Below are 144179 nucleotides of genomic sequence, written 5' to 3'. Positions count from 1 at the left end.
CAATACATTTTGTTTAAAAAGAAATTAGTTTCCATTGAGTTTCTGTCACTTGCAATCAAATAATCCTGATGGATACATTGACTAATTTTTTCATCAGATACTAAGCCAGGGACTATCTATTGCTTTGCCCAGAAAAAGAACATTCCTCCTTCCTTGCAACACTCCCTCCCCACCCATCCACAATTATTCTGGGAAAGTTTTTTCTTCTGTTTCAGACTTGTGGTGTATATAGAAGCAGTCATTTTCTAGGCCCCACCTTCCCAATCACCACTGATTGGCCCAGGAATGGCTCCTGATTAAAGTCTGGCCTATCTTCCTTTCTTGAGATTCCACCCCTCCCTGCCCAAAAAACTGGAAGATGAGATAGAATCCATTAAAATAATACATTACTTTCTGGGAGAAGAGGAATACATTCATATTGTTTAATACCCTCTGAAAATCTCTAAAGAAACTCTTGAAAATCAACAAGAAAATTATAGGACTACTAATAGAAAAAAAAAAGCACTTTCTAGAAGAAGGAAATTAAAAGACCAACAAGCATATGAAGAGATAACTTAAACTTATTAGCAATCAGAGAACTACAATTTAGAACAATAACAGCTATCATTTTACACCTACTTGACTGGCAAAACTTAAAGAGCTGGTTATTATCAAGCATTGGCAAGATGTGGGGCTATAGGCACCTTCCCATGTGCTTGCAGCAGGGACTGGAGCAGCCGACTGGAGAGTGAGCTGGCTTTCCTTAGTGAAATTAAAAACATGCCATATTGCCCAGAAACTCCACTCCTGGGTGTGTGTCCAAAGCAGTGGTCACATGGGCCTGTGGAGGACATGTCAGGTATGCCCATCACACATTTGGTTGGGGCAGCAGGGAGTTGAAGGCAACTGGGGGGTCAGTGCTAGTCTTTAGGACTGTCCATATATATTCCAGCTCTTTCTCTTTCCATAGTCACATGGTGGCCGTGAACTTAAAGTTAGGTGGAACCACGTGACATACTTTGGCCATCTAAGGTTTATATAATTACTAGTGGCCCTGTGCGCAAAATCGCATGCAGTAGGCCACCCGCTGATTCTGCAGGAGCTGGTGGGAGCTGCAGCGCACCCGTGGGAGCCAGCCGGAGCTGACGGGGAGCTATGCTGCTTCCATGGGAGGGAGGCAGGAGGGAGTTGCGCTGCTTCCGCAGGAGGCAGGAGCAAGCTGCTGCCGCCCACAGGAGCCAGGGCGGGAGGGACCAAGAGGTGCTCCATACATCTCCTGGTGACTGGTTGCACATGCAGTCCCACCCACCTGTACACGCCTTGCCGTGCACACAGCTCCATCCACCCATGGGCACCTGCTGCACATGCAGACTCCTGCTGATTGGTCGTTACATGTGAGGGCATGATGACCATTTGCATATTAGCCTTTTATTATATAGCATAAACTGGGCACTATTTGTGGTTTTTTATTTTAAAATATATATTTTATTGATTTCAGAGAGGAAGGGAGAGGAAGAGAAAGTTAGAAACATCAATGATGAGAGAGAATCATTGATTGGCTACCTCCTGCATGCCCCCTACTGGGGTTAAGCTCACAACCTGGGCATGTGCCCTTGACCAGAATTGAACCTGGAACCCTTCAGTCCACAGGCCGATGCTCTATCCACTGAGCCAAGCTGGCTAGGGCTGAGCAATATTTGTTACTGCAGTGTAATCCACTCTTTCTGACTGACCCTGTGGCCACATGTAGATGTTGGAAGCAATGAACTAGGCATGTACACAGCCTCATGAATAAATCTTAAAAAACATTGCTGGGTTGGAAGGAAAACTGATAGCATAATACCATTATGTCAATTAAAAATCATGTGCCCTATACTTTTTTTACATTTTCCAAGTTCACATACACAAAAAGGATACACATGAAGCATATGCTGCCAGTGGTGGACTAGAGAACACACTTAATTCAACTCTCTTCTCCTAAGGTCCAGCAAGGGGGGAAAGATTCATGCCTTGAATCTCTTTCCTGGAGACATCAAATAATACCTGTTCACTGTGCATCCTTTTAAGGGGTTAAGCATATGTAAACAAATGTGTATACCCCCACCACACACACACACACAGCCTTTCACACAAACAGAAGCACACCAAAGAATACACCATTTGTTTGTTGCTTGCTTCTCAAGCCATTTTCGATGGTGAAGTTGAGAGATTCAAGGCATGGGACGTTATCTTCCCCATTTTCTTAAGATATTTTACATTGAGTTTCAGTTACACATAACCAAATGAATCCTGACCAATGCATTCAAATGCCACTTCAGTGGTTTATTACATTTCCATATACTTGGAGCTGTTTCTGAAATTCCTGTTTTGTTTAATGTTCTATTTATAAAACGTTTCAACCTTAATTTTCAGAATTTCATTTCCTGTTCTTTTATATGATGGTTTATTCTTTCAGGTGAACTATAACCTAATTTTGCCACATTAAAAAAATCAGGGTGGCCCGGGCAGGATGGCTCAGTGGTTTAGTATTGAACTATGAACCAGGAGGTCATGGTCCGATTCCTGGTCAGGGCACATGCCTGAGTTGTGGGCTTAATTCCCAGTGTGGGACATGCAGGAGGTAGCCAATCAATGATTCTCTCTCATCATTACTGTTTCTATTTCTCTCTCTCCTTTCCCTTCCTCTCTGAAATCAATTTTAAAAATGTGTTTTTGTTTTAAATCAGGGTGGTCTGAGGTTGCATTAAACTTAGAGGTTAGAGCCCTGACTAGTTTGATTCAGTGGTTAGAGCATCAGCCTGTGGACCAAAGGGTTGATTCCAGCCCATCCCTCGGTTGTGTATTCAATCTCCAGCCCCATTAGCACTCGTGTGGGAGGCAACCAATCGATATTTCTCTCTCATGTCTATATTTCCCTCTCTCTCCTCTTTTTCTCTCTCCCCATCCCACCTCTCTTCCATTCTCTCTAAAAATCAATGGAAAAAATATCTTCACTCCTTGGGTTAGGATTTTAAAAAAATAAAAAATTTAGAGGTTAGAGAGAATTGACAACTTTAACATGGAGGTCTCCTAACCAGGAACAAACTCCATACTGTTTTCTATAATGGCTGACTTTTCATTTATTCAAATTATCTTTTATCTATTTCAGTGTTCAATCTAATGAATCTCTGTGCTTTTCTTGTCAGGTTTATTCTTTTATTTTAATTTAAACATTATTGTTGTAAGTATTACATATGTCCCTCTTTTCCCCCCATTGATCCCTTCTAGCCCCCCCCCCCCACCTAACCTCCACCCCAGGCCTTCACCACAATATTGTCTGTGTCCATGGGTTATGCATTATATACTTTGGATATTAACTCAAAGGTCTTTGGTGGATCTCTTCCCATTGACCCACCCTCCCCAGCCTTCTCTCTGAGATTCCACAGTCTGTTTCATGCTTCTATGTCTCTGGATCTATTTTGTTCATCAGTTTATTTTGTTACTTAGATTCCACATATGAGTGAGATCATGTGATACTTGTCTTTCTCTGACTGGCTTATTTCACTCAGCATGATACTCTCAGGTCCCTCCATGGTGTCTCAAAGGGTAAGTGATCCTTCTTTTTTACTGCTGCATAGTATTCCATGGTACAGATATACCACAGCTTTTTTTATACACTCATCTACTGATGGGCACTTGGGCTGTTTCCAGATCTTGGCTATTGTAAATTGTGCTGCTATGAGCATAGGGGTGCATACATTTTTTCTGATTGGTGTTTTGGGTTTCTTAGGATATATTCCTAGAAGTGGGATCATGGGGTCAAATGGCAGTTCCATATTTAATTTTTGGAGGAAACTCCATACTGTTTTCCATAATGACTGAAGCAGTCTGCATTCCCACCAGCAGTGTGCTAGGGTTGCCTTTTCTTCACATCCTCCTCAGCATTTGTCATTTATTGATTTGTTCATGGTAGCCATTCTGACAGGTGTGAGATGATACCTCATTGTCATTTTAATTTACACCTCTATGATGATCAGTGACTTTGAGCATTTTTTCATATGTCTCTTGGCTTTTTGTATGTCCATTTTGGAGAAGTATCTATTTAGGTCTTTTGCCCATTTTTAAATTGAACTGTTTGTCTATCTTTTGTTAAGTTTTGTAAGTTCCTTATATATTTTGGATATTAACTCATTATCAGATGTATCATTGCCAAATATGTTCTCCCATGCAGTGTACTCCCTTTTCATTTTGTTGATGCTTTCTTTTGCTGTGCAGAAGCTTTCTATTTGGATGTAGTTCTATTTGTTTATTTTCTCCTTAGTTTCCTTTGCTTAGGAGATGTATCCATAAACATATTGCTACAAGATATGTCTGAGATTTTGCTGCCTATGGTTTCCTCTATGAGTATTTGTTCTAGCTCTGTGAAATATACTATTGATATTTTAATGGGGATTGCATTGAATCTGTGGATTGCCATGGGTAGTATGGACATTTTAAATATGTTGGTTCTACCAATCCATGAACATTTGTTTATGTATTCTTCTATCCCTTTTTTCAATATCCTGTAGTTTTCCAAGTACAGGTCTTTTGCCTCCTTGGTTACGTTTATTCCTAACTATTTTAATTTTTTGTTGCAATACTAAATGGGATTGCTTGTTTAGTTTCTCTTTCTCTGAATTCATTATTGGTGTACAAAAAGAGCCATTAATTTTGGGGTGCTTATTTTATATCCTGCTACATTGCCAAATTCACTTATTAAATCTAGTAGCTTTTTGGTGGAGTCTTTAGGGGTTTTCTATGCACAACATAATGTCATCTGTGAATAATAAGAGCTTTACTTCCTCCTTTACAATTTGGATGCCTTTTATTTCTTCCTGTGTGATCACTGTGGCTAGGACTTCCACTACTATGTTGAATAAGAGTGGTGAAAGTGGACATCTCTGTCTTGTTCCTGTTCTTAGAGGAAATGGTTTTAGTTTTTGCCCATTGAGTTTTATGTTCGCTGTAGGTTTGTCATATGTGGCCTTTATCACATTGAGATATGCTCCCTCTATTTCCACATTGCTGAGAATTTTTATCATAGGATTTTGGACTTTGTCAAATGCATTTTCTGTCCATTGATATGATCATGTGATTTTTCTCTTTCAGTTTGCTAATGTGATGTATCATGTTTATTGATTTGTGAATATTATACCAGTCTTGCATCCCTCAAGTAAATACTACTTGGTCATGGTGTATGATCTTTTAATACATTGCTAGATCCGATTTACTAATATTTTGTTGAGGATTTCAACATCTATGTTCATCAGAGATATTGGCCTCTAATTCTCTTTCTTTGTAGTATCTTTATCTGGTTTTGAAATTGGATAATGCTGGCCTCATAAAAAGACCTTGGAGGTGTTTCTTCCTCTTGGATTTTTAAGAAAAGTTTGAGAAGCATAACTGTTAGTTCTTCCTTGAATGTTTGGTAAAACTCCCCTTGATGCCATCTGGACAAGGGTTTTGTTTTCTGGGAGTTTTTTGATTACTGCTTCTATTTCCTCTGTTATAATTGGCCTATTTAGGTTGTCAGATTCTTCCTGATTCAGTTTGGGAGACTGTATTTTTCTAGGAATTTGTCCATTTTATCCAGATTGTCCAGCTTGTTGGCATATAGTTGTTCATAGTATTTCCTTACAATCCTTTGTATTTCTGTGGTGTCAGTGGTTACTTCTCCACTTTCATTTCTGATTTTATTTATTTGGGTCATCTCTCTTTGTTTTATGATGAGTCTGGCTAACAGTTCATCAATCTTGTTTATCCTTTCAAAGAAGCAGTTCTTGGGTTTCATTTATTTTTTGTATTGGATTTTTAGTCTCTATGTTATTTATTTCTGCTCTAATCTTTATTATTTCATTTCTTCTACTTACCCTGGGATTTCTTATTGCTCTTTCTCTCATTCTTTAATTTGTAAGGTTAAATAGTTTCTTGTTAATTTTTCTTATTATTTGAGGTAGGCTTGTTGGGGTTCTTTTCCAGCATTACAAAGAGTTCAGCAATCTGGAGAAAGGCTGTGCATAGATTAAATAAGAGTCCAAAGACAAAAGATAATTTTGAAAGGCATTGGGGGTCAGAGGAGCTTCAGCTAAAGGAACCAAAGCTCTAAGTTCTTAGTTCTCCCTTCTCTCAGGACCCCTGCTTTTTATTAACACAATTTATCCTAAGGCAAGGTGGAGACACAAACTTCAAAGGGTAGGACTTACAGAAGCATTGTCAGATTGGGGAATAGCCTACAGCTGTTCAGGTGTTTAGCCAACAGGAGGCAATAACATGTAGATTGAGAAGCCCTGGGCTGTCTGGCAGCAAACAATCATCCTATTCAGGTTTGGGGGAAGTGCCTTTTAGCCATTCCAACATGTAATTACATATGTGACTCAGCCCTTGTTGAGCCCCAAGTTTCACCAACCTTTTGATGAAACTCTTGTAATTATGACATGCTGGAATTGGCTTCCAGCATCTCACCCTTTTTGATTTTTTTAAATTTAACAAGAATGTATGTCTTAATATTTTTAAATTCAATGGAAAGGACAGAGTTCTATCAAGTCCCTTTAAATTGCTGTCAGGCATTAAAGGAATTAGCCTGCAGTCAGTTTCTTTCTGGGCCAACAGTTCTTTGAGTCCCAATTTCAATGTCCAACAGTTCCTTATGTGTACATGCCAGCAATGATATGCTAGTTCTGGATGGTGGACAAATGGTGGCAATGCAGGTTCGACCCTCTCTGGTTTGGTCCTGGGTAACCTGCAGTGATACACAGCTGCTGACTGCTAGCATGGCAAGGCATCTTCACTATCTTCATTTCTGGACTATTTCTCCTCTGTTCTTGGGGGCCACTGCTATTTCTGTAGCTGGAGCAGTCCTGTCAATTCCTCTCTGGGATCCATTGTTGCAGGAATCCACACGGGATTGGAGGAATTTTCTGAAAATATACAAACATATTTTCGACCAAAGGTTAATAAAAGAATATTTTCTATAAATTAGACTTGGGATCCTTTTTATTTTTGCCCAAACGATTTTCCTTTGGCTTATTTTGACACTGTGTATGTTTTCATGGGTGTTTTGTTATCAGCATTACAAATGAAAATTAATTTTCTTAAAGTAAAAATTTAAAGCAATTAAGGCTTGATATAATTTTCTTACAGGATATTTTTTCTTACAGGATAATATTCTACTATCCCCCTCTTTTTTGATTTAAATATTAGTTGGCTTTTGGAAATTTTATAATGCAGTCTTAATAAATTTTAATTTTTTGTACATAAATATGACTGCTCTGGATTCATTGCATGTTAAGCAATTTTACTATGAGATGAACTATCAGTAAAAAAATTAGTTAATACTTCATGAATAGTTTCCTGCCTAGTACAATTAAGTTCTCTTGAATATTCACTTATTTCAATTAGCCAATTTAAATTAATCTGAAATAAGGTTTATTTTTTTTAACTTCACTGTCCTAGGTTATGGACAATAAATGACATTAATTAAATTTCTGCAATCAGTCTTTGAGTAACTTTACATAAAGTTTGTCAGAGAGGCAAAAACACAAATTATTTATTTTCCTTTATGAGGCCAAATATATTAACTTTTAATTACAGTTCTTAAAATATTTGAAGGAAACCTTTCTTTATTTCCTTCCAGAGTAATTCTAGGCCAGCTTTTAAAGAGTTTCATTTAAAAATCTTTGTCTTTCTTTTTTACAACAAGCAATCTATAGGGCTGCTGCTTGAATACTGCGTCATGCATCAGAATAGCTACCATGTTTTCCCGAAAATAAGACAGTGTCTTATATTAATTTTTGCCCCCAAAGACACGCTAGCTCTTATTTTCAGGGGATGTCTTATTTTTCTATGAAGAAGAATACGGTACACATTTATTGTTAAATGAAAATAAAGGAAATTTATTACCTGTATATGGTATGGTAGTACGGTAGTTGTCAACACAAACCAGACAAACTGTGAATCCTACAGTATCAAGAATTTACTCATTTATTCAATGACAATCATGTCATCATCTTCTGGAACATCATCATAACAATCCAATTCCTGAATTTCCTGGTGAATTTCTTGTGACTCCATTTCTTTCAGAATCAGTGGACCAAATTTCTCATGTTTAGCAATAGCACTGTCTTTAAATGAGTACTTCTTGTGAAGGTAGCCTGCTCGCAGTGCATTTGCAATGCAACTGTCAGTGATTTTCTCCCATGAATTCTTCACCCAAGTCACAACTTCTTGCAGTTTAGGTTTCACAGTTTCCACGCTGATTTCTCTCCATTCTATTTTCAATGTAGTCATTAATTTCCATGAGCAAATTGTCTTTGAATGGCTTGTTTATTACAATATCAAGAGTCTGGAGATAGGCCGTCATTCCTGCGGGAATCATTATCTGATCTATTTTTCTTTCATGAAGAAATGTCTTCATGTCTTTAGCACGGTGAGTGCTGGCTGCATCCCAGACTAGCAGACCTCTTTGGCTCCCTCGCATAACAAGCGGCAGCATTAAATCGACCCACTTCCTCATAACTGCTTGTGTGGCCCAGGCTTTTTCAGTTTCAAGAATAAAAACGCCCAAAACACGTTCAATCTTTTCCTTCTTGCCCTTAGAAATGATTAAAGGTGGGATTTTAGTGCCATCCAGACGAATTGCCAAAATACAGGAAACATGTGCACTTTTGTAAGCAGGGGAGGGAATGTACGCCAAGGAGGCACCCCGCTGTTCAATTGTTGTTTGAGATGATTGGCCCATAAACACTGCAGTTTCATCCATAGCAATCATGTTGGAAAGATTGTATTTAGAGAAGTCAGCATCATCAATAAAGGACTTGAATGCAATAAAGGACTTGAGTATCTTCCAACCTAAACAATGTTGTAGATCTTCTTAAAGACAGTTCACTTCGCTGAAGGAAATTATCCAGCCAGTGTTGTGATGCTTTGAAGTCTTCGGGGGCTATGTCAAACTGTGGTGCCATTGCAAGGGCAAACTCTTGAATCTGAGCCCTATTCACAACCAAAGCCTTTGCTCTCCTGTCAACAACCCATTCACAGATCAGGTCTTCCAGCTCGAAAAATAATGGTTGCCGACCTGATCCACACTTGCACTTTTTAGCATTTCCCTTGTCCACTTGTTCAATGAGGTTACCATACTCTGCTCGCCATTTTCGGACCAATCGGATACTCAACATCTTCTCTTTGCAGAAAGCAGTAAGATTTTGGCCCCAAGAGTCTTCCACGATTCCTTTCTTGTACTCCACGGCGTAGCTTTTTCTTTTTGCGCTCATTTCTAGGGTTAAAAAAAAAAGGAATTGGGGTATCAAGGTGGGGGGAGGGGGATCACTCAAAATGACACAGGGGGGATCAAAGGGGGGAATCAAAATGGCACAGGAGAATCAGAGGGGGGATTACCATTTTAGTAACCCCTTTTGATCCTCCTGTGTCATTTTGATTGCCCCCTCTGATCCTCCTGTGTCATTTTAAGTGATCCCCCTCCCCCCACCCCTGTGCCACTGAACACCTTCACCAGACATCCCCCCTACCCCTTTATCAGACATTTAACCCCTGGGGCCTGCCTGGGGACTGTCACTGGGCTTGCTGGGGCCTGGATCTGGGCTGGAGCAGGGTCTGCCACTGACTGAGAACCTTCAGTCATCATGAAGGCGGCCACGAGCATCAGGTAGTGTCACCAGAGACAGACCAGCACTCACCACCTTCGCCGCATCCCGTCCGCTCTAATCCTCCTGTTCTTCTACACGCATCTGCGAAAGTCTCCTCCTCTCTCCCGCCCCGCGCTCACCGCTCACTCCGACCTCCACTCCGCCTCCACACCGCAGTGATGTCAGGACTCCACATAATGTCACTGGTTGCTAGACACCAGTCGGGGCAGCCCTAGCGACCAGTTTACGGTAAATTAATTTTCATTCTGAGACAGAGCCTGGGGGCCTTATTTTTGGGGGATGCCTTATATTTCACTCAGAAGGAAACCTGTAAGTAGGTCTTATTTTCGGAGGATGTTTTATTTTCGGGGATACACGGTATGTATTGGGCTCAGGAATCAGAAGCAAGGGTTCAAAGAGGAAAAAGCGCAAGTTTGCAAACTCCGGAGCTGCACACAAGCCTGCGCAGTCCCCTTTTCCCCCTTGGGTCCAAGCAGCCAGCACACTCCCAAAATTTTTAGGCTGTCCTTCTGTGTCAGATCAAAATGGGTTGCTTTTTAGAGATCCCCTCCGTTAGCAGCTCTGAGGACCCCCTTCCACATTCATGGATCACGCCAGCCCCAACAGCCACGGATTTTTCTAGGTGCAGACTTCCCCGGTCCTCCAGCTCCCACAGTTCACGCACTTCTCTGTCCTGCTGGGACCAGAGACCTCATGTTATCCTAGGCAAAATCTGACCTTTCTGTGGTGGAGTGTAGACCTCCTCTGAATCCGCGTGTTTGCGCCAATTGGGAACCGGACCTCTTGGGTTCACAGCTGTTCAGTGGGTGCCATAGTTGTAGATTTTCAGGCTTCCGATAACATCCACTTTCCCCTTCAAGATGGCGTGGTTTCTGCATCTGAGCCGGTGGCTCCAGGAGGGAACCCAGCAGCAGTGGGGGCTGCCTGGTCAGGGGAGTCCCATCCAGCAGTCCCCCACCTTCTCCTGGAGTATAGCTGTCCCTTAACTCACCAACATACCCTCCCCGTGCAACCCTCAGCTGTTCTTTCTATCTGCTCCGGGACAAGGCTCGGGACACGTCTGTCTATTCCACCGCCATTTTTTTCTCTCTACTTTTAATTATTTAAATCTGAATTATCATTTGCAATCCTCTGTAGAACAGCACTTTACCTCAATATCCCCATCTCAAAAACCACAAGTGTTGGAACAAGATGTGGATACTAATATCTGAATGGGACCCAATGAATTATTAACATGGAGGAGACAATATGCGTGTTTTTCTACCCCCACAGGGCTACTGTAGATTCCAGCTCGCCGGATTAAACCCTACCATGGCATGGCACAGGACCAATCTTCTTCTAGAAATGAAGATCTGAGCACTGAACCCTGGAATAACCTGGGTAATGATGACAAAGCTGATGGCAGAGGCTGAGCAATTATTGGAGCATACTCACACTCCACGCATCCCAGATAACTAGCCATTGCTCTATTTGTTTTTCTTATAGTCTGTAAAATTGGAACTGGACCAGTTGTATGCTTTGCAGACACTGACATTCCAAAGCAGAAAGTTCACTACCTCCGTCTTCTACATTCAGCGAAACAAAAAAAGGGGAAGTTGATGGGGAGCACAAGAGACTTGGTTGGAAAGTTGTAAGGAAGACATTCTGATAAAAGGGAAGTGTGTGGAAGGCCGCCTGCCCTGTTTATTGGAATTCCAACTTAGGGAGGCTTAGGGGAGCGTCAAAAGTGGTACCCCTAATTATTCCTTGACCTTTCCAAACAAGTCTGCATATGCAGACCCCGGTGTGTTTTCTGGAATCCTTATGCTTATAATCACTGGATGTTCTTGCCTAGAGTACAATGTAAACATGTGTCCTCCCAAGATTACTCACCCTACTGATTATATCTAAAGATAAAAATTCCAATAAAGGCCTAATGAGGCAGGCAATAGAGGCTGCTTCTGGCTACTAAAGCCAGGGGCCCCTTAGCCCTCTCTTGCACAGTCAAACTGTGTTTGAGTAATCTGTTCATCCATCGTTCAGGGGCTGCTGGTCAGCCCCAGTTCATACACAAGAATAAACTCAAAATTGTTAAAAGACTTAAGTGTAAGTTGTGAAACCATAAAAATCCTAAAGGAAACCATAGGCAGCAAAATCTCAGACATCTCTTATAGCAATATGTTTATGGATGCATCTCCTAAAGAAACTAAGGAGAAAATAAACAAATGGGACTGTATCAGAATAAAAAGCTTCTGCACAGCAAAAGAAACCATCAACAAAACAAAAGGGAAGTCACTGAATGGGAGAACATATTTTGCAATGATACATCTGATAAAGGGTTAATACCAAAATATATAAGGAACTCATACAACTTAACAAAGACAAATAATCCAAGTAAAAAATGGGCGAAGGACCTAAATAGACACTTTTCCAAAGAGGACATACAGATGGCCAAGAGACATATAAAAAATGCTCAAAGTTACTGATTATCAGAGAGATGCAAATTAAAATCACAATGAGGTATTACCTCACACCTGTCAGAATGGCTACCATCAGCAAATTAACAAATGACAAGTGCAGACGAGGATGTGGAGAAAAAGGAACCCTAGTACACTGCTGGTGGGAATGCATACTTGGCCAGCCATTATGGAAAAAAGTATGGAGTTTCCTCAAAAAATTAAATATGGAACTACCATTTGACCAAGTGATCCCACTTCTAGCAATATATCCTAAGAAACTCGATGCACCAATCAGAAAGAATGTATGCATCCCTATGTTCATAGGAGCACAATTTACAATAGCTAAGATCTGGAAACAGCCCAAGTGCCCATCAGTAGATGAGTGGATAAAAAAGCTGTGGTACATTTAAACCATGAAATACTATGCAGCAGTAAAAAAGAAGCTTACCCTTTGAGATAGCATGGAGGGACCTGTAGAGTATCATGCTAAGTGAAATAAGTCGATCAGAGAAAGACAAGTATCACATGATAGCACGCATATGTGGAATCTAAGTAACAAAATAAACTGATGAACGGAGTGGATCCAGAGATATGGAAGCATGGAACTGTGCATGAAAGTGGCCACATGTTAACCTGACAAGCTCAGGGAAGGCCTGCATGGCAGTCTTACAAACTCAAAGACCTAAAGTAACCACAAAGAATGGTCTGAAATTAAACTTCATCTAAAAGCAGTTATGGTGGGTAGTCATCTCCTAAGCCGGTATCTTCCCTGACCAGGTCCATCTTAACATTAACTGAATTTATTGTCTTTTTGCATCTATAATAACATATCATTAAAATGTCAGGGTAACTTCTAACTTACCTTTTTCTGGACCCTTTAAAGGGCAACCAATTGTGCCATGGTGCCAGGACAGACCATACATTTCTTCATTGTCATTGTTAATTGTGGACTATTAACTGTCCTGCACCCACCTAAGTAAAAGAAGTATGTGTCTATCATTTTACTTTTTATCCAATCCCAGAGGTTTCCCCTCTTTGCTTTCTGCTGCCTCCCTAATCTATCACCAATAGATTTCATGTAACCCACTTACGTCTTCTTCTTTGATTGCAATGTATAAAAATGGATTGGGATAATGCTCCATTCCCCAGAGCATTATCCCAATCCATTGAGATTCTGCTTCCCTTCTGGCAATTGTTGAGAGCTTGGCTCAAATAAACTCACAAAAATGTGTTATAGGTTTGAATGTTTTTATGTTAACATTACTTGGTGTAGTTGGCAGGATGCCAAAAAAGTTCACCCAGCATTCTCCAGCAGACCCAGACCCAGTGCTAGATTCTAGCAAAGGGCCTATTAAGCTGGCTGGTTCCCTGCCCATTGGGTGGATGTAGGAGAGTTGTCTCTTGGATCCAGAACCTTCCCTTGCTTTGGGTAGAGGGTCTGACTTTAATTGAGCTGTGTTTTAAAATCCTCGAGGTGGAACTAAGGTTAAGGGTTGACAGAACCCAGGTAAGGGTTGACAAAACTCAGGCTAAGGCAGGACTGGAGGGGGAAAAAAAGGTTGACTGATTTTGATTGTGGCCTTTCAATTGCAATTGCTTTCTGAGAGTCTGAGCAAAATACCTTTGCTGTATAAATGAGCTGAACTCATTCAGCAGTGAAGATAAAGGGGCACATCCTCTCTCCAGCCTGAATCTCGGGTATTTTAGGTGATTACCAATCTTTTTTTTTTAATTTAATAAATCTTTATTGTTCAGATTATTACAATTGTTCCTCTTTTTTCCCCCCCATAGCTCCCCTTAACCCGGTTCCCACCCCACCCTCTGCCCTTACCTCTCCCGCACTGTCCTCATCCATGGGTGTACAATTTTTGTCCAGTCTCTTCCCACACCCCCCACACCCTTTTCCCCCTGAGAATTGTCAGTCCACTCCCTTTCTATGCCCCTGATTCTATTATATTCACCAGTTTATTCTGTTCCTCAGATTTTTTATTCACTTGATTTTTAGAATCACTTGTTGATAGACATGTATTTATTGTTCATAATTTTTATCTTTACCTTTTTCTTAAAGAAATCTTTTTCCTCTTCTTAAAGAATACCTTTCAGCATTTCATATAATACTGGTTTGGCGGTGATGAACTCCTTTAGCTTTTTCTTATCTGTGAAGCTCTTTATCTGCCCTTCAATTCTGAATGATAGCTTTGCTGGGTAGAGTAATCTTGGTTGTAGGTTCTTGCTATTCATCACTTTGAATATTTCTTGCCACTCCCTTCTGGCCTGCATAGTTTCTGTTCAGAAATGAGCTGACAATCATATGGGTGCTCCCTTGTAAGTAATTAACTGTTTTTCACTTGCTGCTTTTAATATTCTCTCTTTGTCTTTTGCTCTTGGTATTTTAATTATGATGTGTCTTGGTGTGGTCCTCTTTGGATTCCTTTTGTTTGGGGTTCTGTGCACTTCCTGGACTTGTAAGTCTATTTCTTTCACCAGGTTGGGGAAGTTTTCTGTCATTATTTCTTCCAATAGGTTTTCAGTATCTTGCTCTCTCTCTTCTTCTGGCACCCTTATAATTCTGATGTTGGTACGCTTGAAGTTGTCCCAGAGGCTTCTTACACTATCTTCAACTTTTTGGATTCTTTTTTCTTTTTTTTTTTTGCTTTTCCGGTTGAGTGTTTTTTGCTTCTTTGTATTTCAAATCTTTGACTTGATTCTTGCGGTCCTCTAGTCTGCTGTTAGGTCTCTGTATAATATTTTTTATTTCAGTCAGTGTATGTTTAATTTCTAGTTGGTCCTTTTTCATATCCTCGAGGGTCTCACTAAATTTATTGGCCTTTTCTAGGAAATTCTTGAAAAATCTTATAACCATGGTTTTAAACTCTATATCCAGTCATTTGATTTCCTCCATTTCTTTCATTTGTGATTTGTTTCTTTGTCTCCGCATTTTCGCTAATTCCCTGAGTTGGTAGAGTAGCTTTGTGTGGTAGGTGTCCTATAGGGCCCAGTGGCTCAGCCTCCCCCAGTTACCTGAGGTGGACACTCTTGGTGCACCCCTTTGTGGACTGTGTGCACAGCCTTGTTGTATTTATGTATTGATTGTTGTTGGTATCACTGGGAGGAATTGACCTCCAGGCCAATTGGCTGTGAGGATCAGCTGTGTCTATGCTGGGAGAACTTCTGTGCTGGAGACACCCTTATGAGACAAGACTTGCAAAATTGCAAAAGCCTCTGTGCTCAGCTTGGATGGGGCGGAGTCTCAGGGTGGAGCAGACAGTCTTGGCTTCCCATCAGCCCTGCCCTATGAGGCCCCTGGGTTTCAGTGTCCCTCGGTAATCGCTGCAAGCACCTCTGAGAGAAAGCCGCCCTCGAGTATCGCCTGCTGCCAGACAGTCCAGTTTCTCCCCGAATGAGTCTGGGTTCCCAGAAACTCGCCCAGAGCTGGAGTTCAGCGCAGTCGGGAGCTTCTGTCTCCCTCCCGCTTTATAAAGCCAGCCGTGTACTCAACCTCCCATGCACTCAGCAGTCAGTCCTCTCTGCGCACGCGTGCCTCCTGACCTCTGCCTTCCACAGCTCCCCTAAGTCTCAGTGTGCTTTCTCTTTTCCTGACAGTCCAGATACCCCCGAATGAGTCTGGGTTCCCAGAGTCTCGCCCAGGACTAGAGTTCAGCACAGTCAGGAGCTTCCGTCTCCCTCCCGCTTGGGAAAGCCAGCCACGCACTCAGCCGCCCATGCACTCAGCCGCCCGTCCTCTCCGTGCGCATGCGTGTCTCCGTACCTCAGCCTCTTGCAGCTCCTCTGAGTCTCAATGTGCTTTCCTCTTTCCTTCTAGTTGTAGAATTTCCACTCAGCCAGCTTTCCTGTGGTTCTGGATGGTGTCCATTTTGTCCTTTAGTTGTAGATTTGATATTGTTGTGCAAGGCAGCAGTTTAGGTGTTTACCTATGCCGCCATCTTGGTTTCTCCCCCAGTGACTACCAATCTTTGTGGAGGTTTCAGATATGCGGGAGCCTCATAAGTAAATCCCAACTCAACTGTAATTAATTGACTGGCTCCTCTAGGGGGCACCCATAAGGCTTGGTCTGCCAGGGCCCAGCGCCTTCCAGGTATTTTAGACAGCTGGGAGAGAAATTGAGACCATACTTGACCCACTACATAACATGTCTAGAAAATTTGCTCAGACTACAGATATCCAAAAATAAATAAATAAATAAAATTTAACATGGAAAATTGTGCCTCCAAGGCCAGAAACTCCCAGACCCCAGCCCTCATTTAATACTCCTGATAGGAAGCCTTTACTTGTAAGTGCTTTACAGAAATGGGAAGATTTAACTAGAAAAATAAACTTAAAAATGCCCAAAATGCAATTGTCTTTGGGTACCTCCATTAATATTTTGCATGCAGAAATTATAAAAATGCCAGCTTTGAAATTAAATTGAATGACTATATGGGAGGCATATCTTGCTTTGGAAATTAGAAGCTTCTAAGGAGAAGCATAAAGAAAAAAATTCTTCCAAAAAAGATGGAAATGAATAAGAAATGTTAGAGACTGTCTCAGAGCTCTTCTGAAGCTAATAAATGCCTACACCCCATTTTCCCCTCTTTCTTTCTGAGCTTCTGTGTCCGAACTTGCCCTTTCCTCTCCCTTCTTCCTTCCCCTTCTGTCTCCTCTATTACCACTCACTTGAAGGAAAATGAGAAGAGGGATTCTAACAGCTCCCTTTGGAAAAAGCTGGTCTCAGCTAGAAAGGAACCAGCAATTTTCCCGACTTTATCCATGACCTTGATGGATTCACAAAATTTAACTGTTAGAACATGTAATCCTGGCTATTCTGACCTGTTCCAATGAATACACCTCCAGGTTTCTGAGAGCAAGGCCACAGAATCACACAGTAAGGTCTGCTGTGAAACTGTAGAGGAGTCTTTTGCTGTAAGAAGCCAGGTCACCATAAGAAAGATGGTTTAAAAAGAAAACCTGAAGTGTGATTTACAAAAAGAAAACAGAAGCAAACATAGGGCTGCTCCAGAACTATGAGAGGGTATTTTCCCCTTCTCCTTAATAATATTTTTGAAGAAATTGAAATGAAGTTAAAAGGGGAAGTTACTAAGGCCCTTGTAGGTACTGGGCTACTTTATCTGTTCTTAACCCCACTCATCTAAGTTTCCCTCTCCCTTGGAGTAAAGCTTCTGTACAAATGATAGGGGTGTCTAACCAACCAATGATTGTTTTAAAATCAGAACCTGTCCCCTTTTAATTAGGGCATGTTAAGGGGCAACATATTTTACTGGTTAATTCGGTCCCAATCCACCTGATAGAGATTTGTAAAATCAGTGATGCCCACTATAAAGTGGACAATGAAGAGGTTTAGCCAGTTAATGGAACCATTAAGTTTAATGCTACCCTATAGCTAAATTTGTTTTCATATTCTCAGGGAAGTGAATGGAGAATGAAGCCTTCTGAGATCAATATGTCTTTTCCATACACGCAAGCCCTTATTAGTCAGAAATGCCACTCAGCTATATGCTACCTTTAAACTCGATCTCTCTGTAATTGCTACAGAGCCTCAGAGAAAATATACTCAAATAGAAAGAAACATTTCAAAATGGGTGAATTAGTCCTTTTGCCAAGATTTGCCAATCTTTGAGGAATTAAAGTGCTGTCCTGTTTTACTATGCAGTCTTTGCAGGGTCAGAGGTGTAGCTCCAGAATATCAAAGCCCACTGAATCCTTTTACATTCCCCCAAAACCTCCGCTGTTCCGCTCACATGCTCATAGGTAACTGGCTTTCCAAAACCAAAGTCCCAGGACCTTTGAGATGCAAATACCAGGAACTCTGGTCTGGGCCATTTTCAAAACATAATCTCTGGAAGATAGCCACCTAAACAAATCACTTAACTTATTTCAACCATTTCTTTCTAAATTAGTAAATTTCAATTAAGGTTATTGAACTTCTAGGTATTTTGAAATAACATGAAATACCAAAACACTGATTTCCAAATAAGTCTTTAAATTGCCCTGCTTTTGTCTTTATTGCTGAAAGTCTATAAAATGTATTTAAGCTTTTGATAGAATGGTGCTTGCAGGAGTGTTTCTTAAAAGTGAGAATGTGTTCATAAATGTCAATCTAAAGAATGCTGGTCACTTATTTTATTTTGGTTTATTATTGGAAATTGAGGCTTCTAAGAGTTAAAGCTTTAAATTAAATTGGGAGAAATTATAAATAGAAGGCATGAGGTATGGAAATACATTTTTGAGGAAAAAATTCTTTATGTTTTCTCTGCAAAAGTTAGTAGTTCGAATTATGTTAAAGTCTTTATGTGTATTGTCTTTATGTGGTATGTGTTTGTCTGTGTATTACGTGTGGTAAATTTTCAGCCTCTGGATGGCTTTACTAGGATATACTCTTTTATTGGCCTAATTTAAAAACAAAAAGATTAAACACATATAAATTAAGCAGAATTCTGTGGTCTGGATAAAAATTTTAATATTAAAATTGGTTTAAGTTTGATTAATGCCTTTTAGAGTTCTGACCATAAAATATATGTGTTTTTTTCTAGATTTACAAAGAGTTTATGATATAATATTTTGGTTAAGTATATTTGACAATTTTTTCAAAGTTCAAATTTTAAGACTTTAACCAAGAGATGACTTTGAGTCATTCCAATGGGTCCTGGAAAAACTCAAGGATTTATTTTCTCTTCTTAAAAGAAATATTTTTTGAACTAAATTAGGCCTGTTTCATATACTTGAAATTACATGGGAAACTTTGTCAAATAAAAATTAATAATAACTATGTTCTAGTTATATACATATATTTTGTTAAAATGAATGTTATAGAAATTTCAGTCTGCTTCAGAAAAGAACTCACAAAGATTCAGAGCCAAGTTCAAAGAGGAAGCTCTCAGGAGTAGCAAGTGTCCAGTCAGGGACACCAGGCAAGCCAAGAGTGATAATTCCCTGTGGGGGTGTCTGGCAGTGATACTCTGGATATTTGTGTTCCACATACTGAGAGTTTATGAATTATTTTCAGTGCTCAACACACCGCTTGCAATAGCCATGTGCCACATTTTAATTTCTTTATTCATTAAGGTATTACATATGTGTCCTTATTCCTCCCTTACCCTCCCCCCCCCCCCCAATCATTCCCTCACCCCCCTGTTGTCTGTGTCCATTGGTTAGGCTTCCTGTGCCATATTTTAAAATCATACACATTATTTTTCTTTGTATGCTGAAATTATATATTGAATCTAAACATATACAGATTTTATATTCGCTGTCATTTTACAGTAATTATTATTTACCAAGAAATTGTTGTCTTAAATGTTATATCTTATAGAAAAGCAAAGTTTTTTTATCAATTGCATTATAATCAAATCTATAACCATGCCACTTTTAAATTTTGTCATTCATGGACAGCCGTTGCTTTACTCTGATGCATTTGCAGATATGTTATATTTTTAGGAAAATCCATGAAAAGGACTCTGACCTACTCTACTCTATGTCTAAGCAGGTCATATCTTTGAAGTGGATGAAGATTTATAGAACTTCGAAGAATAACTGATTCCAAAAAAGTACTGGAAAATAATCAGGATAAACAAAAACAACTATGGGACTAAATGAATTGAGAATAATTATTTTTATGACTGTTTAAAATATTGTTGATTTTTAAATCTTTTGTTTCCCAAATATAAGGAAAACTAAAAAGCAGATATTCTGCATTATAGGGACTAACAAATTAGTAACCTTCATTTCACAGTACTCCCAGGAGACAAAGATTCAAAGACCACGACAACCAGAGATATTTTTGTCCATTGGGAAAGACATTAATGAAATACTCTCTCCAACAATGTTAAAGGGACCTTACTTATCAGATACCTAGCCATGAATGGACATCTGCTCCTGTCTCTGACACTCGCCTTCATCTCAAGGATGAGAAGCCGCCAACTACAGAGGAGGTAGACAGCCATCCCAAGACATCAACAAGGCCTGTTATGCTCACAAATTGATGCTGCTCAAACCTTGCTCTTATATCATTTAATTATTATTGATTGAATGCATATAAAATGATCTTTATGTTGTTATTATCCCCCTTATGGTTTCTTAGTGGAAACCATATCTGTCTCCCTAGACCCCTTTCCCTATTAGACATGACAAATTTAACTTGAGTACCTGCTAATCTTTCCCACATACTAGACCAGTGGTGGGCAAACTGCAGCTCACGAGCCACATGTGGCTCTTTTGCCCCTTGAGTGTGGCTCTTCCACAAAATACCACGGCCTGGGCGAGTCTATTTTGAAGAAGTGGCATTAGAAGAAGTTTAAGTTTAAAAAATTTGGCTCTCAAAAGAAATTTCAATCATTGTACTGTTGATATTTGGCTCTGTTGACTAATGAGTTTGCCAACCACTGTTAGACAATGATATTCTGATTATCAGCTATGATAATGAAGTTAATGTTTTCTTGGCCACACACTGGTGGTCTTCTATTATCAATATCAGACTTGGTACATTTTTTTCAGGCTATCTAAAATAATAAAAGTGTAATATGCTAATTAGACTGGACAGCTGAACGACCTTCCGGACGTCATTCTGGACGTCATTCTGGATGTCCTTCCAGATGAAGCTGTGGCAGTGCAGGCCAAAGTAGAGGCGATTAGAGGTGATCAGGCAGGCAGGCCAGTGGTTAGGGGCAATCAGGCAGGCAGGAGGAGGTGGTCAGGGGTGATCAGGCAGGCAGAGTGGTTAGGGGCAATCAGGCAGGCAGGCAGGTGAGTGGTTAGGAGCCAGCAGTCCCGGATTGTGAGAGGGATGTCTGACTGCTGGTTTAGGCCCGATCCTGCTGCAGGGATCCCAGATTGAGAGAAGGTGCAGGCTGGGCTGAGGGACCCCGCTCCTGTGTACGAATTTCATGCACGGGGCCTCTAGTATCTATTATAAAGGATCTATCTTGGACAAATCCCTCCATGAACACCTCCCTAATAATTCCCCTAGTAGAATTATATATGGATCTAGTCTAGATGAGTATTTTAGATGAATATTATTTAAGTATAGGAATAGATGAAATTAACTACCCAGAAGAAAACTTCCAACTTCTGGATAATAGTAGATACTTGTTTCCCCTCAGGTCCTTCCTTGTCTAATATTAGACATTTTCTGTTCCTAATCAGTGTCACTGGTTTAATATTGTTATGTTTGTTCCTGGTATGAAAATATTATATTATATGCACACACACACACACACACACACACACAAAACACACACAACAAAACAAAAATTAAGACAAATAGCAAGAAGACTTGGATCATGGTGGCTCAAAAATTAGAAATGATCCAGAATACTTTTTAACAAGTATGTATAGTACCTGACTGCCTCCCATTTACCTGCCTTTTATTTTGAATAATTCAACTTTGAATGCCATCTAAGGTTATGGTCTTGCCCCAATCCCATTGGTCCCCCTGTTCAGCAAGATAAATACTGACATTGAGATATCCTTGGAATTATCCAACCAAAAGGCAGCTCATCAATGCATCCTTTGGATTGATTTATGAACAAAGGAGGATGTGTGGATGAAAGGGGCCACATGCTAACCTGACAAACTCAGGGAAGGCTCAGTCTTGCTAACTCAAAGACCTAAAGTAACCACAAAGGATGGTCTGAAATTAAACTTTAATTAAAAGCAGTTATGGGAGAGAAACCAAGATGGCGGCATAGGTAAGCACCTAAACTGCTGCCCCGCACAACAATTTCAAAACTACAACTAAAAGACAGAACAGACACCATCCAGAACCACAGGAAAGCTGGCTGAGTGGAAATTCTCCAACTAGAAGGAAAGAGGAAAGCTCACTGAGAAGGAGCGGCAAAGAGCTGAGGTACGGAGACACGCGCGCGCAGAGAGGAAGGACGGCGGAGTGCCTGGCTGGCTTTCTCTGGCAGGAGGGGGAAGGAAGCCCCCGACTGCACTGAATCTCAGTTCCGGGCGAAACCCTGTGGACCAGGCTCATACAGAGGGAGTTTGGACTGTCACATAGAGAGAAAGGCACACGGAGACTCGGAGACTCAAGGGAGCCGCGGCGGCAGGGGTCTGGAGGCGCGAGTGTGCACAAAGACTGACTGCGGAGGTTACCACAGGCTATCCCTAGAGGAAGGGAGTCGGAAGCTCCTGACTGCACTGAACCCCAGTTACGACTGCACTGAACCGCAGTTCTGGGCGAGCCCCTGGGGACTCACACTCTTACGGGGGAAATCTGGACTGTCAGGTGGAAACTTGGGAACCGCGGAAGGCAGAGGTCTGGAGACTCGCGTGCAAGGGCAGGGCTGACGGGAAGCCAAGACTGTCTGCTCCGCCCTGAGACTCCACCCCTTCCAAGCTGAGCACAGAGGCTTTTGCAATTTGGCAAGGCTAATCCTTTAAGGCTATCTCCAGCACCGAAAATCTCACAGTGTAGACACAGCTGATCCTCACAGCCAACTGGCCTGCAGGTCGATTCCTCCCAGTGATACCAACAACAATCAAAACATAACTACAACAAGGCTGTACACACAGCCCACAAAGGGGTGCACCAAGAGTGTCCACCTCAGGTTAACTAGGGAGGCTGACCCACTGGGCCATATAGGAAACCTAGCACACAAGCCACCCTACCAACTCAGGGAAGCCGTGAAAAATGCGGAGACGAAGAAACAGATCACAAATGAAAGAAAACAAACGACTGGATATAGAATTCAAAACCACGGTTATAAGGCTTTTCAAGAATATCCTAGAAAAGGCCGATAAATATAACGAGACCCTCGAAGATATGAAAAAGGACCAACTAGAAATTAAACATACACTGACTGAAATAAAAAATATTATACAGGGACCCAACAGCAGACTAGAGGAACGCAAGAATCAAGTCAAAGATTTGAAATACAAAGAAGCAAAAAACACTCAACCGGAAAAGCAAAAAAAAAAAAGAAAAAAGAATCCAAAAAGTTGAAGATAGTGTAAGAAGCCTCTGGGACAACTTCAAGCGTACCAACATCAGAATTATAAGGGTGCCAGAAGAAGAGAGAGAGCAAGATACTGAAAACCTATTGGAAGAAATAATGACAGAAAACTTCCCTAACCTGGTGAAAGAAATAGACTTACAAGTCCAGGAAGTGCACAGAACCCCAAACAAAAGGAATCCAAAGAGGACCACACCAAGACACATCATAATTAAAATACCAAGAGCAAAAGACAAAGAGAGAATATTAAAAGCAGCAAGAGAAAAACAGTTAATTACCTACAAGGGAGCACCCACACGATTGTCAGCTTATTTCTCAACAGAAACTATGCAGGCCAGAAGGGAGTGGCAAGAAATATTCAAAGTGATGAATAGCAAGAACCTACAACCAAGATTACTCTACCCAGCAAAGCTATCATTCAGAATTGAAGGGCAGATAAAGAGCTTCACAGATAAGAAAAAGCTAAAGGAGTTCATCACCACCAAACCAGTATTATATGAAATGCTGAAAGGTATTCTTTAAGAGGAAGAAGAAAAAAGTAAAGATAAAAATTATGAACAACAAATACATATCTATCAACAAGTGAACCTAAAAATCAAGTGAATTAAAAATCTGAGGAACAGAATAAACTGGTGAATATAATAGAATCAGGGGCATAGAAAGGGAGTGGACTGATAATTCTCAGAGGTAAAGGGGTATGGGATTTGCAGGAAGAGACTGGACAAAATTCGTACACCTATGGATGAGGACAGTGTAGGGGGAGGTAAGGGCAAAGGGTAGGGTGAAACCCGGGTGGAGGGGAGCTATGGAGGGGGGGGGGTAGGAGAAACAATTGTAATAATCTGAACAATAAAGATGTATTAAATTTAAATAAATAAATAAATAAATAAATAAATAAATAAATAAATAAATAAAAGCAGTTATGGCCTTGACCAGTTTGGCTCAGTGGATAGAGCGTCGGCCTGTGGACTGAAGGGTCCTGGGTTTGATTCCAGTCAAGGGCATGTACCTTGTTTGCAGGCACATCCCCAGTGCGAGGTGTGCAGGAGGCAGCTGATCGATGTTTCTCTCTCATCAATTTTTCTGACTCTCTGTCCCTCTCCCTTCCTCTCTGTAAAAAAATCAATAAAATATATTTAAAAAAAAAAAAAAAGCAGTTATGGTAGGTAATCACCTCTAGGCCAGTATCTTCCCTGATGAGGTTAATCTTTACCTTAACTGAGCTTATAGCCTTTTTGCATCTACCATAATATATCATTAAAATGTCAGGGTAGCCTATAACTTCCCTTTATTCTGGACCCATCAGGGCACAACCAAATGGGCCTGGGCACCAGGACAGTGACCATAAATTCCTTCATTGTTATTGTTATCATGTTAATTGTTGAGTGTTAACTATCCTGCACCCACCTAAGTAAAAGAAGTGTGTGTCTATCATTTTACTTTTTATCTAATCCCAGAGGTTTCCCCTCTTTGCTTTCTGCTGTCTCCCTAATCTACCATCAATGGATTTCATGTAATCCACTTATATCTTCTCCTTTGATTGTACTATATAAAAATAGGTGAAAAACCGCCATTCCCAGGAGCATTATCCCAATCCATTGATAATCTGCTTCCTGGCAATTTTCAACAGTTTGGCTCAAATAAACTTGGAGGTTTGAATATTTTTATGTTAATGGAACAGAGTGTGGAATCTCAGAAGGAAGACAGGGAAGGTTGGGTGGGTTGTAATTAATCAAGCAAAGACCTTGTATGCATATATGCATAACCCATGGTCACAGACAATAGGGTGCGGAGGCCTGGGGTGGGGAGGGAGATGGGGACGGGCTGGAGAAAGTCAATGGTGGTGGGGAGGAAGGGGCATATGTAATACTTTCTAAAATGAAGAATTATAAAACAAAGAAAAGGAAAAGGAAAATACCAGAGTAAGCAGAAGGAAGGAAATCATAAAGATTCGAGCATAAATAAATGATATAGAAACTAAAAACAAACAAACAAACAAAATCAATGAAACCAAGAGCTGATTTTTTGAAAGGATAAACAAGATTGATGAACTGTTAGCCAGACTCATCAAGAAACAGAGAGAGGACCCAAATAAATAAAATAAAAAATGAAAGCAGAGAACTAACAATTGACAACATAGAAATACAAAAAATTGTAAAGAAATAATGTGAACAACTATATGCCAACAAGCTGGACAATGAGCATGAAATTGACAAATTCCTAGAAAAATACAATTTCCCAAAACTGAATCAGGAAGAATCAGGTATCCTGAATAGGCCAATAACAACTGAGAAAATAGAAGCAGTAATAAAAAAACTCCCAGCAAACAAAAGCCCTTCTCCAGATAGCTTCCCAGGGGAGTTTTACCAAACATTCAAAGAGGAACTAACACTTATACTCCTCAAACTATTCCAAAAATCCAAGAGTAAGGAATACTTCCAAGCTCTTTTTATGAGGCCAGCATTATCCTAATTCCAAAACTAGATAAAGACACCACAAAGAAAGAAAATTACCGGTCAATATGCCTAATGAACATAGATGCTAAAACCCTCAAAAAATATTAGCAAATTGCATCCAACAATATATTAAAGAGATCATACACCATGACCAAGTGGGATTTATTGAAGGGATGCAAAGCTGGTACAATATTTGCAAATCAATAAACGTGATACATCACATAAACAAACTGAAAGACAAAAATCACATGATCATATCAATAGATGCAAAAAAAAAAAAAACTTTTGGCAAAATCCAACACCCATTTTTGATTAAAAAAAAATCAGCAAAGTGAGAATATAGGAAGTATAACTCAACATGATAAAGGCCATGTATGACAAACCTACAGTGAACATCATACCTAATTGGCAAACGCTAAAACCATTTCCCCTAAAAACAGGAACCAGATAGGGTTCCTTGAACCACAGTGGTTCACTTGGAAACACTCTTATTCAACATAGTGCTGGAAGTCCTAGCCATGAAGAAATAAAAGGCATTCAAATTGGAAAGGAGGAAGTAAAACTCTCACTACACCCAGATGACATGGTATTGTACATAAAAAACCCTAAAGACTCCACCAAAAGAACTATTAGATTTAATAAATGAATTTGGCAATGTAGCAGGATACATAATCAATACCCAAATGTCAATGGCTTTTTTATACACCATTATGAATTATCAGAAAGGGAAACTAAACAAGCAATCCCATTTAACATTGCAAAAAAATTTAAAATTAAAATACTTAGAAATAAACTTAACCAAGAAGGCAAAAGACCTGTACTCAGAAAACTATAGGACGTTGAAGAAAGAGATAGAAGAAGATAAAAACAAGTAGAACAATATATTGTGTTCATGGATTGGTAGAATCAATATCATTAAAATATTCATACTACCCAAGGCAATCTACTGATTCAGTGCAATCCCTATTAAAATACCAACAGCATATTTCACAGATATAGAACAACTACTCCAAAAACTTATATGGAACAAAAATAGATGCCAAATAGCTGCAGCAATGATGAGAAAGAATAACAAAGTTGGAGGAATCACAATACTAGATTTCAAGTTATACTACAAAGCCACTGTAATTAAAACAGCCTGGTACTGGCAGAAGAATGGCATATAGATAAATGGAAGAGCACAGAGAACCCAGAAATAGTCCCAAGCCATTAAGTTCAATTAATATTTGACAAAGGAGGCAAGAACCTACAGTGGAATCAAGACAGGCTCTTTAATAAATGGTACTGGGAAAATTGGACAGACACATGCAAAAAAATGAAACTAGACCACCAACTTACACCATACACAAGAATAAACTCAGGATGGATAAAAGGCTTAAATGTAAGTCATGAAAACATAAATTTCCTAGAAGAAACCATGGGCAGCAAAAATCTTAGACATCTCTCGTGGCAATACTTTTACAGATACATCTCCTAGGGCAAAGGAAACTAAGGAGAAAATAAACAAATGGGACTATATAAAAATAAAATGCTTGTGCACAGCAAAAGAAACCATCAACAAATGAAAAGAGGTCCACTGTATGGAAGAATATAATTGGCAATGATACATCTGATAAAGGGTTTATATCCCAAATATATAAGGAACTCATACAACATAAAAAAGGAAGACAAATAATCCAATTTTAAAATGGGCAAAGGACCTAAATAGATATTTCTCCAAAGTGGATATATAGATGGCCAAGAGACATAAGAAAAAATGCTCAAGGTCACTGATCATCAGAGATAAGCAAATAAAATGACAATGAGGTATCATCAACTCACACCTGTCAGAATGGCTACCATCAACAAATAACAAGTGCTGGTGAGCATGTGGAGAAAAGGGAACCCTATTACACTGCTGGTGGGAATGCAGACTGGTGCAGCCATTATAAAAAACATTATGGAGTTTCCTCAAAAAATTAAATGTGGAACTGCCATTTAACCCAGTGATCCAATTTCTCAGAATATATCCTAAGAAACCCAAAGCACAAAAAAGAAAGAATGTATGCACCCCTCTGTTCATAGCAGCACAATTTATAAAAACTAAGATCTGGAAAAAGCCCAAGTGCCCATCAGTAGATGAGTGGATAAAAAAGATGTGGCACATTTATACCATGGAATACTATGCAGCAGTAAAAAAGAAGAATCTCTTACCATTTGAGACAGCATGGAGGGACCTGGAGAGTATCATGCTGAGTGAAATAAGTCAGTCCGAGAAAGACAAGTATCAGATGATCTCACTCATATGTGGAATCTAAGTAACAAAATAAACTGATGAACAAAGTGAATCCAGAGACTTGAAAACATGGAGCAGAGTGCATAATGTCAGAGGGAAGGCAGGGTAGAGTGGGTGGGTGGGAGGTAATCAACCAAGGACCTTGTATGCATATATGCATGGCCCATGGACACAGAAAATGGGGCGGTGAGGGCCTGGAGCAGTGGGAGGCAGAGGCTGGCTGGAGAGGTTCACCAGGGTAAAAAGAGGGACATATGTAATACTTCCAGCAATAAAGAATTATTAAAAATATAATAATATAAAGTATAATGTAATATGATACACATTACATATCATTAAATGCATAATATTATATCTCACTATGTATATGTAACTATAGGATGATGCAAAATATATAAGTACTAGAGGCCCTGTGCACAAAATTTGTGCACGGGTCCGTCAGCCCACCCTGCACCCTCTCCAATCTGGGACCCCTCAAGGGATGTCCGACTGCCCGTTTCAGACCGATCCCAATAGGATCAGGCCGAAACGGGCAGTTGGACATCTCTCTCACAATCCAGGACTGCTGGCTCCCAACTGCTCACCTGCCTGCCTTCCTGATTGCCCCTAACCGCTTCTGCCTGCCAGCCTGATCACCCCCTAACCACTCCCCTCCCAGCCTGATTGATGCCTAACTGCTCCCCTGCCAGCCTGTTTGCCCCTAACTGCTCTCCCCTGCAGCCTGGTCACCCTGTCTTCCCCTGCAAGCCTGGGTCCTCCCCAACTGCCCTTCCCAGCAGGCCCAGTTGCCAACTTCCCTCCTCTGCCGGCCTGGTCACCCTAACTGCCCTCTCCTGCAGGCTTGATCGCCCCCAACTGCCCTCCCTTGCAGGCCTGGTCCCTCCCAACTGCCTTCCCCTGCTGGCCTGATCGCCCACAACTGCTCTCCCTTGCAGGCCTGGTCTCTCCCAACTAGTCTCCCCTTCTGGCCATCTTGTGGTGGCTATCTTGTGTCCACATGAGAGCAGCCATCTTTGACCAAATGCGGCAGCCATCTTGTGTGTTGGAGTGACAATTTGCATATTACTCTTTTATTAGATAGGATAGAGGCCTGGTGAATGGATGGGGACTGGCTGTTTTGCCCTGAAGCGTGTCCTGCATCAAGGTGGGGGGTTCCCTTGGGGCGTGGGGCGGCCTGGGCAAGGGGTTTGTGGTGGTTTGCAGGCTGGCCACACGCCCCGGTGACCCAAGCGGAGGCCCTGGTATCTGGGATTTATTTATATTCTATAATTGAAACTTTGTAGCCTTGAGCGGAGGCCAGGGCTGGCCAGAGTGGGCAGGAAGCTTGGCTTCCTCCATTACCAGGGAAACATAAGCCTCCTGCTTGCTCCCGTGGCCGCAGCCATCTTGGTTGGGTTAATTTGCATACTCGCTCCTGATTGGCTGGTGGGTGTAGTGGAGGTACAGTCAATTTGCATGTTTCTCCTTTACTAGTGTAGATGCAATAATATAATATAACCACAAGCTATATTAATCTATCATAAAACATAATATAGTATTGTATAATAAATTATACATAACTTCGTATGTAATATATCACCTTATACATGCATGACTATAATATATGAAATAGGATGTAAATATAAATGTGGTAATATAAAAATATAAGGCAATATTAATCATCTATAAATTTTGTTATATAATGTTGTATAACATTAATTATATATAATTGAATATATAATATTTCACATATATCTATAATTATACACTATATTGTAAAAGTATGGGGACTAATGTATTATTAAAAATCTATAATATCATGTAATCTGATACAAATCAGATTTAAGCCTCTTCCAATTATTAAGAGCATTAAAGTATCTTGACAGGGTCTGGCCCTCAGTAGCATCAATTTGACTGTCAAGCTGTGCAATACAGGAGTAGGCAGGGACCACAGTGCCCGGCAGCTGGTGGGAGCTTCTGCAGCGCTGCTCTCAAGACTATAGTTCCTAGCATGTGAGTGTAACACACAGAGCAGCCCCTGGCGCACAGGGTGGTTGGTACACACTACACTCAGCGAATTTCTTCGGGGCTTTCCTCTGCCACGTAACCATATCATCCACAAGTCGTGTCGCCATCACCTTCTACATTCTCATGACTTTAATTCCAATATTTAGCAATTGTTTAAACTGTGCTGGAAGAGCAAAAACCTGGCCTTCAGAGCAAAATGCATTTGTCGTGATTGCAGTGGGCACTGTTTTGTTCTTCCTGGGTCAAGAGCAGTAAGAATATTGCTGGCTGTGGGATTCCTACACGGACCTTAGGGAAGTGCCCAGGGCACCCACAGCTCTCAAGGGCTTTCCTGTTCCTGTGGGGCTGGGAGGGGCCATCCCAGTGAGCCACGTGGTATGGGAGTGGTGCTGGTCAGGTCACCATGCTCACCCTCTGCGTCCCGGGCTAACACCCTCTCACCAGGGTCTGGGTTCAGTTCCTCTTCTACTTTGTAGAGAAGTCTGTCAAGGTTCAGACTCAGGAGACAAAGTCTCAATTTCATTTTAAGAAGAACCAAATGAGCAGGAAGCACTAATCTACATTAATCTATCAGAAAATATAACTAATGTAGTGTATTATAATAAACTATATATAATTCAATGTGATAGATCACCTTATAACTGTGTAATTATATATGAAATATGTTATCAATAGCAATGCATCTTACCTAATAGAGAAACATGTAAATTGACCGTACTTCTGCTACACCCACAGATCAGAATGAGTATGCAAATTAACCCAACAAAGATGGCGGTTAATTTGCATACATACCTGGGTCCCGGGAACCTCCTCCGCACCCAGGTCACTCCCAGCCGGCCATCAGAGGGGCCCAGCCTGCGATAGGAGGGGAGGGGGGGGTGGCGCTTCCGAAGCCTAAAGCCTGGGGCTTGGGAAGGGGCCAAGCCTGCGACCAAACGCAGACCATCTGGAAGTCAGCGCTGGGTTGCCCAGCTCCAGCCTGGCGACCCAACACAGTCTGCTCAGGTGGCTGAGACCCAGAAAGTGAGTCAGGGTCTGATTTGCAGCCTCAGTGGAAGCTGTTGATCAGTGTACTTACCTCTCTCTTTCTCTCCCTCTTTCTTTCTGATCTTCACCAGCAGCCAGGCTTTTCTTTCTCTCCCGGCCTCCCTGGGGGCTGCTGTTAAACCCCGCCTCTTTGATCAGGCCCAGAGATAGGCCTGGAGATGCTGACTGGCATAGGAACCAACCAATCAGAACCAAAGGTGGGTGCTGTGGGGAACCAATGGCTTCCTAGGAGGCAGAGCTTCTGACGCTGACTGGCATAGGAACCGACCAATGAGAACCAAAGGTGGGTGCTGTGGGGAACCAATGGCTGCCTAGGAGGCAGAGCTTCTGACGCTGACTGGCATAGGAACCGACCAATGAGAACCAAATCTGGGTGCTATGGGGAGCCAATGGCTGCCTAGGACATGAAGTTTTTGATGCTGGCATAGGAACTGACCAATCAGAACCAAATTGGGCAGCAGAGGAGTGCAGTTGGGGGCAACATCAGGCCTGCAGGAGAGGGCAGTTAGGGGCAATCAGGCAGGCAGGCAGGTGAGCAGTTAGGAGCCTGTGGTCCCGGATTGTGAGAGGGATGTCTGAATGCCGGTTTAGGCCCGATCCCTGGAATCAGGCCTAAAATGGCAGTTGGACATCCCGCAAGGGGTCCCCAATTGGAGAGGGTGCAGGCTGAGTTGAGGGAATCCCCCCTCCATGCACGAATTTCGTGCACTGGGCCTCTAGTAGTGATATAAAAATATACTACAATAATCCATAAAATAAATATATATAATTTATACTTTTATCTATATAAAATGCCCAACACGACAGCATTCTTATGTTACCAACTTGTTGAACCAGCTTTGACAAACCCAAACACACCATACATAAGAATAAACTCAAAATGGATTAAAGCCTGGCCAGAGGGCTCAGTTGGATGAGCGTCGTCCTGTGCACTGAAAGGTTGCTGGTTCGATTCAAGGTCAGGACACATACCTGTGTTGTGTGCACAGTACCCAGTTGGGGAAAATGCAGAGGGCAATTAATCCATGTGTCACTCTCACCTCAGTGTTTCTCTATCTCTGTCTCTCCCCCTTTTTCCACTCCCTTTACAAATCAATGGAAAAATATCTTCAGATGAGAAATAAATAAATAAATAAATAAATAAATAAATAAATAAATAAATAAATAAATAAAATTTCAAAAGGCAAAGGACCTGAATAGACACTTCTACAAAGGGACATACATGGCTATGAGACATATCAACAGATGCTCAACATCACTAATCATCAGGGAAATACACATTAAACCACCCAGAGCCTGGCCGGTGTGGCTCAGTGGTTGAGCATCAACCCATGAACCAGGAGGTCAGAGTTCCATTCCCAGTCAAGGCACAAGCCAGGTTGCCAGTGAGGGGCGTGCAGGAGGCAGCCGATCAATGATTCTCTCTCATCATTGATGTTTCTCTCTCATCCTTTCCCTTCCTCTCTCTGAAATCAATAAAACTGTATTTTTTAAAAACCACAATGAGATATCACCTCACACCTGTCAGAATGGCTATCATCAATAAATTCACAAAAAAAGTGCTGGTGAGGATGTGGAGAAATGGGAACCTTAGTGAACTGTTGGTGGGAATGCAGACTGGCACAGCCACTGTGGAAAGAAGTATGGAGTTACCTGAAAAAATTAAAAATGAGCTCTAGCTACTAGTTTGACTCAGTGAATAGAGCATCGGCCTATAGACTGAAAGGTCCCAGGTTTGATTCCAGTCAAGGGCACATGCCCAGGTTGCAGGCTCAGTCCCCTGTAGGGGGCCTCCATGAGGCAGCCAATCAATGATTCTCTTTCATCATTGATGTTTCTATCTCTCTCTCCCTCTCCCTTCCTCTCTGAAATCAATGAAAATATATTTAAAAAATCAAAAATGAAATTGCCTTATGACCCAGTATTTCCACATCTGGGAATATATCCAAAGAAACCCAAAACACTACTTCAAAAGAATATATGCACCCCTATGTTCATCGCAGCATTATTTACAATAACCAAGATTGGGAAGCAGCCCAAGGGTGCATCAGTAGATGAGTGGATGACAAAGCTGAACATTTACACAATGGAATACTACTCGGCCATAAAAAAAGAAGGAAAGCTTACCCTTTGCAACACCATGGAGCGACCTGGAGAGTATTCTGTATATACGTGAAATAAGCCAGTCAGAGAAAGACAAACACCATATGATTTCACTTATATGTGGAATCTAATGAACAAAATACACTAACAATCAAAATGGAAACAGACTCATAAACACAGAACAGACTGACAGCTGTCAGAGAAGAAGGAAATTGTGGGGCTGGGTGAAAAGATGAGGGGATTAAGAAGGAGACAAGCATCTCAGAGACACAACACATGATGGAGAGTAGGGGGAGGTGGGAGAGGGTAAAGGTGGGTAAAGGATGATGGAAGGAGACTTGACTTGGGGTGGTGAACACACAATACAGTATGCAGATGATTTATTAGAATTTTATACCTGAAGCCTATATTTTATTAACCAATGTCACCCCAATAAACTCAGCTAAAACTTAGAAAATAAAAATAAAGAAATACAAAAGAAAAATGGACACAATTGCTTATTTTGAGGGCATGGAAAGACACTGACTCTCAAAACTCATTTGAATTAAAACTCTCACAATGCAGGTGTGGGTTTCAGAAGATGCTATGAATTATACCTACAGAAGCCCTTGTCTTGATTGGAGATGTGAGTTAATTGTATGTCCAAATTTAAAACTCCTAATGGAAAAAAAAGTAAGTGACTTATAAATTCAACACTTATTTGAGTCAGTTTGTAACAAGTCCTTTCTTTTTTGTACAGAAAGAAATACAAGACTGAGCTTTTCCTTTCAACACAGAAATGGGATTTCTCCAGGGGGAACCTTGAGTGCATGAGCTCACATTGTCCCAGGTACACACTAGGGACTCCTCTGGTTTCTCCACTACTGTTACTACTTATAAAAGTAAAGGCCTTGCCCTAACCAGTTTGGCTCAGTGGCTAGAGCGTCAGCCTGAAGACTGAAAGGTCCCAGGTTTGATTCTGGTCAAGGGCATGTACCTTGGTTGCGGGTACATCTCCAGTAGGAGGTGTGCAGGAAGCAGCTGATTGATGTTTCTCTCTCATCAATGTTTCTAGCTCTCTATCCCTCTCCCTTCCTCTCTGTAAAAAATCAATAAAATATATTTTTTAAAAAATTAAGGCCTTGTCCTGGCCAGTGTGGCTCAGTTGGTTGGGTTTCATCCCATGCACAGAAAGTCACTGGTTCCGTTCCTGGTCAGGGCACTTGCCTGGATTTCAGCCTTGATGCTCAGTGGGAAGTGTGTAGGAGGCAGCCGATCAATGTTTCTCTCTCACACCCCTGTTTCTCTCTCTCTCCCTCTCCTTTCCTCTGTCTCCTTCAATAAAAAAATAGAAGGGAAAAAATTTAAAAAATTAAATTAATAAATGCAAGGACATTAAGACAAATGATAAGGTACTACTGCTACTTTCATTTACTAAAGAAACTATTATGAGAACATTCCCATTTCCATATAATAATGAGGTGTTTATAGTTGTGTATGGAAGCAGTTATGGAATTCTATTTTGGGTAATTTCTCAACCGGTTGTACAGTGAGCTATCATTTTAGGGTTGAAGGCTTCATACTTTGTTATCATGTACTGTTATTTGGGATTAACCTGTGTTACCCGATGCATTTTCAATTTGAGGTTACAAATTAAGGAAAGGCCTCTTCTCCTTTGTGAAATACAGCATTTTCACTTGGACTCTTGTTCCTGGAGACGAATAACAACTATCCTGGCTGTTCCAGTGACTGTAATTCTATTTCTGGGAAAGGCAAAAAACTTGAGTTTTGCATTAAAACTTTCTGTCCCAATAGTCTGATTTCTCTGTCATATGTTGACCATATCTCTCTCTTCTTTCACCGTTTTTATTTAGACTCCCGGCAACGCCCACACTGAAAAGCTTGTTAATTACCAGTCAACGTGCTCCCACTCTCCCCCTCCACCACTCCACAGTATTATTTTGGAATATCACAATATTTTGTTTCAGTGCATACACCTAAAAGATCAGAAGTCCCTAAAAATATAACTAAAATTTCTCAAACATGCATAAAAATGTTAATATTAATCACACATAAAATATTAACACTAATATTTTTAAAGTAGTATCAAATATCCAGTTTACTGTTCAGATTTTCCTGAGGATTTTATAGTTTTCTAAATTGTTGGTTGTTCATATCAGAATCCCAAATAGGCTGTATTTTGAAGGATGCAATCAACAAAATCTAAAATGTTCTAGGGAATAAACAACCTAGTTCTTTCAACAACTAAATTGTAAGGAGATTTTAAAAAATAGAAGGGGGGAAACATACAAATTAGAAAAGATTTAAAAGACATATAAGCCAAATGCAGCATGTGGGCCCCACCCACCCAGGGTCTCCTATGTTTTCATCTGAACACTTTATTGTTTACCTTTCACAGGCTATTCATTTCCCCTATCTTGATTGAGGTATCACTGACAATTATAAAAATGTGTATGTTTACGTTGTACAACTTGATGCTTTGATATATGTACACATTGTGAAGACATCACCACAGTCAGGCTGATTAACACATCACCTCACATAGTTACCATATTTTTTTTCTTTCTGGCAACAACACTTTAAGATCTACTTTCAACCAAAGAACTTATATGCATATATACATAACCAATGGACACAGACAATAGTGTGGTTAAGGCCTGTGGTTGGTCAGGGGCTGGGAGGAAGGGAGTAAAGGGGGAGAAATTGGGGGAACTTGTAATAGTGTCAACAATTTAAAAAAATACCTCTCTTAGCAAAATTCAAGTCTACAATACAGTAACTATAGTCACATCGCTGTACACTAGATCTACAGGACTTATAATTTGCATAACTAAAACTTGACCTCTTGAATGATATCTGTCTTTCCCTCCTCACCCTAGCCCCTGGCAACCACCATTGTAACTCTGCTTCTATGAGATTGACTATTTTAGATTCCACATATAAGAAAGTTCATGCATAATTGCCTTTCTCTATCTGGCTTATTTCATTTAGCACAATGTCATCATCTTCATCCATATTATCATAAACAGCACTATTTTCTTTTTTTTTTAAAAAGACTCAGTTATATTCCATTATAAGTATATGCAGCATTTTAAAAATCCATTTCTTCATAGACAGATTGAGGTTGTTTCCATATCTCAGCTATTGTGAATAATGCTGCAATGAACATGGGAGTGCAGAAATCTCTTCAAGATCCTTATTACATTTCCTTGGGATATATAACCAGAAGTGGGATTGCTGGACCACATGGCACTTTAATTTTTAATTTTTTGAGGAACTGCCATACCCTTTTTTAAAGAGGCTATAGCAACTTACAGTCCCACCAACAGTGTACAAGGGTTTCCTACTCTCTACAGACTTACCAACAGTGATCTCTTGCCTTATTTGTAATAGCCATTCTAACAGGTGTGAGGTGATATCTCATTGTGGTTTTGATTTGCATTTCCCTGATGATTAGTGAAGTTGAGCATCTTTTCATATACCTGTTGACCATTTGTATGTCTTCTTTTTTCTTTTAATCCTCACCCGAGGATATGTTCATTGATTTTGAGAGAGAGAGAGAGAGAGAGAGAGAGAGAGAGAGAGAGAGACATCAATTTGTGAGAGAAACATTGATCAGTTGCCTCTCGTATGCACCCTAATTGGGGATCAAACTGCAACCCTTTTGGTGTATGGGATGATGCTTCAACCAAGTGAGCCACCCAGCCAGGGTCTGTGTGTCTTCTCTTGAGCACATCTATCCAGGTCCTTGCACATTTTATAATTGGGTTATTAGGTATTTTGGCTATTGAGTTGTGTATGTTCCTTACACAGGCATGCATAGTTTTGTTGTGTTTTGCTCAATTTTTGTCGAATTTTGGTAATTCTCACAATAGTTCCAACTTTTCACTATTATTATAGTTGGCACAGTGATCTGTGATCAGTGATCTTTGAGAAATCATTTGTGAAAGGAAGAATCAATTGATGTGGCAAATTCATTGTTGTCTTATTTTAAAAATTGCCAAAGGCACCCCAACCTTCTGCAACCCCTCTCATCAGTCAGCTGGCATCGACATCAAGGCAAGACCTCCACCAACAAAGAAGATTACAACTCGCTGAAGGTTCGGGTGATGGTTAGCATTTTTAGCAATAAAATGCTTGATTAGGGCGGGGGGAGGATGGGAGCGGGCTGGAAGGGGTTAATGGGGGTGGGGAAGGAGGACCTATGTAATACTTAAAACAATAAAGGTTTTTTTAAAAAGAGCAGAAATAAAAAATAAAATGCTTGATTTTAAAATCAAGGTATGTATATTGGTTTTTAAAGCTATAATGCTATTGCCCACTTAATAGACCATGGCTTAGTATAACATAACCTTCATATGCACAGGGAACCAAAAGAATCAGCTTGACTTGCTTTATTGTGATAAGCCCTTTATTGCAGTGTCCTGGAACCAAACCGAGTATCTCTGAGGTCTGCCTGTACTTTTTGGTTAATAACCCTTTATCAGATGTATGATATGCACACATACTCTCCCACCCCATGGTTTGCCTTTTTCTCTGTTGATTGTTTCTGTTGCTATGCAGAAGTTTTCTCATTGGATGCAATCCCGTTTATTGATTTTTGCTATACTCTACTGTTCTTATTACTATTACTTTGTAATACATTTTGAAATCAGAAAGTGTGATGCCTCTAGTTTTGTTCTTCTTATTCAAGATTGTGTTGGCTATTTGGAGTCTTTTGTCATTCCACATTAATTTTAGGATTTTTTCTATAAAGAACACCTTTGGGATTTTGGTAGAGGTTGCATTGAATCTATAGACCATTTTGGGTAGAATTGACAGTTTAACAATATAAGTTATTCCAGTCCATGAACATGGATGTCTTTCCATTTATCTGAGTTATCTTTAGCTTCCTTCATCAATGTTTTATAATTTTCAGTGTACTAGTGTTTCTCCTCTTTGGTTTAGTTTACTTCTGAACATTTTATTCTTTTTGTTGCTATGTGAATGGGATAGTTTTCTTAAATTCCTTTTTAGAAAGTTTGTTATTTGTGTATAGAAATGTGACTGATTTTTTTTATTCTGCAACCTTATTTAATTCATTTATTAGTTCTAACAATTTTATTGTTGTTGTTGAGTCTTTAGAGCTTTTTACACATGTGATAATGTCATTTGCAAACAGAGATAATTTTACTTATTATTTTCCAATTGAATGCCTTATATTTCTTTTTCTTGCCCAATTGCTCTGGCTACAACTTGCAGTACTATGCTAAACAAAAGGGGCAGGAGTGCCCTGGCCAGTTCTGCTCAGTGGTTAGAGTGTCAGCCCATGGACCAAAGGGTTGTGGATTGGATTCCTGGTCGGGGCCATGCACATTTGTTGTAGGTTCCCCAGCCCTAGTCAGGGTGCATGCGGGCGGTGACAATTGATATGTCTCTCTCATGTCAATGTTTCTCTCTCCCCTCCACCCCCCATCCTTCCTCCCTTCCATCTCTCTCTCTTTCTTGCTTTCCACTCTCTCTAGAAATAAATGGGAAAAAATATCCTTGGATGAGGATTTAAACAAAAGTGGCAGGAGAGAGTATCCTTGCCTTGTACCAGACCTTAGAGGAAAAGCTTTTAATTTTACCCCATTGATTATGATGTTAGCTTTGCCTTTTCATATATGACCTTTTTTGTGTTGAGTAAGTTCCTTCTATACCTATTTTGTTCAGAGTGTTGTTGTGGTTTTTTTACTTCAGAGAAGAAGGGAGAGAGATAAAAAACATCAATGGTGAGAGAGAATCATTGATTGGCTGCCTCCTGCATGCCCCACACTGGGGATCTAGCCCAGGAATCAAACCATGACCTCCTGGTTCATAGGTCAATGGTCAATCACTGAGCAATATCAGCCGGGCAAGAGTTTTCTTTTAAATCATGAATGGATGTTAAATTTTGTCAAATGTTTTTCTGCCTCAAGTGAGTTAATCATGTGATTTTTATCCTTCATTTTGTTAATGGGGCATATCACATTGATTGACTTGCATGTGTTGACCATGCTTGCATCTCAGGGGTAAATCCCACTGGGTCATGATGTAAGATCCTTTTCATTGCTATAACATTTGCTTTGTTGGTATTTTATTGAGGAATTTTGCATCTATGTTCATCAGGAATATTGGTCTATAGTTTACTTGTTTGTGGTATCTTTACTTTTTTTTTTTTTTAATCAGGGTGATGCTGGCCTCATGCAATAAACTTGGAAGTGTTGCCTCTTCTATTATTTTGGAAGAGTTTAAGTAGGATTGGCATTAATTTATCTTTATATGCTTCGTGGATTTTACCCATGCAGTCTTCTGGTCCTGGACTTTTCTTTGTTGGGGGTTCTGGTTAATAATCAATCTGCTTATTTATCATTGGTCTGTTCAGGCCTTCTATTTCTTCTTTTTTTTTAAATCCTCAACCAAGAATATGATTTTATTGATTTCAGAGGGAGAAACACTAATGTGTGAGAGAAGCATCGGTTGGCTCCCTTCCATATGTGCTCCGAATGGGAAAAGAATCCACAACACAGGTATGTGCCCTGATTGGGAATCAAACCTGCAACCTCTTGGTGTATGGGACAATGCTCCAATGAACTGAGCCCCCAGCCAGAGCTCTATTTCTTTTTGATTCAGTTTTGGTAGGTTGTATGTTTATAGGAATTTAGCTATTTCTTCTAGGTTATCCAATTTGTTGGCATATAACTATTCATATCATCTCTTATGATCCTTTTTATCCCCAAGTCATCTGTTGTAATGTTTCCTCTTTCATTTCTGATGTTTGAAATTTGAGCATTTCTTTTTGTCTTAGGATAGCTAAGGTTTGTTGATATTGTTTATCTTTTCAAAAAATCAATTCCTACCTATTTCCTATTGTGTTTCTATGTTCTATTTGATTTATTTCTACTTTATCTTTTTTTTTTCTTTTGCTAACTTTAGGCTTGGTTTGTTCTTTTTCTAGGTTTTTGATGTGTAATGTTAGGTTGTTTATTTGAGACCTTCCCTCTTTTTTAATGTAGGTTTTGTCACTATAAGCTTTCCTCTTAATATTGCTTTTGTTGCATCCTGTAAGTTTTGGCATACTATATTTAATTTTTGTTTGTCTCAAGATATGTTTTAGATGTCCTTTTAATTTCCTCTTTGATCAAATAGTTATTCAAGAATGTGTTATTGAGTTTCCACATATTTATGAATGTTCTCATTTTCTTACAGTTATTATTTCTAGTTTCATTCCATGGGAATCATTTGATGGGACAGATACTTGGAATGATTTTGATCTCTTAAATTTGTTAGGACTTGTTTTGTGACCTAACGTGTGATTTCTCCTGAGGATGTTTCATGTGCACGTGAAAAGAATGTGTGTTCTACTGAGTAGAAAGTTCCGTCTATTTGTTAGATCTACTTGGTCGTAGTGTTGTTCAAGTCAGCCATTTATTGATTTTCTTTCTGGATGTTCTATACATTATTGAAAGGCTATTGATTTTTGCATGTTGATCTTATAAACCTGTACTTTACTAAATTCTCATTTTTCAGCCGAAACCGGTTTGGCTCAGTGGATAGAGCGTCGGCCTGCGGACTGAGGGGTCCCGGGTTCGATTCCGGTCAAGGGCATGTACCTTGGTTGCGGGCACATCCCCAGTGGGAGGTGTGCAGGAGGCAGCTGATCGATGTCTCTCTCTCATCGATGTTTCTAGCTCTCTATCCCTCTCCCTTCCTCTCTGTAAAATATCAATAAAATATATTTAAAAAAAAAAAAAAAAAAAATTCTCATTTTTCAGTATTTTTCTGTGACTATTTTGGGGGTGTTATGGTATTTAGTGATATCATTTGCAGTAAAGGATGGTTCTACTTCCTCCTTTCCAATTCACTGACCTCTGATTGCTCTCTTTTGTCTAATTGAATTGGCTTCTATGTTTGATACAGTAAGTAGTATGGGGATATGAGGCACCCCTGTCTTTTTTGTTTCTTATTTCTGACCTTAGTGGGAAAGTTTTTAGAGGTTCATTGTTAAGTAAAATTTTGGTTATTGGAGAAAAAATATTTTATGTACATATGTTATATATGTATATGCATTGTGCTATACAAATTATGTATATATAGATAGATGTATGTTATATATAGTATACATACACTGAGTGGCCAGATTATTATGATCTCTGAATGCATAATAATCTGGCCACTCAGTGTATATCCTATATAATAAAAGGCTAATATGCAAATTGTCCCCTTGACCAGGAGTTCGACCAGCAGGCAGGCTGGCCAACAGCCCATGTCCCCTCCCCCATGACTCTAGCCAGGCTGGCCGGACCCCACCCATGCACGAATTCATGCCCTGGGCCTCTAATACACACACACACACACACACACACACACACACACACACACACTGAGTGGCCAGATTATTATGCATTCAGAAATCATAATAATCTGGCCACTCAGTGTATATGTTACCTAGTCATTAATGACACTTTCATTAATTACACTGTTACTGAATTTCTAAAAATATAAATGGGTGTTAAATTTTGGCAAAATTTAATTTTGCTAATATTGAACCAACCTTGAATTCAAAGGATATATCTCATCTAGGCATAACATATAATTTTTAAATCTAATATTGTATTCTGCTTTCTTGAATTTAACGATTTTCATATTGATATTCATAAGTGAGGTTAGTTTATCATTTTACTCTGAGATGCAATCTTTGACATGGTTTAGAGTCATTGTTATACTTCATAAAAATAATTTTAAAGTTTTCCTTTGGTTCTACTCTGGAGTAATTTAACTAATATTATAATTATTTGATCTTAAAAGATTTGGTAAAATCCCCTGTAAAACTATGTGGGCTTGTTGCCTTTTTCCTTTTCCTCATTAAAAAACTTTAAAATGTAATGTACATACTGAAAACTGCACAAAACATAGATGTGTTATAGTTCAATGAATGTTCTCAAATGGAATATGCTTATTTCATAACCTAAATGCTGATGAAGCAGACACTTGTACCCAGAGCCTCCTTTAGGCTTCTTCCCAGCTTCCCACTCCAAAATGCCTGGAGCCATTTTATCTCGCGGCTCTCCAACTATGCTCTGTATTTTTTTCTGTGGAAATTTGGATTCAATTTTGATAAACAGCATTTATCTGGACAATTATCTATTTCATGTAGGCTTTCAAACTGACTTACACAGAATTATACAAATTTACCTCTTATGATTTGAAAGTTTTTTACCTGTTATCTTCCATAATCCTTATAAACTATAGGCAGTGCACATATCTTTCTGGATATTCTTTTAAGATCTAAGTGATAAATCCCCATGTGTGTGTACGTGTGTGTGTGTGATAGTGCTATTGAATAGGCATTTTTCTTTTTTTATTTTTCTTTTTTTATTATTTATTTAATTAATTAATTGTTTGAAGTATTACAAATAGTAGTACATATGTCTCCTTTTTTTTCCCCCCATTGACCTCCCCCCAGCCTCCTCTTCCCCCCAGTACATGCCTTTACCTGCCCCCCTTCCCCAGTGTCTTTTATCCATTGGTTATGCTTATATGCATGCGTACAAGTCCTTCGGTTGATCTCTTACAGCGCCCCCCCACCCAACCTCCTCTGCCTTCCCGCTGTAGTTTGACAGTCTGTTCAATGCTTCTTTGCCTCTGTATCTATTTTTTCCCCTTTGCTTTCCTTTAAAAAATCTTGCCTCTGCAGACTAGAAATAAACGTATAATAACAAAAAATGTTTGAGTCCCAATTTCAATGTCCAACAGTTCTGAGTCCCCGTTTCAATGTCAAACAGTTCCTTATGTGTACATGTCAGCAATGATATCTGGATGGTGGGCACATGGTGGCAATGCAGGTCCGACCCTCTCTGGTTTGGTCCTAGGCAACCTGCTGCGACACACAGCTGCTGACTGCTAGTGTGGCAAGGCGTCATCAGTGTCTTCCATCTCTGGACTGTTTCTCCTCTTGTCTTCGTGGTTGGAACTGTCAATTCCTCTCTGTTGCAGGAATCCACATGGTCTTGGAGTTGTTTTCTGAAAATATACAAACATATTCTCGACCAAAAGTTAATAAAGGAATCTTTTCTATATAATTGATTTGGGATCCTTTTTATTTTTGCCCAAACAATTTTCCTTTGTCTTATTTAGACACCATGTGTGTTTTTCATGGGTGTCTTGCTGTTAGCATTACAAATGAAAATTTTGTAAAGTAAAAGTTTTCTAGATGTAATTTACTTATAGGATATTTTTCCTTACATGATATTACCCTACTAGAATAGGCATTTTTCTGTCATTCTAGCTAGCTGTGTATCTATCCATATACCAATTTATCTTGCTATCTGGTGGAGAGAAGGAAGAGTATCAACAAAGCATTTACATTCCTGATATAGGAAAGAGTTGACTGAGCTGTCCTTTTCCTCATCTTTCTGCCTTGGGCTAATGACATGATACCATCTTACAGCCTTGAGAGAGAAGCCAAAAGACTTGTGGAGGCATTGGTGCTGCCACTGATGAGCTGCTGAAATCACACCAGGAACCACCTACCTGTGGAATGCTCGGTGAGTGAGATAGAAGCCTCTGTTTTTCTATGCCACTCCAAGTAAAGATTCTGTTATTTGCAGCTGAACACATACCTAATTGATACAGAGAATGAAATAGGTAAAACCAGAAAAGTTTACTCATTTATAGTATATGAATGTTGGAACACAGGAAAATTATGATAGAGACACTAAATTACCCAACCACAGAATAGCAATTACCTGGTAGCAATTACTCACATTAAATGGTGATTGCAATGGCCTTTTAGTGTAACCATTGTTGAAAAAATAATTTGCCTGAATTATTCACAGTGTTTTAGATGTAATTTACCTTTTTCATTTTTGTGCAGTGCAGTGCAAAGTTGGGTACATCTTGTAGAGATGTTAAGGGTACATTCTCATAGAGTTTCAAAATGATTAAGTGAGATAACCCATATCAAGGGCCTGGGACAGACCTAGGCGCATAGTAAAGTGCTCCAAAAACATTAACTATAATGTTTTATTAATTGATATTAATCAGAAATAGTGCTACTTGTCCTTGGATGTCTAGCTCCTTCTTATGCTTGTACTCCCATAAGAAAAGTTACCTCCTCCAAGGGACCCTCCTGGCTATTCTCTCTAAAGTGGAATCCCTCCCTAGATATATCCCATTCCCCATTGTCCCCAACTTTTTTATGAGCTCAGGCACCTTGTCATCATATGTAGTTCTTTTGATTATTTATTTGGTAAATGTATATCTCCCCTAATCCAGTATAAACCCATGAGAGCAGTACTCCTAGTGTCTGGCAGTGATTACAGATCTCTACATTTGTTGAATTATAAGATGACTAAAAATGTCCAAGAAAACACACATTATGGTAACAGAATGTCATTTGACAAAGAAGGGACATTTATTTTTATGTAATTTGGCCCATATTTAAAAAAAACAAAACTGAAAGTGGGTAAAAATTCTGCCCATTTCTAGGCCCTCCTTATATTAGGCCTCATCCAGGGACTTAGTCACTTATTATTATTATTATTATTATTATTATTATTATTTCTCTAAAAGATCAATGAATAGACTTCTGAGGTGGAGGATGCAGTTGATTGACCCATGGGTGTCGGCAGCTCCCAAATTAAAAATGGTGGATTCCCACCTTGGTTGGGGAGAAAAATGGCGGCGGAATAGACAGACGTGTTCCGAGCCTTGTCCCAGAGCAGAAAGAAAGAACAGCTGAGGGTCGCACTAGGAGTGTTTGTTGGCAAGTTGGGGGACAGCTGAACTCCAGAAGAAGGTGGGAGACTGCTAGACGGGGTTCCCCTGACCTGGCAGCTCCCACTGCGGCTGGGTCCCCTCCCGGAGCTGCAGGCTTGGACGCGGAGTCGCCGCCATCTGGAACCGGAAAGTGGAGCTTATCGGAAGCCTGAGAATCCACAACTGCGGCACCCACGGAACAGCTGCGAGCCCCAGAACAACGCTCCCCAATTGGCGCAAACACACGGGTTCAGAGTTGCTCTACACTCCACCACGGAAAGGTCAGATTTCGCCTAGGATAAGGTGAGGTCTCTGGTCCCAGCGCGAGAGAGGAACGGGGGTTTTGCGGGAGCTGGAGGACCAGGGAAGTCTGTGCCTAGAAAAATCGGTGGCTGCTGGGGCTGGCGTGATCTGTGAATGTGGAAGGGGGTCCTCAGAGCTGCTAACAGAAGGGCTCTCTAAAAAGCAACCCATTTTGATCTGAAGTGCAGGGACACCCTAAGAATTTCAGGGGTGTGCTAGACTTACGCGCAGCCACGGAGTGCGCACACTTGGGCTTTTTCCTCTTGAAAGTCTTGCTTCTGATTACTAAGCCCAATTCATAGGTTCACCCAGTTGGGGACACCCTGGGAGACTGCAGGGGAAAGTTGTTTTTCTGGAACCTGGGGATCGGAGCGGGGAGTGACCATCGGAGAGCCAGCTCTGAGGCAGCCCACTCCCACAAGCCGGTAGTGAGTGCCACAGGGAAAGAAGGCTCTAACACTCCCTAGAGAGGCCATAGATAAACCCGGAAGTCAATCCAGAAACACTGCCACCCAGGGGCTGAATCACAAATTGACTCTTGTGTAATCAAAAATAAAGGAATACGAATTAAGACACACCGCCTGCTTAAAATCAGGACTGGCTTACATCACTGAAGAGCAGTGGAACGCAGGGAACTGCAATACTGTCCGGACTGAGAAACAGGCGTGCCAAACAGAACAACAGAGGAAGTGAATGACCTTCACTACTCCACAATTTATTTTTATTTTTTATTTTTTTATTTTCATTTTTTGCATCTTTTACTCAAGAAACTAATTTTTTTCCTCACTTGATTTTACCTTTTTAATTATTACATTTTTATTTTCAATCCGTATTATTACTACTGCTATTTTATCTTTTTTTTTTTTTTTAAGTGTCATTTTATTTTCTCTTCATTTTGTTTTGGGATTAATGTTCTACATTCTATTTTTATCTTTCCTTTAGCATCATTTTACTCTATCTCAAATCTACCTTTATGCCATCACTCTCTTCCTCACTTTTCCCTTTTCAGTGTCCTGTTTATCTTACCCCTTTCCTGTTTTAGATTTTCCCTATTCTTTCTGTTTACCCCCTTTTAAAATTTCACCCTACTTATATATCTAATCTCCAATCCCCTGCTCCAAGTCCATACACACCTCTCTCTTTGCTGTCTTAACTATCCAAAAAATTGTTTTTCTCTCTGCCCTTTTGTTGCTGTTCGCTTGAATGTAGATTATATCGAATTTTTATGCTTTTTTGTGAGATTGTTTTGCTTATTCTTCTTTTGTTTATTTTTTTGTTTGTTTAGTACTTCTGTTTTCCCTTGCCTCACTCAATATTAGTTGGTGTTGTAGTTTGTATTAATCCCCAGGTACTTGTAGCTGGCATTTGCTGGGATAAGTGATTGTTCTATTGGAGTTTTATCCCCAATATATATAGTCTGTTTCCCTTTCTCTCTTAGTCTCTTTCTTGTCTCTCTTACTTTTTTTTCTTCTTTTTTTCCCTTTTCCCAATTTCATTTTGACACCCCTTTTTTTTTCTTCTTCTTTCTTTTTCCTCTTCTTCTTTCTCTACTATCCCTAATTTGCCTTTCTCTGGTGGTCACCTTTATTGGAGGTTATTAATATCGTGAATACATTTCTGTTCAGTGCCTTGTGTGTTGTACCTGGTAGTGCTGTATTTTGTGCCTTTAAATCGATGCAGGAAAGAGAGAGAACTACATAACCAGACACCCAGAGAAGAGAGACCATGGGGAGACAAAGACACAGCCCGCATATGAAAGAAAAGCAGGCATCACCAGAAAAGGAAGTAAACGAAATGGAAGCAAGCAACCTTCCAGAAAAAGAATTCAGAGAAATGGTCATAAGGTGGCTGAAAAGAATGGAAGACAAATTCGACAATATGAGCAAGAACCAAGAGGAAATGAAGAAGAACCAAGAAGAAATGAAAAATGACATCGCTGCTGTAAAGAACTCAATAGAAAGCATCAAGAGTAGACTAGAAGAAGCAGAGGACCGCATCAGTGAGCTAGAAGACAAGATGGGAAAAAATACCCAAGTAGAGCAACTTCTAGAAAAAAAAATTAAAAGGCAGGAGGAGAGCCTAAGGGAACTTTGGGACAACACAAAACAAAACAACATCCGCATAATAGGGGTTCCAGAAGGAAAGGAAGCTGAGCAAGGAATAGAAAACCTATTTGAAGAAATAATGACAGAAAATTTCCCTGATATAGAGAAGAAAAAACCCACACAAATCCAAGAAGCTCACAGAGTCCCAAGCAAAATGAACCCCAAAAGACCGACGCCAAGGCACATTATAATTAAATTGGCAAACACCAATGACAAAGTAAGAATCTTAAAAGCGGCCAGAGAGAGACAGAAAGTTACATACAAAGGAACCCCCATCAGACTAGCAACTGATTTCTCAACAGAAACTCATCAGGCCAGAAGGGAATGGAATGAAATATACAAAGTCATGCAAAGGAAGGGTCTGAATCCAAGAATACTGTACCCAGCAAGGCTGTCAATCAAAATTGAAGGTGAAATCAGGAGCTTCACAGACAAAAAAGAACTAAGGGAATTTATTACCACAAAACCAGCAATGCAAGAAATGCTAAAGGGTCTGCTGTAAAAAAAAAAAAAAGAAATAGGAAGCGAAGAAGGAACACAGGTGTAAAGAATAGGAATGGCGACAAATAAGTACCTATCAATAATAACTTTAAATGTAAACGGATTAAATGCCCCAATCAAAAGACATAGGGTAATGGATTGGATAAGAAAACATGACCCATATATCTGCTGTCTACAAGAAACCCACCTCAGAAAAAAAGACGCACACAGACTGAGGGTGAAGGGATGGAAAAAGGTTTTCCAGGCAAATGGAACTGAAAAAAAAGCTGGGGTAGCAATACTTATATCTGACAAATTAGATCTCAAACTGAAGGACATAACAAGAGATAAGGAAGGCCACTTCATAATACTAAAGGGAGCAATCCAACAAGAAGAAATAACTCTGGTAAACATATATGCACCCAATACAGGAGCACCCAAATACATAAAAAAACTCCTGGAGGATATCAAGGGAGAGATTGACAGCAATACAATCATAGTAGGAGACTTTAATACACCACTATCACCATTGGACAAATCCTCTAAACAAAAAATCAGCAAAGAAACATCAATCCTAAATGACTCACTAGACCAGATGGAATTAATTGACATCTTCAGAACATTTCACCCCAAAGCCACAGAATATACATTCTTCTCAAGTGCACATGGGTCATTTTCAAAGATAGACCATATGTTGGGACATAGGCAAAGTCTCTTCAAATTCAAGAAGATAGAAATCATATCAAGCATCTTCTCAGACCACAGTGGCATAAAACTGGAAATCAACTACAATAAAAACAACCCAAAGAAATCAAACACATGGAGACTAAACAGCATGCTATTAAACCATGACTGGGTTACCAGAGAGATCAAAGAAGAAATAAAAAACATCATGACAACAAATGACAATGAAAACACTACAATCCAAAATCTATGGGACACAGCGAAAGCAGTCTTGAGAGGGAAGTTCATAGCTCTACAAGCCTACTGCAAAAAACAAGAAACAGGGGTAATAAATTACCTAACCCAACAACTCAAAGAGTTAGAAAAAGAGCAACAAGAAAAGCCCAGTGTAAGCAGAAGGAAGGAAATAATAAAGATCAGAGCACAGATAAACGACATAGAGACCAAAGAAACAATACAAAAGATCAACAAAACCAAGAGCTGGTTCTTTGAAAGGATAAACAAGATTGATGAACCTCTAGCCAGGCTCACCAAGAAGCAAAGAGAGAGGACCCAAACAAACAAAATCAGAAATGAAAGGGTGAAATAACAACAGATCCCGCCGAAATACAAAAAATTGTTAAAAAATACTACGAACAACTCTATTCCAACAAACTGGACAACCTGGAGGAAAGGGACATATTCCTAGGAAAATATAACCTTCCAAAACTCAATCAGGAGGAATCTAAACAGCTCAATATGCCAGTAACTATGGAAGAAATTGAAGCAGTCATCAAAGAGCTCCCGGCAAACAAAAGCCCGGGGCCAGACGGCTTCACAGGAGAGTTTTACCAAACATTCAAGGAAGAAATAAAACCTATCCTCCTCAGACTATTCCAAAAAATTCAAGAGGAAGGAACACTTCCAAGCTCCTTCTATGAAGCCAGCATCACCCTAATACCAAAACCAGATAAAGACAACACAATGAAAGAGAATTACAGGCCAATATCCCTCATGAATGTAGATGCCAAAATCCTCAACAAAATTCTAGCAAATCGGATCCAGCAGTACATCAGAAAGATCATACACCATGACCAAGTAGGGTTTATCCCAGGAATGCAAGGATGGTTCAATATCCGAAAATCAATAAATGTGATACATCACATAAACAAATTGAAAGATAAAAATAACATAGTCATATCAATTGATGCAGAAAAAGCATTTGACAAAATCCAACACCCTTTCTTGATAAAAACTCTCAACAAGGTGGGAATAGAAGGATCATACCTCAACATAATAAAAGCTATATATGATAAACCCACAGCTAACATCATACTCAATGGGCAAAAACTAAAACCATTTCCCCTAAGAACAGGAACAAGACAAGGATACCCACTCTCACCACTCCTGTTTGACATAGTACTGGAAGTATTAGCCATTGCAATTAGACAAGAAGAAGAAATAAAAGGCATCCAAATTGGAAAAGAAGAAGTAAAGCTGTCCTTATTTGCAGATGACATGATATTGTACATAAAAAACCCGAAAGACTCTATCAAAAAACTAACAGACTTAATAAATGAATTCGGCAAGGTAGCAGGATACAAAATTAACGCCAAGAAATCTATGGCATTTCTATACACCAACAGTGAACTTACAGAAAGAGAGACTAAAAAAGCAATCCCATTTTCCATCGCACCAAAAAAATTAAGATACTTAGGAATAAACCTAACCAAGGAGGTAAAAGACCTATATGCGCAAAACTACAAGACACTGAAAAAAGAGATAGAGGAAGATGTAAACAGATGGAAGAACATACCATGTTCATGGATTGGTAGAATCAACATCATCAAAATGTCCATACTACCCAAAGCAATCTATAGATTCAATGCACTCCCCATTAAAATACCAACAGCATATTTCACAGACCTAGAAAGAACTCTCCAAAAATTCATCTGGAATAAAAAAAGACCCCGAATAGCCACAGCAATCCTGAGAAAGAAGAATAAAGTAGGAGGGATCTCAATACCAGATTTCAAGCTGTATTACAAAGCCACTGTTCTCAAAACAGCCTGGTACTGGCACAAGAACAGACATATAGATCAATGGAATAGAATAGAGAATCCAGATATCGACCCAAACCAATATGCGCAATTAATATTTGACAAAGGAGGCATGAGCATACAATGGAGTCAAGACAGTCTCTTCAATAAATGGTGTTGGGAAAATTGGACAGATACATGCAAAAAAATGAAACTAGATCACCAACTTACACCATACACAAAAATAAACTCAAAATGGATACAGGACTTAAATATAAGACGGGAAACCATAAAAATACTAGAGGAATCCACAGGCAGCAAAATCTCAGACATATGCCAAAAGAACTTCTTCACTGATACTGCCCCTAGGGCAATGGAAGCCAAAGAGAAAATAAACAAATGGGACTACATCAAAATAAAAAGCTTTTGCACAGCAAAAGAAACCATCAACAAAACAACAAGAAACCCCACTGTATGGGAGACCATATTTGCAAATGGTATCACTGACAAAGGTTTAATTTCCAACATCTACAGGCAGCTTATACAACTTAATAAAAGGAAGATAAATGATCCAATAAAAAAATGGGCAACGGACTTAAATAGAATCTTTTCGAAAGAAGACAGAAGGAAGGCCAAGAGACACATGAAAACATGCTCAAAGTCACTTATTATCCGAGAGATGCAAATCAAAACGACAATGCGATACCATCTCACACCTGTCAGAATGGCTATCATCAACAAATCAACAAACGACAAGTGTTGGCGAGGATGCGGAGAAAAAGGAACCCTCGTGCACTGCTGGTGGGAATGCAGACTGGTGCAGCCACTGTGGAGAACAGTATGGAGTTTCCTCAAAAAACTGAAAATGGAACTCCCATTTGACCCAGTAATCCCACTCCTAGGAATATATCCTAAGAAACCAGAAACACCAATCAGAAAGGATATATGCACCCCTATGTTCATAGCAGCACAATTTACAATAGCTAAGATTTGGAAACAGCCTAGGTGCCCATCAGCAGATGACTGGATCAGAAAACTATGGTACATCGCCACAATGGAATACTATGCTGCCATAAAAAAGAAGGAATTACTACCATTTGTAGACACCTGGATGGAATTAGAGAACATTATGCTAAGTGAAATAAGCCAGTCAATGAAAGAAAAATACCACATGATCTCACTCATTTAGGGATAATGAAAAACATTATAAACTGATGAACCAAAAGATAGTTACAGAGGCAGTAAAGCATCAAACAGAGTGTCTAATTACAGCGGTAAGGTTAGGGAGAGGTGGGGGAAATAAGAGATCAACTGAAGGACTTGTATGCATGCATGTAAGAGTAACCAACGGATGCAAAACATTGGGGGGTGAGGGCAGGTATGGGAGTGGGGTGGGGGGGGGGGCAATGGTAAGATATGTACACATATAATACCTTAATAAAAATTTGAAAAAAAAACAAAAACAAAAATGGTGGGGGAGTTAGTGGATGCTGCACAAACATGCTCCCAGGACCAAATTGAATTACACTAAAATGCAGAAAAACTTTCTGAATAATCAACAGAAGACTCACTGGAGAGAACCCTGATAACCAAAGACTGAAAGGTAAGACTGTATAGAGCCTGGCAGCCAAAATGAGGAAGCAAAGAACCCACAAATGAAAGAACAAGAGAATTCTCCAGAAGAAGAGATAAATGATATGAACATAAGAAATTTATCTGATACAGAGTTAAGAATAATTATGGTAAAGATGCTCAACAGTATGAGAAAAGATATAGTAATTATAAAAACAGAAATAAAGAATAACATAGCACAATAAAGAATACATTGGAAGGAATACACAGCAGATTAGGGGAAGCTGAGGAAAGAATCAGTGAATTAAAAGACAGGGTTGAAAATATCATTCATTCAGGGAACCAAAAAGAAAACACAGTTAAAAAACAAGAGGACAGCTTAAGAGAGCGGTGGAACAATGTGAAACAGAACAATATTTGAATAGCAAGAGTGCCAGAAGAGGCAAAAAGGGAGAAAGGGCAAGGGAACATGTTTGAAGAAATAATGACGGCAAACTTCCCTAACCTGGTAAAGGAAAAAGTCACACAAGTCCAGGAAGCACAGAGAACCCGAAGCAAGAAGAACCCAAACAGGCCCACACCCAGACACATAACAATTAAAATGCCAAAAATTAGAGACAAAGAGAGAATCTTAAAGGCAGCAAGAGAAAAACAAACTGTTACCTACAAAGGAGCTCCCATAAGGCTGACACCTGATTTCTCATCAGAAATTCTACAGGCCAGAAGGGAAGTACTACAGGCATGAAGTACTCAAGGTAATAGAAAGCAAGGATCTGAAACCAATATTACTATATCCAGCAAGGCTATCATTCAAAATAGACTATCAAATAAAAAGCTTCCCGGACAAGAAAAGGCTAAAGGAATATATCATCACCAAATCAGCATTACAAGAAATGCTAAAGGGAATGCTGGTTTGAAAAGAAGAAATAAAGAGAGAAACCTAGGCTTACAGAATTAAAATGGCAATAAATAAGTACCTATCAATAATAACCTTAAATATAAATGGATTAAATGCTCCAATCAAATGGCAGCTGAATGGCTAGGAAAACATGACCCAACTATATGCTGTCTACAGGAGACCCACCTCAGACCAAAAGACTCACAGGATGGGGGTGAAGAGATGGAAAAAAACTTTTCTCTGCAAAAGGAAAATAATAAAAAAGCTGGAGTAGCAATACTCATGTATGACAAAATAGATTCAAAATGAAGGCCATCATAGGAGATAACAAAGGTCACCACATAATACTAAAGGGATCGATCAAACAAGAGGATATAACCCTAGTAAACATATAGGCACCTAAATTAGGACCACCTAAATATATAAAAAAACTTCTAGAGGACTTTAAGGGAGAGAAAGATAACAATACAGTCATATTATGGGGCTTTAACACCCTGCTGACTTCACTGGCTCGATCTTCTAGACAAAAACTTAACAAGGAAACAGTGACTCTAAGGGACACACTGGATCAGATGGATTTAATTGACATTTATAGAACATTTCACCCCAAGGAAGCAGAATATACATTCTTCTCAAGTGCACATGGGTCATTCACAAACATAGACCACATGTTAGGACACAAAACAAGTTCCTATAATTAAAGAAGATTGAAATCATATCAAGCATCTTCTCAGATAACACTGGAATGAAATTAGAAATCAACTACAGTAAAAAAAAAAATATTCAAACGCATGGAGGCTAAATAGCATTTTATTAAACAATGGATGGGTTACCAACAAGATGAAGAAACAAATCAAAAACTTCCTGGAAACAAATGAAAATGAACACACAACAATCCAAAATCTCTGGGACACATAAAAAACATTCCTGAGAGGGAAGTTCTTAGCACTACAGGCATACCTTAAAAACAAGAAAAATCAGCAATAAGCTATTTAACCCCACAACTTAAAAAACTAGAAAGAGAACAACAATAAAAGCCCAGAGTAAGCAGAAGGAAGAAAATAATAAAAATTATAGCAGAAATAATGAAACGACGAGTTGGTCCTTTGACGGGATAAACAAGATTGATGAACCATTAGCCAATCTCTTCAAGAAACAGAAAGGACCCAAATAAATAAAATCAGAAACAAAAGTGGAGGAGTAAACACTGACACCACAAATATACAAAGGATTGTAAGGAAATACTATGAACAACTATATGCCAGCAAGCTGGACAATGTAGATGAAATAGACAAATCCTAGAAAAATACAATCTCCCAAAACGGAAGCAGGAAGAATAAAAAAACCTGAATAGGCCAATAACAACTGATGAAATAGAAGCAGTAATAAAAAAAACTCCCAGCAAACAAAAGTCCAGTCAGGACAGTTTCAGAGGGGTGTTTTATCAAATGTTCAAAGAAGAACTGACACCTACTAGTATACTCCTCAAACTATTTCAAAAGATCCAAGAGGAAGGAACATTTCCAGTCTTTTTATGAGGCCAGCATTATCCCAATTCCAAAACCAGATAAAGACACTACAAAGAAAGAGAATTACAGGCCAATATTCCTGATGAACATAGATGCTAAAATCCTCAACAAAATATTAGCAAATTGGATCCAATAATATATCAAAAAGATCGTACACCATGACCAAGTGGGATTTATTCCAGACATGCAAGGCTGGTACAATATTCACAAATCAATAAACGTGATACATCACATAAACAAACTGAAAAACAAAAATCACATGTTCATATTGATAGATGCAGAAAAAGCATTCGACAAAATCCAACACCTACTTCTGAAAAAAAAACCTCTCAGAAAAGTGGGAATAGAGGGAGCATGTCTCAATATGATAAAGGCTATATATGACAAACCTACAGCCAACATCATACTCAATGAGGAAAAACTAAAACCATTTCATCTAAGACAGGGATGTCCACTTTCACCACTCCTGTTGGACATAGTACTGGAAGTCCTAGCCATAGCGATCAGACAAGAAGAAGAAATAAAAGGCATCGAATTGGAAAAGAAGAAGTAAAACCATCATTATTTGCCGATGACATGATATTGTACATAAAAGACCCCAAAGACTCCATCAAGAAACTACTAGATTAATAAATGAATTCAGCAATGTAGCAGGATACAAAATTAACACCCAGAAATCTATGGCTTCTTTATACACCAATAATGAACTCACAGAAAGAGAAACTAAAAAACAATCCCATTTACCATAGCAACAAAAAAATTAAGATACCTAGGAATAAACTTAACTAAAGAGGTAAAAGACCTATACGCGGAAAACTACAGGACACTGAAAAAAGAGATAGAGGAAGACGTAAACAGATGGAAGAACATACCATGTTCATGGATTGGTAGAACCAACATCATCAAAATGACCATATACCCAAAGCAATCTATAGATTCAATGCACTCCTCATTAAAATACCAATGGAATATTTCACAGACCTAGAACAAACTCTCCAAAAATTCATATGGAATAAAAAAAACCTCGGATATTCACAGCAATCCTGAGAAAGAACAACAAAGTTGAAGAGATCACAATACCAAATATCAAGCTATATTACAAAGCCACTGTTCTCAAAACTGCCTGGTACTGGCACAAGAACAGACACACAGACCAATGGAACCAAACAGGGAACACAGAAGTAGACCCAAGCTATTATGCTCAATTAATATTTGACAAAGGAGGCAAGAGCATACAATGGAGTCAAGACAGTCTCTTCAATAAATGGTGTTGGGAAAACTGGACAAAAAAATGATACCAGACCACCAACTTACACCATACACAAAAATAAACTCAAAATGGCTAAAGGACTTGAATGTAAGATGGGAAACCATAAAAATCTTAGAAGAATCCATAGGCAGCAAAATATCAGACATATGTCATAGCAATATTTTATTGATACATCTCCTAGGAGAGTGGTCGGCAAACCATGGCTCGCGAGCCACATGCGGCTCTTTGGCCCCTTGAGTGTGGCTCTTCCACAAAATACCACATGTGGGCACGCACGTACAGTGCGATTGAAACTTCGTGGCCCATGCGCAGAAGTCGGTTTTTGGCCTGGGCGAGTCTATTTTGAAGAAGTGGCGTTATAAGAAGTTTAAGTTTTAAAAATTTGGCTCTCAAAAGAAATTTCAATCATTGTACTGTTGATATTTGGCTCTGTTGACTAATGAGTTTGCCGACTACTGTCCTAGGACAATGGAAATTAAGGAGATAAAAACAGATGGGACTACATCAAAATAAAAAGCTTCTGTACAGCAAAAGACCATTAACAAAATGAAGAGGGAGCCCACTGTATGGGACAACATATTTGGCAATGATACATTTGATAAAGGGTTAATATCCAGAATATATAAGGAACTTATACAACTTAGCAGAAGGAAAATAAACAATCCAATTAAAAAATGGGTAAAAGACCTAAACAGACACTTCTCGAAAGAGGACATACCAGTACAGATGGCCGAAAGACATATGAAAAAATGCTCCATGTCCCTGTCCCTGATCATCATCATCAAGATGCAAATTAAATGACAAGGAGGTATCATCTCACACCTGTCAGATGGTTACCATCAACAAATCAACAAATGACAAGTGCTGGTGAGGATGTGGAGAAAAGGGAACCCTAGCACACTGCTGGTGGGAATGCAGACTGGTGCAGCCATTATGGAAAATGGTATGGAGTTTCCTCAAAAATTGAAATATGGAACTGCCATTTGACCCAGTGATTCCACTTCTAGGAAAATAACCTAAGAAATCCAAAGCACCAATCAGAAAGGATGTATGCATCCTGATGTTCATAGCAGCACAGTTTACAACAACTAAGATCTGGAAAAAGCCCAAGTGCCCATCAGTAGATGAGTGGGTAAAAAAGCTGTGGTACATTTATACCATGGAATACTATGTAGCAGTAAAAAAGAAAAATCTCTTATCCTTTGAGACAATATGAAGGGATCTGTAGAGTATCGTGCTAAGTGAAATAAATCAGTGAGAGAAAGACAAGTATCCCATGATCACACTCATATGTGAAAAATAAATAACAAAATAAATTGATAAACAGTGTGGATCCAGAGACATGGAAGCATGGAACAGGGTGTGGAATCTCAGAGGAAAGGCAAGGGAGCGTCGGTGGTTGGGAGGTAATCAACCAAGGACCTTGTATGCATATATGCATGACTCATGGACACAGACAATGTGGGAGTGAGGTCCTGGGCGGGGGAGCGGGGGGCGGGGTTGGGTTGGAGGGGGTTAAAGGGGGAAAAAAGGGACATATGTAATACTGTCTACAATGAAGAATTATATATATAGCCATATATATATGGCTAATATGCAAAGTATCCCCTCAGGAGTTCGACTGGGAGACTGGGAGTTGAATCGCTCACTGTGACGTGCACTGACCACCAGGGTGTGGCACAGAATGAAGGAAGGCCCCAGCCGGCAGCCAAAAGGCTCTGATTGACCCTGATCACCAGCCAGGCCTAGGGACCCTAACTGCGCATGAATTTCTGGCACCGGGCCTCTAGTCTATATATATAAAAGCCCAGAGACCAAACGGCAGAATGACCAGAATGACCAGTTGACCAGTCGCTGTGATGCATACTGACCACTAGAGGGCAGATGCTCAATGCAGGAGCTGCCCCCTGGTGGTCAGTGCACTCCCACAGTGGAAGCGTCGCTTGGCTGACTGGGATGAGCGGTGTTCCCACAGCTGGGCCGATCCCCACAGGCCATGCCCCCACCAGTGCAGGAATCCGTGCACCAGGCCTCTAGTAAAAAAAATAATTAAAAAGAAAAGATCAATGAATATTTATTTATAATAATTGGCCTCTGCACCTTAATTAATTGTGGCACAGATTGTTACTTTTATAAAAACATGTTGCTTTGTGAACTCATGGACATGTACAACAGTGTGATGATTACAGGGGTAGAGGGGGATGGGCAGAGGTAGAAGAGGGCATCTATACTAATAAAAGGGTAATATGCTAATTAGACTGGGTCAACCGGCTATCTTCTGTACGTCTGAATTCCTTCCAGATAAAGCCATGGTGGTGGGGGCTGAGGCAGAGGCAGTTAGGGGCAAGATCAGGCTGGCAGGGGATTAGGGGCGAGATCAGGCTGGCAGGTGGTTAGGGGCGATCAGACCGGCAAGGGAGTGCAGTTGGGGGCGAGATCAGACCAGCAGGGGAGGGCAGTTGGGGGTGAACTGGCCTGCAGGGGAGGGGAGTTGGGGGCACAACCAGGCCAGCAGGGGAGGGCAGTTGGGGGTGACCAGGCCTGCAAAGCAGGGCTGTTGGGGGCAACCAGGCTGGCAGGGGAGGGCAGTTGGGCGCAAGATCAGGCCGGCAGGGGAGGGCAGTTGGGGATGAACTGACCTGCAGGGGAGGGCCGTTGGGGGTGACCACGCTGGCAGGGGAGGGCCGTTGGGGGCGACCAGGCTGGCAGGGGAGGGCTGTTGGGGGTGACCACGTCAGCAGAGGAGGGCAGTTGGGGGCAAGATCAGACCAGCAGGGGAGGGCAGTTGGGGACAACCAGGCCGGCAGGGGACGACAGTTGGGGGCGAAATCAGACCAGCAGGGGAAGACAGTTGGGGGTGAACTGGCCTGCAGGGGAGAACCATTGGGGCAACCAGGCCGGCAGGGGAGGGCCGTTGGGGGCAACCAGGCCAGCAGGGGAGGGCCGTTGGGGGCAAGTAGGCCAGCAGGGGAGGGCCATTGGGGGCGATCAGGCCCACAGGGGAGGGTAGTTGGGTGCACAACCAGGCCAGCAGGGGAGGGTCGTTGGGGGCAACCAGGCCGGCAGGGGAGGGCCGTTGGGGGCAACCAGGCCGGCAGGGGCAGGCCGTTGGGGGCAAGCAGGCCTGCAGGGGAGGGCAGTTGGGGGTGACCAGGCCAGCAGGGGAGGGCCGTTGGGGGCGACCAGGCCTGCAGGGGAGGGCAGTTGGGGGTGACCAGGCCTGCAAAGCAGGGCTGTTGGGGGCAACCAGGCCGGCAGGGGAGGGCCGTTGGGGGCAACCAGGCTGGCAGGGGAGGGCTGTTGGGGGTGCCACCAGGCCAGCAGGGGAGGGCAGTTGGGGGCGAGATCAGACTAGCAGGGGAGGGCTGTTGGGGGCAACCAGGCCGGCAGGGGAGGGCCGTTGGGGGCAACCAGGCCAGCAGGGAAGGGCCGTTGGGGGCAAGTAGGCCAGCAGGGGAGGGCCATTGGGGGCGATCAGGCCCACAGGGGAGGGCAGTTGGGTGCACAACCAGGCCAGCAGGGGAGGGTCGTTGGGGGCAACCAGGCCGGCAGGGGAGGGCCGTTGGGGGCAACCAGGCCGGCAGGGGCAGGCCGTTGGGGGCAAGCAGGCCTGCAGGGGAGGGCAGTTGGGGGTGACCAGGCCGGCAGGGGAGGGCCGTTGGGGGCGACCAGGCCTGCAGGGGAGGGCAGTTGGGGGTGACCAGGCCTGCAAAGCAGGGCTGTTGGGGGCAACCAGGCCGGCAGGGGAGGGCCGTTGGGGGCAACCAGGCTGGCAGGGGAGGGCCGTTGGGGGTGCCACCAGGCCAGCAGGGGAGGGCAGTTGGGGGCGAGATCAGACCAGCAGGGGAGGGCTGTTGGGGGCAACCAGGCCGGCAGGGGCAGGCCGTTGGGGGCAAGCAGGCCGGCAGGGGAGGGCCGTTGGGGGTGACCAGGCCGGCAGGGGAGGGCCGTTGGGGGCGACCAGGCCTGCAGGGGAGGGCAGTTGGGGGTGACCAGGCCTGCAAAGCAGGGCTGTTGGGGGCAACCAGGCCGGCAGGGGAAGGCCGTTGGGGGCAACCAGGCCGGCAGGGGAGGGCCATTGGGGGTGCCACCAGGCCAGCAGGGGAGGGCAGTTGGGGGCGAGATCAGACCAGCAGGGGAGGGCAGTTGGGCAAGCACACAATTTTTATGTGGACTGAGTATTTCATAGGAAGCTTTGAGAAGGTTTATGGAAATGGTATGTTTGGTACTTTTTGCGCCCTTCTAGGGGTTCATTTTGCTTGATATTTAATGCTTGATTTGGTTGGTATTAATTTGATTTGGGAAAACAGGAAATGGATTTTTGGCCTGAATTGCAGAATCGACTTGGTTAATGTTCCATTAGGCCAGTTTCAGAAATGTGCAACAGTTGATGGCTGACCCTGGGGGCAGTCTCAGGTGCAATGCTTGATGCTGTGGCTCCCACCCACCTGGGAAATCACGCAATGGGTGACCACATGCTTAAGGGATGATCCTGGGGATGAAGTACTAGGGAACCCAAGTGGACCTTAGGTCCAAGCACCAACCCACCATGGCTTCATGGGGCCCGTGAGTATGGACAACCACCCCCTGCCAACGAAGGTGCAAGTTTTATTTGCATTTCATTTATGACTGAGGTTCCGTGTTTACCCCAATGTTATTTGTATTTTTTAAGTAAATTGCTTGTTCATGTACTTTGCTCATTTTTGTGATGGGTTTGCTTATTAATTCTTAAGAGCTTTTTGCTTATTAGGGAAATTAACCCTTTGTTACAGATTTTTATGTAGTCCCCACCCCCATTCATATTTTATTATATGTGATTTTAATTTTTGTAGGCTCCTTCCTTCCCCTTCTCCCTTCCCCACTTAGAGCTTTTGGATCTTAGGTCATGTTTAGAGTTATAATCTAGAAACCAAGATTTTAATTGTAAAAATAGCCATTTTAAAGTATCTTTTTATATTTAAACATGTAACTGATTCATTTGTATATGGAATGAGGTAGGGATCCAGCTTAAAATTTTCCCCAATGGCTAGCTAGTTGATTTAATACCAAATCTATGTGATAGCTCTTTGGGGAGATTCTGGGTCAACAGACACACTAGAGTGTAAGTTAGTAGAACCTTTGGATAGGGCAGCAAAGATCAAAGTGTAGAATTATTGATGGACCTAATGGTTTTTATGGGGCATGGGTTTGGGAAGGATGGGGTAGATGTTTTGTATTTCCTGCAAACTGTCTTCAGAAACCCAAAGATTAAGAAAGTGGCAAAATTTTATACCCACTTATAACCTTGGGGCTTTGTCACCTCAATGTGGGGCCTCCCAACTTTTCATCACCACCAACACTATGAACAACGGCATTTGCTCGAAACCGCAAATAAGTCAAAGGAGTCCCAAACTGCTATTTTTAAATTTTTATTGATTTTTTAATGCTGCACAAGACAATATTTAATTCATTTATTTCTTTTATTTCTGTTTGCTGCTGTTAATTTTAGTTACTTAAAGAGAGAGGGAACCATTTTGGCCTTTTTTTCTTTTTCTTTATCTGAAGGCCGCCTTAAGCTTTCTAAATTTGGAATATTTAAGCAAGCTGAAAGGGAAAAGGGGGTTTCACAAATCACTCAAGGGGAAAAGGAAAGGTTGCTTTGTTAATCATGCCCTATGGTGGGTGATTAACTGCGTGTACAATTACATTTCATTTTTAATTAATTGTGCTTAAGGCTTTAATTAAATTTGGGGGTTCCCTTCTTAGAGCAGCTCATACTGACGGAGGTGCATGCGCTGGATGATGTCACGGCAGTCGTTGAACACACGGCGGATGTTCTCAGTGTCCACAGCGCAGGTGAAGTGGGGGTAGCAGTAGTGGCGCCCATCTCCACTGGCAGTGCTAATTCTCTGTGGCACAGACAGGGACACTCGGTTAGCACCCCCTCTGCACAAACTTCTCCCCTCTATCAAGGATCCTTGACCAGCTACTAACATTAATTAAAACAAACCCAAGTCAAGGGGCACAAAAGCTAAAATTCACAGGGCAACCCATGAAATGAAATGGAAGTACTGAATAGTTTAATCTCCAAGTGTAGAATTAAGTTACTTTCCATCCTTGAGAGAAGTAAAGACAGTCTACTCACCAGAAACTCATCGCGGATGAAGTACTTGGCCCGGGTCACACGTGGGTCCTCTCCAGGCTCAGGAGTCGCTAGGAAGAATATAAATATTTTGTTAATATACACATGATTGTATATAGAAACTAACATGCCAATTAACTGTAGAAGGTCATACACACCATCCTCAGGAGTAGTGTAGCGAGCAAATTCTGGAAAGTAGTCCTCAATTTTCGATTTTCCAGCGAGGACTTTCTCAGCGAGCAGGTCTTGCTTGTTGAGGAACAGAATCACAGAGATGGTGCGCAGCCATCTAACAAAGAGGGAAGCAGGGTTAAAGCCCAGCAGAAGAGATTTCTCCTCCAGGGGCTTGAGATGCTTTCACAAGAACTTGGACAAGATTCCACTCTAACACTGGGAAAATACAGGGGCTGGACATCAGTCCTAGGCCTCCTGGGCAAGTGGCCAGGAGGGAACCTGAGGGTTGCTCCACCAACCTGTTGTTCCAGATGCTCTTGAAGAGGTTCAGAGCCTCCTGCAGGCGGTTGGTCTGGTTGTCCTCCCGAATGACCATGTTGTAGCTGCTGCTGGCTACCACGAAGATGATGGCAGTCACATCTTCAGCACAAGAAAGCAAGGCAATATGTGTTAGAAGCAAAAGGATCCTTCACAATTACAAAAGCAGAAAGTCCTTAGACAGGAGAGAAGCTTCCCTACCATTGAAGCATTGGATCCATTTGCGGCGTTCGTCACGCTGGCCGCCCACATCAAACATGCTGTAAGAGAAAGGACACCTGGTTACTCTAAAGGGCTACCAAGGGCCTACCACTCTGACTGCCAGTGGGAACATCTAGACACCATTATCTCTGTTTCTTAAAAAGGGAATCCATTCACTTACTGGAAGTTGACTTTGTCCACCTGGAACTTGGTCTCAAAGATTCCAGAAGTCAGGACACGGCAGCGAAGCAGGTCCTAAAACATAACCAAGGTCAATGGGTCTCACCAAAGCCAACCAAAATGTTAAAAATCGCCTATCTAGAGCAAAACTCTTGAAAGCTTCAGAACTTGTGTACCTGATCGCTGGGGACATAGTCGTCCTGCTTGATGACATCAATCTTGTCCAGGAAGCTGGGAGGGAAAGGAAGACACAGGGGAGAGTTGAGCGTCATGTCAATTTGCCCAATATTCCCGCCTCTATACCAAGTCAAGCTAATGGAAATGATCACCCCACAGTTAAATCAATGGGCATTCTGCTTGTGTTGGTTACATTGATGACTTGAAGCTTATACCTTAGAGCGGTTAGAGCAAACGCAATTTAAGATAAATGTATTTGGCTGACCAGTAGATCTGGGAACCAGGCCTGGGCTCCCAGGACCCCTGACCTACAGCTGCAGTCTGAAGTCAGGCCTATCAGATTGTGTGCCTTTGATAATATCTAAGTAAAAACATTTTAAATGTAAAATTGTTTGGCTTTGACTAAATTAGCGGTTAACTTGAAAACTGTATATTTTCACATCTCTCATTTTGGATTTCCTCCACAAGCTAATGAAAGTGAGATGTTTGAGTTACTCAGAAGGGGTATCCCCCTTCCTTCTGCCTTTTAAGAACCTTGATAATGAAAGAACAAAAGAGGTTGACACTCAGGGGCCCTTTTTGCCCTGACCACACTGACCAGGAAACTCACACAGTGTTTCCTTCCGTCTGTTTGGTCCATGAAATAGAACAGCCCAGAGATGAAATTTGTAGTTTTTTAAAAACCTCAGGGCCACCCAGGTCCTGACAAGGCCCGGAGCAGGCACGGGGGCGGGGGTCTCAGGGATTCCCATTAGTGAGCACCTCCTCTCCCCCCAGCTGAACTTGGTGCTTTTGTGTTGCTCGACTGGAAACACCATTAGGAAAAATAACTTTTGAAAGACTGGATTAATTTAATTAATGTTTAGTTAAATCCAGTGTTTTGTGTTTTTTGGCGGGGAGTCGGGTGGGGGATGGTTGGAATTGCTATAAGTGGCTGATCAGAAAACAAAGTCCAAAGGGGGAAATTTCTATTTAAAGAAGTTCTGTAAGTTTTCCCCCTTCCTTTTTACCAGGTTAGAGTTAGTCTGGCTCGAAGGATACACTAACTTGCCCAATCAGTCTTACATTACAGCACCAGTCCAGAAATAGCTCCCCAGCCGCCCTGGCCTCCAGCGTGTTGCCATGGCAACAGAACCACAGTTCTATAAATAGCTCAACAGCACCAAATCTTGCGAGAGAGACAGCTGGAGCAGGGCCAGCCCAAACCCCAGCTCAACAAATAAAAATAGGCAGCTTAAGACATGGGCAAGGCCCCACTACCTCCACTTTAAATGAACACAAAGGCAGTGGAGCAGAAGCTGACTGGTCAGTGCTAGCCAGGGCCTCAGGGTCCTCCTCCAGGGAAGACATTTTATAAGCTACGTCCTCTTTTTTCCAAGTTTCTTAAAACTTTCCATAAACGGGGGATGTTATGTTGTCACTTTCATCTGAAGTTGCAGGAGTCATTTAATGTTGCATTAAAAAAGAAAATCTTTGAGTGGGCGGGGAGAGGTCAATGGGGGAAAAAGGAGACATATGTAAGACTTTCAACAATAAAGAATTAAGAAAAAAAAAGAAAAACATTAAGATGGTGGAAAAACTAAAAAACAACAACAAAGCAGCCTAAACTGCTATTAATGAGGCTGCCCCGCCTCCCGGGCCCACTCTGGGCCTGTACCTGTCCTCTGACTTGGATCCAGGGCACAAGCAGAAACAATTCCAGGATTTCCATTTGTTTTTCGTTACTATAATTAGCACTTCCAGCTTTTAGTTCAAACTTTTTAGAAAATCAGGGGCTTTGTTGAAGAAGGGGTGGGGGTCGCAAGAACTGGCCAAGATGGGACTGTTTTTCTGTCTGTTGTGAAAATATACAAACTTGCTTGTCTATTAAACCCTTTGCAAAGCAATTATCAGCTACCAAGGAGGGGGAGTGGGGGAGGGGGCGGAAGGGGGGTGGCGGCATCTTTTTGTCATGTTTTTAAATTACAGCAATAAAATAAAATATTTTTACATTATCCAAAATACGAGAGCTGTCCTGTCTACTTAATATCTGGAGATCAAGCCAATTAATTACTTTAAGCTAATTAATTATAAATGTCACCTTATTGCTAATAATGATCATTTTGGCTAACAGACATTAATTATTTATATAAAATAATGTCACTGCACTAAAAAGTGCAATTAAGGGCTTTGAAAAGCAAGTGAATGAGCAGCACTCTGGGTGCAGGGGGGACAGCTGGCCGGCCACCACCACAGGGCTCATTTACAAGTGACTTGTTATGGACTGCGACCGCTTCCTCAGTGTGTGCCCATGTGGTGCTGATGTGGCGAGATCACTTACTACTGGGCACAGTCAATCAGCTGGTACTCGTTGGAGCGCTCATAGCAGGCGCGGACGCCCTCATCCTCCCACAGAGCCTTGGCATGCTCGTAGAATTCCTGCAGGGCACAAGAGAGGCCGTCAGAGGCGGAGCCTGCTCCCGGGGCTGCAGCAGAGCTCTGGGGTGCAAGGGGTGACAGACTTTTGCTCATTCATCTTGAGCCATGCCCTAGTGATTCTTAGTGGTTTTTGTTTTTATTTTTTAAATATATTTTTATTGATTTCAGAGAGGAAGGGAGAGAGATAGAAACATCAATGATGAGAGAAAATCATTGATCAGCTGCCTCCTGCACACCCCCTTAAGGGAATCAAGCCCGCAACCCGGGCATGTGCCCTCGGCTGGAATGAACCCGGACCTTTCAGTCTGCAGGCCAACACTCTACTCACTGAGCCAAACTGGCGAGGGCAATTGTTTTTTGTTTTTAAATATTAAGGATCCTTATGTAATTAACTCTTTTCTAAGAATCACTGAGATGTGTTCGGCAAGTCACAGGTGTGGCTCTGCCACAGGTGAGCCTGTGTCACCTGGAGCTCTGTGCACCCCGAGGGGAGGGGCGAAGCACTGCAGGGTGGGGCGAAGCTTACGGGAGGGAAATCAAAGTCTGGCACGTTCATCACACTCAGAATGTAGTCCACGCGGAACTGGTTCTCGGGGTTGGCCAGCTCCACGGGCGGCACCAGGTTGCTCATGGCGGCCACAATGGTCTGAAAGGGATTTAGCAGGCGGTCAGGGGCAGTACTGTCTGATAGGGGGCTAACAGAATGAGAAAGAACTGAGCACATACTTCAATGGCCTCCTTCAGGTTGTTTTTGATGTCCTGCACTTTGGTGGCCTTCTCACTACAGTGGGATTGAAAAGGAAAAAGAAAATCATATGGCATCATGTTGCCTAACAGGGCCATTTTAGTCAACACATTCCACTAAGGATAGTATTCTGTTCTTGAAGGAGTGGGTGAAGGGTCCCGAGTAAAGGTGGTCTCAAATCACCACCTCCCAGCTCTGTCTGGAGGCCATGCCTGATTAGGCTCCATCAGCAAATTGGCATCTAGGTAGTGACCAAGGCCTACTGTACCAGAGGTTGTACCCTGTCCATTACTCCCCTCACATGTGGACCTGTTTGCTCAAAGCCCCCACCACACACTACCACGTCCTCAGTGTTAGCATCTCTGCTTGGGGCGGGGGTCATTGTGTGGCCAGGGAGAAAGTTTCATGGTTCCACTTGGGGCTTCCTCCCCACTGGATCAGTGGCTGAATGAGGTGGCTCATAAATTCCACCTCAGGGCTTTTGCAGCCCTGGTCATTGACTTCATTGATAGTTTACTTATTTAAATAGTCATTGTGTCTGTCACTGTAGCCAGCAGCAATGATTGGTTGCTAGTGCTAGCCTTTGATGTGGATAGGATTGAGACTCTGCGCCAGAAGTCTTTTATGACCTGGGACTTTTGCATTGGAAGGGGGAACAGAGGTTAGGAGCCTTGTTGCTTTAAACTCTTGATTTTAATTTGGACCTACATAATGGCCTTATGTAATTAACTCTTTCCTAAGAATCACTGAGATGTGTTCGGCAGGACACAGGTGTGGCTCTGCCACAGGTGAGCCTGTGTCACCTGGAGCTCTGTGCACCCCAGGGGGAGGGGTGAAGCACTGCAGGGCTGGGCAAAGCTTATGGGAGGGAAAACAAAGTGTGGAATGATCCCATCCTCCGTCACTGGTAAAGGCCACACCCCTGGGCTTCTGGGTACCCTCTCCCAACTCCCCTGCATAGCCTGCACCCCATTAGGTGAATTAAAATGCTATCTTTCCAAAACTGCCCTTCACTAGAGGCTGGGCCAGCTGTTTTTTAGGGGAAAGGGCCCCTAGCTTGGGGCATAAATCATGCCAGGCCCATTGCCCCAACCCTGCCTCTGGGCTTGGGCGGGGGCAGGTTTGGAATCAAAACACACCTGCTGTGTATTAGACCCAGGGACATGACTGAGGAGGAAACTGAGGCAGAGAGGGAAAGTCTGAGTCCCGCAGAAGGGACAGAGCTTATTTCTCCTGCTGTAACTTTTAAAAGAATCTCTTGAAATTTTCTGTCTATGAAGCCTTCACCTGGTTGCTTAGCCCAGAGTCAGGGGACGGAGGTGGTGACCCCTCACGAGGACAGAACTTAAATAGGGGAAACACAAAGGGGTTAATAGCAGCCAATCCGCCTGAGTTAGTGGGGGATGGAGGGGCCTCGGAGCAGGGAGCTGAGGGGGCCATGTGCTCACCAGCCAACAGCCTGCCCCCAAGAACCTGGTCTTTTCTGTCTTTTAATATTCCCCAATCATTTGGATATGAGGGGTGGACCCTCATCTTCCGAATGAGCTCATGTTGTCCCCTTTCCAGAATCAGCCCCCTCCTGTTCAGCTAGCCTTGGAGACCCTGCTCCTTCACAAGAGGGGCTGCGCTGCAGCGGCGTTGGGGGGGGAGGGGTGACTTGGGAGTGGGGCAGGGCTATTTGAGCCAGAGCTGCACTCTGGGGGACTCTAGGAGCTGTGACGCGGGGAGGGGAGGGCCTGGGCCGCTGGCCCCATCCTGCACGGTAGATTGGGAGTACTGAGCCCTCTGTGTGTTGTTTGTGCAACTTGAAGCTCCTTCCTGCAACCAGGATATCCAGACCCGGGACTACGGTATGCAGACGTCAGCATTTTACAGGATGTGTGTTTGGCCCCTTCCCCGCCCCCGCCCCCCCCCCCCCCCCCCCGCTTTATTTAGGGATTCAGGCTCACCTAAGACCCCACAGGACAAATTCACTTCTGTTCATTAAAAACAGGCCCCACTTCCATGGGTTTTAAGGCCCGCACAGGAATTAAAATGAGCTGTGTTGGGGGACACAGTACCCGGATGCCCACAGAGCTCGAGAACACCGTCTCCAGAGCCAGGCTCGCTCACTCAGCTCGATTTTCGGTTTGAGTAGTGGTATGGTAATTGGGAAAGTTCCCGCCTTAAAATACGGATATTTTGAGAACGTGCTCAGTATTCTGCGTATGTGAGTGGATGTGGGAGTATATCAAGTATAAGACCGCTAAAATAGGAACCCGAAACCTAACTCGGGTGTGTAATACTCCAACATAAAAGCGCTGCCATCCAGCAATTACTATGTAGATGGAGCTATTACACTGGGGGCTTGGCAGGCTGAGTCGTCACCCTTACTGTTGCTTAATGAACTGAACTCTCATGGCAAGACTCTGAGAAAAGCTCCTCAGGCGTCTCCGTATCAAACTGTGACAGGCTACAGCCTTGGGGCTGGGAGCACTGTGGGCCACTGTAGCTCCTCCCCCGTGTAGGAAGCAGAGGGCTTGGTTCAAATCCTAAGGGCCCCCCCAACCCCCCGGCCTCAGTGGTGGGGGTTCTTTATCTTTGTGCATTTATGGAGAAAGACAGACAAAAGAGAGACAGAAGACAGACAGGGACTGCTGAGACATGCAGAGAAGTTTTATTTATCACGTATGTTAATATTGTATTTACTGCAGAACAGTCAGAGAGAAGAGAAGGCAAGGATTAGCAGGGCAGGGTTAGGCCAGCATCTAGCACACAGGAGTTGTTCAGTAAGGACTTGTCACTACTTCTCAAATGCCAACTTTTGGTACAGTAAACTGACAGTCACTTGTTACATAGATGCCTATTTTGATGTCACACTACATTTTGAACAATTAAGGAGTGTCTAGTTTGATGTCACACTACATTTTGAACAATTAAGGAGTAAACGTCTATTTTGATGTCACACTACGTTTTGAACAATTAAGTAGTAAATGTCTACTTTGGATGTCACATTACATTTTGAACAATTAAGAATTTCATTTCATTTCATTTTTGTTTTTGTGATTCTTTTTTGTATTTTTCAATTTTTTTGTGTTTTTTATTTTTCTCCCCCCCAGTTATCTTTAGATGTTAGGTGTAGTCCCCCCTCCCCTCTCCCCCCACCCTCACCCCCCGCAACAGAATAGTATTCTTATTCGAAGTTCCTAAAACGGGTAATCCCAGCATGCAAGGGTGATAGGACAGTCGGGGAAGGGGAAGAAGAGAAACCGGGCAAGGGGAAGAAGAGAAACAGGGGAAGGGGAAGAAGAGAAACCGTAGCCATCATCTAGGGGTAAAATATTCTAAAAGAAACAGATGAACAAACATGTGTCAGTCACTTTGTCCTGACCCCCATCTCCTTTGCCCCGCCCCTCCCAGCCACTTCTTTGAGGTGCCCTAACTCAGTCCATGGCCCTGCATGGTCTCATGAGAAAGCTGCCGATGACAGCATGCTGAACGTGCAGGCACAGCTGGAGCAGGTTACCTGTCATGCATGCATGTGTGTGCTGGCATGTGATGGTGGTGGTGATGCAGGAGTGAAGAAAAAAATAATTCGATAATGAATGGGGGAAAAGATGGATGCCATCACTCATTTTCTGTCCTGCCCACTAGCTGACATACAGGCCTCGGATTAAATTGGTAACTTTTTGGCCAGAGGCTTTTCGAGATCAACTCACCCCACATGCCAAGTACTTCTTTTTCCCAAATTGAGGGTGTGGCACCTCGTATTTTAGAGGAAATTTTTCTCAGAGAGATCTGAAATTTTAAAATCAGACCCACTGGGTGATGGAACTATTTAGTAGTTTTTTAAGAAGTAGAAGATTCAAATGAAGAGCTGGGGGGGGGCAGGTAGGAGCGGGGGACTGGACTGGATAGGAACCATAAGGAAAAACAGCAATTCTCAAAATCTTAAACTGATGGTCTAAGGCTGGAAGCTATAGCTTTCCCCCAGCTGGATCTAATCATACTTTAAGGATGGCCAAAAGAAAACCCACAACAGAACTGTTTTGCATTTCACGTGCCATGAGATGAGGTTGTTTATGTGTTGTTTGCAAACGTATATCAAGATGGATGATGGCCCTTGAATGATTTTTGCGTTCTTCCCGGGGCTCTGCCCTTAAGTTTCCCAATATGATCTTCATGTCTGTTTGTTTAAAAGTTTTTCTGTTTTTGAATGTGCCTACCCTTCGCTGTTGCTCCTGGCAGCCTGCGGGTCCTCTTCGCCGCCCCTTTTAAAGAGAGATTGAAAGCTCACCTAATCTGCAAGGCACTGCAATTTCACAAAATCCCCACCCAGCCTCTCTCCATCCTCAGCAAAGGGCCGCCATCCCCTTAATGCTTAGGTCGCCTTCTTGGCTACCTTGGAAGGTCTCCTGGGGCTGCGGGCCGTGGAGGGAGAATTCCACACCTTGGCTGCAGTATTAGCAGAGCCCTCTGGAGACTCTGGTTGGGGACAGAAGGGACTGCTAATTATTTTCTTGTGCTTTCACTAATTGTGCATGCACCAGGGAGCCAGGCGGTTATTTCTCCATCCTCTGGAGAACACAGCAGTACCTGCAAGGTCCTCGTGCTCCCAGACCTCCGTCCTCAGTGTTGTACCTGAGCAGAGGCAGCACACGGGTGACTTCTGCCTGTGACATCTGCTGCAACAGTAAGACCTCCCTTCCTGCAGCCCAGAAACTACCTATATGATGTTATTTATGAATAACTGTTCCCCATAAATTGTCATCACTTAAAACCATATCTGGACTTTGAAAACCAAACCAAACCAAGAACACCTTTCAAAACCTAGTCTTCCTGACTGGTGGGCACCCCACCCTGAAGGTCTGAGGGGCATCCGGGCTAATCGTCTGTGGTTTTGTCATCGATTAGCTGATTAGCTCAGCTGGCATTAATGGTGCTGTTTTTTTTCTGGCACTCAGTGTAAGAAGAGTTAGCTGTGCGTTAGGGAAATCTGACTTTGACCTCTATTTCTGAAAGTCAGATTAGAATTGCCAAGTTACTCTACACAGGTAACCAGCACGCAGCCTGCAATAGTTAAGGCAAGTTGAATAGCTCAGCCCAGCACTAATGAAGCACATTTACTTACGGGAGGGAAAAGACCCCCGCACCCGACATCCCCATTTCCTAGGGCCGTGGTCGGCAAACTGAGGCTCGCGAGCCTCATGCGGCTCTTTGGCCCCTTGAGTGTGGCTCTTCCACAAAATACCACGGCCTAGGCGAGTCTATTTTGAAGAAGTGGCGTTAGAAGTTTAAAAAATTTGGCTCTCAAAAGAAATTTCAATCATTGTACTGTTGATATTTGGCTGTGTTGACTAATGAGTTTGCCGAACACTGTCCTAGGGAATCCCTGGCTAAGAAGGAAACCATTTGTTGCAATACATCAAGGAAAAAGAAAAAAAGAGGCTCCTTGGACAAGATAAAAATAAGGTTTCTAGACTCACACTAAGAATTCCCTGTATGTCACTTTCGCAGGCTAAATTTAACATCCTTGAAGATTACCTATGGCTTCTACTACGAAGCAGGCAAAATGGGAACTCGCTTCCTCTTTTTAAAAAAAGAAAATAGAAAAGAGAAGTTTTGGTTTAAATGCCTGGACTGCATTATAGACTGGCTCACTGAGAGGAAAATCCTTTCTCTAAAAATAATAAATAAATAGGGCAATTAGTAGAGTTATAAAACTTTAATTTTCAGAATGTCCTATCTTCCATCAGACAGAACGAAGGTAAACGTGGCTGCTGCATCTCTTTAAAAATGCTAGCCATGTCATTTCAAACAAAATATTTATCGAGGGTCCGCAGGCGGGTTCATTTCGGTTAACTAGCCTCCTGAAACACTCCCCGTTAGTTGCGGGGTGGTGGTGGGGGGTATTATGCAAGGTTTTTCTTTAAATGACAAATTCATATAACTGGAAGTCTGCCTCCAGTTTGTTTATTGACCGGTGGCCATCTCTGGGGGCAGGGTTTCACTGAAGGGTGTGTAAGGAATTAAGAATTTCACAACTGGCTTCTGTGAGAAGGCGACCAGTGTAAAGAACAGCATGCATGGGCGCACTGCCGAGTCACTGGTAGTCAGCCCACCCCTCTGAATTCAAGGGGGAAGCCTAAAAAGCACCTCAACTAAAATAGCCATTTGTATGATGTCATCCTTTTCTTACCCCCCCAATTGTTTGATCTAAGAAATTCTAGAATTTTCCATAAAGAGCTGCCTTCAGTGCAGTTTAACCTCTGAAAGGTGATAAAATTCATTGTTTCCCTAGTACTGGGGGGCAGGGGGGGGGCAGTAGGGCTTTTACTGGATGTTTATGGGGTTTGCTTGCTTTTGCGTGTGTATTACTGAATTAAACTATGCCACCGTGACTCGGTGATCCCCCTTCGGAAACTAAAGGGAATGCAACGAAGGGGTCAACTTTCACCAGGGTTAAGAGGGGCTGGAACTGCTAACCAGCTAGTAATGGTGAACCAATGCCCTTATACCAGGAAATCAGGCTGGTCAACTTAGCTGGGGTCTGAGGGGAGCAACTCCCTGACTAGACGGAGGCTCGCTCCCCTCCGTCTGCACCCTGCCTGGCAAGAATGACCCCATATTTTTTTCTATCCCTAGCACATGCGTTTTCATCTTTATTCGCACTGCGGTTTCGTCATATTGCCTTAGACCAAGATGCCTAAAAGGACGTTTCAAAGGCTAAAGTGCCCCTTGATCCAGCTAGAAGTACCTAACTCCTAGCCTTTCCATCACTTAAATATCCCCTCTATGTCCCTTCAGACACAACTATTCATTTTTAAAAAGGGAAACAATGATTTGCACATAACATTAATTCCAAGGGTAGGGGGATGAGTAATGATTAACAAGGGTTGCCTCTTCTAACTTTGTTTTGTGAGAGAATATTATTGAAACAATGTTTCCTTAATAGTTAAAACATCCTGCCTTGGTGCATTGCGGTGAAATCTGCTGGGGGTGGGGGGGTGGTGTGTGCTCTGCAGTGGGGGTGTCACCTGACTAAGGGGTGGCCACAGCCCGCGGCAGACCTGTCCCGGGCCAACCAGGCGATCTTTTCCTGGGGAAGGGGAGGTGTTTTCTTCACATGACACTGGTGCTTTACTGCTATTATTATCATTTGTTGCTGCACCAAATATTAAAAGGAGGGAGGGGGGAAATCCCTGAAGAGCTCTCCTCAGGATTTTCTAATATGCAGGCTGAAAAAATTAAGTGAAAATTGGCTGCCCGGTCTCCCAAGCTACCTAAACTTCCTAAAGGTCAGTATCCAGTGTGTTCCTGTCCCTGGTGCGGCTTAGACACTTACTCTCCATTAAACCCATTAACATGCAGAATCCTCATTTGCTTGACAATGGTGCTTTTACCAGACTCTCCCGCACCTAGAAAATGAAAGTAAGTCTCAGGTTATGAAGGAGCATTTTACACACTCTGGGCAGTGAGAGGACTGCTGTTTTCCCATAGAAGCAACACAAAGAGAAACAAACAAACAAAATAAAGACGTGCAATTTTCATTGACATTTCGACACATCAAAAATATAATAAATGTCCAACTTTGTGTCCCTGCAGTATTTCACCATTAGAATAACAAACAAGAATTAAAGGTTTTGTGGGTATGGGCTGTTTTAAAAATTTGTGGGATAGGGGAGCAAAGGGGGAGGGGGAAGTGATGCAATTTTGTCATTTTGGGGAGGGGGTGCGAGAAAATTGAAGTTCAAACTGTGAAACTGAATCCTTGAAACAGAGAATTCAGGTAAATTGCACACGTGAATGTGTAAAGCCACATAATTCATTGTTTGTCAAATGTTTCATGGTAAAATACCCAGGACCCACCACCAGTGCCCAGATACTGCAGTCTGACGCAGCACTTGCCTCCCAAGCACTGTCCCAAAGCAGATGCTCTCTGGGCAGGCTGCCCCCCCCCCCACCCCGCCCCAGGCTACTGAAAATTCAGTCCCTCAAAACGCAGGGTGGCATTTTACCCAACCCCCGCTCCCCCATTCTCTCTGGATTCAGCAACCATGTTATACGGGAGGGGGGAGTAGTAGAAGACCACCAATTTTATCTTCTGGAAAAACACATTTTAATATCAAATATAGTGTTTGAGAACGACATTAACATGCAGCAACTCTAATAAGAGTTAAAAACTTTAATCATAAGGAAAAATATACCTAGAAACCACTGCATTTTCAAAGATGTCAAGCCCTTCCCAACTAAAAGGGTGACATATCTCCATTTAAAATGACCTTACCTTTATACGAATAGTGAAAAACCACATTTCCAAGCTAGAAGGAGGATTGCTATGTTTTTTTATTTTTTTATTTTTTGTAAATACACACTGTTCCACAAATAATTCTTGTGTGAACCATTTTTTTTTTTATCTTTCTCTCACACAAACTGTTTGGGGTTTTTTTTTCTTTACCCCCCCCCCCATTACTTTTCTTAATTGTTTTGTTTTACTTCCCAGAAAAATAAAGCATTCCTCCTCCTCTTGCCTTTTCAAAAGGCTGTAATCAATACCTGGGAAAGTTAAAATGTTTCTAAAGAAACATTGATTCCAAAGCAAACACTCTATCTTAATGAGTCTCACTCTCATACATTAAAATATTAAAGGCATTATTAGGAGATTCCATGAAGAAAAAAACATAAAATTAATCTCCAATATTCTTATTTCAGAGGTGTTAGGATGCGTAATACTGCTTTTATAGGCACAAAACAGATCTGTGCCTCAGTTTCCACATATATGAAGTAAGAGAACTGGGCTGGAAAAGTTTTTTTGTGGTCCTGTAATTCACTATTAAATTAAGATGGATTAAAGAGAGGACTTGGGACATCACTGTTTCCTCTTTGGGGTGGGGGGAGGTTATTTGGTGAGAAATCTCCTTAAAAATGCAAAATGTCTTGCACTGGCTAGGGCTGCAGACACCTGTGCCAGCGGCTATCAATCAACTGGGATAAAATGTAGCCACACAGACTAGGACATCTGGGGAAGGTGAGCCCAGTGATGCAAGGTGTGGCCAAAAGTAACAGTCTCAAAGCAAGTGGAGACTGTGATTACTGCCAAAGGTGTTAGAAATGTAAGGCACCGTTAGCATCACACTTGTTTCAAATTAGTATTCAGGTAAGGATAGCATCCAAGGAAAAGGTTCTAGACTTTTCCAGGCTTACACTTTGAAATCAAATGTATGCATATTATTCTTCACATAGTATAATTCTGCCTTTAGGAGTTTTAAATAAGACCTCAACATATGTATCACTTAATTACTGAAATTGCAAGTGCAGAAACACCAAAAACACTTATTTACACTTAATAATTTTCTGCTTTATATAAACCTGGACTCAGGAGAACGAAGACATAACCCACCCAAACAAGCAAAGCAAACACCACAAAGAAAAGCAGCCTTTACACTTTATTCTTTATAACTAAGCTGTTTTGTTGAAATGTTATCATGAACTAGGTCTTAACCTACCAAATTCACCAATTCAGATAACCAAATTACTGAGGAAGTGGAAAACTTCCATACTAATTAATGCTTGTGTAATTCTTCTGGTCATTTCACCACTTTTTTTAAATGCTTTTTTTGTTTTATTTTAACTTCTTTCCCCCATCCCCAGAGCAGCACCTTTAAGAAAAAGGAGGAAAGGTCATCTCAAATTACACCCTCCTTTTTGGCCAAAGTAAAAACCGCAATCAAGAGAGAAAACCCAGAACCAAACAACCAAATGTCACTTGACAAACAACTAATTAACATCTTTTCATCTCCTCCACCTGGAAAAAAAAAGTCTCCTTAAAGCGCAATCCACCTCCCTACCCCCTTGAAAAGGACATAAAACGCCATTTCCAGACCCAGAAGCCATTTCCAGACAAATGTCATTTTCCAGTTCTGATTTGTGAATGCCCCCCCCCTCCCCTTTCCACAAAGTACTCTCAATGTGGAGGACTAACAGGAAAATGTGTGTGTTATTTTATTGGGGGGAGGCGATGCTGCTGGAGGGGGGGGGGTAGGGGTGAGGGCAGCTGCTACAATTAATTCTCTTCTTTGCTTTTCAAAAAGCCTGCATGTCTGGAAGGAGGAAAAAAGGTCATACTGTAAAAATGACGTGTCATTTGGCTTCACTGGGCACTTAGCGTACCAACTCCATTTTTTTTTTTTTTTTTTAATTATCCTTCCCTTCTTTCCACGGCCTGGCCGGGCCCAGGACACGTCTGCTCCGCGCAGTGTCCGGACTGAAACGCACCAAGTCGCGCCCAGCGCCGCCGCTCTCCCTCCTCCCCACCCCCACTCCGGCGCCACGACTCGCCCGCGCCCCCTCCCCCTCCCGCACCACCTTTACACTCGGAACCCTTCCGTGGGGCTGATGTCACCCGCCCCCCCTCCTCGGCCACTTCCCCCGCCAAAGCCTCCCTTTGGGGAGGCCCTTTAGGCCACTGCGGCGTCCCCCCCGCCTCTTCTGGCCCCTCTTTCTTTCTCCCCTTCCCTCTCCGAACAAATCACACACCCCACGGAGGCGGGTCCCTCTCCTTCAGCCCGCCACCCCATTTCCTGTCCCCGAAACCCTCTTTTTGTCGCAGTCTCCTGAGCCCGGTGGGGCTCCCCCTCCCCCTTCCCAACAAGCACCCAAGTCCCCGGCGTCGTGTAGGCCTCGCGGAAAGAAAAAAGAGCGAGGGGGGAGGGCAAAAGAAAAGCAAAGAGCGAGAGAGCCGGCCAGGGGAGGGGGACCCGCGCCCGCCTCGCCAAGCCCCCCGACCCCATTTTGAGCCCCGCCCGCCGAATCTGCGCCCCGGGGTCCCCCTTCCGGCCTCATCCCCAGAGACAGAGCCCTCGGGCGGGCCACGGGCTCGGGAGCGCGCGCCCGGGCGGGGGACGGGCTCGGCGCGCGCGGCCTGCGGGCGCCCCGAGGGGCTCCCGAGTCGGGCCGGGCCGGCGCCCCCCGCCCCGCCCTTACCCAGCAGCAGCAGGCGGTGCGTGGCCCGGTAGACCTGCTTGTCCTTCTGCAGTTGCTTCTCGATCTTTTTGTTGGCCTCGCGCTGCGCCTTCTCCTCGTTGCGCTGGTCCTCGGTCTTACTGTTTCCGAGACAGCCCATGGCGGCGGCGGCGGGGCACGGGGCGCGGCCGGCTGCGGCGGGTCGGGCGCGGGCGGCCTCAGGCGGGCCGAGAGGGCTGGGGCAGCGCCGGGCGGGCGGGCCGGGCGCGGGCTCGGCTCCTCGGGGAGGAGCGCGCGGGGCGGACTGCGAGCCGCACGGGGAGGGTGGTGTCGGTCGGACGGAGGGGAACGAGCCGCTCCCCGCCCCTCGAGCCGAAGCCAAAGGGGCTGATGGCCGCTCCGGGCCGAGGCGGACCAGAGCAGGAGCTGCGGGAGCTGCTGGAGCTGCTGCCGCCGCTGCCGCTCTTATTGCCTCGGCCCGGGCCCGCCGCCCCTACCCAAAAGGGCCCCGGCGGGCGGGGGGAAGCGGGGGGAGAAGGAGGCGGCGGCGAGGGGGGTGGAAGGAGGAGGAGGAGGGATGAGGAGCAGCCGCGGCAGCAGCCGCGGCGGCGGGGAGGGCGGGAACTGGCAGAGGGAGGCGCCCCCCGGGTGCCTGGGGAGGGGGGTCCCTCCGCCCGCACCCGGCCCGGGACGGTACAGGGACAGGTCGGGGAGCCGCCCCCTCGCCCCCCAAGCTTGGGCCCCAAACGGGCGGGCCGCGGGGGTGAGAGGGGGCGGCTCCGAGCCAGTGACGACCCCTCGCACGACGCCAACGCTCCACCCCCCCCCCCCCAGGCCGCGTAGCCTTGCGGCCCCCGAGGCCACCGCCCCCCTCCTCCCGCAGGCGCCGCCGAGGGGCCGGGGTGGGCGGAAGGGGAGGGAGCACGAGCAGAGCCCGGACTTCGGAAAATTTTCTGAGAGAGAGAGAGTTACAGAGAAAGCCAGAGAGCAGAGAGTGTGGAAAAAGCTAGACGAGCACGAACCAAAGGACAGAGCAACCGAAAAGGAAAATGTGTTCAAACAAACACACAAACTTAATAAAACTCCACACTACACAGCGATGGTGGTGGTGATGGTGGTATCTGGTGGTGGTGGCGGGGGTGGGGGGTAAGGGGGGGCTGACTAGATGAGCCTCTCCCCGCGCCCCCGGCGTCGGGCGCCAAGGCCCGAGCCGAAGGACCCCGTGGCCCCGGAGCGCCCACGGCCTTTGCGCTTGGCGCGGCCACCCCAGTAGGAGAAGAAGGCGCAGCCCAGGAACATTCTGAAGCAGCAGGTAGCCCCAAACACGAAGCCACAGCCACGGCCACGCTCCGTGCGCTTCTGTAGCAGGAAGTTGAGCACCCACGAGGGGCTGCGCACGGAGAACATCAGAAAAACCATGAGGGGCAGGTGGGCGCTCAGCTCGCTGGACTTCGGTGACCCTGGATGCCACGCAACGCCCCCCACGCGGGGCTCTGTGTAGTAGGCGTCGTCCTCGTCCCAGTACCACTGGGCCCAGACCCTATTCATGCCCCCGATGCCGGCGCCCTCGCCGTCCCCTCTTGCGCCCTCCGCGGCGCCCGCGGCGGCGGCGGCGGCGGCGGTGGCCTCCGGATAGCGGGCCCCCTCCTGGGCTGCTGACCCCTTCTTCTTCTTCTTCTGCATCTTCTCCAACTTCTTCCTCTCCTTCTCCTTCTTCTTCTCCGCCTTTCGCCTCTGCTCCAGTAGCTTCTTCTCGAGTTTTCTCCGCTCCTTCTCGGTCAGGAACTTCTCTGGGGGCACCTCGCACGACAGGTTCTTGGGGTTCTTCCAGGTCTTCTTGGGGTCCCCGCTCTTCCACAGTGCGGGCGGCTCTCTCGGTTCGGCCAGCGCTGCAGCCGCCGCTGCAGCTTCGGCAGCCACCTCGGCCGCAGCCGCCGCCGTCTTCTTCTCGCTGTCCAGTGCCCTGGCTTTGATCTTCCTGGCTATCTTCAGCATGGTTGCTGGGCCACCTCGGGTTGCCTGGTTCCCGCCTGGCCCGGGCGCCCTGCTTGCCCCTGGCCTCGGCCTGGCGGAACCCCGTGCGCCCCGTGTCGGGGGTCTCCGCTGCAATGCCAGACGCGCTGCCCCGGGGCCGCGGAGCGCGGCTGCCCGGCTTCGGGCTGCTGGGCTAGTTGCCTAAGAGTTAGCGCCAAAAAGGATGAGCAAATGAAAAAAGGGTGAGAACACACCAAAAAGCACCCAACAACAGCGAAAAACCAAAAAGCACCAAGAAATGTCAAACAACTAAAAAAAAAAAGTGCAGAGACGCGATGGCACGAGTTTGCTGTTACCCTCAGACGCTCCTTAGGTTGGCTCTTGGGCGCGCCAATGGAGAGAAGAAGAGAAAAGAGAGAATTGGGGGGTGCCCGGGAGCCGAAGGGCAGGGAGGCAGCGCCTGGGCGCCCCTGCCCTGCCCCAGCGGCTCTTGCCCGCGCCAGGCCACTCGCACTTTGCGGGAAGCCACGGGGCACCGGGACTTACATGTGAGTTAAGTGCACTCACACGCAAGGCAGTGCCAGCCGGCCGCCCGCAGCCGCCCCGCGCCGGGACAGGGGTTCGCTCCAGCCGAGGCGCCGCAGCCCCGAGCCAGAGAGCCAGCGAGTGCCGCGCAGAGCCAGCCACTTGACGCAGCCCGCTCCGCGGTGCCGACGCGACTGAGTGTCCCAGCCGAAGACCAGCGCTCCTAACCAGTCCGATGACGCCCCAGCCTCTTCAGAGGACTGACCCACAGCGGTGGCCCCTATAAACCGAAGGGGAAGCCGAAAAATCAGCCCGCCGAGGACTTACCCAAATGAGCCGCCGCGCACCCTACGGGTGTGGGCCGATATGCGGACGTCACAGGAGTGGGCTGGGGGCGTGAGGGGTGCAGTAGTGGGGGGCACGGGGGCGCCCAAGTTGGTGGGCACCGGACCCCGCCTCCCAGACCTGCCTCCCAATTTTCGGTGAGTGGTGTAGCCCTGGGCGGCGTGCAAAGTGTGCGACGGCGGCGGCGCTTACCCCTGCTGCGCGCCTTACCTCCAGCTTCCCGGTTAGTGCACGCGGGACCGCTACCCACCCCTCCCTCCTGGCGGCGCGCGCCCGCGGAGGTAGGTGTCGGCAGCCTAACCACTTTCGACGCCTACAAAGGGTTTCAGATATGATGAGAGGTGCTACGTGAACGCAAAACGAGCATTGCTGGAAGCTGTAGGCATGCGGCCGGCTACACGGGAGCCAAGCAGTGTTGGCCAAGGAGGCTGCGGAGTCGGCACACCGGCGTCTTCCCAGGCGGGAGAGGTGGTGGAATCAGGTGTCCCGTTCTCCAGGCCTGGCCTGGGGGCCGCGGTGTGGCTCTGGAACAGAGGGAAAAGTAGTTTACTGAACACGAATTTGTTTGCAGAATGTTTAAAAACTCTAGTGTCCCCATTCCACTCTTGTCCCCACAATAGCATGTGGCAGAGAGCACTGGGTTAAGAGCAAGGACACCGAATTCTCAACCACTGGGCCGCTGCTCACTTCCTGAGACCTCGGTTAAATCACTTGCCGCCACTCCGGTGTCTGCTTAGGTACAATTCATTCATTCAATAATGTTTGGTCTATGTGGTCCACCTTGTGCCCAGGTGAGCTGGAGTCGCAGGTGATCAGGCTAAGACATGGCATGACTGCCTCTGCTGCCCAGCAGGCCTAACTGCCAATAAACTCAGATGGACAAAGTAATGGTAAACTCTCGCTCTCCCACTTTTAAACTTCTTTGACTTCTAAAGAGTCAGTAAAACTTCGGATGTTTGGGAAAAAAGAAAGGACGGAAGCCCACCTGTAAACCAAAACACACAACACACCTAAGGTCCTGGGGTGATTGTTTGATACTTGGAGCAAACTGTTGTGAATAGGTTTAAGTTTTCTCTGAAAATAGAAAGATACTATTAGCTATTCAACAGGACTATTGAAATTCCCCCCTCACCCCTGTCTGTTCAACCCAAAGTAAAAGGTGTGACACCGAGTCACACAGGTGGGATTCAGAACAGGACACAAAAGCTTCAGGTCAGACCCCATACCCTGCAGCCCCTTCTCTGCCCAGGTGGCCTCCAACTTTTCCAATTATAGTGCACAGCTGTGCTTGACCTCCCCCCACACCAAACTAAACTAAGCGGGACTTTGTCACACTTTGGATTTTGGCGTCTCTTCCACACAAACATAAACCTTTTGGAAAAAAAGCTCAAAGGCACGACTGTTCTAGGTGACTAGATGATGCTTTGAACATAAACAACAGCAGATAAAGATACTGAACCTGAATGTGCTGGGAAGCTAAGCAGCAGTGGGACCTCGCAATCAATGACAATGTGACTGAGATAGAGACTCACCCGCTAGCTCAGAAACAACTTGACAACAGCGCCTGCATTTTATATCTTTATATACTAAGTAAAACTTCTTGGTTACATTTCATTGATTGGTTGTCTTAAAAAAAATTGGTGAAGACTTGGAAGAAGGAAGAAGAGAGGTCAGAATTTCTTATTCTCCATTTGTTCAAAAGCATCTTCCTCACTGTTCCTAATGTGTCAAAGCACAACACATTGTATTTACGAGGAACAAGGTAAATAGTAACCAACACAACCTCCCTATTTCTGCCAGTAACTACACATTACTACAAGAAATGTAATGAACAGGTTCCCTATTTGGAAACCCCCCCGGAGCTGGGTTACCAGCTCCCCTTTTTGAGGCGTATCATACCTAAACTTTGAAAGCAGTGAATCTGTGCCACATCACACACTGACACATATTCCAGGCAAAGCACGATCCGGATGGGACTATTGTCCTAGAAATGTATGAAGCAAGGTCAGGCTTTAGTCATTTCACCTTCTAACCTATCAGGCCATCCTTGAAAAAAAGTTGTTTTTTTTTTTAATGTAGGTTTCACCTATATTTTATTATGACCAACCACTGATGGGACAGATAAAGCATTTACCTTGTAAATAAATGACAGCAGATGGGTCCCAGGGTTTACAGGTAAGCAAACGATACTAAGAACTCGGGAACACAAGCCCATTTGTGGTCTGGTCAGCTTTCTGTTTTCACTCCACACAAAGGGAAAGATGAGATTTTACTTAATTAGCTTGGTGAGCTGGCACTGCACACAGTTTTCAGTCTTGCATTTGACTTACCCAGGCTTTAAAAGTTTTAATTTAAAAAAAAAAAAAAAAGCCTTTCCAATTTGAAGGCCACCAAGTGTGACCTTTTCATATGAATTAGTAATTTATTTTACCAGGTCATTACCATTTTAAGTACCTGGTTTATGCTTTAAAAGTAGAACAATGCATTAGCATAATTCTTGGTACAGTACAGGCTAGAGACTTTTGCAATGGAAGGGGCCTCTCATTTGGCTCAGGGGGAAATGGAAGTGGTGGAAACTTCAGGCTCCAGAGAGGAGCAAAGGGTCAGAATGTCCTGTGTATGAAATGGCCAGGGAGGGCACAGGTCCCTGGCTCAGGTGACTTGCTTCATGCCAAAGCCCGCAAGTTGGGATAATAACACACCCCAACCTAAAACACTAGGTCACTGAGTGATACAACCTTGTCACACAGATGGTGTCACATGCTGCACAGAGGGACAGCCTAGCAGTCATCTTTTCCAACACAGCATATTTTACCACAATGGGTGAATTCACACGACAGTGTTTGCGTGTGAGGTCTTGGGAGCTTCATGTTTATGAGTGGATGTGTTCCTGGGCTCTTTTGCACCTTCCTGAGACTGCCTTGCCTGCTTTTAGAAGCAATAGACTCACCATGGCTTAGAATCTTAAAAATATTATTATACTTAATGATGTAATTCAGTTTTTGGACCAGAGTATTCTTGACCTTCCATTAGTTTGGAACTTTGTAAGAGCCCAGAGAAAATATAATAGTATTTTAACAGCATAGGAAACAATAAACAGTTTTCCACTGAAGCAGAAACCTTAGGTGTAAGGTTTTAATAGTATTTAGTGCTTTCACTGTCTTTAAAGCACTTTCTGCATTTTTATTTAACTAGAATGGCTGCAAGTGTGGTTTGCAAATGAATGTGACTTGAAACCTGTGTTGTATAGATGCCAAAAGCAAATATTATAAAACAAACTAAAAACCCTTCTTCCTAGGCCCAGTTAACCATGGTTAAGAAGGCTCTGTTCCTTAGGACCATTACATTCTTCAAACTTTAAGGTAGTGATTATCTAGGGCTCTCCTTTTCTTGTCATATTCACTAGGCTAGTAACTCCAACCACAAGTACCCCTAAACTTGCATTCTAAACTAAGCACAAATGTTTAAATTAGCAACACTTCATTTCAGAAGACTTAAAATCAAGGCATTAACTACATGGTCATATGAAGTGTCCTTATTTAATATTGACCAGCTAATTTTAAAATACCTTTTATGTAATCTAATTCAAACAGAGTGTGGGGGCACATTGCCCATTGTGTTTGGACTGTTTCTTGAGCCACTGGCTTTGAGATACTGCTGAAGCATCTACTTAAAACCATGGCTCACAACATAAAGTCCACTTGGGTTTGTGCACCTTTCCTGACCCTGAAAGGTGAGCCCCATCTATAAGAGGAGCTTCCTGGAACCCACAGATGCCCTGTTCCCAAGGCCATTAGTGCCTTTCTCACAACCACCCCCAGAAGCCAGCCCCAGAGTGAGTGAGAATAACTTTTAACAAAGCCACCTCTTCCTCAAAATGGGAAACAATAAAAAAAGCACTAAGTGCGTTACTCTATTCCTTTTAAAACTTAAACCTAAGTAATATAAAGCTCACAGATGTCAGCCTTGGTTGAAGATTCTAGATGGATAGTTGGGACTAAGGGCATAATGACATCAACCATAGACCAATGGACCCACTTACTAGAGATTTTAATTGGGTAAAAGAAAAAGATGAGGAAGTGTCCCTCTACAGCAGGGCTATTGACTTTGCTAAGCTAACTGTGTCTTTAACTTCCCTTGCGGGGGAGTTTCTTCATGAGGATGAAGGTAAAGGGACACCTGCTGCTTAGAACGTGCAGCTTGGCCTTGAGCCTGGGGAATGTAGAGAGAGGGTCAGTTAAAAATAGTCGGGCCAGCTAACTTCTGGTTTTATTTACAAGGTACCTTATTTATATCACATTTTGATCCAACATCTTACTAAACAAATAATAACAAGAAAAAAACAGAAAGCAAGTTGGCGCAATCGATGGCTGAAGTCCTACAAGATCTCTTTAGATAAAAGAAGCCCTTGAACTGCACTTATTTCACAGTTTCCTTTTTCATTGTATTCAATTCTTCAAATGTAGCCCCACAGAGTTAAGAGTTCAGAGAGTTAAACACTGTTGCTTAATCAGGTAGTAAGTTTCCTTTCCTTAGAGCTGCTCTGTGTATATATATGTATACAAACGAAACAACTGCTACATACAAATTTTACTTCTTGGGATTTTACTTTATTTACCTACCAACCAAAGCGGTTGATCATTCTCAAACAGCCTGGCAATTAGCTACTGCCTCAGTTTGGAATAAGAGAGACCATGACGGGGCCGTGGTGCCATTTGCCTTCGCAGCTGAAACCCCCTCTCCATCTGCTGTTGGTAAACCCAGAAGTAGGCAATTAATGTGACAATTAGTCACACATTTAATTCATCTAGAAACGTAGGTACCTTTTTATCTGTGTGTGTTTTGCCCACACACATTTAAATTGAAATAGAAAACGTGTCCCTGAAGTTTGGCCCCGCTACTTCCGAGTTTTATTTTGGGGGACAGCCCAGGGCATAAAGGCAAGGCTCCCGGTGAGGGTGAGGATGGCTTCCTCCTTTGCAGGTGCCTGCACTCAAGCCCCATCCCAGGTGGACTTCCATTTGGCCTATGTTTGGTCAAAATGCAGTGTTTGCTGGGGAGCGCTCACAGCATGCTCCCTGGCCTGTTAGCCCACTTAACACCAGCAGGGCCCAGATGGCTTTCTAAGGTTTTTGCCGACCTCTGGAAGTTAGGAGGAGAAAGTTATTCAGCCAAAGTATCAAACATTTGCAGCCAGCCTGGGGATCAGATGAAAAGGAGATGTTTTTATGAGCTACAGGCTTCAGCCCTGCCCTGAGCCTCTCCCGGCTCTGCACCCGCCCAGGGCTGGGAAAGGGCCACTGCCCACTTTCTTGAACATTCCTGACTTTAGGTCGGTGGCTTTAGTCTCTGCTACCATCTCATATTACGGCTCCTTTTGTGCTAATTACACCGAAAAAAATGGAAAGAATGTCACTGACTTTACAAAGAACACAAAGCAGGCTTGCTTTAAACACGAAATATAGCCCATTTCTTTGTGAAGCAGACAACTCAGCCTTCAAATCCATTGCAGATGGCCAATTCACTTATTAAGACCCAGGTGACCGAAGGGCTCAGCTCTCGGGAGGACAAATTAAAAAGGTGTGTTGCTTCTGGGGGTCATTTACATAAAATGAAAAGATCTGACTAAGGGCCAGAACTTTTCTCCTCTCCCACCCCAAACTTAATTTTAAATTAAGATCTGCCCCAAAACAACAACAAAACACCCCCAAACAACAAAAAAGCCTTGCCAATGATGGCAGGCCAGCTCACAGTGTGAGCGAGGGAAGAACTAGAGGCTAAGGACCAGCAGCAAGTAGCACTGGAATAAGCACGTAAAAACACACACACACGGAATGAAAAGGAGTCTCACTGAGGCTGCTCTCCACTAGGAAGACAGGGTGGGGAAGGGCCCAGCGGGTTATGGAGGACACTCCTCCTGCCTTCTATTCTATGAAATCCTCTAAGGTTAACAGGTGAACAGCAGCAGCGCGAAATGCCTTCTTTTCCTAAGAAACGTGAAATCCTGAATTGCTCGCGATGAAATCATGCTACAGCTGTGACCCTCAGGGCTGACTATGGACGCCTGCTCAAGTGACAGGTGTGTCCGATGTGTGCCCAGCTTGGCTGAAATGGCAAAGCCTAACTCAAGTTTTCCCACCCAATTAACTGGTGGGCACTCTGGAGCCAGCCAGGAACGGGCCTTTGCCACACAGAAGACCATGTGTGCTCAGCTGTCAACAAAAACGGCAGCCTAGGGGGAGAATAGAGGCTCTTCGGTCTGAAGAGAACAAGAAAATCAAGACAGGGGAAGGCAGGGGAGAAAGAAAGTGGGAGCCAAGATAGCTGATCAGGACCAAACCCTTCCAGGTTTTGAAGCAAACAGGTCTATCCTATAAGCGGCTTTTGGAGGATTTTAGCAATCGAAGCAAGTCCGGGATTCTAGGAAATGTGCCACCACCAAAATTGGTCTTATTAGAGGAAGTGGCACGAAGCTAGAGCGCAGAGTCTAATCCGTAGCACACTAATTACACCTATTTTTATCCAGGGTTGCAGTGACCTAACACCAAGAACCAAAAACTCTAGGAAAGGAGCCCTTCACAAAAGCAAGACTGGAGAACCTGAGGGATGGGGCCACAGGGCAAAGGTCACACTGAGTCCCTGGGTCCAACCAGGGGGAGAAGTCAGGTGATGTTTGAGGGGCCTTGGCAACAGGGAAGGGAGGCCAGTGGGGCCCTGAAGTAAAGCTGGGGAGTCCTGCTGTGACAGCAGCGTGCTGGTCGCAGGGCAAGCCTGAGAGGTCAAAGGCCAGCCTGAGCAAACGCTGAGGCCCACAGGTGTCCTGACTGCGAGGGGCCAGCGGCTGGGCTGTGGGTGGAGCCGAAATGGGTCCCAGGAAGCTTTCCTGGGTCCATCCCATCCCCACCCCGCAAAGGCCCTGGCAAGATGGTGAAAGGTAGAGAAGAGCCCAGGGGGTGCCAAATCCCCCACTTTGGAGATGGCTTCCAGGAAGATGATGGTGAAGGTGCCCACCAACTCCCGTCAAGCACTGCTAGGGTTCTGCTTCCTTATTCTGAGATCATCTCCACCTTCTGAGTTCCAAGACTTTTTATTTTTTATTATTTTAAGTCTTCACTGTTGAAAATATTAGATGTCGCCTTTTAAAAATCTGAGTTCTGGGGCTTTTTAATAATTGTACTCCCTGGAGCTGCTTCCAAAACCTCCCTAGCTGTGCAAGGACGTGGATGTAAAACGTAGTTGGGACCCAAAGCACCTAATCTGCAAGTTCAGTGAACACTCTGCCCATCTGACGCACAACCATTAAAAGCATCCCAAAGTCAAGAACAACCTGACCCTAAATTCCTGCCGTGGGGTTACTAACCCTGGCCTCAGGGGGCACCCGAGCAGGGCAACTGGAAGTCATTCTGGGCTTTAAAAGTGAGTTCTTCCCTGGCTTTCTGTTAATGCACCACAGCGATCCCAGGCACATCATTTCAGCGAGTTGGGATGAGTTAGCTGAGTGTAAGATGTGAAAAAATCCCAAACAAATGGTTGACCCGCAGTGTTTCATGTTTTAATTTTAGATAGAAAATACCTTTGTATTTTGTTTACCCTGCACACTTTAAAATGTATTAAATAAATGTCTGTTCCTCAACCTGGCATAACAACTATCTTTTAGATGCACTGGGGGTACAGAGGCAGAGAGGGGAACTTCGTAAAAAAAGGGGGGGGGACTAAAGAATAGAACTCTACAACAAAAAATTCAGTTTCTAATGAATGCTGTAGAAGGGATTTTGAGAGGAAGATCTGTGCATAATTTCTAAAATTTGTAAAAAGTAAAACCCAGAGGAACAAAACCTGTCACTTATAGTGGCAGCCCCAGACCTGGTCCCTGAGGTCCCGTGGCTCCTCGGGAGGGCGCCTCCGGCCGCTCCGCCTCCGGCTGCTCAGAGGGGCTCCTAATAACTCTAGGTCGTCCCTTTTGGCCTTTTCCCCTAAAGTTCTCGGTCTGTGGAAACACATTCCCAAGGCTCTGGGACAGTGACACAGGCATAAAGGCTGAGGTGGTGGCTGGAGTCGAGCACATACATGGGCCCGCCTGCAGCCGGGAGGTAGGGTTGAGAAGCAGCCCCTGCTTTGGGCTGAGCTGTTTGCAAATGGAAATGAAGGGCAGGAGATGGAGGACCGGAGGGAGAGGCCCAAAGCTCCAGGATCTAAAATGGAGGACTAGGGCTGAACTGTAGGGCGGCCTAGGCGCGAAGATGGAGGGCAGCTCAGGGGCTAAGATGGAGGACGGGCGCGAAGATGAAAGCACCACCTCGGGCTTGAACTACAGACGTCCTGGTCCTACCCTCTGGACACAAATCTAGACACTGAAGGCGTGGTCGGCCCCGAGAGCCGCCGCCCTCGGAGACCCTGGAAGGCATATCTGGCTCCAGATGGAGCAGAGGGGGCGGGCACAGGTCCCTGCGCCGCCGGGTCACCAGGCCGGGCCCTGGCCTCCCGGAGGGGCTTGGGCTCCCGGTACGCACATTGAAGAAATGAGTGGACGAACGAACGGATGGAAATGCCCGGTGGAGGCAGACTCACCGCCCGGCGGATCTCGTCCTCCCAGCTGCGGACAGGAGCGCTGCGAGCTAAGATGCTACTAGAAAGGCAAAAGCAAACGGCTATTCCGCGCCTCACTCGGCCGGGGCCGCAGGGACTTATCAGTAAGGAGAAATGGGTGCATGTCACCAAGGACTGGGATCCCATGCGCTCTGCCAAGTTGGACACCATCTAAGATGAGGTAAACCTCACAGCTGCCGGTGGTCAAACATCTGAAAAATGAATTCATGACAACTGTTTTCATTCGGAAGCATGGTTTTCCTCAATTAGGCGCGCCATTTTATGCTAAGTTCCCATTAAGCACTTCCCAACAACCTTTTTTCCTGAAGCACCACCCGACCCCTTTCCCCCCGGCGATGCTCCAGTGTCACAGAGGCCCGTTTTATAAACATACTGTGAGTCCCTTTCCTCGACGGTCAGAACAGTAGCTCCCCCTGCACCCCACCGGCCTCTCGCCGGCCATTCTGCTCCGTCTGAAAGCAATACAAATTGAGCTCAAATCAATTAGCAACACATTTCTAACTCTGGGCCTTGGGAAGGTGAACTTTTCCTGGAGGAGAGAAGCTGAACCTGGAGAACAAATGGAAGCATGGCAACCTAGCAAACCGCCTCCATCTCCGTGGGCCATGTTGTGTTTGGGTTGTTGGTTTGTTTTTTAAAAAGGCAACACTTGGGAGAAGGGGGTCCCACCACAACAAATGAGGCCAAGACTGATTTTGCTGTTCACTCTTCTCCAGCCCGAGAGAGGCATGTGGATGACATGTCCAATCTCAGAACCCCTGCACAGAGCAGTCCACATGGTCCCAGAATCTCCCTCCTCACTGCCCCTCCCTTCCTCACTGCACAGAATTACCGCCCCTTCTAATGAACATGCCCAGGAGAATAAAACTTATTTTTCCAAAGTGGGGGAAGGAAGGAAGGGAGGAAGGAAAAAACAATGCCTATCTCCTGGGTCTGGCTGGAGCCAAATTCTGGAGGCCATCAACCTGTCCGCCTCTAAGGATTTCCTACCCATCAGAGCGTGCATGTGGTGTACAGTGTCTGCCTGCAGCTTTAGGATTTGCTGTGTTTCCTTTCGAGTCATTATCAAATAAAAAAAAAATCCATGAAAGACTGGATTTTTTTTTTTTTTTAACGACAAAAAAGTCCACTGTGTGCCAAAGTTCTTCAAACTATTAAGTGGGGTAAGGCATGTGAAAACACTTGGGAAATCAGGTTGTGCAAGAAGGGGGCTTATTACTAATTTAAACAAAAAACAAAATGGAATGATCATTTTAGGATCAGGAGAGGGACATTCACAGAAGCTGTAGGAGATAGGGCAAGGGTCAGGGCTCAGCAAACAATGGGGAAGGGAACCAGGGGCCTCTTCCCTAGCAAACACACCGGCCTCCCAGTCCCTCTCCTACTCAGTGGGCTCCTGGAACCAACATGGGACCCCAGGGGGCAGTGGGATGGGGAGATGGCACCCCGGGCTTGCACTCCTCCTCCAGGCCACACTCAGCCTGGTCCCTCAGCTGTGCTGGCCGCTAGGCCTGATGCTGGCAGGCCTTCAGCCTCTGCCTGGTGCAGCCTCCATGACTTGCAACTTGATCCTGCCTTCCAGACTAGAAGTTCCTAGAGGGCAGGAACCCGGCTGGTGTTGAGAGCTAAATTTAGCAAAGATACTCTTTCTCCCTTTCTCTCTCTTCTTTTCTTTCCTTCCTTACAAAGAATTTAGTCTCTGTGTTTATTTATCTCTTACGAGACAAATGCACCTTCTTCTCTCTCTTTTGACAATAAAGACCTGGCTAAGGGGAATTGGTTTGTAACCTCTTAATAGTTCACAAGAATGCTGGGATTTCCAAAGTTCAGAGAAGGAAAAAGAAAAGAAAGGAATTGAGATTCCTGCCCCATTTTCCCACCCCAGTGCAAGGACTGAGCAGGTGAAAGAACCATGAAATGGAGAACATGGGCAGACCTTGAAGGAAATCAGTGTGTGTGTGGGGGGGGGGGGGGGGGGGGAATGGGGGGCGGGGGGCGGTGAAGACCTAAATACCAAAATGTTTGCATGCCATAGTTAATACCTTCTTTAGAAATATCCATCCATCTGGGTCAAGAAGAAGAGATAAGGAGAAATCAAATCATGGCAGGATGAGGGTAGGGAATTTCCTGTAATATTATAATGTAATTTAAACAAATACAACTTCTGAAAAAAGAAGGGAATGGGGCCAGGGGAACAATGGGACACAGATTCTCAGTCCCAGGCAAGCAAAAAGTGGGCAGCTTGGCCCCCACTGGGAGACCCTGAGTTTTAAGAGGGCTTGATTCCCTATGAAGAAAAGATGCGTGTGTAATGGGGGGTGGGTACTGGCAAACAAACCCACCTAATAAACAGATCAAAGCCCTCTGTTCCCCCCCAAAGCACAGAATAGGATTGGTGTTAAGGCTAACCCGCCAAAGGCCCAGGGCAGGATAAAACCTCAACCTGAGATAATAAGATACAGGCTTCCCCCCAAAAAACAAACAAACAAACAAAAAAAACAAAAAAAAACACACACAACAAACAAACATGGGCCTTTTTTCATTTTGGGCTTCTTAATTTCATCTAGAGAATTCTAAGTGATCCTACTTCCTGTGAGCTGCTCAGCTCTCTGCTGACCTCTGGTGGGAGAGGAGGTCTCCTGGCCCAGAAAACGTGTTAGAAACAGGGGTGGCCCACCTGCCCAGCTTCCCCAGCAACCCCCAAGAGCCAAAGGGACAGCTGCAGCGGGTGTTGTGGTCAGTGGCCTTGGTCAAGATTCAGGACTACAAACTGAGTGGGGTGGAGAAGAAGGAGAGCAAGGGAGGCTTTAAAGAGGCCCAAGAACATTATGGACTTAAGGAAAGAATGTTGGAATGAAGTTTGTCAACTTAAAGAATTTTAGTAGCAGGGTTGGGGGAAGCTTTTACCTGAAGTTAATGTTTTATTAGGTTTCTTTGACTTTTCAACTATATAAGATGGGAGAAAAGGTATCTAAGAATGGATGGAGGGTAAGTTTCACGGGACAGGAATAAGTTGCCATTACAGGACGCTGAAAGCTTCTCAAATAGACAATGTCATGATCTTACAGTTGCAGCAGAGAGGGGAGGGAAGTGGGATGGAAAGAAATGGCAAGGATGCCTGTTCTTTCTGGAACCAAGGACCTCTGCCCAGCCATCAGCTCCAACTTCCCCTGCACTGAAAAGTTGGTCTAAAGAAGGCAGAAGTGACCTACTCAAAATGCAGGCTGGGCCGGAGAGGAAGGGTGGGGGTCCCATTCTTAGCCAGGAAAGACCCTTCTGAAAAGACTGCCCCCCTGCACTGCTGGTTTCAGCACTGAGGAGTAGAGAGATACTGAGAAGGGAAAAATGAGAACTAGCCCTGAATCTCAGAGACCCTGAAAACCCCAATGATGTTCTTGGAAATGAGCAAACAGTAAAGGATTCATCCTCAGCCAGTACCTTCTCTGTAAAAAAGCACTAATAACCACACACAATCCTACTCCCTCCCCTCCCTGCATCTTCCCAGTTTGCATCAAATGCTATCTCCTCCAGGAAGGCTCCCTGGGTTTTCCTGCCCACCTTTCGGTTTCTTTCCTAGCCCTCCATTGGGGTGGAATTATTAATTATTTATATAAAGGACAAAAAATTGGCCTAAGAGTCCCTGCACAGTGTCACTTTTGAAAGGATGCTTTCAACAAGAGTGGGGGTAGCATACCTGTGCTAGTTCAACTTTCCATAAGCAAATGAAAGTTTTAAAGTGAGAAGGATATATTTTTCATATGAGGAAAGCTGGGACCCAGAAGACAGAGCCATTTGCCTGAGGTCTCTGAACTGCGGAGTGTGGGCTGGCATTTGGAGGTCACTGACTGAGTGTTGTCCTGCACTGGCTCAGGTTTACAGAGCCACTAGTCAAAGTGACGGAATTTGTCCCCAGAGATCAATTGCTCAACTGAAAACTCTTTCAAACTCACCCAGGGCCTGGGCAGTTGGCTGTGTCCTGGGGAGAGGATTAGGGGAGGGGGACGCAGAGCAAGCCTGAGGCGCCAGCAGACTGAGTTTACAGCCAGGCTCTCAACAGTGAACACCGAGCGCCATCTGCCAGCCAACTCTGAGCAGCCTGGCTCATTTTATTGTTTTTACTTCCCAGCCCTAAATAGTTGGTGTTCTCATCTCTTTCCCTAAAAAAAAGTATTTCCTGCTCACCCCCCACCCCAGATAAGCATCTTATTATTTTTTTAATCTCAAGAGAGAAAAAAAAATGGAAAAGCAAGAAAGAAATGAGGGAATTCCTTAGGGGGCTGGTTTCTGCTCCCCCACTTCTGTGCCCAGTGGCCCTCCGGCGGGCGGGAGCACAGCCCCTCTTCTCCACCAAAGGCAGACGGACTGATGGTCTTTTTCCAGACCCTGTGTCCTGGCAGAATGACAGATAGGCTCCAAATTTTGAGCCCATCTTAGTACCTGAAGTCAGACCCTACCTCTGGGGAATCAAGGTTTTAGGGCCAAGAGAGAGAGGGAGGGAGAGAGGGACCTGTGTACCTAAGAGTCAGGATAAGATGCCTGCCTGTGTGCCTGTGGAGTGAGTAGGGGCCTCGGTCCAGAACCCCCTTTCTCAAGCCTGTTCACCTGCTCACCTGGGCCATTACCTCTTTATGCAAAAAGCTGACCACAAACCCCACACATTTAAGTCCCTGCACTAACCATGGCAGAATTATCCCAAAATGGAGCACTGTCAACATGTTTAAGAATAACTGGCTTTTCTGGATGTCACTTGGCAAATTCATGGAATTCTTGGTTAGAGGGCTAGATTCAACCAGGTCCCAGGAATGAGAACTCCTAACATGTAAGCCAGTGCTCTCTTTCCACCATCCTAGACCCTCAGGAAAAGTTGGGGCTCCCCACTCCATCCCCCACTAGGACAACATAGGAAGATAGCAAGGAATAATCACCATAAGCTCACCCCATGCCAAACAGCCCTGATATAAGTGATTTCCTAAGACCAGTCCAGAATGACTGGATCCCATCAGGAAAATTTCCAAAGGGAGCCCTCTTTCGAGTGTCCATCTTAAAACCTGTCCTGGCCGTTGGTGTGCAAAACAAAAGTGACCTGCTATACTTCCCTTGTAGCTGCTAAAAGGGAAGAAACGAAGTCACATAAATGTTTAATGGTAAACAGCTATTAGTTTTCTGACAATCCAACTTTCAAAATCTTCCCCTAATGTTTGCCATTTGTTTTGGGATTGGCCCGGAGCCTTCTAAACATTTCCTTGGAAGGATGCACTTGGTCCCAGACAAAATGTCGAAATCAACATTCAGTAAACACCCCTTGGGTAATTTCGAGGATTCTGCAATAAGGAGTTATTAGTTAGAGGAAACCTTGCTTAGCTGAACTTGGAACATTTTAAAACATATTTCTAATTTAACACATCTAATACATAACATCAAACTACCTTGCCATAAAAAAAAAAAACCCTAATAGTAAAAGCTAAAGTGTTTAAATTCATAATAGATGTCTGAAGTGTAGTAGGCCTCTCGCCGCCCCCCCCCCCCCCGCCCCCCGCTAGACTTTGCAATTAACTTAAAGGCCACAAATTCTAAATTCTCCAAGAAAAAAAACTTTAAAAATAAATTAAATCTCTGATGAATTTGTAACATCTGAAGGTTTTATGGAAAAACCAGATAGGGACAAAAATGTAATGTTTTAGGCTCAAAATATAATAAAGAAGCAATCTAGTCTTCTTCCGTAATGATTACTTGGGAGAGAGGCTGGGTAGGTGCACGTTGAGGGGTTAGACAACTGTTTAAAAGTGAAATCATGACTTAGTCCAGTTATGATTATTCCAAGGTATTAGCTATAGTATGTGCCCTACGAATGGGGAGGTGTCCCCCATCCTATTAAAGACCAAGTGCAAGACTCCTGATCAGGAAATGTCCTTGGCACAACTATGTTTTATTCCTGAAAGATCTAATGTTGCCTTTCTCAGTACAGTCACCAAAAGGCAACCTTTCCACTTACCCTCCCAACCCACACCTGCAAGGTAACTTCCTGCCTTGAGAAAGCCACTGCTCAGGGTTATGGGTCACCTCCATGCAGTGGGCTGGCTCCCTATGGTACTGGGACCAAGGTGACTCAGCTGATGGGGCCTACAACCTTGTTGCTGGTATGTACACATTGCCACTACAAGGCTCTGTTGGTGCCTGTGAGCCTCATGCAGGGTGGGCCCCACTGCAGGCTGACCTGTTCCCAGTCCTTACAACCTTGGCACCCTCCTCCATGATGCAGAGTCAACGAATTCAGCGCACAGAGCAAGGACTCCAGCCTGCTACAAACCCCACCCTCTGAAGCCCTAAAAGGTGGATGTGATCACCTAATGGTTAAAATCTACTTCAGCCCTGTTGTATCCTGACCCACTGATTAGCTACAGGGTTGTCTTAGTTAATCAGAGTCTTAGACCAATTCATTATTTGCTTCCCTAGAATAATTTCCTTTTTTATCCTAGTTTGGATCATCCTGGTCACCTTCTTTTCTGAGATTTCTGGAAATTACTTCTACCCAGGAATGCAGGATCACCAGCACTAGAATAAATGCTTCATGCCAGTTACTGTACTGACCTTAACAACCTTTCCTCTGAAGATGACTTTTCCTTTTTAAGGGGTTGGTGGTATGACATGTATCATTGCTCCCTTTCCCAGAATTCAATATTGATAATGTTAGGGCAGTAGTTATCAATTACAGATTATTTTGACCTCCAGGGAACATTTGGCAATGATTAGAGAGAGTTTTGGTGATCACACTGTGTGTGTATGTAGTGGGGCAGGTTTCATGTGTGTATGCATGTGTGTATGTGCATGTGTATGCACACACACGTGTATGTGCATTGTGTGTGGGCACGCAAACGTGTCGGCATGTGCATGTGCGTGTGTATTTTGTATGATCATGTGTGCATGTGAATATGGGTGCATGTGCACATGTGCATATCTGTATGGGCTTGTGTCTGTCCATGTGTGTGCACACATGTGGCGTACATATGTGTGACTGTGTGTGCACATGTAGGCAGCGCACATGTGTGCGTGCACATATTTTGTATGCTTGTGTGTGCATGTGAATATGCATGCAAGTGTGTGTATGCATGTGTGCGCCCATGTGTGTGCACATGTGTGTGCACATAGGTGTAAATGTTTGTGTCTATACATGTGTGCATATGTGTACATGTGTATGTGTCCATATGTGTGTGTGTGTGCACAGTGGGCACAGGCACATGTGTGTGCATATTTGTGTGTATGAGTCCGTGTGTGCGTATCTGCATACTTGTGTGTTCACATGTGCATTTGTACGTGTCCATGTGTGTGCATGCAGGCACATCCATGTGCACACATGTGCATATTTTATGTGCTTATGTGTGCATGTGAATATGCATGCATTTGTGTATACGTGTGCACTTGTATGTGTTCACATGTGTATATGTGTGTGCATGTGCATAGGCGTGCATATTTGTGTCCACACATGTGCGAACGCGTGTATGTGTGTACACGTGTATATATTTGAGTGCCTACGTGTGCGCACATGGGCACGGGCACATGCATGTGTGCGCATATCTTGTGTGCTCATGTGTATGTGTGCGCACATATCTGTGTGTACGTGTTCATGTGTGTATATGTGCAGATGGGCATGTGTATATGTGTGCATACTTGTGAGTGCATAAGTATGTACATATGGGCACGTGGACATGTGTGTATAAGGGCATGTGTACATTTGTATTTCTATGTGTGTGCAAATTTGTGTATGTGCTTGTGTGTATACACATCCATATGAGTGCATATGTATGAATATGTGCATGTGTGTATGTTTTGGGTGCTCATGTATATGTGTGCCCGTGAATATGTGCGCATGTGTTGGTGTGTGTTCATATGCATGCATGTCTGTATTCACACGTGTCTGTCCATATGTGTATGAGTGCATGCACATGTGGGTATGTGCATGTGTGCACATATTTGCATATATGTGTACTTGTGTGTTCATATTTTGTGTGCTCACATGTATGCATTTGTGTGTGTGTCCTTATGTCAGTGCATATGTGTGCCCGTGTGCATGTGTATATGTGTGCATGTGTATATGTGTGCACGAGTGTGTATGTGCATATGTCCATGTGCTCATATTTGTGTGCATATTTGTGTGCTCGTGTATGTGTGCATGTGAATATGTGTGCGCATATTTATGTGTACTTGTGTGTGTTTGTGTATATGTGCACATGGGCGTGTGTATACTTGTAAGTGCATATGTGTGTACACTGGCGTGTGCATATATGTTCATATGCATACATGTGTGCATTCACACCTGTCCGTCCATATGTGTATGTGTGCATTCACATGTGGGTATGTGCATGTGTATATGTGTGCATATATGTGCTTGTGTGTTCAATTTTTATGTGCTCGCATGTGTGCATTTGTGCATGCCCATGCACATGTGTGCATGTGTTTTGTGTGCATGAGTATATATGTGCAGGTGTTCATATTTTGTACGTGCATATTTGTGTGCTCATGTGTGTATATTTGTGTGCATATGTATGTGTACATGTATGTATTTTGTGCACACACATGTGTGTATGTGTGTATATTTGTGCATATATTGCACATTTGTGTGCGCTCATGTGTATGTGCATATGTATGTGTGTTTGTGTTGCATCTAGTGGGTGGAGGTCAGGGATGCTATAAACACCCTATAGTGTACAGGACTGGCCCCATGATTAAATGTGGTGGAGCCACTGTGGAGGACCTCTTTGTTAGACAGAGTCCGCTCAAATGCTACTAAAATCCCAGCACAGAGCCAGCCAACAGGGAGAGATGACAGCTTAAAAAGAAAAGGCTGGGTCTGACTAAAGTTTTGGGGCTATGAAACCCCGGTTTTGCACTGGGGGTCATGGGAGTAAAAGTGAAGTGGGATTCTCCCTGCCTTGCTGGTTCCTCCCCTCCCTTCTCATTCCTACCATGGCTGTGACAGGTCTCCTCTACCTTATCCCACCTCACCATCTAGTGGCCACCTGCAATATCAACTCACAGTCACCATTTCTGGGCCCTTGGAGAGTCAGTCACTAAAAAACTCACACCTGAGGTGGGCAGTGGACTGGAGGACCCTGGAGGGAGTGTGTGATTTTATGAATAAGCTAAGTAAGCATCTTGTAGGCCTAGAGACCTACACAGAGAATGGCTGCAAGGAATTAAGATGGACACTTTCTAAGATTTCAGAAGGCCATGAAGGCCCCAAAACTCAAGGTGCTAATGACAAATAAACTTTGACTTTTGGACCCCACAGGGCTTCTGCCTAGGTCCTTAGGACATGTAGGAGTAGCATCTATAAGCATAGATAAGAAAATGGCACCCATTTAAAAGGATGTGTTCAGATGGTCAAGTAATTTAAGTACCTGTATCTTGTTAAGTGATTCTGTCTAACCTTAACAGGTTGGTGGTTTTTGTTTGTTTGTTTTCAATTGAACCCATAAGCTACTTTTATAGCTAAAGAAGCTGAGGCCCAGGCATATGGTCCCAGAGGTTGGGGTGCTGGCATGGATACCTGCTGAGAGCAGGCCCCTCATTTCATTTCTTGTGGCAGAGCACTGGCTAGCAGCCCTTCCTGGTGCTGGGCCACATCACAGCGCGTGACTTCAGTTTTTGTGAGTCATTCATCCTAAGCCTTAGTCTTTTCGGAAATCCCACAGCTGCAAACTTACCTGGATGCAGGTGCCCTGTTAAAAAAAATCTTCACAGTCATTTGCACATCAGCAGGCAGTGTGATGAGAGGCAGAAGTGTTCAAATAGGAAAGAGGAGAGAGGTGATGTGGTCTTTTGACTCAGGGGAGAAGCAAGAGCTGGACGATTAAACAGAGGCTCTCACTGCCCAAGTTCATAGTTCCTTCTAAAAATCCATTCTCAGCATGACACCCAGCCTGTGAGAGCTTAACTGTGGGTACAAGACATTTCCTTCCCATTATCAACTCATTAAAGGAAGTTTAAGTTGCCGACTTTGTCCCACACATGAAATGTGTGTGACAATGTTGGAAATGCTGACTGACTCATCATAAATTCAGGATCAGATAACAATTGGTACCTTTTTACCTCTCTCCTCGCCCCAAATTGAATCATTAAGGAACATTTAGTGAAAGCTAATGTTCAACTTCTGTGGGCAGAACTCCATGACTCGAAATGCTCATGAACTCTCCTGAGGTTTAACAAATTACTCTGCAATGCAATTTGGGATTTTCGCTTTAAGTGAGTAAAATGGAGCCACCCTCCCTTAATTGTCACTGCTCTGTCACAGATCAGTTACCTAACATCCCTCCCTTATTACAGCCCCAGTAGCTGCCTGTGCAAAACAGCTCGGATCATCCTAACTGGATGATCGGAGCCCAGAGAACCCTGTCTCCATTGAGCGTGATGGTCAACCACACTTAAAAGTCCAACATTGCATTTTCGTGTTGTTCCCTACCTTCTTCTTGGCGGTCTACTCCTCTTCCATTCCAAAGGGCTGGCCTTTTCCACCATGTGGCTGTCCGGAAGGAAACTGGAAACTAAAGACAATCTTTTTTTTTTTTCTTGCATGTGTAATAAGCATAGAGCAATCTGCACTCAGGTCCCAGGGCTCGACCCCAACACTGATTTGATTTATAGAAAGGGTCTAATAAAAAAGAGGTGGCGGGGAACCAGGGCCGGGTGACACTTTTTCAGGACAAGTCAAAAAAGTTCTCTCATCCTTGCTTGGCCACGCCACTCACCTGAGAGTGACTTTACACAATCACCAATTTGATAAGGTGTCATCTGTCTATTGCTTGGGCTCACCTTTGTTTACAAAAAGTGTCCAAAGAGTGTATCTGAAACTGAGAGGCAGAACAAGTGGGTACCCGGACTCTTCGAACTTAGCAGTGATCAGTCTCACGGGGAATACAGAAAACAAAACACAACAAAAACCTCACTGGGAGCAAAAGAGTTGAAAAGGAGAAGTAAATTTCTAAAAATGCTGGTTGCCATTCACTGGGCACTTCCCCGTGCAGGCCCTGGGTTGGGGACACCTTCTTGAGACTCCTCTCACTCTAGGGTAACTTCACTTCTAGTCTCTGGCCTTCTTTTTAGAGGCATGAAGGGCAATGACATCTCCTCCCTACCTCGAGGCTGGCAGGCCAGTGCAACTCGGGCCTCTCAATTGCCTTCCTCACTTTCCTGAAGGTCTCCTGCCCAGGGTGACCACAGGCCAGAATAGGGCTCTGATGGGACAAAGACCCTTTCCATCTAATTCAATGAAATCCGTTAAGGTGGGTGTTAGCAGGGCCAGTGTCTCAGAGTCCCTGTTACTGGAGGGCCACCAGGGCTGGAGAGGGTTAATTAGACTGACTGACTAATGCAATTAGTTCTCTTCTGGACCACCATTGATGGTGGGGACCCTGTTGTATCAACTGACCCTGCCCTTTGTTTGGAAAAGTGCTCCATCACCTGATAAATTTGATTTTAAAATGGACAACTGTCAGGTTAATTTCACATTCTACTGGGACCCGGGAGAACCGCACTTGGCCCCTGGTAAAAGAAACCAAGAAGCACAGAGACCAATTTTCATCGGCTGTCACATGCTTCCTAAAAGTCACCCGATGCAAAGATTTTAAGAGGCGTAATATTGCTGGGGGTGAGGGGTTTGTTTTATTTGGTGGGGAAATCAATTCTAAAAAGAAGAGGCATTGCCAGTATGGAAAATTTCAAATCTAGTCAATTAGGTTATCTTCCTAAAAAGAAATTTATTTTCTTGCTTAATACCGACCTTCCTGCATAAAAATCAAAGGTGATTTCTAAGATTATGCACTGACTCTCACTAAGCAGGAATTAGCCCTTACTAAAAGGGAGAAATACTTTTAAAAAATCACTCTGAAGGACTCTGAGCAACAGTTATTTTAATAGGGTCATTAGATCCAAGGCAGGCTTCTAAATAGTCTATTATACCAGAACACTAAAAATGTAAGGAAGCAATGCATAAAAACAACTTCATTTTAAAATTATTATTATTTTTAGTGGAAACCTGAGTCAGTAGGAAAGCTTTAGATCCTGAAGAAAACCACAGGGGGATTTTAAAAAGACTCAAAAGAAAACCTGCATTTAAAAGAAAAAGAAAAAGAAAAAAAAAAAAAAAAGCCCAACAAATAAGCTAAGACTGCAGTGTTGGCTGATGAGCTAAAGCAAATGGTGGAAACTGGATATCACCATAGCAATGACAGGTGTCTCTGGAATGGGGGAGCTCGCGTTTCACATACACTCCATGGACATTTATAACCAGGAATCTGTCAGGCTTTGGCTGTAAATCAGAAAGCAGAAGACTGCTGGTCACCTGTCATCTGACAAGGGATTTTAAGAGCACACAGTACACTTGCAATCATGCTGTACATTTAATAATGTGATACAGCTACTGCCACGTTTTTGGATAAGCATGGATTCCTTCACTTACCTTACAGTCCTTGAGCAAAAGTCCCTGACATTCAATCTCTGATTTGCCTATGAAATGGGGTCCTAGCATGTTTTTATTGCCCAAGGCTGTTTCAAAGGACAAATGTGACTCTATGAAAGGCTTTTAGAAATACAATGAGAATGTGTTGTCCTTATGCGGAATCATTGCTGTGACTGGTTACTAAGAACTCCAGGGCCATTGTGTATCCTCTTCTTTGGGATCAGCAGGGGACACACAAAACAGCTTCATACCAGTTTTTCATGGTATATAGAATGTGGATAAATTATAAAATTTAACCTACCTGGTTAGGAAAAAACACTGTTTTTTTTTTTAAGAGAAATCTAGGGGAAACTGGATTTTAAAAGACAGGAAACAACTTCGGCCTTTGAGAAGCACAATATACTATGGGGAGACAGAGGAGGGAAAATAATAAAAGTCTCTCTTAATTCTAACAATGTTGTGGCCAGATAGGCCATATCCTTTCCATGGCACCAAAAAGCTCAGTGGAGGCATTTTGAATACAGAAAAATGGGTGTTTTGGGGGGGAAAAATGCCTCTTGCAAGATGGCTGCAATGCAGCACTGTTGCACCTGGTGGCTGGTAGCATAAATAAATCATCAATTAATTGAGACTCACTGTATAAATGAAGCATCATGGCAGAATGGCCATTAGTACATAGAGCGTTTTGTCTGCACAATTTTAATAAATGCAGCAGCTACTAAGAAATTCTAATATAGCAGCCCCTTCAATTCTTAAGACATGAGGAAATTTAGGTTCCAAAAAATGGTAAAGCCACCAAAATTATCCAAAAGGGCAACAGAAACATGGAAACAGTCTATTATTGGACAGTGTTGAATAAGAAAAAGGCTTCAACACTTTAGATATTCTAGAATTCTAGTCATGTTATTGATTCTTTCTACCTACCTACCTACTTATCTTTTCTCCTTTAAGATTCCCTGAATACAGCAGAGGGAACATAGTCAATAATATGATAATAACTTTGTATGGTGATAGATGGTTACTAGGCTTTTTGTGATGATCACTCCATAAGGGATATAAGTGTCAAATCACTATGTAGTACAACTGGAATTAATATAATATAGTATGTCAACTATCAGGGTTTTTTTTAAATCCCTGTAACGTTAAGCTGTTCGGGCAATAAAAACACAGAGTACATATACACAAATGCACACACACATTTTTAAAGCCACAGATGAATCTGCATGTCACAAATTCAGAGCCACATCAAAGGATGGACATTTGTTCTGCATTTTCAGTGGCAGGAAGATGGATGTCTTGTTTTATGTGTTAGGAATAGAATATTAGTAAAAGGCTTGTTCTAAATATAAGGCCTCATTCTCCCAACTCTCCCCCTCCCCAGTGAGTAGCTCAGACCCAGATGGGGTACCTCTCTTGGCACTTGGGCAAAATGAAATCTGGAGAGAAACTATAAGCCTGGCTATCTGAATTTAGGTTCATGCTACCTGTGGCTGAGGTTTGGTCTGCTGGACCACCACCCTGGAAGCAGAGCCAGGATGATGGCAAATTTCCTGTGATTGAGGTTAACACCTCACCCCCCCCCCAATATAAAACAAGGGTAACTTCTAATATTCTTAAGACTCCACCTCAGACATAGACCATTTGCTAGTGGGTTGATGTTTGTATCATCTATGGCATAAGCCTCCAGTGCTGATTTGAGTGGACTGTGCTCCCTGCTCTGCACCCACCCCCCCCACCCCCCGCCCGCTCAAATAGAGGACCCAAGACATTTCACAAATGAGGCAACTGAGGCCCCAGAAGGCAAGGGACACTGCCCACTAGGAGCCAAGTGCACACTGTAACTGACTCTCCTGTCTTTACCCAATTGTGTCTCCCTTCCCCATCATGGGCTTGCTTCCCAGAGCTATGCTTGGAATATTGAAATGGGACTGTTGTGGCAAAACCAGCTGTTTGCAGGAAAACAGTGCACTGTCATTTGAGGCTCAGTGGCTTTAGTGCAGTGGGACATCTGAAATTTAAGCTCCCTCTCTTCTCTATGTTCTTGGGAAAATGATGATGTCATTATCTCTATGGGTGGGCATAAATGACCATCACATTTAACACTGTGATTTGTGAGAGAAGCACATCACAACAGCATACAGCCATGTCCATGATGTCATTAATTAAAACCAGGACACATTATAAAGTGCTTAACAAACATTTAGCAAAGTCTTAGAAATGGTGATCTTCAAATCCCTTGGAAGGTTTTAGAGAATAAAATAAAGAAATTCACTTTGGAATTTTCACTTAAGCCACACATACAGACCATTGCTAATTACTGCTTTGATTAACTGTGGCACAAAGAGTCAACACTCCAGATTTGAGCTAAAGGAGTCTTGAGGAGGCAAAGGGGGTGGAGACTGGGAGGGGCCAGGGAAGGACTTGAAGATAGGGGAGGGGTCTTGTTGTGGTAGAAGATGTGCCTCCCCCACCCCCGGAAAGGGAAGGGGGCAGGCAGAGGGCCCCCAAAGGTACCCTTCTAATATGATTATGAACACAAGACCTTTTTAATTTTTTTCAATCACCAGCCCATTTGCAGAGGATCTTACCTTTGAGCCTCTTTGCCCCCAGCTAAAGCTGCCTGAAAAGATTCACATGCAAACATTTACAGATTTCACAAGTCATAGTCAATTTTATCACATTTTGTCCACACACTTAAAATACACTCGGAGCATTTTAAAAAATGATTTATTTTAATTGCATTTTTAAACACGATTGCGGTCCACTCCCAACGCACCCCTCTTTTAACTAAGCCCCTCCTACTGCATGAGTGTGAAAGTGTAAATGATTGGCTTACCTCGGGCTCGTCCGTAGGGGAAGGGGGGGTGGGGATTATTTCATGTTTTTAAAACAGCCACGCCCACCCCCTCGGAACCAACCCCGTGTGGTTTGGATCCAGACTTGCCTAGAGCAGGTTTGCGTGCTTTTCCCTCCCCCATCCCACCCTCCCCCCACCAGGTGAGCCGAGTGTGTGCAGAATACCGAACTTAGGTGTGCAGCCCCTGACGCCCCAGATACCTGAGTGTCTGGTTTTTCAACCGTAAAGGCGGGAGGGTTTGGCGAAGGAATGAGAAGAGAGGAAACGCTTAGCGCAAAGGGAAAAAAGAGAGAAAGACATATAGAAAAAAAGGTTATGGAGGCCATCAGGAGGCGGCCCCCTTCCCCTGAGCGAGGTACCCAACATATTACCCAAGATGTCCCACAGCCTTCTCTCCGCATTTTCCGTGCCGCCCGCTGCAGAGTGCCAGCTCACAGGTACCATCAGAGAGTGCGAACGCGTAAAGTTTTTGCCCGCGCCATGGCGCACAACACAAGACAGCCCATTCCCCGTACAAGTACACAGTCGGCGGGTAATTTGGGGGTGCCAGGGATGGGAACTGGGGAACACTTTAGCGCATATCATGCACAGGCGGACACAATATGGACACCAACACACACCAACAACAAGCTGTCTGAGTTCAAGCAGCCGTGCCAGGCGAGGCGGGGCGCGCCTTTCCCAACGACCCCAACCCACCACGGCCACAAACAGCTTAGCTGGGAAACCCCGAGGCCCCTCCCCGGCAGTTCCTGGCTCACCTGAGGCCCCCGCCTTTCTTGCCGTCCCCCACCCCAGGATTCCGGGTCGTCCTACGGTCGCTGGCGCTGGTTTGTCCAGCTGGAAACGACCCCCAGTGTTGTACACCATCTTTTTTTCTCCATGGAGGGCATATACTCCGGCCACCCAAGCCCACCCGAGACCTCCGCCCCCCACTCCCAGGGCAAAGTTAGGGCCTTTACTGGAACTTCCTAGCAGGCTCTTGTGGCCTTTGCCCAGCCACCCTCCTCCCGCCACTAGGCCCTGAGCCCCACGGGCAACCCTTCCACCCTTTCCCGGGTCCCGGGCGGCCCTGCTCCCCACGGGCAGAGTCCGCCGCATTACCTAGAAGCAGCAGGCGGTGCGTACACATGTAACCCATCTTCTCCTCCTGTAGTTGCTTGTCGATGAGCTGGCTGTGTTTCTTCTGTTCGCGCTGCTGGGCGAGCTGCTCCTGGATTTCCTGGCGCGTCGGTCTGCGCCTCTCCACCATGGGAATCGTCGTGACCTTGGGACTGTGCGGGGCTCCGGGCTGGGCGTCCTCAGGTTGGCCGAAGCAGGCCCCGAAGGTCCGCTCGACGAAGTTGCGGAACAAGTTACGCTTCGGCTTTCGGCGGCGGCGGTGGCGATTTCGCCTTGGCTCCCAGCAGACGTAGCATCCGAAGGTCCCATTGTCGGACTCATCGCTGCTGCTGACCGATCCTCCGTCGTCGCGGCCCCGCTCGGACCTGGCCCGCCAGGCATACGTGCGAGCAGGTTGCGGAGTAGGCGGATCGGCAGCCTGGATCTCGGGGCTGGGGGGTCTAAGGAAACGGGGGTTGGGACGGGCTCCGCTGGCTGGGGTTGCCCAGGCAGCAGACACGGCTCGGGCTGCTTGGGCTGCTCGGGCTGCTCGGGCGGCGCGGGCAGCTGGGTTATTTGGACCATAGCAGGAGGCTGGGGCTGCCCAGGCAGCTGCAGCATAGGGGACTGGCCGGGGGGCAGGAGCGGGCCGGGCGGTGAGAGCGGGCCGGGCGGCGAGAGCGGGTCGGGCAGCGGGAGCTGCCCCGGCGGCGGGAGCTGCCCGGGCGGCGGGAGCTGCTCGGGCGGCGGGAGCTGCCGGGGCGGCTGGGGCGGCTGGAGTGGCTGGGGCGGCTGGCGCTGCTGGCGCTGCTGGGGCGGCTGGCGCTGCTGGGGCGGCTGGTGCTGCTGGGACATCTGGAGCTGCTGGGACATCTGGAGCTGCTGGGGCAGCTGGAGCGACTGAGGCATCGGTGGCTGCCCCGGCGTCTGGAGCTTCGGCGTCTGGAGCTTCGGGGGCGGCAGCAGGGGCCCCGGCGGCAGGAGCTCGGTCTTGGTCTCCGGGAGAAGGGAGTTTGTCTCCCTCTGCGGCTGTGGCTGTGGCTGTGGCTGTGGCTGCGGCGGCTGAGCTTCCTTCCATCTCGGCTGCTTCGCCTTCAACTGGGGGTCTCTCTCCCTCTGCTCGCTCTTTCTTAACTGGGGCTCCGGAGACCTCGATGGGCGGGCTGTCAAGCGCGATTGGGGGGCTGTCCATGTTGACGGGAGCGTCGTCGACCCCAACGGGGGCGCTACCAATCTCGAGCTGGGGTCCGGAGATCTCCATTGGGGGGCTGTCGCCCACGAAGTGTGGAGGAGCTCTGACAGCCTCTCCGGATGTGCTGACGATGGCTCCTGGGACCCAGAGGGGGGGCTCGTTCGCGGCGGGAGCGAGGAGGATCGCACTCGGCTCCGCGACTGCCGCGAAGTGACTGCCGCCACCGTCGTGGATTTGTAGGATAGCTCGGGGGAGCCCAGGGGGTGGGCTGTCGTCCCCAAAGGCTGCTCCATCAAACGCAAATGGCATAGCCTCCTCAGGGGGAGGGCTGCAGTTTCCGCCGCAGCCTGCGTAGGCAGGTCTGAGGACTTGGGGCTCCTCTGAGGAGGCGCTAAAGACCCCCACAGCCGGGCCTCCTGGAGCGAGCTCTGAGATCTGCAAGAGAGGCTGGCTGCACTCTCCCTGGGCAGGCTGCTCACACTCGAAGGGCATGGCTTCTTCGGGCGGAGGGCTGTAGCTTCCCAGGTCTGGTCTGGCCTCACTGCTGGCTCCGGGCTCCACGAGCGCTGGGCTGATGGCCAGGGGGCCTGCATGGGCCCCCCTGGTGTCTGCAGGCTGCCCCAGGGCAGGCCAGAAGCCTCCCACGCTGGGCTGCTTGACCTCGAAGGGCATGGCTTCCTCGGGAGGTGGGCTGTAGCCTCCATGGGCTCCAACTTCCGGGACTGCCTCGCTCTGGAAGTTGGGTCTGGAGGCCTTTGGAGGTCCACAGGCCTCGCCTTCAGTCTCGATGGGGATGGGCTCCCTGGGAGGCGATTTGGTCTCCATTTCTTCGGCTGCGCCAGGCCCAGCACTGGGGGCAGCTGCCCCTGAGGCCTCCAAAGATGGTTGCTCGGGCTGTTCCTCAAGTTCAAGGGGGATATCGCGTTGTCCTGACATATTATTGCCGTAGAGGCAGTTGCACATGCCCATAACACGGTGGCGGCCTCTTAAAATAAATTTGGGGCCCCGTAAGACGGAGCACCCAACCAAACTAGGGTGAAAAAAATATTTTCCAAAAAAAAAAAAAATTACCAGCCAGACAGTTCTTCAACCTCACTTTCCAACCCCTGTTGGTCTGGGGGTTCAGGCCCTCAAATCCTAGACTGTGGTAGAAGCAACTCTATTGTTGCTGGTGGAGTCTTAGTTCCTTCCTAGCTACTTTTTATCTCCTCAGGCTGCTCATGTCCCCCTCTTGACCTACCCTTGTCCCCCTCCTCAGTCTCTGTCTCTGTCTCTCTGTGTTCTCCAGGACAGCCCCGCCTGTTTGGATCTGAGGAGCGTGTCGATTCGGTCCGAAAGTCGCACGTAGTGCTCTCTCTCAGCCACCAGAGGACGCCGGCCGGGTGTCCAGGCAGCTGCAGGAGCCGGCTTCTGTCGCCGGGAGCCCCGGCCTTGGGGTAAGGGGGCGACGAGTGCAGGCCTCGCAGGGATGTTTTGGCTCCTCCACTCCTCTCCCGGACTGATTTGGAGTCTATCTCCTCTCTTCTCCCCTGGCCAGAGAGAGAGCTCTCCTGCGTTGTGGGACACGTGACGCAAGACGTGGGCCCGGGATGCTGGAGCGCAGGAACTGAAACCCTCCCTCCCAGACGCCACTGACTCTCCTTGGAGGGAGGGGGGAACTGCATGAAGGTTTCATAACCCCAAAAAACTCCTGAGCCCGAGTCGCAGCCCCCAGCTCTGAGCAGCCTTCGATCCTGGGTCCCAAATCCGGAGCACAAGGCTTTAGGAAGGGGGCGAGTGCGCGCGCGAGGATGCGACAGGTGGTCGTGAGCCCACCGATGGAGAGGACAGGAGGCAAAGGGCAAGGGGATGCTGAGTTTGTGTACACAATTTGTTTTTAAAAAGCCTTGGGGCACTTTCCATCGCCGCTGCAGCTTTCGTTTGCCGGCTTGCCGAGGCTGGCTCATGTAAATCACTTAAATGTCCCCCATCCCCACCACGCTCTGAGGGTCTCCGCAGGCGCTGAGGGCCGCGCGGGCCGGGTTCCGCGTTTATGTGGACAAATGATTCAGGGAATAAGAGGGTCTCCGGTACGTATCACGGAGACCCTCTCCAGCGATCGCCAACCGGTGGTCCACAGACCACTGGTGGTCCGTGAGGTCTGAAAGGTTGGCGACCTCCGGTTTAAGGAAACCTTTGGAGCAGCGGTCGCCAACCAGTGGTCCTCGGACCACTGGTGGTCCGTGAGGTCCGAAAGGTTAGCGACCGCTGCAAGCGGTAACCGCGGCAGCACGGATGGGAGGGAGGGGACGCGGGACGAGGAAGGGGACCCCATAGAGAGCAGGCCTCAGACTTCCGGGGGTCCTACTGTTCTGGGGAAGGGTTAAAGGGGATTTCAGTTGGGATTTATGACTGATTTGGGGTGCTTTCAGAGACTGGTCAACCCTGTGCGCACTGAGCCCAAAGGCACACATCATGCCGTGCCACGCCGCGCTGTGCTGACAAACAGCAGCCGCGATGTGCTGCTTCCTGCCTCGGGTGCCCGCTGCAGTGTCGATCAGTCAGCTCCTTCCCCTGGCTCCTCTCCAGCCCCCTTCCAGCCCCTCTGCAGTCCCCTTTCCAGCCCCTCTCCTCTTCCTATGGGTATCTCCAGGTAACCGCTTTATTTTCCAACTGCTAGAGCCCGCAGAGGCGGCAATAAGCCTGGTCATAAACCCCGCGGCCGTAGGCTGCGCTCCCGTCTCCGTGGCGTGTGGTGGGCTTACAGCCGGAGGGGATAAATACCCACACTGCCTGGGTGGGCTCCGCGCATGTGTGTACTGCTTGGGCTCTGGGGTCTACAGTCAGATTAGAACCATGGGGAAAAAATTGCTGCTTGCGGATCACGTAAAATCCGGGACATGGGCATCAGATCTGTCTTGCCAGCGGGTGACACGGGCTTGCGAGTCACCTTTAGGTGGCCAGGGGACTTGTGGATCACCTGGCCTGTAGAGCGGATGGAATGGGGATGAGTGTAACACAGGGTAGGCTGCGGCAAGTGAGGCGCACCGCCTGGATCTCTGTATCGACGCACCGCGGGTGGATCTCTGTATCGACGCGCCGCGGGCGGGCGAACCACTCACAATGCAATCTCATTAAATCTAACACTTCCCTTTCAGAACAAGAAGACCACAGCCACAGCGCAGCAATGCCCCCCTCGTCTGCCATCTGGCGTTGCCGCGCTGCACGGAGGAATGCTGGCAAAGTCCAACCCTGGGTAACGTTTGGGTCCCCCGACAGATGTATCATCTCAGTTCTGTGGGTCTACACACTTCCAAATGTCAACACTGAACTTTAGTCTAACTTTGGCCAACTATACCCACGCGCAATGGCTCAATCATTTGAACACTAAATGTGCCAACTGGGTCCCAACAGTCAACTCGCTCCCCTTCGACCCTCAGCGCTGGGTCAGCCATTGGGCTGGGGTCACGCCAATCAAGGCTGCCTGGCGAATGAGCAGGGGGCGTCGAACCGGAAACCGGATATGAATGGGAGGTCCCTTAGGGGGCGCCGAGTTGGAACGCCCTAAGAGGTTGTGCTGCTGGGGTGCTTGGAAGCGGTTGGTGGGCGGGTGTATGGCGGCCAGTCCTGGGACGCCACGAGGTCACCTTGCACCGTGGGGTCCCTCTTCCTGACTCCAAAACTCACAAGGCTGGGAGGGGAGGTCGGGGCTCACAGGGGCCAACCCTTGGTCTCACTGATAGCGGTGGGCAAACATACCCAACATGGGGACCGCGGCTGGGGCGAGGACGAAGATTTCCAGGGCCTGGCGGTAGAGGGCCAGGACCCCGAGGAAAGAGAGAGCTGACTGCCCCATGCAAATGAGCAGCCCCAGATGGATAAGGAGTTGAGGCGACGGGGATGCGGAACTCTGCCGAAGAACAAGGTCAGTAGATGCTGGGGTTGGAGCCCCAGGGAGGCCGCGTGATGGGGTCCCTAAAGGGATGATTGCTCTCCTCAGGCCTCGCTCTTTCCCAAAGCACTCTTCATCAAGGAATGGGTCCCTTTGTTCAACACACTCATGGGCCTGCGGGACCCCTTTGTTCCACACTCTTTCTGGTACCTTGGTTCTTTAGCAGGAGAGCACATGTTTTGAGAGGATAAAGATTGGGCAGTTGGCCAAATCTCCATTTAAAGGGTAAACAACATAGACATGAAAAAAAGACCTTCAACTGGGGGGACCTTGAAAGTCTTGATGAAGATAATGGCATTTCAAATGAGCTTCCAAGGAGGGACAGAGGGCTTGTTTTACTATGAATAGGAGGTGGGGGATGGGAGGTGTTGGCTGGCGGTGAACTAAGATGGTTGGAAACCAGGTGCAGGGCTGGGTAGAGAGAGCAGTCCATCCTGTGGGGTCTTGGAGAAGCAGTTGGAGAAAGCAGGAAAAGTTAGATGGGGTCTCTCCAGGATATCATGAAGTATCAGGGCAAGCAATTTTGAGGCTATTTTGATAGGAAATGGAAGTGTTGATTTTTTTGTTTTGTTTTTGTTTTTGTCCTGCAAGTGAGGATTTGAGGCTAGTTTCAGGACAGGCTGAGGCAATGTGGAGGATGGTCTGGAGGAAGAGGATACATAGGGGCTTGTGTCTGGTCATGACCTTTAAAGGAGCGAAGCCCACAACTTGTGAAAGAAGCAGCAAGGCTGAAGGAAGGGACTTGAGAGATCCCAAAGGACCCGATAACAATGTATGTGCTAGAATGGCACAAGAGGTGGCGGAGCCAACGTTTGGCACCTGGATGATGGGACAGGAGTGGGGAAGGGAAGTCAGGGAGGATCTGGGGAGGAGTTGCCAAAATGGCGGAGCTGATTTGGTTTTAGACAGAGCAGAGGTGGAGGAAGGATGGGCAACTGGATGGAGATTTTTACAGCCTATTTAGGAGGATGGGTCTGAAGTTTAGAAGAAAGATAAAGACCCCAAATTCAAAGTGGTGGACATCCTTGTTAGGATATGAAGTCACCAGATCAGAGAAGAAGACCCTCAAGGGAAGAGATACATTTGGTGACAGAATCTTGAACACTTGCAGTACTGGAGAGGATAAGGGAGCCACCACAGGACATAGCAAGAGGCTAGGAGGGGCCTGGTGGCATACATCAGAGGGAAGAGGAGGAATTGGTCAGCTTAGCTAATCTAGACGGAGTTTTCTTAGCCTCTGCATTGTTGACATTTGGGGCCAGGTACTTTGTTGTGAGTACTGTAGGATGCTTAGCAGCATCCCTAGCCTCTACTCACTAGATGCCAGTAGCATCCCCTCAGTCATAGCAACAACAAAAAAATGTCTAGAATTTGCCAAATGTCCTCTGGAGGGCAAAATTGCCCCCCAACCACTACCCCACCCCTACCCTACCACTGGTTGAAACTACTGCTATAGGCTGAGAAACCACCCTTAGCCTTGAGTAGAAATCACCTTAAATTAAAAGCAAATTAGGACTGAAGAGTCGAGTATTGAATTCTGATGTGTCTTTTTGCCCATTTTTACTTTTCTGTAGTGACTCCAATCTCTGAAACCCCCAATTGCTTGGGTGAATGGGGTTCAGAGTTGAAACTCCACTGCAGATCAGAAGTGAGACTCCAGAGACCCCATAAGTGTGGCCAGATATGATGTTTAAGGAGCTAACTCAAAATGCAGCTGGGAGCCTGGCCAAAGGACCTGAGGAAGCTGGTATGGTAAGAGCTGGGGGTGGTAAGGTGGTGGCTTGACTGGGCCATTCTGATTGATGGGACTACCTGGGAGCCTGCTCAGGGCTGGCAATCTTGTTGGCTTAAAGACAGAAATGTGATCTTGACTTAGATGGAGGTGGCCGGTGACGAGTGATAGTATGTAGCCTAGTCCAGGCTTAACCCACCAGGGCCTAGTTTTTAGGATCTGCCACTGTAATTTTATAATAGCAAAATATTTGAAGCACAGAATTCCAAGTCTGGATGGTTTTCTATCAAGGAAAGAGGTAAATATTCCATAGGGATGAGAAGGAAGAAAAGTCAGTTCACATAGCTCAGGAGCTGGCTGGCAAGACAGGCTGGTCAGAGTTCCTGAGAGCTAGCTGAGTTGGGGTGAAGGACCAAAGCTGAGTGCCAGGGTCTGGGCCCTCTCCCTTCAGGGAGTGTATGACTTGGAAGGCTACAGGGAGATGCTGTGTCCATCAGAGGAGGAAAAGGATTGGCTGTCAAAATCCAGGTGAGGGTTTCCTGAGTTCCAGCTACTGAAGAAGAATGAGAGACACTACCATCTCTCGGTTAAACTCCTCGAATGGCTCAGGTGCCACAGGTAGCAAACCTGCTGACTTTTTGTAAATACCTAACCCAAATGCAAAGAACTACACCACTACCACCTGCAAGGATATGGCCCCTTCCTTGCAGGCCCCAAATGACACCCTGGGCTTCCCAAACTCAGTCTTACCACTACACTGACACCTCCACGCCAGCACATATAATTCAGCAAACAACTGTTAACATACTTACATTTGGGGATTCTTAGTGCCAAATGCACAAGGCACATCCAAATTTTAAGGAGCTGCCTGTCAATCTTCTTAGTTCATTCCTATATCCAAGAAAGCCAAAGCAAAGTAGTGGAAGAGGGTCCTATGTCAGGGAGTGGAGGAGGGCAAGAGGGAAGGGAGCAGAAGCCAGAAAAAAACATGTTTTTGGGTGGTGGCATTTCCTCCTAACTGTGGCATTGCGGGGGTGGGGGGGTTGTTTACTGCAGAAAAGCTCTGCAGCCCCCTCATGTCATTAGTTGTCAGTGGGTTTCTTTCTAGTGAGGAAAAGGAGAGTCTCTTCATCAGTTGTGAGGAACTGGCAAAAGGAGAGAAGGTAGGAAGGAGAATTCAGGTGACTATGATGTTTCTTAGGCTCCCAGTGACAAGTGTTTTCTGAGTGCTGACTGAGTAGCAATAAGACTCGAAGCTGTTCAATTAATTACTGTTCAGTTAAGATGTGCTGCATCCCTCCTTCTACCTCCCCGCATCTCCTCTGCCAGCCTTGGCCGGTGGAGGCAGCAGCAGCCTACTGCTGTCTGCAGAAGGGTCTGTGTGACCAGGCTGTTTTAGGCAAATGCCAACTGAAGGGAAAATGCTTCGAATGGATGAGGGTTGGGAGCAGATGTTGCACTGATTTAAAGGCAGTGGAACCCAGACTTGGGAGAATACTTGATCTACTCAGATTCAAAGGCCCCATGCTGGAGCCCAGAGACGGGGTCCTCAAAAAAAATTTGGATCCCTTCATCAGCTCCCTGCTGGCTTGCTCAGCCCTCATCTTGGAGGGGCTAACCCACTTGTGCTGCTGCAGGGCTAGAGGCTGTCATCTGACCACCGTGATTGTGCAGTGGGTCCAGGCAGTCTCCAGCCGGTGGTTGCCTCTCCAGGCTCCCTGGTGATGCAGCAGAGAATTCTGAGGGGAGAAGTGGCCATTGCAGAAAAGATGTACAGTGCCACAGGAAGGGGACTAAAACGGGGGCAAAGTAGGGGGTAGGGGTTGGGATGGTGAGAGGGAATCCTGGAAGATAAATTTGGCTTTAGTGGAAGCTCTGTTTAAAATTTCAGTAATTCATGGTGGAAATTCCAGGCACCCTGGGGGCTTCTGGGCAACATAATTTGCATGTAAGGGGAATGGTATATTTCACCTTTGAGCAGAACCCCAATTACCTAGAGTGAATTTCCTGATGAAATCTAATTGAGACAGTGACATAAGCCAGGCACTCAGAAAGCAGCTCCTGCCTGGGGGAGCGGGGGGGGGAGAGGACAATTGTGTCCTCTTCAGCTGGTTGGCAGTCCTTGGCCCTATGCCCCCCACACCCTGCAAGTTGAGAGGCAGGGTCTCTCTATGAACTGAGATCTAAGATTTAAGATTTGAACTATGAAACAAGATTTCCTAGGGTTTAAACCTTTCTGCTTGGTTGAAGCAGTTGAGCAACATGTATGGAAACTCCACTGCACCCAAGAAATTGAAATTTCTGGGCCAGGTCTGTAAGAGACTTGGGGAAAGCAAGGTCAAGGGTAGCACATCTGAGCTCCTCCACCAGTGGCCCTCCACTGCCGTCCTGCCTATCAAAATGCTCTCTCAAATGCTGAGCGACGTTGCCTCTCTGAAGACTACCACTAATCCTTCTCTCCCCCAATCTCTCACTCAGACTACACTGGAGAGCCTTAGCATTTGTGGGCTGTGTGACTGCCATCTCCAAGTCTGCTGTTCCTCCCTGGTGGTCTTGTCTCCTTGCATCCTCCAGTTTTCTCTGTACCCCCCGCCCCCCAAATCTCAACCCTTTTCCTTTTGCTATCCTCAAATCTACCCCCATATTACAGCCATCACCCACCCTCTCTCTGTCCACGAAGCCCAGTCTTATTTACTCTGGCCTTTCTGATAGCTGTAAACTTGTAGCATGCTCCTAAAATAAGCCCATAGAATAAGAGCTGGCCATGTCCACACACACAGCCAGGAAGGTAGCCTCCCCAATTCTGCCCTAGGATAGGGAGCTGGCGAGCTGGCGTGCAGGTGGCATGACTCCTCTCGGATGCCCTGTCTCTATGGGCTGAGTGCTGTCAACTCGTGGTCTTGGGAGGACTGTACTAGGCTGCTTACTCTGGCTCCTCTGCCTTGTGAATTAACTAGGCACTAGTACCAGCATCTGTACAAGGGCTTTGGGGAAAAAACAAAAGATTTAAAAAGGGAAAACAAGCATCAGTAAAATTCACCTATATAGCCTTGTAATATGTGGCAAAAAAAAAAAAAAAAAAAAGTTAAATAGAAAACAAAAATGAAATGTTAAATCACTTAATTTGACATAACCAGTTTTTAAAAACAGTTTCTTGGCTTAACCCATGCATTGGTAATGGAGGCAGAATGGGTTTGGGGCAGTGCAAATATCTTAGTCATTACCAGGTTCTGCAGTAGAGAAACAAGCAGTACAGCATATGGAAGTATCTGTCTGTACTAAATTTCATGGGAAAGGCGAAATTAAGAAGAAATGTCTGAAACATCTCCTGGGAGGGAGTGATAATGAAAAAGTTTGAGAAAATTGGTTTATCCTAACTGGCTGCAGCTTCTGAGCTGGTTTTTCAGGCCTAGCCTAATTAGAATTCTTAGAGGTGTTACTGAAGAATGTGCTCAACACCTGTGGTCAGTTAAGACTCATGGTCAGCATGGCTGTTTGTCCACTGGCCCATATACCTCCCCCACTCTGAAAGGCTTATTCTCAGACACATGGGGCGCGGGGAAGACAAGCACACATCAGACCAACGCCTAATATCTGCCCATTTTTCTCATACGTTAGTCATGGGACACCATGGAATCTGTATTCTCTAACTTACCTCTTTAAATCATTTTGCCACTAGTTCAAACACAGATTTGACAAACTCAAATGAGGTGAACACAACACAGATTTCTTCACAACTGGTGCTTTTGATTTGATCAAACATTGAAAATTTTTTTTGTTCCATTTAGTATTAAAATTATTGATAGAGTCAAACTGGGGAACTCTGCTGGAAGGGATGCCGGAAACATCTCCTTCAGAGATTTCATTTTCCCTGTGAAGAAACTGAAGCAGAGGGGTGCTGGGTCTGAGCCAAGGCAGGCAGACTGGGACCAGTCCTCAGACCTTAGATTTCACTGCCCATCTCGGCACCAGGATTTAGAAAAGAGGCATAATGTCAAACCCTGAAGAGCAGGATGAGGAATTCCATCCCTCATTCTGGAACTTGGGGATTAAAGACCTAATTCGAGGCTCATCCCCTTTGCTTGGCTGTGATGTCACTCGCCTCTGGAAGCTTCATTTGATTTTAGTGATTTGTTTTCTGCTAAGAGACATGCTTTTCCCACCACCGTGCTTTCTGTTTCCTCTCAATAGCTTCCCTCTGCGTGAAGAGCAGCGATATTCAAATACAATAAGAAAAATTCATGCAGATTCTTTAAAAAAGACCTCACTCTTACACTGAAGTGTCCTTCATTAAACTTCTATCACAGCTGCTAAAATCCAGGGCTAAGAGTCAAAGGGCTGTAAGCAATTGGGGGGGGGGGGGCGGGCGGGGGAGGAGGGGTGGGGCGGAACTTCTAGCTCATTAAAGAAACATTATCTTACACAATTCCAAACTTTAAAATTCCCAATTCATGAATTCTGATAAACAGATGAAAAGTTGCCAAACTTTTAGAAGTAAGTCCACAACAGATTGTTGGTACCACACAATAGCTACATGATTTCCCAACTTGGAAAGTTGTAAGAGCAGCTTTGTCAAAGAAAAAGCAAATTTCCATTAAGCAAATGATTAATGTAGTAAAGGAAAAAAACACCCTAGATATTGGAGCATACCATCAATTTAACTAACTTTATTCTCCTCTTCCTCTCTCTCTCTCCCTTTGCAATATTGCGACTGGCTGGTAATTCACCTGTGTGGTCAACTACACGGTCTGCACTTTTGGAGAATTTCCTCACCACACTGGCCCCACCTAAATTGAAAGGGCCAGCAAGCCCATTCAGATGCTAACTTCAGTGTAGCAGGGTGAGACAAAGAGTGGTTGGGAGACTGTTGAATTGGGAATGCTTGGAGAACTTGCCAGAAACATCTGGAAAAGAAAGGCAGCTAGCTGACCCCAAGTGGCTCAGGTAGAAAGAGGGTTTGAGTGTCTATGTAGCAAAATCCCCTCTCCTTGTGGGGTGCCTGGGTGCTTTCCTAGGGGTTTGGCATATTCCTCAATTGTTTTGTGTGGTCCCTAATGGCCTTTGCACCCTGGAGCCAGGATGGAAGGAGGAAGTTGGGGGAGGGGAAATGAGTGGAGGAAGTGTGGGGGTGGGTAACAGGTTTTCACAGTTTGTGAAAAGGAGTGTCTGAAAGATGGCAAAACTTTGTGTGTTCCTAGATGAGATGGGGACACCCCAATAATGAACCTGTATATAGCTTATGGTTAAGAAAGCCAGCACCCCACATGCAGAATTTCTGTTAAAAAAAACAAAAACAAAAAACAGACTAAGACTAGGGATGGAGGTATGGGTTAGGCACTGAGAACTTTTTAAAAACTGTTCATTCATCCTGCAACAAGTCAACATACTCTGCAGAAAACCTGGAAAACCCAGATGCCCCAACCTGTGAAAATAGCTCCCACTCTGAAAACCATGCCCAAAGCCAACCGGGGCCCCAGCCTTGCTACTGGAGACCTTTTCCTTAGTAAGCTCAGGCTACTAAGACTCTACCAAAGGAAAAAACAACACTTAATGCCATAGAAAGGAACCCAGCACCACTGTTTAAGCAGGAATGTCAACTTTAGGGAGCTTCCTTTTCACTTAGGCAATTCCACTTTTTCGAGGCCCGGCAGGACCCGACCCTCCTGTAAGTCCACTGCCGCCTCCAGGCTTCGGACCCTTCCACGCTGCCTCGGGGAAGCCCCTGGCTGACAAATTGCCCGCCTGGTATTTACTAGTGAAAACCACAACCGCAGCCGGCAGTCATTAGCCCGTGCCGCCGGCGCGGCCGCGCATAACTAAGTCCCCCGGCTCTGTGCCCCCTTCCCTGGGGAAGAGACCTGGAAGGAAGACCACTGGAAAGTGTGTTCCTTCTGATCGCATCGTTTTCTTCGTAGAGTCTAAGAATCCGACCGTCTTTTCAAGCCTCAAAACGCTTCACCTTTCCCCCAAATCATTCCCATCATTATAGTTCAAACCGGCACCTAAAAACGAGACGCGCACGCACAAAGAAAAGATCAGTTTCCAAATCGAGAGAGGTTTTGCAAATACATTTCACTTATCGGTCTTTTCCTCCAGGATTGGCCAGGAAGGGACACTTTCCGCACCGACGATGTGTTACCAGACTGCGGCCAGTTAAGTGCTCTGACACCAGGGCACTTTCACCTCCAGGTGAGAATCCAAACTTGGCTCCACCGAGCTGAAAATGGCCGGTGTGCGCCGCATCCCCGCCCCGAGGCTGCCGAAGCCGCCGGCCCCTTCCCCCTCTGGGCCGATCGCCCAAGACTTGCCTCGGTTCCAAAAACCTTTCCTCAGCTCGGCGGATGCCGCGCTCTTTGGGGACTCTTTCTAGAGTATCCTGATGATCAGTGCGACCCCCTGTCCAGCCCGTTTCTTGTCCTTTTACCTTTTCGCAGGCGAACACCTCGCGGGTCTCTCAACCCTCTCTTTTCACCTCCAGAGCCTTGCGCAACAGCCCAGGACCTCTCCAGACAGGCTGCACCCAGCTCCGCCTCCGGAACAGCTGCGCCAAAGGGTAGGCGATACCCCGACGTGACCAAGCCCGCGCCACCAACCCTGGTAGCCTGTAGAGGCACCCCCCGAGACGCCTATACCTTCTCTACCTGACCTCCAAGGACCGGTATTGGGCTGGGGGGACCGCCTGCCGCTCTAAGTCAGCTCTAGGGCGCTGGGGCAGGTGCGCACGCTCTTTGCAGCGGTCTCCCGCCCCGCGAGCGCACGGAGATGAGTGGTGCGGCCAGGACTGGCGGACAGCCTCGCAGGGCACTGGCACCGAGGATCCCGGGGATCCAAATTGGCAGCCCCGGGACTTGGGCTCCTGGCCCTGAGTGTCTTAAGCGCGGCGCGCGACTTTCCCGCAGCCGGCTGTCTCCCGGAGTTCTCACCCAATCCCGGGCTGATTACTTTTCGCACATTGCAACACTGTTGCTACAGCGCGGCTGCTCTGGCTTTGTGAAAGTTGGCCCGCGCACCTCGGAACCACATATCCGGCGCCCGCTAAAGCCAACTGGTTTGAGATTAGTCTTTCTAGGAGGAAAAAAAGCACAGAAAACAAGTCACTTACCCGTGCCTTTAGGGTGTGCAGTTAGAAATCTGGGGCACACCCGGGACTCATTCGTGCTTCCTGGAGACCTCAGGTTGTCTCCAGCGGGGCGCCAGGTGCGCCCGCTGTCTAACAAGCCTTTGACCATCTGGGCGCCTTGGGGAGATTTGGGGAGCCCTTCCCAGCTCTCAGAGCTCTCAGGCTGTCTCCAGCGGGGTGCAAGGAGCACCCACCGTCTAACAAGCCTTTGGCCATCGGGCGCCCTCCGGCACCTTGGGGAGACTTGGGGAGCCCTTCCCAGCTCTCGGGAAGCCCTTCCCACCTCTCGGAGATCTCAGGCTGTCTCCAGCGGGGTGTGAGGAGCACCGGCCTTCTAACAAGCCTTTGGCCACCTGAGCGCCTTGGTGAGGTTTGGGGAGCCTTTCCCAGCTCTCCTAGCCTCCCACTTCCCTGGCTGGCTAGCTGAGCCCGCTATCTTCCCGCCTTCCTCCTAACCTGCATTTCCTTCTCCCTCTCTTCTTCCCGCTGCTCCCACACCCACCCCAGGCTCCCCACTTCCCGGGTGGGCAACCTACCTGAATCAAAGAAAACAAGGAGAATCTGGACCGTGTCCTCCATTAGAAACGCCGGATGGGGATGGGTCCCCTTTTGGAAGGGGACTTCGGGGATGGGTCTCGGCGGGTGGGCTTCCTGGGCTTGCAGCCGCCGCGCTGCTGCTGCTTCTCCTTCTTGGGCTTCTCAGACTCTTCGGGGTCCCTCGGATCCCGGTTCTGGGGCGCGGGCTGAGGCTCCTCCCCCTCTCTGGGGCTGCGGGGCTCCTGGCTGCGGGGCTGGGCGCGACTCGGGGAGGCGTCGGGGCTGCGCACCCGCAGAGCTTGGAGGCGCTGGGTGAGGGACTGGCCGAAGGCGCTCTGCCTGGGCGCCGCGGGGCCGCGCTCGTCCTCGGGCTCTGTCTCGGGCTCTGTGGTGGGGGCGGTCTCCGTTTCGGTGTCGAAGTCGATGTCAGACTCAAGATCAGATTCAGACTCGGTCTCAGATTCGTAGTTGAACTCTTCCTCGTAGTCAGGGCACTCGGGGCGGGACAGGTCTTGGTCTGCCTCCTCCTGATCCGAGTCTGAATTTGGGGGCTCGGGGATCACCTGAGCGGCGGAGCGGTGGTGGGCGTTAAGGAAGCTTCGGCGGGCAGCCGCGCGCTGTTGGGCGCGGGTATTGGAGGTGGCGAGGGCGCGGAGGAGCGCGATGGAGCAGGAGAGCCAGAGGAGCGCAGTGGCTGCTCGGCGGCCAATGGGTGGGCACAGATCGTTGTAATTGTGGCGAGCTCGGCGCCAGTGAGCCCGGGACCTGCGATCCATTCTCTTAGGCGCACACCAAGAAGCTGGCCCGCTCTCTGTCCCTGCAGAGAGCGGCTCCGGTGCGCATTGGCTGCTGGAGCCGAAAAAGGTGCACCTTACGAGGTGAGAACCTGGGTCTGGCGGTCCCAGCCCCACCTCGGTGTAAGGGCAAAAAGGGAAGCACCTACCGCTCTGACCACTCAACTTTCTAAAGCTCCGCGCCTCTGCTTGCCTCTCTGAGCAAAAGGAAGGGATGGGGGAAAGTCTATCTCCTCCTAGGCTCCTCTCTCGAAGTCTCAGACTCTGCAGTCTAAGATTCGGGGAGGTGCCTCCGCAGATCCTCTCTCTGGGAGAGGAGAGAGGAGACTGAGGCGAGGAGAGACTGGTGGAGAGGTTCTGCAAAGTTGCGCGCCCGGACTTCTGCCGGGCATGTGCAGTAAGGAGGCGGGGGCGCCTCCCCGCGAGCTGCGCGCAGCGGTGTTGAGTCTGTGGCGCAGACCCTAGTGGGCCGGCAGGTGGCAGGAGGGAACCTTGTTTGAAAGGATTTGGGGAAAGTGAGGGGGCGGGGTGACGGGTGCCAAGGAGCAAGCAATCGCCCACATGTTAGCAACTGGGCATGGGTTCTCCATGGGGTTCGTAACCTCTCTCCAACTTCTCCAGTGTTATCCTTAAAATGAACAAAGCCGGAAACAGCTCAAACTAAACCTCAGACTTGCAGACATTCAGGGGAAATGAGGGTCTGTACAGGAGTATTAATGATCCTGCCCCGGCATTTTCCAAGGGCTTAATAATTTGAGGATGGTAATCTCAGGCAGTCATTAATCATGAAACCACCTTTGGCAGAACTGTTATAGTGACTGTAATCTGAGAAGTTTCCCCAAAATCCCCCCCCACCCATCCCCTGAGTCTCAATCTGCTAATTACTTCCTTAGGAAGGGTCTCCATAGAGCAGTGATGGTTCACAAGCCCATGGGTGTACCTGTAGGAGCTCTAGTAGAGAACGTGGCCAGAAGACAGACTTGGATCAGCTGGAACCACCACTTCCAGGCAGTCTTTCCTGAACTGATAAGCAGTAGGCACAACCAAATGTGCCCTCTGTGGTGGTGGTGGGGGGAGGAGGGGTGTGATTCAGGGTGTTGGAAACCTCATTGGGTATTCCTTAAAGCTCTCGTAGTTTTTCAACAAAATTCATTCATTCAACAAACATTTATTAGGTGCCAATCTCTGTTCTAGGTGCTGAAGGTAAAGTTAAAAAAAAAGACAAGAGAAAAAAAAGTCTTAGATTAAGGAAAGGATGTTTAGAATTAATCTGCTGTGAATCAGAGCATTAAACCACTCAGAATATTTTACCCACCAACATTGTGAGAAACGATTGGATCAACCAGAGCATTAGATATAGGGGACAGCTAAATATCCCTGGAGCATGTTGTTGGACCCCAAAGGCTAAAACGTTGGAGGAAGTTAGTAGGCCTCTTTCTCGGCCCTGGAAAGTCCAGTGAGCACAAGGTCCTCCAGGGAACCCTGGAGTGAGTGGTCCATGCTCAGGAGAGCGTGGTCCTGTGGAAGCTCTGGAGTTCCATCTGCAACCCGGGCGCTGGAGTGCCCCTTTGCCATTGTGACAAGACCAAAGGTGGTGAAATCAAGGCAAAAGCCATCTCCTAGAGTCCATACAAGTATTAACAAGGTTGCTTCACTCGGGACACATGGTTTCTTTGTGTTTGAGTTAACATGGGGAACACTTGAAGAGCCACAACTCCCTAAAATTCTGCTTTTCCCTTTTAGTCCACCTGGCAGCCCTCCTGGTGCTCCTTCTGGCTGGAGAGTGATGCGCCCCAGCAGGTGGGATTCACCCTCAGACCTCCCAACACCGTGCCTGTATGAAGACCAGCAAACCCAGAGTTAAGACCCTAATAAGATTCTCTTCTAGCTACTGCTTTGGATGTGTTGAGGTTTTGTTTCTGCATCTTGGATGCCGGCATTCTTGAATGTTCCTGACCTGGCTTCTTGAATGTTCCTGACCTGGCTTCTTGGCTGTGTCTTTCTTACATCTTGTGTTCTTTGAGTTAGTTTGTAGCATTAAAATACTGATTGGTCTAATAAAGTGGGATTGATTTGGCAAACCCCATAAAAGGCTAATGTCTGTATTCTAGTTGTGCCGTACTCTAACACTTTCTAGAGAACCTGAAATGGGTTTTATTATCACAAGTTCCTGGATGGCTCCAGTCACCGTGTGGATATTGTTATGGGACACAACAGGGCATTTGGAGCCGTACATCTCGAATCGTGATAGCTCTGCCATGAGGGGGTTGTTTTCAAGGTTCTGCTCACAGTGATCTACCTGCTTTATTTCTCTCAATTAGCACAGCCCATTGACAGTGTATGGCACATAAAGACATTGTTTGGATGGGTTTCAGGGCATAGTGGGGAAAGAACCAGGAATGTGTGGGTGCTGGTGGATGCCCTTTGAATGGAGGGGAACACCCACTATTGGCGACGACGTGGGTTGCAGTTCTTTAGTATAGGTACTTGGAAGCGCTTGTCTTTTGGAAGGAGTGCTTTATGCTGTAACGGAGATGGCAGCCCAGAGCTGGTCCGCTCACAGACACACTGAGATTGCCTGCATTTTTAAAAATGTGTATTACATAATACATATTTTTGGATTCGATTTTGCATTAGTAATGCACGTTCTTTGCAAGATTCATTTTAATCGACAAACGGATGTTGAATAGACTGTGCATTCTCAAGCCCAGATGCGTGCTGGTGTCCAGCCGACAAGGCTCCAGGAGGAGCAGGAGGACCGCGCTGAAATACTGTTCCATCTCCCGCTCAGGCTGAGGCCGAGCAAATGGATCTGTGCAGAAATGCTCTTTAAAATGCATTACGTGCATGACTTTAAAAGTGCTTGCTGCAGAGTGAATTTCAAAAAGGAGCAAGCGGGTGATGAACGACCTCGGCTTGTTAGCAGGCTGAGGAACAAGGGGCTGTGTCTTTCTGCCGGTAAATAAAGTGTGGACATCTATCACCTGCAGGGCTGTGCGGGGAGGGGGCCTAAACCTGTTGGACAAGACAGCGCAGGTTCCCATTGTCCCAGTGTCGTACAGTCAGGTGCTTATTTGGATGAATTTGAAGAATGTTGTCTTCAGTCCCTTCAAGGATTGTCCTGTGGAAAGGGCATTAAGATGTGTTTTGTGTGACTCCAGAGATTAAATTAGAACTGATGGGTGGTAGTTAAAACAGACAGATTTTAGCCCAGCCCAAGGAAGAATATTCTAACAATTAGGGCTCTGTTGTCAGGAGGTGGTTGGCTCTTTGTCAGGAGCAGTCTTAAATCAAAGGACAGATGACCACATATTGGAGATGTTTTCCGTGGGACTCATGAGCCGAGAAAGCTGGAACCCGATGCAGCACAGGTTCTCATTCCATGAAAGGCATGTGGAGGCCCTGGAGACGGGCTGGGGGCTCTTCGACTCCACTTCTATTTTAGAAGCACTGGAAAGTGCAGTGGCTCAGTGACAGGAAGGAATGTTTGGGTGGCGTTTCAGGACACGAGCAAACAGGTGTATGCTGTGGAACTTTCATAACCAGGCCAGAACTCACTTGTTGAAGCAAAGAAATGAGACAAGTCTGTCTGTTCATTATATCAGTCCTCATTGCCTCCCCACCAGGAGTGGTCTTAGAAATTAAAAATTATATTGGCTGTTTAGCAGTCATGCATTGAGTCACTTCTGAGACCAGGACCCTATTCCAGACATTGTGGGGAGTTGAGGTAATGGCGAGGGAACAACCGTCATCCACAGCATAATGCGCAGGTCAGTGTGAAGTGTCCCAAATATTCAAAAGGGGATTGCCAACAGGTGCCAAGTCATGCATCCTACACCAGCTACATGAACCCAAGAGGGACGTTGGGCACGATGGCAGTAATGGTGGCCACAGTCAGAGGGAGAGCTCATCTGGTGGTTTCAGAAAGGTGTGGGTTTCTACCTGGTCTAATTTGGAGATTTTCTTTTAAAAGTTTGTAGGAATATTGCTTGCCATCCCCCATCCCCGTATGACTACCCTGTGCAAAGCCCTGTGTGGTCGCTCAGGGCAAGACAGATGAAGCTCCCAAGTTCTCTAAAGGCCTGCCTGGCCTTGTCACAGGTCCTGTGGACACCAACACATTTTCCAAGATGAGACACAACATAAAAGGTGGGTTCTGGTCTGCCAGGCGAGTGGGTCTGATCACTCTTGAGCATATTTTTTGCACAATCATTGGAAAGGACCATTGTGGAGATGGAGAGCTTTTCCAACTTTCCTTTGGGCAGTAATGAGCTTGGGAGTTTAAGGGGCTCCCACCTTAACTGGCAATCGGCCCCTCCCACTGCCCCACCCCAGGAGGTCTGGGGACAATTAGGCACATGTGGCTCATTTCTTGCATGCTACCTTGCCATTGTTCCCAGTGCACTGATATTGGCAGGTTCCCACCAGTAGAAATGGTGACAACGCTGAGCTGATTTTGTGATTTTGAGGGAATGCCATCTAAAGCCAAAAGCAAACATTGGGGGAAATAATGGTCTTTTTGACATGACTGGGTTCTGTCTGGGCCATTGTTGGGATGACAATACTCTATCTGTGCCCTTCATTTTAAAAGGAGATGGGATCGTACATGGAGCAGATTCCCGCGTCCACAGCGGTTAGCAGTTGTCTTTTTCAGGAGTGGCCTTACCTTCCTCTCACCACGTCCTCCATCAAGGTTCCCCCCTCCCTCCCTCTGCCAGGGAAGGAGCAGTTTCTAGGCTATTGATCCACCAGGAAGCTTCTGGAAAAATCCCTTGGGCAAAGCATAAACTGGGGCATGCAGGTCCTCCTTGGGCATGCTGCCTCCCATTCTCTGCTTTCATGTGGCCCCTGGTTTACCCTCTGAACTCTGACCCTTTGTCTGGCTTTGTCCTGTCCATAAGTGGGCACGGAGATCTGTCTGTCTGTCTAGCACCAACTTCCACTCCAGCTATCCGGCTCATGCCCATGGCCAGCTGAGATATCAGTGTCCAGAGATGCCCGCAGCCCAGGGGATTATCTCAGATGACCCCCTGTGCCCTGCATACCAGCTTCCTCCTGTAGTTGGGGGCTATGGGTGAAAACGCGGCTGACTACAAAGGATGACTCAATGCTCAGGCCCTCAGCTCATGGCTGTAGCTTTTGTCCAGCTCTCCTGGTCATCCCACCTTTTCATCCAGCCAGCGGCACTGACAGAGGGCCTCAAAGTTGTTTTTCTCTCCTCTGCTAACGCTCTGACTCACCCCTTCAGACGTTGGGGGGGTGGGGAGCAGGAGTGTGGGGAGAAAGGCTTAGTGGTGTCATGGTTCAGGCACAAGCTCATAGAAATCCTTTCAGCTTCAGCTCTTCAAAATATGATTAGACCAATTTTACATGTCTAGTCACTGAGGCTCTGGTAGATTGGGACTGTTGCTATATGTGCAAAGTGAAGTGGAGAATTGAGGCAATTATCTTCAGGCAAATGACTCTGGGCTCTGTAATCAGTCCATCCCGATAACCACAGGAAGTCAGTTTCATTCACCACAGTGGTGCCAGGTAAAGAGAATTCTAAGGTATTTGTTTGTTTTTGGCACTTCTTTGTTTTTCCAAAAGGCAGTTGGTAGTAGGGTGAGTGGTTCTCTCAGGTGTGGGATCCTGACAGCCACTCAGGTGTCTGGGAACTCACCTGCATGGGCTCATGCTTAGCCACGCGCAGCACGGTGCGTGCCCACCGACCCACCTCCACTTCCAAGGCGCTGGCGTTGGCTTCACTCCCGTCTCCTCTGCCACCCTTCTTCCCTTGTCCATAAGGCTCCTGAGAGGTTGGCCGGATGATGGACAAGGTCACCTTCCGTGCCAACATGATACAGATTCTAGTAGGGCCCAAGGTTAGACATGTACCACACACATTAAAGAAAACATCATGAAAGTAGGAGAATAAAAGATAGGGCTTCTCAAACTCAGAAATGAAAACTCAGGCTGGTGATGACTTCCAGACCCTCCCTCCTCCATCCATTTGGGCTAAAAATCCATGTGAATTGTGAGTTTTCCCTTTGTTGGTTTAGAAGTTCCCTCATAAAACAACCATTACTTCCTGCCAGCTCTTCACTTGGGAAGGATAAGGAAGAGAAGCCCATTGTTTTTCTAAATCATCATTGCCCTTTAGGACAATCTGGGTAGTTAGGAAGCCAAGGACGGGCAAGAGGTCTGTGAGGACCTGTGGGCGGGCAGGCAGGCAGGGCCTTTGCTAGGGAGCCCAGGCAGGAGATCCCCCCACACACTCACACACACTCACACTTACATGAGGAATCTGACCTAATGTGAATGTGCTTCTGACTACAGGCACTCTAGGAACGGGGCTTGAGATGACCCTAGGAAAAGAGATAGGAATTCCAGAGTTGGTGGGTTTTTTAAGACTGTCAAGAAATCTTCATCTTTGTCACTTTGAAATTTTCTGATGTTGCTTAATTCATTAGGAAGGAAGGAAGGAAAGGAAGGAAGGAAGGAAGGAAGGAAGGAAGGAAGGAAGGAAGGAAGGAAGGAACCAAAAGTTCCTGTCTACAATCAAGATGAGGGTTTTAAAAAAGCATCTGTCCTTAGACTATGGAGGCACAATGTCAGTAATGTGTGTTCTTATTAATAGTGGTTTATCCTGGTTACATTGTCACGTCTTCCCTTGAATTCTGCTGTGACTGGCTTACAGCCTTAGCCATCATTGCTTACACTGTATTTTAAGATCTGCTGGGGCAAGTGCCTTCTACCTCATGTTATCTCAGAATCCTGAGAATTCTGCCCATTTATTTTTCTATAGAACTTAACCATTTTTATCAAGTTCTGTAATGGCCTGGCTGATATTTTGACTGGAATTGCATTATCTGTAAATTAAGTTGGGAAATGTCATCTTTTCTGCATTTAAGCCTTAAGCCAGAAGTATGATCTCTCTCTCCATTTATTTGCATTTCTGTTTCTCCCAGTAAGGGTTTGTGTTTGGCATTATATAATTCTAATAAATCAACATGGAGTCTGATGTGTGGCTGTGTGTCCTAGCTCCCAAGAATTTGATACTTCTGTTGCTGTTGCGAACAGGCTCTCTGTTTTCATTCTGCGTTCAGACTGTTTATGATGTGTTTATAGGAATGGTATTGATTCTTGTGCATTTTTCTCAGAGTTGGCTCCTTTGAGAATTGGTGGTGGATGCGGCAGCCCGAGACCTGCTCGTGAAGACACTCGCTAGAGGCTTTGGTAGCAGGGATTCCCGAACCAGGGAGAGAGCTGGGTTGCATCCTAGTTGCCAAGGCCAATCCGCAGTGAAACAGAAAAGATAAAGAAGATGGAGCTTTCTGGCAGCCTGCACTGACTCTGGGGAGGGGTGGAGCTTCCTGCTCCCAGTATTTCAGTGGCATTTATTTTCTAATGTTAATAGATAGTAATTTGGGCTTTTTGTTTTGCTTTAAGATAGTGGTTTTTAAAAGGCTAAATTTTGTTTTGAAGATACTAGTTTTTTAAATTAAATTTTGTTTCTATTTTTTTTTTTAAAGAAAGACTTTACTTAGCATATTTAACAAGAATAAACCATCTGGCAACCCAGATTGGCACCCACATTTCTTTTGAAATTTTAGCACCTGAAATCTCAAAATCAGGAGCTTCCACTGGTGCCCTCTTGCACTTCAGTTTTGTGATATTTGTTAATTCAGGTCTTTATTTTTTATTTTAAAATAATTTTTGGTTTATTCTTCTGTACTCTAGTTAGTCACGTCATTTAGTTTTTATTTTCTTTTTTATCTTTTGCCAGTTTGTCTGCCTTTCCTTTGTGTCTCACCATGTTCGCTGGAAGTGCAGAAGGGAGAAGAATTCACTCCTTTACTTTGTGAGAGTGAGAGGGATGGAAGGGGCACCCGCACTGAGTTCTCTCTCTTTTTTTTAATTTTCACCCAAGGATATGTTTGTATTGATTTTGAGAGAGAGAGAAAGAGAGAGAGAGAGGGAGAAACATCACAGTTGCCTCCCATACATGTGTCGAACCTGCAACCTTTTGGTGCATGGGATAACACTCCAACCAACTGTGCCATCTGGCCAGGGCTAGGTTTGTGTTTTAAAGGGATTTCTTTTAATGTCTTCTCTCTGACAGTATTTAGGTGGATTTAAAAACAAAACAAAACAAAATCAAGTGAGTACCCTGTGAGGGGCTGGGAGGTGAGAAGTGAGCCAGATTTGGGGCCACATGGGCCTGGCATTACCTATCTGGGTTTCTGCCTCCTCAATTGCAAAATAAGGTCCTTCTAGAGTCCAAGAAAAAAAAAAAAAAAAACCCCAAACCAAAACAAACTAACAAACAAAAACACCCTGCTTTCCAGGGATATGGAGATGGTCAAATAAAAACAGACAAGGGGATAGAAAGTACCCAGCAATGATCAGACCGGTAGTTCAAGTGTCATTGCAGCTGTCATTGATGATGGTGCTGGTATCGATGGTGGTAGAGGTGGTGGTAGAGGTGGTGATGGTAGTGGAGGTGGTGATGCTGGTGGAGGTGGTAAAGGTCAAGAGGAGGAGAGTGATGGTGAGGACTGGGAGGAGCCCAGCTAGGCAGAAAGAACCAAACTGAAAGTTGGAAAGGCCAGTGAAGCTTTTTTTTCCTCTCTGAATTTTCAGTTCTCTCTTCGCGGCCTCTTGATGAAAGGTCTTAGAAGCCATAGTTGGATCTCCAAATCTTCACTGAATCCCCACAATGGGCCATTCAGTGCCAGGCACCGGAAATATGATGGCGAGCTAAGTTAGATTCTTCTCTCTACTCAGTGCAGTTAGTGGGGGATTTGGAAAGAATGAATCATCACATTCAGTAGGGTCTCATTACAACTCGAACTAAGGGCACTGGAAAAGAAACGTGTTTTTTCAGTGTACAGCAGAGGGAGATGATCGTGCACAGTTGTACTGTGAGCTGAAGGAGGAGCACTGGCAGCGGTGAGTTCCCAGTGCGGGAATCAGGTGTTCGCAGGCCCCCTACTGGAAGGAGCGACCGTGTTGGGAAGCCAGCAGAGGTCAGTGGAACTGGAGCACAGAGTGGCAGGAGTCTGCAGGGGCTGCCACGGAGGCAGAGCAAAATGCATTTTTGGGTCGTGTCCATCCTTGGAACAGTGGGAAGCCCTGGCCTGATGGCCAGGAAATGCTGCAGCCAAGTTGTCTATTTCAGAAACCTCTCTGGCCACATGGTAGGGGCTTGGATTTGAGGGGAAGCTAGAGATGATGGTAGCTGGGTTTAGGGAGGTGTGTGGTTCTAGAAACAGACAAAAATGGGTGGTGAGAGTGGCCTTGAGAGTTATTGAGGAGGTTGTCTAAAAAGGCTTGGCGACAAATGGATGTGAGGACTTGGTGGTGAAGGATGACACTTGGACTAGTGGAAGGCAGTACCTGTCACTGAACTAGGGAAGGGTGGACAGAGGCCTGGGGTGGGCTGAGGGCAGCCGTGAGTCCTGTCTTTGACTCGAGTTGGAAGTGCCTTTGGACCACATGTCATGCATCTAGAGGTCAGCAATGGGCTGTAGTGGAAGCAGAAAAAACTAGTGGTGGGGGCACAGAGAGGGACATCCCAAATTGAGTTCCATCTAAAGTTGTTATAGATAGAAGTTGTCCCAGAGCTGGAATGGGCTTGGGAAATGAAGTCTTAGTCCCTTCACTGTACAAGTGAGGAAACTAAGGCTCAGAGAGGGCTTGGGAGCTGCTAGTTAGCAGCCAAACCATCTCTTGGGCAGAATGGTTTGTAGTCCTCACTCAGTCCCTTTTTTTTTTCACTGAGCCAAGTGAGACTCTTCCTGTGGAGAGGGGACATGAGCCAAGGGCTCAGATGTCAGCCCCCTTGATAGCAGATCTATTTTTTGTCAGCATCTACATGGACCGTTCGCAGCCTCACATTCTTCTCTCACTCACTTTAGAGCTCACATTCCGCCAGCTCCTTACTGAAGAGCGAGTGAGCAGGAGCCGGCTAGAGTGGCGTGAGAGCTGGAAATAGAACTATACCATGCCCTTAACAAGCAAGCTTGGCCAAGGCCACAAGGCGCAGGCAGGGCTGGGCGAGGTGAAGGCTGGGGTCATTTGGTGGCACTCTTCTGCTGATTAGTCAAAAGTCCAATCAACTCCAAAGCAGCAGTTATTACTTAAAGCTGGTCCCCAAAAGTGTGGGTTAGGCATAAGGAAAGGGAGCCCACTCTGTGAGACCTGTGGCACAGCAGCCACCATTACTGTTAAGAATTTAATGTTCAGTTACACATGGAATATATGTATTCGATATTATATGCCAGGAGTTAAAAAGACTAAAGTCGGCTTTACTGATCCTCCACCAGCCACAGTCCATTCCCAACCTCTCAAGTCCTCCCCAGATTGCCAGCCTCACATGGTGACCAGTTCCCACAGAAATGCCTTTTTTTAAAACACAGGTAGTGTCTGTCATGCCGCTGCCTGTCACCCAGCAGGCACCTTGGAGACCTGCCCTGTTCTGGGTGGTCTGAATAGAAGGACCTCCATGGCCTCTTCGCTGTGGGCATTTGGTCCCTTAGAAACAGCCTCTCGCCCCATCCTGGCACCGACCTCTGCACACGCTCATGAGGGCTCTCCAGGGCAGCTTTGGGTGCAGCTGTCGGGTCACAGCTACCCTTCAACACAAGGCCCGCCTGTCCCACCAGCACGGCCGAGTGCCTGTCCCCTCTAATGCTGCCCCTGCCTCTGCCAGGGTGCTGGACTCCACGCGTTGGAAGTGGGGCTGGGAGCATTTCCCTGTGGGGCCTTCACTGAATGCCTTTCAGAGGTCTGCCACAAAGAGAGGTGCGGGGAACCCCCGACAGACTAGGAGAGTGTTCCTGGAAGAAACTGCCTGTCCCAGTCCTGCACAGAAACCTCTTCTCGTGCAGGATCTGTATGGTTGAAGTTGGGAATGGCCACAATTTAAAAAATGCTCCCAGTCTTTGAAATTGAGGCCTCTGTCCTCCCCATCTGCTCCCCACCCTGCTCGCTGCAGGCACAGACGAGTTAGTCATGGGGCAAAACTATGGTAACAGTGTAGTTTGTCATCTGAGCGGGACATTTTTGAGCATGAAAGGTAGCGCTAGCTGGAGGGGATGCTGGTGACAGTAGACGGGTAAACCAGGACTTTCCTGGCAAACCAGGTCATGTGGGCACCCTGGCTTTTCCTTAATGAGGATATTACTACTGTTGTTATTATTATATTATTTTTTTAATCCTCACCCAAGGGTATGTTTTTATTGATTTGGGAGAGAGGAAGAAAGAGAGAGAAAGATATCAATGTGAGAGAAACATCAGTTGGTGGCCTCCCATATGCACCTTGACCAGGGATCAAACCTACAATCTAGGTATGTGCCCTGACTGGGAATCAAACCTGCAACTTTTTGGGGTACAGGATGAAGCTTCAATAACTGAGCCACCCGGTGAGAGCAGGATATGGCTATTAATAATATAATTGTAATACTATAATATATTAATAAATGAAAAATGTAATATTACGAGTATTTTTAGCTCATTCAAATAGAGCTCCATGGGGTAAGAGGTCTCCCGTTGAGCGCCCGTGAGTTGGGCAGCAGGACTTCTCTCTGAAGTCTGTGGGAACTCGAGGAGGCATATGGGGGCCAGTGGCCACAGATACCTGTGGGGACTAGGTGGCTCTGCAGCTCAGCCTGGAGCAGAGGGCTCTACCCAGGTTGTGTGGGGGTAGGATGGCCATTTGTAGGCTGAGAATATAGTCAAAATTGAGCTTAACACTTAGAAATTAGGAAAAGTCTTATAGTCTCTTAGAAATACTGAGATCATCTTTGCTCAAATTACAGTTACCCCCACAATTTTTGCCATATTCCCATACTGTAACTACACTTAACAGTTTGCTTTAAATCAATTTGCTGCCTTATGACCCAGCAATTCCACCTCTCAGAATAAAACTGAAGAAACCCCAAAAACTAATTCAAGAGTATATGCTCCCCTATGTTTGTTGCAGTGTTATTTACAACTAGAGGCCTGGTGCATGAAATTCGTGCACGGGGGGGGGGGGGTGTCCCTCAGCCCAGCCTGCACCCTCTCCAATCTGGGACCACTCGAGGGATGTCCGACTGCCCGTTTAGTCCCAATCCCGGTAGGATCGGGCCTAAACAGGCAGTCGGACATCCCTCTCACAATCCAGGACTGCTGGCTCCCAACTGCTTGCCTGCCTGCCTTCCTGATTGCCCCTAACTGCTTCTGCCTGCCAGCCTGATCACCCCCTAACCACTCCCCTGCCAGCCTGATTGATGCCTAACTGCTTCCCTGCCAGCCTGATTGCCCCTAACTGCCCTCCCCTGCAGGCCTAATCACCCCTAACTGCCCTCCCCTGCAGGCCTGGTACCCCCCCAACTGCTCTCCCCTGCAGGCCTGGGTCCCCCCCGACTGCCCTTCCCTGCAGGCCTGGTCACCCCCAACTTCCCTCCTCTGCCAGCCTGGTCCCTCCCAACTGCCCTCCCCTGCTGGCCTGATCCCTCCCAACTGCCCTCCCCTGCTGGCCATCTAGTGGCGGCCATCTTGTGTCCACATGGGGGCAGCCATCTTGTGTGTTGGAGTAATAGTCATTTTGCATATTACTCTTTTATTAGATAGAACAGAGGCCTGGTGCACGGGAGGGGGCCAGCTGGTTTGCCCTGAAGGGTGTCCCGGATCAGGGTGGGGGTTCCCTTGGGGTGTGGGGTGGCCTGGGCGAGGGGCCTGTGGTTGTTTTCAGGCCAGCCACACCCCCCAGTGACCCAAGCAGAGGCCCTGGTATCTGGGATTTATTTATCTTCTATAATTGAAACTTTGTAGCCTTGAGTGGAGGCCTGGGCTGGCCAGGGTGTGCAGGAAGCTTGGCTTTCTCCATTGCCAGGGAAACCCAGGCCTCCTGCTGGCTCTGTGGCTGCAGCCATCTTGGTTGGGTTAATTTGCATACTTGCTCCTGATTGGCTGGTGGGCGTGGCTTTGTGGGTGCAGCAGAGGTACGGTCAATTTGCATATTACTCCTTTATTAGATAGGCTAGCCGAGATCTGGAAATAGCCCTGGTGCCCATCAGTAGATGAGTGGATAAAAAAGCTGCTACGTTTACACTAGTAGACTACTACTCAGCTGTGAGAAAGAAAGAACTCTTACCCTTTGTGACAGCATCGATGGAGCTGGAGAGCATTATGCTAAGTGAAATAAGCCAGTTAGAGAAAGACAAGTACCATATGACTTCATTCATATGTGGAATCTAATGAACACAATCAAATAATAAAATAGAAACAAACTCATAGATACAGAGAACAGACTGACAGTTGTCAGAAGTGAGGGAGGTTGTGGGGCTGAAAAAAGTGAAGAGATTAAGAAAAAATGAAAAAGTCATGGACACAGACTATAGTATGGTGGTCACCAGAGGAAAAGGAAGGTGTGGGGAGGCAGAAAAGGGTAAAGGGGGCATAAATGGTGATGAAAGGGGACTTGACTTGGTGTGGTGAACACAGTACAATATTCAGATGATGTGTTATATAATTAAACACCTGAAACCTATATAATCTTACCAATAAATTCAATAACAATTTTAAAAAATGAAATCAACTTGCTTTCTTTATGTAAGTTAATTTAGTCTTAAAGGTCAATTGTACCAATTTTGGCTTCTAGCTAAGAATTTTTAAATGCACATTGCTTTTTACATGGATGGTGTTGGCCCTTGTCCCCTGCGAGTCATCTTGGCCACCACCTTGATCTAGCCCAGCCCTCTCTTCTCCCCGGTTTATGGGCTGGGCCTCGTCTATCCACAGGGCACCCGCCTGGACCCTCGGAGGATACCAAGACAGGGGTCTCTGTTGGGCAACAGGCTCTGGTTCCAAGCAGCTGAGGCCTGTGTTTCCACAGGACTGAATTACTCATGGCATGTTTTCTCTCCATGGCATTTGCCTTCTAATAATAAATCGACAGATGTGGTTGTCTTGATCTGCCTTTACCATGACATTTGCCACCACTTCACATGTTTGTGTTTGCAGATGCAACCAAGAAACAGGGTTATCTTTTGGGCTTAAGCTGTGCCCGTGGCCTCCGTAGAGCTGCGTCCCAACCACAGGGCGGGAGCGTGGGCGCCGTTTCTCCTGCTGGCGCATCTTGTGGCCCCCACCCCTTTATGGCCGAGGCTTTTCCTCTTTTGAGGAGGGGAGGGAAGATGGGTCTTTTCCTCCGTTCTGTTCTCTGTTCGTGTTTGGATGCCAGAAAAGAGCCTGTGCCTAAGAATACTAGTATATCCAGACCTGGTGGTTGGGCTTTTCCTAAAGCCCACAAGTAAGCAGAACTAAGCCCACATGTATGTGATACACTAAAGTGTCCACAGTGAGCACACAGCAAGCCCCAGATTAGGTCTGTCACCTGCTGGGGAGCCGGTTAACCAGCTAACCAGCTGCGCCCTTTCTTGGGTTGGCTGGAGGGTTACAGGGCCGGTTGCATTTTTAAACACTAAATGTTAAAAGAATGTGTTCAGACTGTCTCCTTGGGTCAAGGACCTGGGACAGCTGAACCAACCCAGGTGCTAGGCCAGGCTGGTGGGGTGAGGCCTGGGGCCTGTGCAGGCCGTGTGTGGCTGACCCGCAGGCCTCTGCGGGCCTCCTTCCTCTGTACAGGTCCAGGACGTTCCTAGCACGTCCTAGGCCTCCTTCAAACATCTGCTGACTATTTTTTCCACATGTATATATTTAAACTTGTTGTTATGGATATTTCTGAGCGCACTGAAGTGGCGAGGGGGCCCAGAGCCCCAGCACAGCTGCAGAGCCATGGGTCCTGCCCATCTTGTTCCCTCTGCTGCCCACCTTTCCTTTGAGTGTCTTTTCAAGCAATCCCAGAACTCATATCATCTCACCCCACTCTGAGTGCCTTTGTCAGCCTAATGCCCTCTTCCCTCTGAGGAGAGAGTCAGGATCCTGACCCTGGTCTGCTCTCCTCCCATGGATCGCTGCTCAGGTCCAGGGCGCCCTTGCTCCTGGGAGCCCCCAGAGTCTCCCAAAACCACCACCCATCCTTTAGGCCCCCTTTTAGAGGCCCCCAGATAGATCGTTGGCGGTTTCCCCAATTCCCAAAGCAAAGTGGGCACATTTTCAGCGACTAGGCAAATTTCAGCTGTGCTTTCTAAAAGAGCACACGTTTGGAAGGTACAGAGCCCAGATCATGTCAGTTGTCACCGTCCGTGTGGAAAGGTTGTGCCCTGGCCAGCTGCCGGGCCCCTCTGCGCTATATTAATATCAGGGCCATGGGGCCCAGGGGGCTGGGAAGCCAGGAGGGAGGAACAGCTGAGGCAGACCTCGCGCCATGATCCAGGCATGTGCTCCTGTCACGGCACAGATGGCCCCACGTGCCCCGCCGCGCCAGCCCCCCAGCGCGCCTGCCTTCTCCTTGTAGGGTCAGGAATGGGCTCCAGCTAACAATACGCTTGACGAGAGGGAGCCAGATTGAGGTGGGCGTGGTAGGGATGGCCCCACACTCGGGGTCAGCTTACGCTTTTACTGGAAGTGCGGGCATGTGCGGGCCGAATGAGGCAGTGCTCTGTCAACAGCTGGGATATTGGGTTCTACATGCCAGGGCTGGACAGAGAGTTTTAAATGTCACAGGCTGAATGGAAGCTCAGTAGGCAGCAGGGGAGAGGGGAGGAGGTTGGGGGCCACCTCCTTGTCATGGCCTAATCTGGCCAGGAGGTTGGGTAGGGTCAGCGCCTGGGAAAAGCCCAGCACATGAGGTCCCATGAAGAGATCGACAAGGGTCCCTGGGGAAGCAGGAGGTACTGGGCAAGCAGGAGGGCAGGGGCTGTGGGCGAGTGGAAATGCCAAAGACAGGTCTAGAGTTGAGAGGTCAGCAGGCCAGGCCCCCAAGCCCAGAGGAATGGTTGAGGACCAAAGCCTATAGTTAGGGTCCCTGGTTTTGGTGTCAAACTGAACTGAGCACCAACTTCAGCCTCCACTGTCCATCCCACACCCTGGGGCAACTCACTGATTTGCTGAGTTACAAGGACGGGACCCAGGCTGCTGCTGACTAAGCCGGCAGGTAGCACCTGACGCTCAGAAAGGAGTCCCTAAACCGTGGTGCTGTTATTAATAGCAAATGTTAGTTTGTGAGAAACTGCCCTAACGGATGGGTTGGAAACTGTCCATCAGACCTAATCCCACCCGGGCACACTTGTGTTTAAACAGCACAGGACTTTCTCAGAGTCTGAATTATCATGCTGCCAACGTTTAGATATTAGAAGATTTTACCAAGTGCGTTGGAGTCTCGACTGCTCTTGGCCTTGGGTGCCTCAAGTCGCCAGGGCCTGCCTCTTGCCTGTCCTCAGGCAGCTGTAGCCGAAGGGTAGCTGCCCCCTGCCTGTGAGCTGCAAACCCACCGTCGTGGGGCCAGCGGCCACCTGGCCTGTCACTCATCCCTGAGTGGGCCTGGCCTCTGTGGGCATTTTCACTTGCTTCCCTGCAGTCAAGTGGAGCTATTATTATCTCAGAAGGAACAAGGGCCATCAGATTGGCACTGAGGTGCTGGCCGGGCCGCCTTGACTTTGCCATGACATTGGTCTGGGAGACCAGGGCTCATGGGCTCAGAGAACTGGAGTCCTGGCCTGGGGAGAGGAAGCGAAGAAAGGGGGTCAACACACTTTCACAGGGCCTTGGCCAGGGCGAGGAGCTAGCACCATGACCCCTGTGGTCCCTTAGTAGCCTGAAGAGAACACAACAGGGCTCGGCAGCGACTGTGGCCAGCCAACACCTGGGCACCTCTGGGCCGCTCAGCCACTGCGGATAGGGCTTAGGAAGGCTCAGGGCCAGGTGGTCTGAAGCCGGGTTGGCGTCTCAGCACAGGGCAGGCAGGGAGGAGGCGCTGTGGGTTCTCTTGGGCCTTGGCTGGTGGCAGGCAGCCTTGAGTTAACTCTTCCCGCCTGTCTTCTGTCTTGCTTGTCCTCCTCGAGGAAGAAACCCTGGCAGCAGTGGCTACGGCTGGGCCTTAGGCACCTCATGAAGGCTGAGGGATCCCTCTTCTGAAGAGCCCGTGGGAGAAATGCTAGGGTTGGAGGTTCACAAGCAGCACCCCCCACCCCAATTTAGTCTTGGCCCAGAGAACCTTTCCTCCTCACCTTTTTGTTCCTGATTTATTCGACATGTCTCATGGTGCCTGCCACGTCCCAGGCATTAAGGGAACACACTGATTCCTCCAGCCCGCACCTTACAGGGAAACCGAGGCACAGAGAGCTCAAACAGCCTGTCCAAGGCCACACAGCTCAAAAGTGTTAGAGTTTGGAACCCACTTTCCGGAACGCGCCCTTGAGCGCTGCTCGGGGATGAGGGGCCCAGGGTGATGCTGTGATGCTGGCACTGAGAGGGAGCCGGCCTTGTAGTTGCACAAATACCCTGGGTTGGGAAGAGCTGCCGTGGAGGCAAGGGAGGAGAGAGGGTAGACAAGGAGGGCAGTGGAAGCACTGAGAGCTCTAAACCAGGGGTCCTCAAACTTTTTAAACGGGCCAGTTCACTGTCCCTCAGACCGTTGGAGGGCCGGACTATAGTTTAAAAAAAAACAACTATGAACAAATTCCTATGTGCACTGCGGGCCCGGGACTAGTCGGCTGCTAAGCAGGACAGGCAGCGGCACCCGGCGGGCTGGATAAATGTCCTCGGCGGGCCGCATGTGCCCCACAGGCCATAGTTTGAGGACCCCTGCTAAACTGTGGTCTGAACCCATGTTTCCTGGGATTTTCTCTGCTCCTGAGTGGAGGAGGGACTGTCTGAGGCGGGAGACCAGCTGGCCCAGGTAATGTGCTCCGAGGCTCCCGGCGTGGGCAGTGATTAAGTTAGAGGGCAGAGGTGACTGATTTGGGGGTCTGCTGCCGAGGTGCTCCAACCTGGGGGCTTTCTTTCCGAGGTCTCTTTCTTGACAATATAGAGGAGGGTCCCTGGTACTTACAGAATCTTCCTCAGCCCTTTGGGGCTCGGCCTGTCCTCAGAGCTAGCTTCTTTCAGCTTGGAGCACACACAGCGAGGCAGCCTTAGAGCGAGGACTGGGTGGCGGGGTTTAGCTGTATTAGATGGGCAGGCGGGGGACAGATACCACTATGTATGCGGTGCCCCAGCCTCCTCTTCACACTCCGGAGGGAGCAGCCATCTTCTGGATTTTGTGTTTTTCCTGACAGGTGAGGAAAACGAGCCTTGAGAGAGGTCAGTGCCTGAAGCCACTTCTCCCGTCCCCTAGTGAAAATGGGAGCCCGAGTGGCTAGTGCTCACTCTCGGCTGGAGCTGCTTTTGGACCTGGCCTGGAACAGGCTGGGCACAGAGATAACAGGCACCCACCAGCTCTGCATTTCATCCGGGACAAGGCCACAGGTTCAGCTGCCCCCTTTCTCCTGTTGCCTCCCACTCCCTGTTCCCGCTCTACAGAATCCACAGGAGGGCCGGTGGGAAGGGCTTCCGAAGGCGCCTCTCAGCTTGGCTCCAGCACTCTGCCCTTGACTCGGGCAGGTAGCTTGTCTAAGATCACAGAAGGCCTTGGAGAGTGAGACTCAGCCTTCTCATTACCAGCCCTCTCTCCTGCATCAGTAAACGGGGCCACATTTTCAAAACCATGACGGCTTCTCTCTTAAACCAACAGCAGACAACAGCCTACAGTCTGCCATGAATCTAAGTGGCACTGATGGCAGTCTGGCCATTGGAAGAAAGACATCACGTGGAAGAGCCACCTGAGTGCCCGTGGTGCGTTGTTTGTGTGTGTGTATGTGTGTGTGTGTGTGTATGTGTGTGGTTTTGTTTATTCTGTGAGTCCTTTCCTCCCCCTTTTCTCTCCACTCCCAGCCTTGCTGCTCTCCAGTGTCCTTGGCGCCAGCAGCAGCGGGGCCCCTTTGGAGCTGTGGCACCTCCGAGACCCATCGACACAGCCTCCGTGATTTGAAATCTGAATGCTTCAGCCTCTTCTCGACGGGAGCTTACTTAACCTTTGCCTCAAAGGAAAGGTTTGCTAAGAAAATAGTTTTATGAACAAGGTCTTGGGAGGTGAGGGCTGATCTCCCCCTCCACCAGAACCCAGCTATTCTGCAGTTTCCACATTGCCTTCTCTGCAAATGCCAGCTAGAGCCGAGTCACGTCTGGCTCTGAACCAGGCCTAGCCAGGTGGCCTCTTAGGAACCCGGTCTCAGCTTGCTTTGGGGTCCCCTCAGCCTTGGATCTGCAGGATTAGTGGGAAGCCCATCAGGCTGGACAGCTTGTTCACTGCCCTCCTCTCCAAGACTGCACTCGGGCTGAGGGCCAGAGCTGCCTTGCCAACTGCATGCAGTCTGCTTCTGTCTCCATGCAGCACACAGTAGGTGCCTAATAAATCTGTGTAGAATGAGTTGTAGGTGTCTGTGCATTCTGCTTGGAGCCCAGCTCCACATGTGTCTATCCTTGCTCCCTTGCCCTTCACTGCCTTCTATGCACGGTTGCTGCTCCAGGTCCCGGGGGAAGCCTGACCCTCCCTTCCTTGCCCTGGATCCAGCCAGGTCCCCACTGTCATTTCCCTCATTGTGGCCCACTCTTTCCTTCATGGCCCTTATCACAGCAGAGTTGTATGCTTGTGTTCTTAATGCCTGTCTCCCTACCAGACTGAACCCCAAAGGGCAGAGCCTGCCTTTCCTGCCCACTTAGTACCGAGCAGGCATGAGGTAATTGGTGGATGGATGGGCAGAGCAAGATGCAGACTCTTGATGGGAAATGCTTCTCCACCTTGAGCGATATTGACATTTGGGGCTGGACCATTCTCTGTGGGGTCCCCTGAGCACTGTGGGATGTTTAGCAGCAGTGTCCCAGCCCCCCAAGTTTGACCAGAAATGTTGCCAAGCATTCTCAATGAGTGAGTAGGTCAATGGGTAGGAGAGACAAATCTCTGACAGAGGATCCCAAGGAATCCTCTGGGTGGAGGCACAAGGCCCAGCAGTTAGCACAGCAACACCTCAGAGTGAGTGTCGGAGCAGGGACAGTTCACACCATGGCGAGGAGTCGGGCTGACGGTGTGGCCTGGTCGGACACAATGGATCTGACCAGGACATCCCACAGCCCTCCCAGCACTCCTCAAATGGAACTCAAAGCCAGGGCTGTGAACACACAGTCAAGGAGACGTGACAGCCACGCGCCTGGGTGGGACCCGGGGCAGAAGGGCCTGGGAGAAATGGGAAATCCAGTGCTCAGCTAGGTACCAGCGCGGTATGGATCGGTCCTCAGCCGCGACAGTCACCGCGGAGCGCAGGGAGAAAGGGAGCTGCACACTCACAGCCGCCACTGGCAGCTCTGCAAACCTGAGGCCCGTCTCCTGGCGCAGTGAGCGCCCTGAAGGGCAGGTTTCATACATAGGCGGTTGCGGCCCTGGGCCTTGCTGGATGGGATGAACGCTGCTGGGGAAACCGAGGCGGAACACCCCTCACGCCCAGGCTCCTGAGGTCTGTCACCCAAGACTCGTCCATTGCTGTAACGTGTGTGTGTTTCCAGGGCCTGGGCTCTTCTGCCTGGAGGCAGGCTCAGAGCGGGATCTCCCAACATCCAGGTAGAAGAGGTGAGAAGGGACTGTCCCTTACGAGGAGGTGACCGTGGGCCAGAGGGAGGAAGTCAGTGTCCAGGAGGCACCTGGGGCTTTGGCTGGGACCAAAGATGGCAGAGGGGGTGTTGGGTCTGCGGTGGGGCGTGGGAAGGAGTGGAGGGTTTTCTTTGCCCTGGAAGCCACCATGTGCACCAGTAACTTCCTTGGGGAAAGGCCAGCCTGCTCAGGTGGGAAGCGCTGGTTCCAGAGCTGTCCGGTGCCCTGAGACTGCGGGCCAGCCCCCTACAGCCGTCGTGGCTCCCACAGGGTGAAGGAGGTGGAACACTCTTGGCAGGAGGAGGTCCGGGGAAGCCCGCTGCCCTCATCTCTCCCCGCCTCCTGGCACTCTTCACTTTCTCACCAGGTAGGATGTTTTGTCATCTGAGGTGAGCAGGACCGATGCCATCCTCTCAAAAAGAGGATGTGCCCATGTGCCAGGCACTGGTGCCCGCCTGCAAATGGAAGCCATCTGCGGCCTGTGCCTCCCCATTTAGCTGTGATGTGCTGCTGAGGGCTGGAGGGGCTGGGGAGGAGCAGTCCGGTCCATGGAGGGCAAGTGGGTGGGAGTGAGGGTACCCCCTTAGTTTTCCTGGAAAGAGTCCAGGAAAGCCCAGAGAAGAGAAAGAATAGCAGGGATGCCCCTGCGCCTTTGCCAGCTTGCTGGGGCCAGTCACTACCATTCCTCGTGGACAGTCTGAAAAGACATCTGTGCACCTATTATGAGTCACGCCCTACTCTGGGCCCCAGGGACACAGAGGAGGACAAGATGGACATGGGTATGTCCTCATGGAGCTTGGAGCTTGAGAGAGACCCTGGCCATGTGGCCAGACAGGAGAAGCAGGGAGGGCTTCCTGGAGGAGGTAGCGTGGAAGTGGAATGAGGAGGAGGTACCTGGTGACTAAACAGGGAAGTGTGCCCATGAGGCAGGGGCCAGTCCTTGGACAGGCCTTGGCCCTGCACAACTCTCCCAACCCCTACCCTGGCTTAGATTTTACCAAGAGGGCAGGAATGAGCCATAGTTTGTATCTTGGAAAGTTCCTTCCAGAATGCCATTTGAGGCCAGAGTGGATGTGGGGAGACAAAGAAGGCAGGAGGCTGGTGGAGCCACCTCTGGAGAGGTGGCAGCCCTGGGCCAGGAAGCTGGGAGGTAGGGCCTGGTGAAAGGCCTGTGTAGGGTAGGCAAGGTGCGGGGAGAGGCCATGTGGGGTGAGACATGCAATGAGTGGGGAGTCTTCCTGGTCTCTATGGCCCTATCTGTAAAAGAAGGGAGCTTGATGGGCTATTGGCCAAGTCCCCTCCGGGCTTGGTAGCCCCAAGATGCTGTGAATGTGTGATTGGGGCCCTCCGAGAAGGGCTTGGACACCAAATGCCCATCCCACCCCCCACCAAACACAGATGGTCTGCCCCCACCTTTGATTAAACATTCAGGCATCCTCAACCACAGCCCATGTCTGCAGCCACCGGTGCCCTTTCTGCTTGGGTGACTCATGGATTTAATGTTCATTTGATTTTTACTATAAATTATGCCTCACATAATTTCTCCCTTAAGGGCAGAGGACGGCTCCTCAGAAGGCTGGAGCGGGCCACTTGGTCACTCCTGCTGGGGAAGCGCTGAGTCACACTTCTCCCCCGCGCTGGCCAGGGCCCAGTGGACATCACAGGTGCACAATGGAAGGGTCTCCTAGTCAACTGATGGGAGATGCCACCTCAGCGGCGAGAGGGTTAGGCAGGAAGGTAGGCCTGAGCGGCTGGGGTCCCGAGCAGGGTCAGACCAACACTGCCTTCAGACCGCCTCTCTCTGGCGGCCCAGCCGAGGCCAGCGGGCAGGTTCGGAGCCAGCTGATGCTTGGCGCAGGCTCAGAGGAAAACAACATGACCTCAATGCCAATGCGACCTCACTAAGGCCCTGGACTAATTATAATAAAATTTGCATTTCGGTTTTGACCCCGCCCCCGTGGGTTTTTCTGTATACATTATGGGTAAGGTCATGCCCAGAAGAAAGATAGTTTCTGTCAATCATCCCTGAATGCAAATGAAAATCTCCACCCAGAAAATCCCTCTTTTAAACCCAGGAGTTGGGGACCATGATCTCTCTCTCACACTGGCGCTTTACCTCTGAGGAGTGTGCCCAATCCATTCCTCTTCCTTTCCCCCACAGGCACGCATCCCCCAACCTCTATGGGACCCCACGAGACTTGCAACCAGGGGAGCAATGGGCAGCTACTGCTCGCCCTGGGCTATCTCCCTGAACCTGTCTCCAAGGCCCTCTTTTCTCTGACTTCCCACTGGGCTAACACAGCCTGGCCATTGTCCCTCTCCACTGACCTGCGCCTTGTTTGGAATAACTGAGGTCCCAGCGGTAACCTCAGTCAGTAACAAGAGGAGGAGGGTAGGAGGCAGTGAGAGCTTTGGTTCATGTACCACTTGAATATGGAAGGTTGGGATATTGAAGAAATCACACTCCTGGAGATGGGACGGCCTCCCTCCTTCTGTCCTTCCTTCACACATCTACTGACTGTCCGGCATGCTGGAGCTTGGTGATACAACAGGGAACAGCACTACAGGGCTCTGCCCTCCGGCTGCTTATAGCCACACAGGGCCAGGCGTTAACTGGATAATCACAGAATCACAGGCCAATGGCTGAGGAGGGTGTGCGGGCCCTTCCCCCGGAGCACAGGAGGACAGGAGGATGGGCTGAAGTGCCAAGGAGGAGGCGTGACCAGGAGACTCACGAGCAAAAACCCTGTGGGAAAGAGCCTGGGGAGCAGGCACCCACACAGGCCAGGCCAGGCCAGCAAGGGGACTGGACAGAGGACTCGTGCTGTGATCCCAAGAGCTTGGGTGTGCTGACTTGTTCAGGAGGGAACAACACACAGATCTGCGTGTCAGGGCATCCTCTGAGGGACAGGCTCAGCCAAGACCACCGGGGATTCATGAAGGGAGGGTTCCTTCCATATGCAGACCTAGGTCTGAATGTGTCAGGAGGCCCTGGGAAGTCCATGGAGAAATGGAGGCAGGGCCTGAGTGGGGTGGGGACATCAGGGAACAAGAGGCCGCAGACCCTCTGTCCCTGGCACCGAAACCATACATTACCTGGTAAAACTCTGACAAGCCCCTTGGACTCATCCATCCCAATGCACCTGGCACTGGAATAAACCAATTTGCTTAAACCTCCAGCTGATGTTGCATATTTACTTTTTTCTTTTTTTAAATATCTCAAACTCAAAAGAACCCAAAATTTATACAAAAAGAAAAAACCTAGACACTAGATTGAAGCAGACGTGTGCTTATCTGTTTCCTAGAAGAATTGAATAAAAAAACAAAGCCCACATACATAGTCTCAGCCGCTGTCTGCGCCACCCCCAGCTGCTCTGGATGCTGGAATGAATCACCCTCTGCCCGCCCCCACCCTGTGCAGGGCAAGTCTCCTCCATCCTGGTCCTGGTTGGTGTCCCCACAGGAAGCACAGGGCAGGGCACCCAGCGAGACCACCCAGGTACAGGCTTCATTTAGGCCCCAGGGGTCATTCCTGGCAGAGACGTCCTGTCTCAGATCAGGTCTGCCAACAGGGAAACTGAAGCTCAGAAAAGTCAAGTAATTTACCTAA

The 144179-nt window shown here is 46.2% G+C and overlaps 3 protein-coding genes across 10 annotated transcripts; 1 reads left to right on the top strand and 2 right to left on the bottom strand.

Moving 5' to 3' along the window:
* Positions 1-60969: 60969 nt before the first annotated feature.
* On the bottom strand, positions 60970-119353 carry GNAS (GNAS complex locus; the record flags this gene model as incomplete). Of its 7 annotated transcripts, XM_080683082.1 has the most annotated exons (14): positions 60970-61465; positions 61702-61769; positions 61857-61987; positions 62172-62292; positions 62392-62450; positions 62573-62646; positions 62748-62802; positions 65069-65166; positions 65693-65812; positions 65893-65947; positions 70117-70161; positions 73236-73308; positions 104713-105204; positions 105457-106870. In XM_080683082.1, the coding sequence occupies 14 exons, from the start codon at positions 106868-106870 to the stop codon at positions 61319-61321; spliced, it is 2952 nt and encodes a 983-aa protein (XP_080539208.1). In that variant the 3' UTR covers positions 60970-61318. The 7 variants fall into 7 exon arrangements, with proteins under 7 accessions (XP_080539208.1, XP_080539211.1, XP_080539209.1 ...); XM_080683085.1 differs by lacking the exons at positions 104713-105204; positions 105457-106870 and adding an exon at positions 119221-119353; XM_080683083.1 differs by lacking the exons at positions 104713-105204; positions 105457-106870 and adding an exon at positions 76874-77362.
* On the top strand, positions 109411-122100 carry LOC308255531 (uncharacterized protein). 2 transcript variants are annotated; one of them, XM_080683090.1, is made up of 5 exons: positions 109411-109805; positions 111407-111584; positions 117661-117753; positions 118043-118117; positions 121759-122100. In XM_080683090.1, exons 2-5 carry the CDS (start codon positions 111516-111518, stop codon positions 121855-121857), a joined length of 336 nt encoding a protein of 111 aa, XP_080539216.1. In that variant the 5' UTR covers positions 109411-109805; positions 111407-111515; the 3' UTR covers positions 121858-122100. The 2 variants fall into 2 exon arrangements, with proteins under 2 accessions (XP_080539216.1, XP_080539217.1); XM_080683091.1 differs by having other exon boundaries at positions 109422-109805; positions 111407-111579.
* Positions 119263-120274, bottom strand: LOC308255530 (neuroendocrine secretory protein 55-like; the record flags this gene model as incomplete). The annotated part of the gene is made up of 1 exon (XM_080683089.1): positions 119263-120274. Exon 1 carries the CDS (start codon positions 119995-119997, stop codon positions 119263-119265), a length of 735 nt encoding a protein of 244 aa, XP_080539215.1. The 5' UTR covers positions 119998-120274.
* Positions 122101-144179: the final 22079 nt, after the last annotated feature.

This window comes from Plecotus auritus (genome assembly GCF_963455305.1).
Source record: "Plecotus auritus genome assembly, chromosome: 8".
Classification (NCBI taxonomy): domain Eukaryota; kingdom Metazoa; phylum Chordata; class Mammalia; order Chiroptera; family Vespertilionidae; genus Plecotus; species Plecotus auritus.
Note: the sequence above shows the minus strand (reverse complement) of the source record. Positions and strands in the feature narration are given on the sequence as shown.

Bases quoted from the DNA above. Each gene is read 5' to 3' on its own strand.
- LOC308255531 (XM_080683090.1), top strand. From the start codon at position 111,516: ATGATGTTTAAGGAGCTAACTCAAAATGCAGCTGGGAGCCTGGCCAAA. The intron at 111,585-117,660 runs GTAAGAGCTGGG...CTTTTCCTCCAG, and splicing joins GACCTGAGGAAGCTGGTATG to GATTGGCCAGGAAGGGACAC. The intron at 118,118-121,758 runs GTAGGCGATACC...TTTCCCTTTTAG, and splicing joins CGGAACAGCTGCGCCAAAGG to TCCACCTGGCAGCCCTCCTG.